Source organism: Phaseolus vulgaris, chromosome 10 (assembly GCF_051622355.1).
Source record: "Phaseolus vulgaris cultivar YP4 chromosome 10, ASM5162235v1, whole genome shotgun sequence".
Taxonomy (NCBI): Eukaryota; Viridiplantae; Streptophyta; class Magnoliopsida; order Fabales; family Fabaceae; genus Phaseolus; species Phaseolus vulgaris.
The window spans coordinates 20,401,909-20,546,087 of record NC_143507.1 but is presented as its reverse complement, the minus strand read 5'-3'; the positions used below and the strand labels follow the sequence as shown (position 1 = coordinate 20,546,087).

General features: G+C 40.9%; 3 protein-coding genes and 3 pseudogenes across 3 annotated transcripts; 2 read left to right on the top strand and 4 right to left on the bottom strand.

Annotated features, from left to right (window-relative positions):
* Positions 1–8,622: 8,622 nt before the first annotated feature.
* LOC137819402 (UDP-glycosyltransferase 72D1) lies at positions 8,623–10,894 on the top strand. The gene is made up of 2 exons (XM_068623239.1): positions 8,623–9,667; positions 10,270–10,894. The coding sequence occupies exons 1-2, from the start codon at positions 8,689–8,691 to the stop codon at positions 10,746–10,748; spliced, it is 1,458 nt and encodes a 485-aa protein (XP_068479340.1). The 5' UTR covers positions 8,623–8,688; the 3' UTR covers positions 10,749–10,894.
* A 27,968-nt stretch (positions 10,895–38,862) lies between these two features.
* On the bottom strand, positions 38,863–40,606 carry LOC137817923 (putative MYST-like histone acetyltransferase 1; annotated as a pseudogene).
* A 32,323-nt stretch (positions 40,607–72,929) lies between these two features.
* LOC150024680 (uncharacterized) lies at positions 72,930–138,797 on the top strand. The gene is made up of 6 exons (XM_090296093.1): positions 72,930–73,292; positions 73,406–73,534; positions 74,293–74,377; positions 79,688–79,839; positions 122,167–123,469; positions 138,571–138,797. Exons 1-6 carry the CDS (start codon positions 72,930–72,932, stop codon positions 138,795–138,797), a joined length of 2,259 nt encoding a protein of 752 aa, XP_090152219.1.
* Positions 98,211–98,316, bottom strand: LOC137819913 (small nucleolar RNA R71; annotated as a pseudogene).
* LOC137818839 (uncharacterized) lies at positions 112,861–115,206 on the bottom strand. The gene is given in 7 exon segments (XM_090296547.1): positions 112,861–113,119; positions 113,122–113,152; positions 113,310–113,380; positions 113,447–113,469; positions 113,565–113,643; positions 115,079–115,144; positions 115,201–115,206. Coding segments are annotated over 7 exon segments (447 nt in total). The 3' UTR covers positions 112,861–112,948.
* An 897-nt stretch (positions 138,798–139,694) lies between the features above and the next one.
* Positions 139,695–140,690, bottom strand: LOC150024679 (secreted RxLR effector protein 161 pseudogene; annotated as a pseudogene).
* Between the last annotated feature and the right edge of the window lie 3,489 nt (positions 140,691–144,179).

Sequence of the window (144,179 nt, the reverse complement as noted above, 5' to 3'; positions counted from 1 at the left end):
CAAATGCGGTCATAGAACCGAATTTGATAAGCACGCATTCGTAAATCGGGCATTTACAAATGCAGTCATAGGACCGCATTCATAAATCATATTTACAAATGCGGTTACTTAAAATAACCGCATTTGTATATTATTCTGAATGAGGGATGAAGGTTAGGGGTTTAGGATTTACGAATGCGGTATTGGTAAGAACCGCATTCATAAATCACATTTACAAATGCGGTCTTGGTAAATGACCACATTTGTAAATAGTGGTTTTTTTTTTTAAAGTGCAGTTTGTATTGTGCATAAACCATATAATTTAATAACCTGCATAATAATCAAACCCAGCCAGACAAATACAGAAATATAGTAATCAATTCAAATCATCAAAATGTACATTTACAAGTAATCAAATTACATATAATAAAACCACTATTGTTTACCTATGCTAGAGTTATAAAAATTTATGAAATATGTGGACCAAGAATCTGTAACATATGAAATGCCTTCCTCATTCATTGGTGTTTCTTCTGTGAATAACTGCATTGCAAAGTTGACATAAATTAGTTTTTAGATATATATATGTTCAAGAATTATAAAAATGATTTAACATATATAGTACCTCTTTCCAACCAGTTTTAACACCTAGTCTTATAATGGTAATCATCCATTGCATAATATAATAGCCACACTCATAGCTTCCTGGTTGTTTATTACACTATAATTCAATAAAAAGTAATATGTTAGTATATTGATAAACAATGATAATAGAGAAAGAAAAAAATTACAAACCTTTATTCTTATCCAGTTCAAATTATTTGAATTTGATCGACCTTTTAGGATGTTATATTCACGCCATGAACTGGTTAATACAAAAAACCTCGTTAGTAGATGGTTAATTAGTAACATATACAAAGTTCAGTTTATAATGTACTTACGTATCAATGATATCCTTAAATTTTGTGGGAATCTTCTTGTGTAGGGAACAGAACCACACAGCAGTCTTATCAACCATTGATAAGACAAGTAACTGCCAATGATGCCTATATCATCAATGAAAAGAGTTAGTAAATATTTAAAACATGAAATGATAATAATTGATGACATATAATTAAACTTACTCATTAATATAAGGGCATAAATAAATTTGTTTTCCCTCTTTTTCCAGGGTGTTAGTGATGTATGCTTGAGTCTCATATGAGTTTGGTCCAACGGGATTAGTATATGCAGGATCTAAGAATCCATACATATTTTCCTTCCCCTCAGTGATACAGACTCTATGCAAAAACCTACAAGTTTTTAGTTAAAGCATAATCAATAATAATTTAACATAAAGTAAATTGAATAATAGGTAAAGATACTTACATCATAAAAAATTGAATTATACTTATATTGAGCTCCTGTTTCTCAGATATAAATTCTGATAAATCTGTGTTGTAAATCATTAGTGGCAGTTCAATGTTTATTTGAAAAAATGTATTATCCCACGGAACTGGAAAAGGATCATTGTCAATCTGACTAGCAATGAGACGTAGGGAAGCTATAGGATCGTCAACTGGAACCTCACGCTTCTTTTCCGGACTTGGTGGCTGAAAAGGTTTCTACAAGATAAACAACATTTGTATTAAATTATATGTAATATATAAATATAAATAAAAAATAATATAATAAAATGAAATTATTACATGAGGTTCGGGCATAGATCGAATGAGCTCTCTGGGCCAGGCAACGAATGTCTGAAATTCATCGGCCACAGTGGTTACCTCATCTGAAGGTAGTGGAACACGAGCATCAGGAAATCGTACTTTTTCAACTGTTACCTTTGCCACATCAGGGGAGAGAGGAACGTTATGTAAGGTGGTGGCGTTTTTATAGACTTTTCCAAGTGCCACCACCCGAGGAAGTTTGCCGCCCACTACCAGTAGCTCACAATCCTCCGTCTGCCCATTGATATCATCCCCTGATGTTGGAGGAGCCGCACAACTCCCCTTTGTGCTCTTGGGAGTGGGACTAACAAGGGGTTCAATCGGCTCAGCACAAACTTGTTGCGATAGAAACTCTTGTTGCATTCGATCATTCTCCTTTTTCATCTCCAGCCACATCAAATCAGTCTCCTTTCTCATCTCCTCCATTATTTCTTCACGTATCTTAGTCTTCATTTGAGTTTCGTTCTCTTTGGAGGAGGAGGATGGCTGTCGTTCTGAAACTCCAAAATATAGTTTAATTCCGACCCCTTGTCCAGCTGCACGAACACGACCAGAGTGCTCAGGTCGTCCAATTGCTTCAACCAGGATATCGTGACGACCTTCAGCAACAAATTTACCGTCGATTTCCAAGGAATCCTGCAAGAGTACACAAAAATCATATTTTCAATCATTAATATAATTAATGCTTTAAAAAAAATGAAAATAACAAAAATTACTTACAATTTTTTCGATGATAACCCTGGATTGCTCAGAACTTGGTGCACCCGACTTTTTAATTCGGGCCCTCTTCCATTTTACATGGCGAAAAGGTGGTGATGGAGGAAAAGTGACCCCTGTTTCCACATTCTCAGACAACGTCCCCTGTTGAGATTTCTCCTTTTCCACCATCAGTATTTGCTCAAGTTTTCGATACCCCGAACGAGACATAACGTGCGGGGTAAGATTCTTCAAAGCTATCTCTTGAGCTTTCTTCCGACGATCCTGTCATAATTGAAATAAACAAACTGAAGTAAATAAGATAAACTTATTAATGTTATATAAACAAAAATGTTACTTCACTTACCATCTAAGCCTCATTTTCACGGTTTTCTCTAAAAAGACGTCATGTCTCTTCATCAATATGTTGGTACTTTAAACATGGATTTTTGTCTTTAAAGTTGCCAAAAATGTATCTCGAAGTCAGTATTGACTTAAAGGTACGAAATTTGAGTCTGATATTGGATATAATCTTTGATCGAAGTGGTTCCACATCAGGAATTTCAAAGTTTGCCTGCAAAATAACATCAGCAAATTAAAATTAATCAATGAATATTAAAAAGCATTATATCAAAATGTAAAGCTTACCAGAACATCCTCCCAGATCATGTTACGGTCGACCTCTGACACCTCATCCCATGAATTAATCAGAATGGAGAGCCTCTCACGAAAAACAACTCCAAGATAGCTTATAAACTCATCTGCCTTAGGACCAAAAGCCACTCCAATGTTGATGTCAATGTCAACACGTGTCTTCTCACCAGCAGCACGTCTCAATGCGAGACGCTTCAATCTAGTAGGTCATCTGCTTCCTCGTCCGGATCGAGGTTTGATTGGGGTCTGATCGTCATCCATGTCTCTGTTAAAAAGATTAGGTAACAAACATTAGTTAATCTGCATCGAATTAAAATCTTATAAAAATAATACATAAAAATGTAAATAAAAAATGCTTATTTACAGGTTGCATGGAGGTTGAAAGTTCATATGTAAATTCCTTCACTGTGGTCTTTACGGGTTGCATGTACATCATCAACTACATCGTCATCTTTATTAATTATCTTTGGTGTGAATGAACAGGGGTCACCATTTTCAATATCATCTATGGTCTCCCCTTGCTTTTTGCCGTGTAAAACGACATACCAATGTTCTGACGTAGGATCTTTCACGTAGAAAACTTGAGATGCTTGTTGAACCATTATAAATGGCTCATCTCGATACCCTATCTTTCGAAAGTCCACTAGTGTGAATCCTGAATCATCAATTTTAACCCCACTTTTATTGTCAGCCCATTTACACTTGAAAACTGGAACGGAAAACTTAGTGTAGTCAATCTCCCATATCTCTTCTATAAACCCATAGTATGACATTGATCCAAGTACTGGATTTGTATCTTTCAAAGTCGAAAACTGCATTGACTCGGCTTTAAGAGTACCACCAAAATTTTGAATTGTACTCTTTTCATCCATGGACTTCGTGTAAAATGTACAATTATTCACTTCGTACGCTGTACATGAGATGACATCAAACTTCAATCCAGCAGCCAACCAGGTCAAGGTCTCTGATGCCGTTGAATCCTTGAACACCTCGTCTTTAAACCAAGGCATGAAAGTTCTATTATGTTCCATCAAGACCCATTTCTCTGCTTGTCTTGGTTTATTTCCCTTCACAATGGCTTTATGAGCTTCTATGTATGGTACAACTTCATCTGTATTATTCAATATGTACAAATGTGCTTGCAAGACTTCTGATCGAGATTTGCTTACAATATTCACACCACGCAAACATTTACTTGTAGAACGCCTGTGGTGCCATGAATTAGCTGGAACACCTATTGGATTTGCTTTTGTCATGTACTCTGAACAAAATTCAATACTTTCTTTAGCTATGTACCTTTCAATCATTGAAGCCTCTGGACGATAATGATTTTTCACATAACCTTTCAAAATTTTCATATACCGCTCAACAGGATACATCCATCTTAAGTATACTGGTCCACACAATCTAACCTCTCTTACCAGATGCACAACTAGATGAACCATGATGTCAAAAAAAGACGGAGGAAAAAACATCTCCAATTCACACAAGATAACAACAATTTCATTTTGAAGTTCATCTAGTTTTGAGGGATCAATGACTTTACAACAGATGGAAGAGAAGAATGAGCACAAACGGGTTATGGTATGTCTAACATTTTTTGGTAAGATCCCACGGATAGCTACCGGCAACAACTGTTGCATCAAGATGTGACAATCATGTGACTTCAACCCAATTAACTTCAAATCTTGCATTGACACTAGGCTCTTCACATTTGAGGAATGTCCTTGTGGCACTTTCACACCTTTTAGACATTGAAAAAAACTAATTTTTTCATCTTTTGACATTGTGTAACAGGTTGGGGGCAAATATGTACGCTTACCCATTTCTATGGGTGCCAACTCGTCGCGTATGTTCATCTCAATCAAATCTAAACGAGCATTTAGACCATCCTTCGTCTTCCCGTTAATGTTAAGAAGTGTACCAATTAAGCTATCACACACATTCTTCTCAACATGCATTACATCTATACAATGTCTGACTTCTAACCTCGACCAATACGGAAGATCAAAGAAGATTGATTTCTTCTTCCAAATATTTGTCATAGATGACTTTTTTTTTTTACTTACCGAAGGTATGGTCTATGTTATTTACCTTTTCGTAAACCTCAACACCGGTTAATGGAGTTGGTGGACCACTACCCTCTTGGTGTCCATTAAAGGCTTTTTTCAACCTCCGGTAAGGATGATGACTTCTAAGAAACCTCTGATGCCGAAGATATACTGTTTTCCTTCCATGTTTCAATTGTTGAGAAGCAGTGTCTTCTTCGCATATTGGACACGCTTTGTGACCCTTAACACTATAACCTGATAAGTTACCATATGTCGGAAAGTCATTGATGGTGCAAAATAACATGGCATGAAGCTTGAAAGTTTCATTAGCAAATTCGTCAAATACTTCAACACCCTGGTCCCACATTAACTTCAAATCTTCAATTAGGGGACTTAGATAAACATCAATATCATTCCCTAGTTGTTTCGGACCGGATATCATCATAGACAACATCATGTATTTTCGCTTCATGCACAATCCAGGAGGTAAGTTGTAAATAACTAGTAATACAGGCCATGAACTGTGATTTGTACTCATATTACCAAACGGATTCATTCCGTCTGTAGCTAAACCAAGTCGGATATTTCTTGATTCTTTACCAAATTCTGGAAAGTCATCATCAAATTTATTCCATTGAATAGAATCAGCTGGATGTCGATACATGTCATCACATTTCCTCTCATCTGCATGCCATCTAAGATTCTTAGCATCGTCTGGGTTTGCAAACAAACGCTTCATCCTTAGAATGATGGGAAGATACCACATAACCTTCATTGGGGGTCCATGCTTTTCCATGTCATCAATAGAATCATCATCTTTTTGTTTCAACTTATAACATGATAACCCACACCTCGGACAACTTTTCAACAATTCAAAATCTTTCTGGTATAATATACAATCATTAGGACATGCATGTATCTTTTTGTACTCCATACCCATTGGACAAAGAATCTTTTTGGCCTCGTAATTACGATTAGGTAGACTATTTCCCTCTAGAAGCATATCCTTCAACAGCTGGAGCAATTCCGTGAAGATTTTATCAGTCCATCCGTTTATTGCCTTCAAATTCATCAATCTTAACACCGCCGACAACCGTGTGAAGTTAGTTGATCCAGGATACAAAGGAGTCTCTGCATCTTTTGACATACTTTCATATCCATGCGCTTTTGCAAAACACTCAGCTCCCACATCACGAATCATGTCCTTCAATCGATCATCATCTCCATCATCGTGTACTGCTTCATCCATGGTAGAACCCACATATTCTTCAGTTACGGAAACACGTGGTAAATTTAATAATTCACCATGCCATGTCCAAGTTGTATAAGATCGAAGAAACCCATCACATAGCAGGTGTTCCCTCATGATATTCACATCCAGTATCCTTCCATTCAAATAGTTAACGCACGGACACCTGATCTTTGCTCCATCATGACCACTAATAATCGCGTTACGCTGCGCAAATTGTATAAATTCCTCTACTCCCCTTTCGTACTCATCACTTATACGAACAACATTAATCCAACCTCGATCCATTATATATTCTGGAATAGTTAGGATTTTCTAATAATTAGTATTATATTCTATCTCACACATTTGCCGAGGGTCGAACACCCTCGGACTCAATCCAAACACGATAATTCTATTCTAAAAGTAACAATAACTAACATAGCATAAAACTTTTATTAAAATGTAATTAACAACTAACTAAATATATATATATAATATAAATTTAAGAAAATACAAATTATATAATACAAATTTATATATAATAATATATAAATTAATTGTTTCCGTAACTAATTTATTAAATTATATATAAATTATAATAAACAAAAATTCAAAATACACAGAAATATATAAATTATTAGTTATTAGTTATAAATTTCAAGTTGTATTAGTTATTAATTAAATATATATTATAATACAGAAAAATAAAAATTCAAAATATTAAATAAAAATTCAAAATATTAAATAAATATTAAATACAAAACCAACCTTTCCGTCGTGAAGAAGCTTGATGGTGATCGGAGTGGAAGACAAAGGTGAAGGCGGCGACGGAAGCTGTGGCGGTGGCGGAGCAGGAAAACACCAGCGAACACCAATGGAACAGTAACCTAATGCCACAATGGCAACGAAGTGAATAATGAATGATGCGAAAACGAAAACGAAAACGAAAACAAATGAGTGAAACTGAAACTTACAAAATGCAGAGGAGAAGAAACTAAACTGAGCGCACAACGTTGAAACGAAGAGCGGAGAAGAGGAAAGTGAAAGTGAAAGTGAAACTAGTGGCGCGCTTCAATTTTTTAGGGTAAAATTGTTTTACAAATGCGGTTGTAGAGTAAGACCGCATTTGTAAATCAATTCAAATGATTTACAAATGCGGTCATATTAAAGACCGCATTTGTAAATCAATTCAGAATGATTTACAAATCCAGTCATAGTAAAGACCGTATTTCTAAATCATTCTGAATTGATTTACAAATGCGGTCATAGTAAAGGCCGCATTTGTAAATCATTTGAATTGATTTACAAATGTGGTCTTACTCTACAACCGCATTTGTAAAACAATTTAATTTCAAAAATGCCACTGCGTTTTTTACAAATGCGTTTAAGCGCAAAGCCGCACTAAATAAAGGGTCGTTGTTTTACATTTCTGCACTAGTGTAAAGAGAATACGTTATTTGTTATAAATCGTAACATGTGTTTTGAGTTTTATAGATAAAAAAAAACAACATATTTAAAAGAAACTATAATTAGTCGGTAAGGAATTTTCTTTTAATAATAAAATAAATTATATTTAGATAATAATAATAAAAATTTAACAAATAATCATATATGTGGTTGTATAAATTATGTGACTTATTAAAATATCACAATTAAAAAAAATTAATGATGACATCTATTAGTGGTGAATGAAAAAAAAATAGATTCTTTGTATGTTGACAACTCTTCTTTCGCTCATCACCCAATAATTTATTTTAATAAATTTTACATAATTTAATTACAAAACTATCTTTTATTATATTGTCAACTTATATTTTTGATAAAAAGGTGTTTAAAACAAAATTTGAAGTATAGACATACTTCAATAAATTACTCCGAGTGGTATTTGTAGTTCTTTAAAGAGGATTCCTGTTCAATTATATATTGTGGATTGAAAAAAGTTCTACAATAATAAACCACAGATGAATGTGTTTCTCTCCACAAACATTATAATATGTGTATAAGTTAGGACAAATATTATAATATGTGTATAAGTTAGGACAAACATTATAATATGTGTACAAGTTAGGAGTTGTTTATGGATTGTAACACTCTAGCTACCTATATTTATTTTTTACACTCTGCAAATAAATGCATTCACTTAACGATTTATTAAATTTAATTATATTTCTTTCTTTTTATAATGTAAAATATTATTATATTACTTTTAGTAGTTTTCAAATTTAAGTTTTTCAAACATGGAGAGTATCAAAGAATCTTTTTGTTACTAATTCAATTTTTTATTGCAGATAGGAAGAACATTGTCAATAAAAAGTGACTTCATTTCTCCCTCTTACCATCTCAAATCTCAAATCTCCATTCTCCATCCATGGCGATCTCAAGAACTCATCATGCTTTTTTGCTCCCTTCACCAGGAATGGGTCACCTGATCCCAGTCCTAGAACTAGCCAAACGTTTAGTCACTCACAAAATCATTCCCAAGCTCACCTTGTTTTACACTACATTACAAAACTCATCTTCCTCCAAGCCTGAAACTCTAGTTCTTCAATCAGCCATCAAGGAAAACCTCTTTGACCTAATCCAACTCCCCCCACTTGACCTCACCACCAAAGTTGCCCCCCATGCCTCCTCAGAAGACAAAATAGCAGTCTTAATGCATGAACTCCCACTCCTCTTTGTGTCCACAATCTCCACCATGAACCTCAACCCAACCATCATCATCACCGATTTCTTCTTATGCCAACTTCTACCTCGACTCCAAAATCTAAACCTACCCATGTTTGCTTTTGTGCCAACTAATGCATGGCTTCTTGCACTTGGTCTTCACACTCCCACTTTGGATAAGCAAATACAAGGAGAATATGTCAATGAGATCGAACCAATCTCAATCCCTGGTTGCAAACCCATTCATCCCCATGACATGTTCGAAATGTTGAAAGACAGGACACATAGGTTGTACCATGAATTCATTGGCGCGTGTGAAGGGGTAGCATTGGCTAATGGGATCTTTGTGAACACATTTCATGAGTTGGAACCTAAGACTCTCGAAGCACTAGGTAGTGGAGGCATTAGCAAGGTGCCCGTGTACCCGGTTGGGCCAATAGTAAGGGAACCAAGCCCAAGCCCAAGCCCGAGTAGTGATGAGGGAAAGAGGCGTGAAATTGTTGAGTGGCTAAACAAGCAAGAAGAAGAGTCAGTGGTGTATATATCATTTGGGAGTGGATACACCATGTCATGTGAAGAAATCAAAGAGATGTCTCTGGGGTTGGAACTAAGTGGAAACAAATTTGTCTGGTTTGTGCGTCCACCTGTTACCAAAGCCAGCCATGATCACTATCTCACGGCAGGTCAGTCGTACAACGTCACATGAATTTTAATATAATATCTTCAACTTTGACTTTCTATAAATAATTTTTGTTTTAATTTATATTGCTGTGGTTAAAACTACCATCACTCATTTCAATTTTTTAAATATGTAGTTTTTTAATCACTGATTTTCAGGACCCATATATTAAGAGTGTGGAACTAAAATGTTGAGTATGTAGAAATAGAGAGAAAACCCTTCAAGACATAAGTATAAAACTTTTGAAGTTTGAATAAAAATGGAATTATTAATTGACAATTTTAATCATTATACTTATAAAACATTGAAACATTTAATTTTCAAATATTTTTATGTGGTTATTTTTGTTATGAGACAATTATGTATCAAATTACAATTAAAAAAAGAAATATTTTTGTTAAAATAAAACAATTTTAAAATTGTATTGAGCTAATCAAAGTTGTTGAAATAAAACAATTTTAAAATTGACCTAATGAAAGTTTTGAAATGAAATAATTTAAAAATTGTATTGACCTAATAAAGTTGTAAATTTTTAATGTGGAGTTCTGAAACTAATATTTTTCTTTTCTGAAATAATGTTATAGTTTAATATTGTTTCCTTTGCAGGGGAGAGAAGTGGAACTGGAAGTGGGGTGGTGTCTAATGTTGAGAAATCAAATTTGTTTCCTGATGAGTTTCATCGCATACAGAGCAATGGGATTGTGATCACTGATTGGGCCCCACAACTGGACATTTTGAAGCATCCATCCATTGGTGGTTTTGTGTCACACTGTGGATGGAACTCTGTGATGGAGAGTGTAGCATGTGGGGTGCCAATAATTGGATTGCCTATTTTTGCCGACCAAATGATGAATGCTACAATGCTTGCAGAGGAAGTTGGCAATGCAATTCGAGTAGAGGTATCACCCTCTACCAACATGGTTCAAAGGGAAAAGTTAGCAAAAGCAATAAGGAAGATAATGGACAAGGATGACAAACAAGGTTGTGTAATGAGGGAAAGGGCTAAAGAACTCAAACTCTCAGCTGAAAGAGCTTGGTCTCATCATGGTTCTTCTTATTTTGCACTTTCTAAAATTCTATTATGAAATAACTAATTGTTAGTATTTCGTTTGAGCTTTCATTATTTTAAATTTCCTTTTTTTATTTTAATAAATTATATATGTGTGTAAAAACATTAATGATTCCCACTTGTTTTCATCTCAATTTATATATATAATTTGCATTTGCAGTATACCTAAAAGTTATTAAAAAAACCATACAAATAAGAAGAAACTACACTAAAGTTCATTTAATTTCTTCATGAAATAGTCATTTTGTTAGCTTGTTCAGAGAGTAAACAATGTAATTTGTTGGTAGTTTCAGACTAATTAATACTAACTTATGTTTAATATTTGAACTGGAATGTAAAATTAATAGAAAAATACAATCCTAAAATTGACGTGATTTTCAAGAATTTTTGCATTCACAAGAACTTTGTACCGACCAGGTCATCGGGTGTGATGACGTGGACAAGAGAAAGGTAGGTAGTCAAGAAGTCAACGTAGTCGTCGAATGTAAAAGCGACCTTCTGCAGCGTAAATAAGCGGTTATCGCCGAGATGTGTCACCGCCAAGATGGATCATTGCCCATCGCCTAAGTAAGACATCGCCTAAGTAAGACATCGCCCGAAGAGTCAACCCGCATGACGTAAGCATTTCACAGAGAGGGGGCCCACACGATGGGATAACCCTAAGTTGGGTGGCGGCACTGTGGGTCCCTATGCACAGAATAAATGATCAAGTCAAAAGGGCACGTGGTAATGCCCACGTGCTCACTAAAGGTATCCAGGGAAGGCTGCATGCATGACACGTGTTTAATTAGGGCACTCGAACAGTATTATGGCGCGATAAATACAACGCTCAAGTTAGAGCCCAAGGGGCCATAAGGTTATACATTGCACTCCAGATAAGGGAAGTCCATGGGCCAGATACGCTAAGATCCTAAAGATAGCGGCGCAAGGACCTTCTCCAAGGAACCCTAGATAATAGCAGGCAACGCAGAGGTAAACCCTAGTTTTCACCTATATATAGGGCACAAATAAGCCCTAGAGAGGTACGCTTTCACAGTTACATGAGTTTTAGCCTAGTTCTCATAAAGTTACAGAATAGTAGCCCCTAGTTGTTCTTGACGGCGCACCCAGCTGTGAGCACAAGGCAATTAGGGCCACACAGTTTTTTCAGGTACTGACAGACGAAGCAAAACGAAGGTGCCCTAGCTCGTTAGAACAAGCCACGCATAAAGACGACCCAGGTCAACCGGCCGGAACAAACTTAGAAGTCTTTGACACCAGTATTGAGAACTACAAGAGTTTTGCAACTAATGAGATGGAGGCTAGTTTTTTCTTCTCCAAGTTTCCTCACAATTATAATGAAAGATATATGTGGAAGATTTTTTAAAGATGGGGACGGATTAAAGATATCTTTATCTCAAGCAGATTGAATATCAAAGGGCAGAGGTTTAACTTTGTAAGATTCCAAGAGGTGGTAGATGCCGATGTGCTCGAAAGAAGATTAAACGCCATTTGGATTGGGACTTGGAAGGTGAGGGTGAATAAACCAAAATATAGGAGATCACAAGGGTCAAGGCAGGAGTGGAATGGAACGCATAGACCTACCCAACAGAAGCGGGAATGGAGACAGAAAGAACCACATCAAACATATGCACATGCGTTGGGTAGGGAGAATGGCCAAAAGCGTGCGCAGACCATGAGGAATGAGGACGATAGGAATGCACAAGGGGTAAAGGAACCTGTTAGTGTTCATTTCAGAGTGGAGGAGGAAGACACCAAATGGTTGAAGAACTGTTTTATTGGAAAGGTGGCGAATGCAAGGAAGGTGCAAACAGTGAAGGAGAGTTTTCTTATGGAGTGGTTCGATTTCATCAGAGTATGGTATTTAGGGGGCCTTTGCATGTTGTTGTCTGGACAATCAGAAGAGGTTCTTCAAAAATCGATTGAAGAAAATAAGGAGTTGTTTGCTGAAATTTTGAATGGGTAGCCTTGAGATTCAGGAAAAGTTGGTGTTGGTTAGATGCAGAGGAATACCTCTCAGATTCTGGAACAACACCTTCTTTGAACGAGTCGCAGCTCAAGTTGGGACATTGGTAGAGGTAGACGACTCAACGATAAAACGTGAAGTGCTCGAGTTCGTAAGGTTAAGGGTGAGAGCTCCTGTTGGAAGAGAGCTTCGCATGGTGAAAAACATGAGGATCAACGAAACCTTGTGCCAAGCTGTTTTCGAAGAGGAACCATTCTTTACGAACACATGAGCCAATTGCTTTCAACGTCTATAAGGGGAGGCGCGCGGAGGGGTGTCAGACGAGGGCTTGGAAGGGAAGTTAGGTGAGGAGCTTCTAGAGTTAGAGGGTTCTGATCTAGATGGCTTTTTTTTGAAGCAAATCCGCACGGTGATGAGGAACCCTCAGTAAGGTTTATGGTGTTTGAGAAGGCGGTCCATGAAGGAGACACGTGCAATGGAAGTACGAATGGGGGTAGGGTTTCTAGGTGTGAAGGTAGGTTTCCCATTTTGGAGCAACAAGAAGGCTGCAAGAGTAAAGAGGAAGAGGATAAAGCGCTTTTTGAGTGCTTGTCAGCGCAAAAGGTTTTTAGGGTTAGTAAGGGGGAGGCAACGGCTAGTGGGTGGGAAAATGAGTTTGACCTATTTGAAGAAGGGAGTGAACTTTGTGCTTTTTCGGGTCTGGGTCCAAAGGAAGTGGAAGAAGAACAGTCCGAGGGGTGCCATAAGGAAAGCCTTCACAGGGTTTGCTTTTCGAATTTAAGGACGACGGCAGCAGCGGTAATGGGGACGACGTAAGCGGTGGCAAGGAGGACAACGACAGCAGTGATGTTTTTGGCAAGGAGAGAAGGGGCAACTTGAGGCAAGGCAAAGTGTGCCCCTTATCCTTGCTTGACGTGTATTGAGGATTAGAAACCGTGAAGAGAGGGTAGGCGTGCGCGGGTTCGTCATCTACGATGCAGGGGCAGGAGTGCGCGGGTTCGTCGATGAAGAAGAGAACCACTCGGAGCAGTGCGGTGTCTCCATCCGCCCTTGCGTAAGAATCATCAAAGATCACGCAAGGGCAAGGGCGATGGCTGTTGGAAAAAACGGATAATTTTTCAACTAAAACAGAACTCTAAAAAAGTTACCCGACAAATAATATTGAATAAATAGAGCGGAATAATAAAAGAGATAAAGAGGAAAAAAAACACACCAGAAAATTAACGGAGTTCGGTCAGTGAAGGAGGAGATGTTAATTTATAACCCTCAAACCTCCTTCCCAAACAATGAACCCACCGATGTGAAACTTGAGATTAAGCCAAAATCAACAATGGCAGCCGTGGCGGCTTAAGTCTAGGGGACACGGTGAAGGGGGAAGATGACGTTGGCGATGGCAGTGGAAAGGGAGGGTTGCTCAATTCATATATGGGGAGGAAAAGATCATTTGGGGTCATATAGTTGAAGAATTTGTCGTCCGAACAGAGAGGTGTAAGGCTAGACTCTCAAAGCTTTACCAACCGTTTATGTGAGTGCGGTAGAGAATGGTAATAGATTGTTTTGGATGAATAATGAGTATTTTGAACCGTTTAGAGTTTGAAATATTGGAAAGGAGTTGGGTTTCTCTTTTTCAAGAGAAGATGATATTGTTATAGGTCGGTTACATGTCTTGGAGTTAAGAGAAAATTCAACTTTAGGAGGGCACAAGCATGGTGGAGAATAGCTTATATGATGACGAAGATAATTAGTATGAATATAAGAGGAGTAGAGGGGAACAATAAAAAGAAGTATTTACATGAGTTGATCCAGAAAGAACACACATATGTGGTATGTTTACAAGAGACGAAGTGTCAAAGGATGGGAATGAAAGATTTTTAAAATGTGGGGTACAAATGAGGTTGAATGGGAACTTGTATGTGGAGGAAAATTTGCTTTCTCCTTAGCAACGCTTTTAACGGGAATAATTATAGTATTCTAGAAGGGGAGTGGAGGATAGGAGATGCCTTAAAGGTTACCCTTGTTAATATGTACAACTCTGGTTCTCTGTTAGACAAAAGAGTAGTGTGGGATGAGGTTCGGGAATGGAGAAGGGTGACAAATTCAAAGGCCTGGTGGTAGGGGACTTTAATTCAATAAGGAGAGTTGGTGAAAGAAGGAATGTGCGTATGGATGGCGATCACCGAAGGGAGATGAGAAGGTTTAATGATTTTATTGACGGTTCAAAGTTATTTGATATTACAACAAAGAGAAGAAAGTATACGTGGTATAAGCCAAATGGTCTGATAAAGAGTAGAATCGAACGAATTCTAGTGTCGAAGGAGTGGTTGGATAAGTGGTCGGATAGTAGATATCGGGTAACTGACCGGCTGCTGTCCAATCATTGTGCCTTGATTTTGGACACAACTATGATAGATTGGGGCTCAAAGTCGTTCATATGTTTGGACATTTGGCATAAAGACAACAAGTTTAAGTATTTCATTCGCAAAAAGTGGGAGTGTAAGGAAGTGGAATTTTCGTGTTTAAAGTGAAGATGAAGAAGTTGAAATCTGATCTAAAAGACTGGAATAGAGAGGTCTTCGACAATGCCTTCCAACAGGGGAGGATATTCAGAGGAGGATACAAGAGCTTGATGAAAAGGATGACGAAAGTGAGTTGGACGAGGTAAGAAGGGAGGAGAGAAGGTGGGTTCTATCTGAACAGAGATGAAATAATCTATATTAGGAAGTTATTCTTCAACAGAAGGCTCATCTTAGATGGTTTAAGCAGGGGGACTTGAATACAAAGTACTTTCATTCGGTCATTAAGTGGAGAAGAATAAGGAATAACTTGTGCGGGTTGAGAGATAAGGGCAGTGGTACGACGATCAGGATGTGGTGAAGAAGAAGGTTAGAGAATTTTACGAGGAAAGATTTTCAAGAGAAGTTTGTCAACAAGTCAGGCTTGATAATGCCAGGTTCAAAAAAATTAGAGATGAAGACAATGTCGTGTTGGTAGGAAGGAGTTATGAAGAGGAAATCACTAGGGCAGTGTGGAGTTGTGACAGCGATAAAAGTCCGGGTCCTGATGGCTTTAACTTCGGGTTTATTAAGTTTTGTGGGGAAGAGATTAATGATGACATCGTAAGAGCAGTCCATAATTTTGAGGATGATGGAAGATGGCCAAGGGAGACAAATGCCTCTTTTATTTCCTTGATTCCTAAAGTCGATAATCCACAATATCTGAATGATTTTAAACATATTTCTCTGGTTGGATGTTTGTACAAAATTGTGGCAAAAATCTTGTCTCTAAGGATGAAGAAAGTGTTGCATAAGGTTATAGACACTAGGAAGTCCGCGTTCCTGGATGGCAGAGTGATTTTGGACAATGCACTAGTAACAAGAGAAGTGTTAAAAGAAGTCAATAGGAGAAAGAGAAGTTGTGTGTTCTTCAAAGTTGACTATGGGAAGGCATACGACTCAGTCGTTTGGAGTTCATTTTCTGCATGTTGAACATGCTAGGGTTTTATGACTAGTGGATTGGTTGGATACGAGCTTGTTTAATGTCTTCATCGGTGTCTGTGTTAGTAAATGGGAGTCCTACTAAGGAGTTCAAACCGAGGAAGGGGTTGAGATTAGGAGACCCCTTAGCATCGTTTCTTTTCCTCATAGCGATAGAAGGTTTAGCTGGAGTTATCAAGGAGGTGGCCGAGAAAGATCGGTTAGAAAGTGTGGAGATCAGTGGCAGGGCCATAAAGGTGAATGTGCTTTAGTATGCAGATGACACGTTTTTTTGAAAGGAGAAAGCGCAAAGTGTGTTCGTTATCAAGGCCATTCTAAATTGATTTGAGTTAGCCTCTGGCTTAAAGGTCAATTATCAGAAGAGCAAAATGGGAGGGGTGGGATGCAGTCCGCTGTTGATACAACAGTTCGCAACTATTTTGAATTGTGAGATGATGAGGGCTCCGTTTAAATATCTGGGATTTCCAGTAGGTGGATGTCACCAAAGAAGTAAGTTATGGGAAGAGGTGGTGGAAAAATTGAGAAGAAGACTAAGCATATGGAAAGGTAAGTTTATTTCTTTGGCAAGTAGACTTTGCTTGATTAAATCGGTGTTGTCCGCTCTCCCTTATTTGTCTCTATTTAAAATGAAATTATGGTGTTGAAGGAGATAACGAGGTTGCAGAGGAACTTTTTGAGGGGATGGGGTTCGGAAGGCAGGAAAATTGCATGGGCTTCGTGGAAAAAGGTTTGTGAGTCAAAAGAGGAGGGAGGGCTCAAAATGATTGATTTAAGGCGTTTTAATATTTCTTTGTTGGGAAAGTGGATTTGGCGATTAGGTAGTGAGAAGACGGGTTTGTGGAAAGAAGTTCTAGATTCAAAATATGGAGGTTGGACGGATCTTAGGAGTCAAAGGAAAAGTAGCACCGATTCTCTTTGGTGGAGGGCTTTGTAGGAGGTTTGGTCTCTTGATGAGTGGAAAGATAATTTTGAGGATACCTTTTCGTGGGAGATTGGGAATGGGAAGGAGATAAGGTTATGAGAGGACAGGCACACGAATCTCAAAGACGCATTCCCGATACTTTGCATCATTTGTTCTGACAAGGATTCATCTATTTGGCATGCGGGGGAGAGGTCACAAAACTCATAGTGGACTTGGAAGATCGAATGGAGAAGAAATTTGTTTTAATGGGAACAGAATCGCGAACAACGTTGATACAAATGTTGGGGGAACAGAGGGTTAGGATGGACAAAGAGGATTCCTGGGTTTGGAAAGATAAAGAGTCAACAGTGCTCACGGTCAAATCCGTGTACAATTTTCTCAAACAAGGTGTTCAGGGGGGCAAAGAAGGAGATGTATGGGGATTTCTGGAGGCTGAAGGCACAACCACCTTTTCATCTCACATCTTGGAGGGTCTTGGAAGATAAAATAGCCTCTAAAGCAAACTTGGCTAGAAAGGGGTTATGCATCTCTACCATAATGTGTTGTTTGTGCAGGGAGGAAGAGGAAACCACGTCCCATCTTTTTTGTACATGTAGAGTTGCTTGGCTTGTGTGGTCTATGTGTTACGAGTAGATGAGGGTGGCAGCGAAAAATCACAGGGAACCAAAGAAACATTATGAAGGTTTTAGGATGAACGAAGTCAAGGAAAGTGTTAATTAGATATGGGGATGTGTGTGGATAGCAGTCGTAGGAGAGTTGTAGTCTCATAGGAATAAGAGGATTTTCAGAGGTGGTAGGATTGATCACTTTGAAATATTCTCTTTTGCATAGATGAAGGCTTGGTCTTGAGTCTCGGCTAAAGCGCGCAGTGTAATTTTCTCGTATTCTGATTGGTGTCTTGAGCCTTTCATTTGCATGATGTCAGTTAAAGTCTTTAGGAGATAGGTTGACTGACTTTAAGGTGTCCGCTTTTTGGTTTCTCTCTTGCTGTTAGGTGGTTAGAAGATGAGAGTCTCAGTGAAGTCTATGTATAAGAATTGAGGTATCCCTGAAATATTTCTTATTAATTTATTCGTTTTTTCTTATAAAAAAACTTAGAAGTATTATAAAGTTATGTAAACAATATATTTCGTAAAAATAGTTTCATATCCTCAATAAAGAATTTGTTGAGTTGTATTTTATATTGATTGTGATTTGGGATTAGTTAAATGTAACCAAGCACCCAAATTTTATAAACATAGGAGATCAATCGCTTTCCCAATTCCAACAGATATATGTTTTCTTTATACTCATAAGTGGAAACAATATATGTATTTTTTATTATATTACTTATATATAATTATGTTTAATATTAGAAATTAAATAAAAGAGATTATATATATATATATTAGATTTAATAAGATTTATAAGTAAACAATTTATTCTATTAAAACTAAATCCATCAATTAAATGTATAAAAAAAATATTTTAATAACTTTAGTGTTATCATTAATGTTACGTTCGAACAAATACAAATATATAATTGCATCATCTCTAGTAACGATCTCTTTCCTTTACATAAAGAGAAGAGATGAGAAAAAATAAATAAATAAACACTCTTATGTCCATCTTCCTCTTGTACTTTGTTCTCTCGATTTGCTTCACCCCTCTAAATTAATGACTTTTACACATTCATATCCAAGAAGCATGAGAACAAAACAAAAACATGTAATAACTTAATAACACATTTATCTCTTTTTAGTTTTAAAGACTTAAAAAAATTATCTTTGAAGACAAAAAATAAGTGGTGAATGGTTAATGTTTATAAAACAATCATTTTAGTGCTCTTGATAAGAAAAAGAAAAGAACATTTGAGTCTTTAATAAAAAGAAAAAAAAGAAAAAGGATTTAGAGGGAAAATATTGAAGAAATAAGCAAGACGTCATGTGGATATCTGAAAAGAAAAAAGTTAGTGTCTTACTCATTTGATAGTGGAGGAAACACAGTGAGTGATGAAAATTGGAGAAGAGAATGAATTGGACGAAGAATCATCCGTCTTAATTCAACCAAGGGACCAAACTTCATGCACTTTATAAAAAATTAGAAATATATGAATATATGTTGAAGATTTGGCAACAATCTCAACAATTGAGATTTGGCAACAATCTTCCCCATCCTAAAACTGCATAACCGCCTTAACACACACACACATATAAAAGAAAATGTGAAGCTGCGTTAGGAGATGGACAATTCTCCCCCCCTACAAAACCGCTCCAATAAAATGTATGTATATGTATAACCCAGCAGCCACAGAGAAAATGCTAACGTGAAGGTTCCAAACCACCACCTCTCTCTCTTCTCATTTCCTTTTCTTCCTTAATACCTTTTCTCATTCCAACTCTTATATGTTTCAGAGTTTTAAAGATTAATAGAATTTTACTCTAGGTAGCTGAGAAATCAATGATAATATTTGTCCGATTTTATTTTCAAATAGAATCTCTAGAATTTTGGAGTAATTTGTACCGGTTGGATACCGAACGACCGGTATTTTGGAGTAATCTGCCTCGGGGATTGACCGACCGTTAAAAAGTATATTTAAAACATAGTTACAATAAATGAAAATTATGACATTTGTGGAAACTCCCTAAGAATCAGGTTCACATCCCATCAAATTTGGGTAATGTCTCGAGAAATAAGGATAACCACCCTAAAAATCAGCTAACACTAATACATATTAGATTTGACCCATCATTCAGATGACCCATGACTCAATACTATAAATAAACTCTCTTCAATGGAGTAAGGTATGTTTTTAATCAGTTCTCACTATACTCTTTACACAGAGTACTTACTTAATCGTCGAGGTACCTTTTGTAGGTCAATCTCGATTGAGCACTAAAGAATTAAGGAGAAGGAGCTTTAAAGTCAGAAGAAGTGGAGCATTGAAGAGAAAAGAAACATCCGACACTACAACAATTGTTACAGCTAATCACACGTACTATCTAGGTCCACTTTGTCTATACAAGTGCATAATTCAAACACTTGATTTTGGAAATTTATTTAGAGGCAAGTTTGCTAGATAAAGGAAAGTAATATTTTTAAATATAACTTCAAAAATATATTTGAGATGCTGAAAAGGTTAGATTACTCGTATAAACCAGGTTTTTGTATGTAAAGTGTGTTAAATCGCTCAGCGTATTGCCTAAGCGAATTAAACATTTTCCCTATGCTTATATCGGATTTTAGATGCAGAGTTAGGGGAGATCTAAATCTCCAAGTTCTCTCAGCAGATTGGAGTTGAAATTTTGGGGTGCTTTCTACCCCAAATCCACTTAACATTTTCCTATGCGCTCAACGAATTTGAGATTTCAATTTTTGGGAATTTTCTGTCTCAAATTTACTCAGCTAAACTTATATTCGCTTATTCAATTTTCCTATGGCTAAGCCAATTTTAAATTCGCTCAACCATTTTGACAACTTTTTTATTTATTTTTTCTTAACTACCTTTTGTTTCTCTTTTATAAATAATTGTAAAATTCAATTAAATCTTTTAAAAAATTATCAATGTATAAATTAGAAGTGATTACAAATTTATATTTGACTAACATTATGCATCATAAGTGTTTAAACCAACTTATTTAATTGATTTATGAAATTTAATATTATGTGATTATTGTTGATATTTTCTACCAATGTTAAAAATATAAATTTTTGTATGATGGAATGATATGTTGAGAAATGAGATGCAAGGTGAATCATGTGAAAATGTGAAATTTTAATTGTATATTTAATTGAAAATCCTTTATTTTATGTTTTTATGTGACTTCTTAGATACATTTTGATTTTTTTTTTAAATTTTAAGATTTGATGTGATTTAGTGGTTTGTTTATATATAATATGAGATATAAAATATGAATATGTGATCGAGACAAGGTAATTTTAAGAAACAAAATGAGATTGGTTAGGATGTGCATTGGTTAGTGATTCGTCTAAAAGGAGATATTCTGACTGTAGTGATGTATTAGAATTATATAGATGAAGATATTCATGTGGTGAGAGTTAAAGGAGGTTCACACGACTTTGTCTACGGTTTGAAAAAAAACTTGGTTTGACGGGTCATATGAAATAACCATGTCATATAAGGTGATTTGATATTCAAATGATTATGCGCATGGCTGTGTGGACTTCACAACAGGGTAGTATGACATGTGTATATCTCTTTGTCTGAATCAATGAACGAGTCTTCCGAAAGTAGAATAAAGTTTTTGTGTGTGGATGTCAATGGATTTTTTATGTGAGTGGTATTAAACTATGTTAGTGAATTTCTAGTGAGTGATGTGAAACATGAGATAATTACACTTGGTTGTTTAGTATTTTGGGAACAAATGAAGTGTGATGCCACACATGATTGTGATTGGATGATTGAAATTTAATTTTGTAGTGAAGGTTTAAAGAATCACTAGCTTATCCTACTTTCTTGTTGGTGTTCTTCTTTTTTTTAAAAAAAAAATATGTGATGATCGTGTGTTACACATGAGTAGAGAATGTGGGAGGTTTTGAGAGATCATAATGAAATTGGTGGATTTTTTTTAAAGTTTTTTTTTTTATGTTTGTTTGATGAGTAAATATTTGGAATTACATATATGAAAGGATAAGAATTAATGATATAATAGTAGACTCATGTAAACTTTATTTATATAATAAACAATATCACATAGAAATTTGATAAGGTAAATGGGGATGTTATATTGAAAATAATGCACAACCTATTAAAAAGTGAACTTTAAGCCTAACTCAACCTTATAAAATTGACTTATAAGGTGAGGTTTGCACCCACTTATATACTATGAATTATTATTGTTATTTTGTTTGAATAGGTTTGAGAGGATTTGATAATATTATGTTGAGAGGCGAATATCTCCACTGTCTTGTCCTTGTTGACATTTCTCAAAAAAAAATTCATTAGATGAACAAACCTGATTGGTCCTACTGGTATAAAACTTGTAACCTGAAAGATACCTGTTTTTCTTGTAGCAGGTATCTATGGTGTGACCATTTCTCTGACAATAAGTGCAAACATTTTTATTGTTGTTAGTTCTGAAAAACTTATTTTCTTGATAAGAAAAAGCAACTTTTCTAAACCAAACAATTTTAGTGTGTCCATTCTTCCCGCAAAAGGTACAAGTCACAAAAGCATAATTACAAGTAGAGCTAGCATGATTATCACTAGTCATCGAAAAATTACTCAGTGTACCGACCAGTCCTCGGTCATTGACTCATAGACTGACCTCAGACATCGCGCACCGATGCTTGGTAATGGATCTAGAGTTTAGGTGTGTTCTTGTTTAATTTTGAGTTGTGTTGCACTTTAATTCAAGAGCTCTATAATTCTTGTTGTTTACATTTTTGTTTTTAGGCTTATTTTGAGTTTTATTGCTGTTTTCTTAATTGTGCCTATCATGTGTTTGTGTCTTTTCCTTTTTGAATCCATACAAGTTTTGTCATAGTCATGTTTTTCCAAGAATGTTATCAATTCCTTGTGTTCCTTTTATTGTAATTTTTGTTTCTTGCTTTGTGTAATATAGTTTTCTGAGTTTGATTCTTCCTTTGTGCATTTTTCTTTTTAGTATTAAGTTCATACTTGTATTTTAGACCTATACAAGTTCCTATACATCATTTCCATCATGTCTTTGCTAGTTCTTAATTCTGTTTTTTCATTTATATTAGGATTCCTCTGTTTTTCAGAAATTGTGCTTACTGTTTCGATTTATTACAATTGATTTACTCATTGGAAATTTCTGAAATTCTGGATTTGTGTTCATTAATGTGTTATAAAAGAGTAGAAAAAAGAAGTACTTCAAAATTCAAATTACAAAAAAAATGATAAATCAAAAACAAAAAGTGTGCAATTCTGCCGAAAAAAATACGGTAATCTGGCAGTGATTTTGAAAAACTTATCTCAATTAATTGGCTAACTGTTTTTGAGTGATTCTAGTGCCATTGTTGAGCTAAGATCTTGAAATATCTGTGGTTAAAATTTCATAATCCAGTTCGCTTTATATCGTTCCAGTTAAATCAGTGAACATCAAGCACAGTTTGCATAATTTTTTTTTTCCAGTAGCTCTGTTTTTTGTTTTCTTCATCTAATCTAGTGCTTTTCAATAGGTATCTTTTGTGTGCCTTCTTTTTCATTGAGTACCTTATTTTCTTGCTTGTCTTTTATTCATTACTCTTTGAGTTTGTCATACATCTAGTATTCCTTTTGTTATAGCCTTTTATTGCTTATACCTTTTCTTGCTTGTCTTTCATTATTCATTGGTTTTGTGGTGAAGTGCTTTGAAGATTGTGTGCTCTTGCTTTGACATATTTCATTTGAGGTTACTCAAGGCCTCAAGATCAGCTTGGTAAAGGGAGTATTCTTTCTTTGAGAGTGATTTTAAGTGACAGTTCACTTCGGCAGTTTGGTTCCAATTTATTTTGCTAACTTTGTTTTTTTAACTTTGTTTGCTGTTTTGTTGTGTGCTGTTTTCTTTTATAAATGGCTTCATATTCCAGCAGTGATTCTTCCAAAAAGCATTCTCCTAGTAAAGCTTCTTGTTTTGATGAATTGAAAAAAGAAAAAGGCACCATTACTATCAACGATGAAGCTATAAGAAGGATGGAGAAAAAATTAGCAAAACCTGAATTGAAGCATGAAAGATCCTCACATTCCATCCATGGAAGACATCATTCTCCTAGGCATTCTTCCAAAGATTCTTCCAATGCTCACGGCCAACATCATCATGGGCATGTTTTAAGGAGTCCCAACACCTATGAGAGCTTTGCAAAAACGGAAGAATGGAAAATACATAAACGTGAAGATAGGTGCCAACATGTGATATTGCCTTATTTTCAAAGTGTTAAGAGTACCTAACTTTAGTGGTAATAATGATCCTAATGTGTATTTAGATTGGGAGGCTAAATGTGAACAAATTTTTAAACCTATGGGGTCTATGAAGACCAAAAGGTGAAAATAGCCTCTTTAGAATTTTTAGACTATGCCAAAGAATGGTGGCATAAACTTGTAATGGACATTGTATATCACAAGAGACCTCCCGTGGTTTCTTGGAATGATTTGAAAGAGTGTATGCGCGCGAGGTTTGTTCCTCCTTCTAGGAAGGAACACTTGTTGAAGTTCCAAAGGCTTCCTCAAGGACATAGGATGGTAGATGAATAATTTAAAGATGGTAGGATGGTAGATGAACAACTTTGACTAAAATGAATATGCATGCTATTGAAGATTCAAAGATAAAATGGTTTGTACGTGGTTTGAGAAGAGATATTAGAGAAATTGTAGAATTAAATGAGTACTCTTCTTTAAAGAAAGTGTTTCGCCAAGCCATCAAGGTGGAATCCTATCTTTTGAAAACAACTTTAAAAAATACTCATGATGATGATTTCTACAACTCTTCTAGGAAGGATGTCAACAAAATTTCTACTCAAAATTCTCCTTCCAATTTTTCCAAAAAAACCATGTTTCCAAAAAAAGTTTCTACTACAAATCCTTCTACTCCTAAGTCACCTACCAAAACTTCAAATATCAAATGTTTTAAATGTTTAGGTTTTGGGCACATAGCTCTTCATTGTCCACAAAAGCAAATCTTAAAAATAAACAAGGTAAAACAAGACCTAACTCACCCACCTACCACAAGTAAAAATGAAAAAGACAAAGAAGGCCAAGTTGACATGGGTCTTATCCTTCCACATCCAAGGTGTTTTCCTTCCTTATCTTTTTCATTACCAAAGGTTCTTACTTCACCACCATCTTGGTTAAAAAATGTTAGGGATGATTTGTTCATACCTCCTAATGGTTGTCACCATTTAAGAGGCCTTTTTCAAAAGATATGATCATTCCCAAACAAATTTTTCCAACTTGGTCGATTTATAGAACCTCATTTTCTGCAATCCCATTGTTTACAAATGCTAAGTCATGTTTGCCTTTTTCTTCCACTTTTAATTGTAAAAATAAACTGACTTTGTTATATGCAGGGATTTAGAATTCGTGGACGAATTCTATCCAACTCGAGGAGTATGATGAGAATCAAATAAAGGAGGCTTTTATTAATGAAGGAAGAGGACATTCGCCTTCACATTTGAAGTTCTTCCTTCTAGTCTTCTCAAAATTAAAAGAAGACATAAAATAAAGATGAGGCCCAAGCCCAAAGCCCAAGCCCAAGTCCATCCCATGAGGGGCAAGGCCAAGCATTAAATAAAAGAGCGTCATTTGAATTACTCTTGTATAGTTGTAGGAGGTGTGGATATTAAATAAGGAAGTGTGAAAATGTAAAGTAAAGTCACATTATCCATGTGACTTAGGAGAGTAGGTGTAGGTGTAGTTTTTAGGAGGTGTCATAGTAGAAAAAGGTCACACCTCCCATGTGACTTGTTTTTGGTGGGAATTTCAAATGAGTTTATTTGAATTTTCCCACCTATTTTTCAGCACCTCTTAGGCTATAAATAAAGGTGCTTGCCTTTGAAAAAATCAGATTGGAAATTAGCAATAGAGAAACTCTACTCAATTTGAGAGAGAATTTGTGAGAATTTGATTTCTCCTTTCACCTTGTCTTATCTTGAGTGCATTTGGTTCTCTCAAGTGGCGGCACTAGCTCACTCATCTTGGAGCCTTCATCCTCTAAGTGGCGTGATCATCAAACCAAAGCATCCATCTCCATAAGTTCTTCTTTCTTTCATCAACATTTTATATGAAGCTTAAACAAGTCTTAGTTTCTTTTGTTCGGTTCATCTTCCTTTCCTTGCATTTTTGTTCGGCTGTTTTCATTTGATTCTATTTTAATCCAGTTCAGTAGCTTCTTTTCATAATTCTGTTCGGTTCATTTCCTTTCTTAAGAGTTTCAATCGGTGCTTTTGCCTTTTTACACAATTTGTTCTGTTCAATTGACAATAGATGGCTCCTCCAAATGAGTTTGGTGTTTGGTGCAAGTCTTGGTGAGTTCTTGAAACATAGAACCTTGATCCAATTCTATTATAAGTGCCTAAGCTATCTCCAACTCAAGTTGAGTCCATAGAATGTCAAAGAATCATCTCTTCTTTGCTAGTGGATTCATATCATGAGGTGTACCCCAGACGCACCTACCAGGGAATTGTTTAGTCTTTGATATTTGTATCCTCAGCCCCGATGTTGGAGATCGATATCGAACCTCACCAGTAGAGGGAGAAGATCGGACATCGGTCGTCAGGACGTTGTAGAGGGCCACATAAGGTGGGCCTTAGAGTTTTGTTAAGATAACAGCTAAAGACAAGAGATATGTGGGAAGCCTAAGTCACGAGGGATCCATCCACGTGGTGCGTATGACGCATGAAGGTGTAGCACGTGTGGATAATCCTAGGAGGCGTTAAGGCCCATTAGGGTTAGGGCTTCCAGGGAAAGTTGCATGCATGGCACGTGAATACTTAGGGCACCCACGAAGCAGATGGGGCTAGAGATTAGGTGCACAAGTGATGAGAATCAAAAAGATGTTGTTAATAGGAAGAATGTACAAGGGCCAAATCATTTAAAGTTCTTCTTATTAGTCTTTTCAAAAGATGAGGCCCAAGCCCAAAGCCCAAGCCCAAGAAGGACCAAGCCCAAGAAGCCCAAGTCCATCCCATGAGGGGCAAGGCCAAGCATTAAATAAAAGAGCATCATTTGAATTACTCTTGTATAGTTGTAGGAGGTGTGGATATTAAATAAAGGAGTGTGAATATGTAAAATAAAGTCACATTGTCCATGTGATGGAGATCAAGCTCAAGAGGAAATAGAAGCCGAAGATCAAGGACAAAAGGAGGTAGAGGCCGAAGTAGAAGAAGGTCAAGGAGACACTACCTTACCTCAAAGGCTTACAAGGAGCAAGTTTAAGGAATTAGGAAGTAGTGGTAGATTGTTTTCTCTTTTTATAGTGTCTCTTGTATAAAAAGTAGAATGTTTAAATACATAGTCTTTAGGAAGGTGCTTAGAGAGAAACATTAGACACCTCTTTTGTAAAAGCATCTTTAAGCTTTATCTTAGAAAATTCTAGAAGCTTAGGCATTAGCTTAGGAGGGGCAGTAGCTTAGGAGACTCTTGAGTAGCTTAGGATGCAAGCTTTGTAAGCTAATGACCGGTCATTGCTCCTATAAAAGGAGGGCTTGGGTCCTTCATAATTGAGATTTGATATTTGAAGTAACAAAACTCTCCCAAATTGGTGATTGAGTGTAGTGAGAACTTGCCTTCTCCTCTTCCTAGTCTCATCTTGAGAGCCTTGGTTCCCTCAAGTGGCGGCATTTCACACTTATCTTGGAGCATTCACACTTCAAGTGGCGTGTTCATCAACCAAGAACTACAACCACATAAGTCATCTTTCTTCTCCATCTTCTCATTCCATTTCCGTGCCTATTTGAATTCCTAAACATGTCTTAGGTTCCTTTCTTGCTTTCTATTCGGTGTTCTTGCTTATTTTCATGTTTCAATCGGTTCATCTTCTTTCTCCTTTGATTTTGTTCGGTGCATTTCAGTTTTAAAGCATTTTAATTGGTTCATTTAATTTCTTAAGCAATTTAATCGGTTCATTTGCTTTCTTACTCCTTTTAATCGGTTCAATTGACAAGAAATGGAACTTCCATGTGAGCTTTGGTGTCTGGTGCAAGTTTTGGTGAGTTCTTGAAACATAGAACATTGATCCATTTCTATAAAAGTGCCTATTCAATCTCCAACTCAAGTTGATTCCATAAAATGTCAAAGAATCATCTATATCTTGCTATTGGAATCATATCACCATGTGACTTAGGAGAGTAGGTGTAGGTGTAGTTTTTAGGAGGTGTCATAGTAGAAAAAGGTCACACCTCCCATGTGACTTGTTTTTTGTGGGAATTTCAAATGAGTTTCATTTGATTTTTCCCACCTATTTTTCAGCACCCTCACACTATAAATAGAGGTGTGGGCTCTTGTAAATTCAGAATTTGAAATTTGATATAGAGAAACTCTACTCATTTGGAGAGAGATTTGTGTGAGATTTGAATCTCCTTGCTTGGTCTCATCTTGTGATGCATTGGGAGCATTCAAGTGGCGGCAAATCTGCACTTATCTTGGACCTTTCATCATCCAAGTGGCGTGTCCATCTTCCAACCGATCTACAACCACATAAGTCATCTTCCTTCACCTTGTTTCTTCAATTCCATTCGGTAGTTTGTTTCTAGGCTTCGTTCTTCATTTTTAATCGGTGCATTTTGTTCCTTGATAATTTCAATCGGTAGATTTACCTTTTCTTCCAATTCTGTATGGTGCCTTGTGTTCTTGATTCATTTGTGTTTAGTAATCTTGTTCCATGGATGTTTACAAGGAGATAGCACTCTTAATGGGTTTGGATCATCATTTTGGATGGCTATGTCTCCATTGATGATTCCTTAAGCTTCCTTGAAGTCCAATTCTGTTTTCAACATTCTGTTTTGTTGATGTAATTTCGTTTTCATTGTTTAGGCACTCTTTGATCCTTGAATTGTTGTTTTCATTCACATATAATGTTGTGTTCAAGAGTTTAAAAGTGTCTATGTTCAATCCAACTCATATCATGTGGTATCTAGAGCTATGGTTGTGTGCAAAATTTTTTTTGAGTTGCTGGACACTTTGATTCTGTTTTTGTGATTAGTGATTCTATTTTTTTTATTTTTTTTTGAGTATTTCTTGCTGTTTTACTTGTTAATTCATTGTGCTTGAGTCTTTTCAATTTTTGAATCCCTACTTGTTTTGTCTAGTCATGTTTTTTCCTATAATGTCATCAATTCCTTGTAGTACTTTTCTTGCTATCTTTGGTTGATTGCTTTTATTTGAGTACAAATTTTGGTTTCTGTTTTTCTTGATCCTTTGGTGCATTGTTTTTTTAGTTTTGAGTTCATGCTTGTGTATTAGATCTATACAAGTTCTTAAACATCAATTCTATTGTGTCTTTTGAAGTTTCTCCATTCTGTTTGTCATTCCAGTATAGGTTCCTCTGTTTTTCATAAAAACGTGTTGACTGTTTGGTTTATCAAAATTTCTGTGATTACTGGAAAATTATGAACTTCTGGATTTAAGTAGTTTAAAGTGTTACAAAAGAGTGAAAAAGAGAAGTACATCAAAATTCAATATACACAAAAAATGATAAATGAAATACGTACAGTGTGTAAAATTCTAACGCTGGAAAACGGTGATTCGGCAGTAATTTTCGGAAATTTATCACAATTAATTGGCTTACTGTTTTTTGAGTGATTCCAGTGCCAATTTTTAGATAACATCTTGAATTTCCAGTGGTTAAAATTTCACATTCCAGTTCGCTTTCTACAGTTACAGTTAAATCTTTAAAGTCACGCACAGTTTTAACAAAAAAAATTTCAGTAGCATTGTTTTTGTTTTCTTCATCTATTCTAGTACTATTGTTTAGGACTCCTTTGTGTGCTATCCTTTCATTGTGTGCCTTACTTTTCTTGCTTGTCTTTTAATTCATATTCTTTTCCAGTTTTGTCATATCTTACATTCTGTTTTGGTTTAGCTTTTCTTGCTTATACCTTTTCTTGCTTGTCTTCTTTGTTTCTCTAGTTTTTGTGGTGATGTTGTTCCTTGATTAAGTGTGGTTTGCTTTGGCATATTTCACTTGAAGCTCATCCAATCCACAAGAGAGGCTTGGTAAAGGACAGAAAATTATTTTCTTGGAGTGGTTTGAGTGCTTTCTTTTGGCCTTTTCCAGCAAGCTACATCTTGCTTTATTTTGCTAACAAGTTTCCTTAATTGTTTGTTTCTGTTTTTGTGCCTTTTATTATCATGGATAATTTTTCTAGCAATGAATCTTGTAAGCCTCACTCACCTCAAAAGGCAGCTGTCATTGAAGATTTTAAAAATGCTAGACAATCAAATGCTCAATTTCTTGAGATGATGAGACAAATGGAGGCAAGGCTTCGAATCTTAGAAGTAAAACGCATGGAGAAAAGATTGTCAAAACTTGAATTGAAGTACGAAAGATCTTCACATTCCATTCATGAAAGACATCCTTTTCCTAGGCATTCTTCCAAAGATTTTTCCAATGCTCACGACCAACATCATCATGGGCATGTTTTAAAGAGTTCCAACACCTATGGGAGCTTTGAAAAAAAGGAAGAATGGAAAATACATAAACGTGAAGATAGAAGCCAACATGTGATATTGCCTTATTTTCAAAGTGTTAAAGTACCTAGCTTTAGTGGTGAGAGTGATCCTAATGTGTACTTAGGGTGGGAGGCCAAGGTTGAGCAAATATTTGATGTAAATGGGGTTATAGATGATCATAGGGTTAGATTAGCATCTTTAGAATTCTTAGACTATGCCATGCAATGGTGGCATCAATCTCTCTTGGACATTGACCTACACAAGAGATCGCCCGTGGTCTCTTGGGATGATTTCAAAGCTTATCTATGCGCTAGATTTGTGCCTCCACACTTTAGGAAAGACCTATTGTTGAAACTCCAAAGGTTTCATCAAGGCACGCTAAGTGTGGATGATTACTTTAAACAACTAGACACACTTTTAATTAGAGTTCATATGGATGAGAGTGAGGAAGCTAAAATAGCTAGGTTTGTTAGTGGCCTTCGAAGGGACATTCAAGACGTGGTAGAGCTACACGAATATTTTTCATTACAAAATGTAGTTCACCTTGCTAGTAAAATTGAAAATCAAATTGCAAGGAAAAATGCTTTAAAAAATTCTTCTAAAGATAGCTACTACCACTCTTCTTGGAAAAATAAAAATAGCTCTTTTTCAAATCTCCCTTCTAAGGACTCTACTTTCAAATCTAGAGATTCTAAGCCTTCCACTTCCACTTCTAGGCCTAAATCACCAACTAAATCATCTAGTACGAAGTGTTTTAATTGCTTAAGCTATGGACATATTGCTTCTAATTGCCCTTCTAAACGAAATATGTATATGCATGATGGGGTAGGGGTTAGTGAGCATGAGTCCGAAAACTCTAGACATTCCTCACCTTCTAGGTCCCCAAGTGAGAATGAGACTGAAAGCCCACATGAGGGTGACCTACTGGTAATAAGACGCATGCTTGGACAAGTTTAAAAACCCTTTGATGAAAGTCAAAGAGAAAATATCTTTCATTCAAGGTGTCTTATTAATGATAGGCTATGCTCTTTGATTGTGGAGGGGGGAGTTGTGCTAATGTGGCAAGCACAAGAGTGGTAGACAAGCTTGGATTATCTACCATCTCTCATGCCAAGCCCTACAAATTACAATGGTTAAGTGAGGTAGGTGAGATTATTGTTAACAAGCAAGTCCTTATTACATTTTCTATTGGTAAATATAAAGATGAGGTCTTGTGTGATGTTGTCCCAATGGAAGCCACGCATATTCTTTTAGGTAGGCCATGGCAATTTGATAGAAAAGTTTTTCATGATGGCTTTAACAACAAAATTTCTTTTAACTTCCATGGGCACAAAGTCATTCTTAAGTCTCTCTCTCCAAAGAAAGTGCATGAGGACCAAGTTAAAATGAGAGAAAAGAGAGAGAAAGAAAATGATATAAAAAGTTCCAAGAGAAGCCTTCTCATGTCCACACAACAAGTTAAAAAGGTAATAGTTACTCAAAAGCCTATTTTTTTAGCTATTCCTATGACTATTGAATGTGAGTCGGCTAAGGATAGTCCCACATGTTTGGACAATTTGGTAAAGGAATATGAAGATGTGTTTCAAGATCCTCCTAAAGGCTTACCACCTCTAAGAGGGATTGAACACCAAATAGACTTCATGCCTGAGGTTTCTTTACCAAATCGCCCTGCATATAGGACCAATCCCAAAGAAACTAAAAGAAAAATGAAAAAGCAAATGAAGTACATGATAAATCGAGTCTTAATACCTTCTCAACTAAATCACTTTTTTTGACTCGCGCTACGCCTACAAGGTATTCTTCTTCTTTGTCTTTTTCATTAACCAAGGTTCCTACTTATACACCATATTGGATAAAGAATGTTAAGGATAGTTTTTTCATACCTTCTAGTTTTCCAAATAATATCATTTCTAAACAATCTTTTCCAACATGGGTTATGTATAGGACATCTTTTTCTGAACTCCCAACGTTTCAAAGTGATAAGTCATGTTTACCTATTTCTTCTTGTATTCTCTTATCTAATTGCAAACTGACTTTGTGTTATGCAGGAGTACTAAATTGGTGGACGAATTCTCTCCAACTTGGGGAGTATGATGAGAATCAAAAAGATGTTGTTAATAGGAAGAATGGACAAGGGCCAAATCATTTAAAGTTCTTCTTATTAGTCTTTTCAAAAGATGATGCCCAAGCCCAAAGCCCAAGCCCAAGAAGGCCCAAGCCTTTGAAGCCCAAGTCCATCCCATGAGGGGCAAGGCCAAACACTAAATAAAAGTGCATCATTTGAATTACTCTTGTATAGTTGTAGGAGGTGTGGATATTAAATAAAGGAGTGTGAATATGTAAAACAAAGTCACATTGCCCATGTGACTTAGGAGAGTAGGTGTAGGTGTAGTTTTTAGGAGGTGTCATAGTAGAAAAAGGTCACACCTCCCATGTGACTTGTTTTTGGTGGGAATTTCAAATGAGTTTCATTTGAATTTTCCCACCTATTTTTCAGCACCCTCACACTATAAATAGAGGTGTGGGCTCTTGTAAATTCAGAATTGGAAATTTGATATAGAGAAACTCTACTCATTTGGAGAGAGATTTGTGTGAGATTTGAATCTCCTTGCTTGGTCTCATCTTGTGAGCTATTGGAGAGCTTCAAGTGGCGACTTCCTTCACTTATCTTGGAACAATTCCTCCAAGTGGCGTGATGCAGTTCCAATTCCCCATTCCAGTCGAGCTTCATTCCATAAGTTTTCATTCCTTTCATCTCCAATTTCAATTCCAATCGGTAGTTTAGTTTTCCTTTAGTGTTCTTCATCTTTCCACCGATTGATTTTGTGTTCTTAGCTTGTTCTTCAATTTTCTGTTCGGTTCCTTGTGTTATTATTTCATTTGTGTTTAGTAATCTTGTTCCATGGATGTTTACAAGGAGATAACACTCTTATTGAGTTTGGATCATCATTTTGGAAGGCTATGTGCTATGAGTTGGACACCTGAATCTGTCGACGCCCGCTCCTAGCGACGCCCATACCTGACGACGCCCATAGTTGGTGATGCCCACACTTGGCGACACCCACACCTGGCAACGCCCAAAGTGGTCAACCTATTGACTTTCTCCCTTGGAGCCCTTGGTGGGTCCCACCATATGTTTGACTTTGACTTTGACTTTGGTCAACGCCCGGGGATGGGCGGGTACAACTCGGCTTCAAAAGTAACACCAGAATTTTGAATAGTACTCTTTTCATCCATGGACTTCGTGTAAAATATACATTTATTCACTTCGTACGCTGTACATGAGATGACATCAAACTTCAATCCAGCAGCCAACCAGGTCAAGGTGTCTGATGCCGTTGAATCCTTGAACACCTCGTCTTTAAACCAAGGCATGAAAGTTCTATTATGTTCCATCAAGACCCATTTCTCTGCTTGTCTTGGGTTATTTGCCTTCACAATGGCTTTATGAGTTTCTATGTAAGGTATAACTTCATCTGTGTTATTCAATATGTACAAATGTGCTTGCAAGACTTCTGATCGAGATTTGCTTAGAATATTCACACCACGTAAACAATTACTTGTAGAATGCCTGTGGTGCCATGAATTAGCTGGAAGTCCTATTGGATTTGCTTTTGTCATGTACTCTGAACAAAATTCAATAATTTCTTCAGCTATGTACCTTTCAATCATTGAAGCCTCTGGAAGATAACATTTCAAAATTTTCATATACCGCTCAATAGGATACATCCATCTTAAGTACACTGGTCCACATAATCTAACCTCTCTTACCAGATGCACCACTAGATGAACCATGATGTCAAAAAAAGACGGAGGAAAAAACATCTCCAATTCACACAAGATAACAACAATTTCATTTTGAAGTTCATCTAGTTTTGATGGATCAATAACTTTACAACAGATAGAAGAGAAGAATGAGCACAAACGGGTTATGGTATGTCTAACATTTTTTGGTAAGATCCCACGGATAGCTACCGACAACAATTGTTGCATCAAGATGTGACAATCATGAGACTTCAACCCAATTAACTTCAAATCTTGCATTGACACTAGGCTCTTCACATTTGAGGAACGTCCTTGTGGCACTTTCCCGTTAATGTTAAGAAGTGTACCAATTAAGCTATCACACACATTCTTCTCAACATGCATTACATCTATATAATGTCTAACTTCTAACCTCGACCAGTACGGAAGATCAAAGAAGATTGATTTCTTCTTCCAAATGTTTGTCACAGATGACTTTTTTTTTTACTTACCGAAGGTGTGGTCTATGTTATTTACCTTTTCGTAAACCTCAACACCGGTTAATGGAGTTGGTGGACCACTAGCCTCTTGGTGTCCATTAAAGGCTTTTTTCAACCTCCGGTAAGGATGATGACTTCTAAGAAACCTCTGATGCCGAAGATATACTGTTTTCCTTCCATGTTTCAATTGTTGAGAAGCAGTGTCTTCTTCACATATTGGACATGCTTTATGACCCTTAACACTATAACCTGATAAGTTACCATATGCCGGAAAGTCATTGATGGTGCAAAATAACATGGCATGAAGCTTGAAAGTTTCATTAGCAAATCTGTTAAATACTTCAACACCCTGGTCCCAAATTAACTTCAAATCTTCAATTAGAGGACTTAGATATACATCAATATCATTCCCTGGCTGTTTCAGACCGGATATCATCATAGACAACATCATGTATTTTCGCTTCATGCACAATCCAGGAGGTAAGTTGTAAATAACTAGTAAAACAGGCCATGAACTGTGATTTGTAGTCATATTACCAAACATATTCATTCCGTTTGTAGCTAAACCAAGTCAGATATTTCTTGATTCTTCACCAAACTCTGGAAACTCATCATCAAATTTCTTCCACTGAATAGAATCAGTTGGATGTCGGTACATGCCATCACATTTCCTCTCATCTACACGCCATCTAAGATTCTTAGCATCGTTTGAGTTTGCAAACAAACGCTTCATCCTTGGAATGATGGGAAGATACCACATAACCTTCATTGGGGGTCCATGCTTTTCTATATCTTCAATAGTATCATCATCTTTTTGTTTCAACTTATAACGTGATAACCCACACCTCAGACAACTTTTCAACAATTCAAAATCTTTTCGGTATAATATACAATCATTAGGATATGCATGTTGTTGAACCAAGTGGTGTTCATGTTTTGAAGAATCCAAATCTTTTGAAGGATGTTGAAGCCTCTGCTATGCTTGATGTTGCTGTGCTGGTTTAAGCTTTGTTTTGGGTAGTTTATATGTTGTAATCCACCCTGTGATTAAATCTAAAGCATTAGCATTCTCAATCTTTGTGAAAGTAAAATGTTTTCAAACTAAGTTAAAACAACCTATTGTTTTGTCGAAACAACCGATTGTTTATACTTAGGTGTTTTGAGAAAAAGATTGAAAACTGTTTTGAATGGTTGAACTGTTAAAGTACCAAACAACCGATTGATTCGAGGAAACAACCGATTGTTTGTTTTGGGACCATAACAGAAAAAATGTTTTCTCTTTGACTGAGCTTTAAATGTTTTAACTGCTTACGCTTCAGTCATTAAATGCTTTGACCAATCTTTTAATGCAATTTAAGAGTTTGTTAAGATTTGATAACAAGCTACATCTTTGAATAAATTCAGAAAAACAGATTTGACAATTAAGAATCTTTAACAAAGTTTTTCCAAATAGTTTTTCAAAGTGCTGAGATTGCTAAGAGTTTGTGATTGATCAAAGTGTTGGAATAGGATTCTGCTTGTATTGATTTCAGATTATCTTCTGTAACAAGTGTAATCCTTGTACTCTGTTGAACAATTTGTTTCTGTGTTTGCTGAGATTGGCTGTGTGTTCTTGAGGTGTTCAAGATCAGCAATCTTAGTGTTGGCAAAGGAGAGTGTGTTTCTTGAGGTGTTCAAGGTCATTCTCTTGGTTGTTGTGTAAGTGATCAAGTGGTGATTGCTTAGTGGATTTCCTCAGGGTTTCTGAGAAGACTGGATGTAGCTCTGGTTTGGAGTGAACCAGTATAAACAACTGTGTACAATCTCTCTATCTCTAACTCTTTAAATTCAGTTTATTTGTTGTTTGCTGGTATAAACAACCGATTGTTTTTCTGGTACTACAGCTTTTGCTTGCTGTTTTGGCTAACTGAATTGCTGAATCAATTGGTTCTTGAGATAAATTCATTATAGTTTTGAAAAGTTTGCGAAAACCCTCTTTAAACAATTCACCTCCCCTCTAGTTTAAAGTTATCTTTTCTAACACATGTATCTTTTTATACTCCATACCCATTGGACAAAGAATCTTTTTGTCCTCATAATTACGATTAGGTAGAGTATTTCCCTCTGGAAGCATATCCTTCAACAATTAAAGCAATTCCGTGAAGCTTTTATCAGTCCATCCATTTATTGCCTTCAAATTCATCAATCTTAACACCGCCGACAACTGTGTGAAGTTAGTTGATCCAGGATACAATGGAGTCTCTGCATCGCTTGACAAACTTCCATATCCATGCGCTTTTGCAAAAGACTCAACTCCTACATCACGAATCATGTCCTCCAATCGATCATCATCTACATCATCGTGTACTGCTTCATCCATGGTGGACCCCATGTATTCTTCAGTTATGGAAACACTTGGTAAATTTAATAATTCACCATGCCATGTCCAAGTTGTATAAGATCGAAGAAACCCATCACATAGCAGGTGCTCCCTCATTATATTAACATCCAGTATCCTTCCATTCAAACAATTAACGCACGGACACCTGATCTTTGCTCCATCCTGACCACTATTAATCGTGTTACATTGTGCAAATTGTATAAATTCTTCTACTCCTCTTTCGTACTCCTCACTTATACGAACACAATTCATCCAATTTCGATCCATTATATATTCTGCAATAGTCATTCAGAATCAGGGTTCTATCTCACATGTTTGCCGAGGGTCGAACACCCCAGACTCAATCCCAGCACGTATTATTGTCGAGGGTCGAACACCCTCAGACTCAATACAACAATGATATTCTATTCAAAACTAACAACTAACATAACATAAGTACAAATTATAATAATTACTGAATAATATAAATTTTAAAAAATAAAAATTATAATTAATACATAAAAAAAACAAATTCATAACATTCAAAAAAATCAAAAAATTTTAAAAACCCACCAACCTTGTGTGAGAAGGCTTCATTGGTGAAGAGTGCACAAGGAGCGGAAGCGGGGGCGGCGACAGCGGAAGCAGTGGTGGACAATGAAGCTGCTACAGAGCAAAGAGAAAAACCCATCAAACCCACACAAAGGCAATGTAATAGTAGCTAACTAAACCAGAGAAAAACGAAAAAAATTCTATATACATTCGGTGCAACACAAAACGAGGACGAAGAACTTACAAAATGATTGAAGCTGAGAAGAACAGATTGAATGGAGTAGAAATAGCGCAAACACGAGTTGGAACGGAGCAGGAACAGTGAAAGGAAACACAAAGAGGAGAAAGAAAGTATGAAAAAATGTGGCGCGCTCCAAATGTTAGGGTAAAAAAGATTTACAACTGCGGCTATTAGGTAAAGCCGCATTTGTAAATCAACATAATTTCAAAAATGTCACCGTATTTTTTACGAATGCGTGTAAGCGCAAAACCGCACTAAATAAATAACAGTCTTTTCTTCATTTTGCACTAGTATATTCCAACTATATAAGATTGATCCTTTGTAGATGGTCTACCAGTTGCTCAATAATGAAAGTTGTCTACTACAAAACACTATGATCCTGAAGGAAGCATTCCTGTTGTCAACCCTGGCTTTCTAGGTGCGAGATTTGAACCGTCCATATTTATACTCCTAGAGCATCCATCTGTTCCTTTCACTATCAGCAAAAACCTTTCCCAGTTTATTCAAACTAATCTTAACTGACCAAAAATGGGTCATAACAGATACCAAGAGATAAAGACCTCCCACATGACCAAATCAAATACAATAAGGAAAACACATAACACAGTCTAAAATCTTTGTTTCTATTTCAGCTTAGCAAGAACACTACATTTACAAAGCTTGGTCTAATTTGACTGATGAATACAAACTTACTCACGTAAGCAAGTACCAATGCAATTGAGAACTCACTACTAGCGAGACTTTTTATAACGAATTTATAAAACTTTTTATGATGGTTCTAGAATTACATCAAAGTGTGAGTTACTATGATAGTTAACACCACAACCATCATAATATAAATTACTTTTTCTTATGATGGTTATTAAGATAACATAGTAAGTTATTGTTTTCTTAAATTTTTTATTTACGAGATTTCCTGTACTCATGATAATATCATTCATCTGAACACATATTTGAAAAAGAATTATTTCTAGATTAATCTGTTTTGCTTCAAAGTTTGAGTTAATTTAAAAACACTATAATGACAATTATAGTGATAGTAAGCAAATGATTTTGTACTAGTATTTACGCTGATATCTAACATTATGTAATCATCTTATTAAAATAAAATAAAATATTTGTTTATGCCATTTATTATTAAAAGATAGGAAGAAAGAGATAATACAACAAATACATATGCATGTACCTGCGCTACAATTACAACTACTAGAATCGGTAATGTTTCATTCTTATTCTCACTATAATCAAAGGTGCAAGTTACATGTTGGTATTTTTTTTTTATGGATTAGCTTATAAGGAGTCCTAATCAATTGGCTAATATCAACCTCTAAATTCCCCTCTCAACAACTTTAAGACGGTGATCCAAAACTTTCGGATCAACACGCATAACATGTTTTTTTGTATTGTAGATTTTGGAGGGTGGTTAATATATATTTAGCTTTAATGACAATTATATCACTCATTTCTTGTTAAAATTGAAATATAAGTCATTCAATAAACACCAGTGTCATTGCCTTGTACACATTCATAATAAGTACCTGGATAGAAATGTTCGCCTTGTGCTTCTTCAGAATGTCCAATACCCTTTGTAGCTTAGTAGTCCAAGGTCTCAAAGGGATCTTTCAGGTGTCCCAACTTTCCCTCCTTCTTCTTGGACAATATATGACTTTCAATGATTAAAATTTCAACAAATTTTAGTCACACTTTATCATCTAGGAACTTTAAATAAAAAAAAGTGCCTTTTGTAGAAAAAGAGAACTTACGAGAAGTAACTAGAAATTTGTCATAGCCTTTCCTTTTGTAAGGTGGAAGGGTGAAGAAGATACATGTCAAATTGTAAGATTCTTTGGAATGTTTTTCCTTCATAAGAAAAAAAATAAACAAAATCAACAAGATTAATAAAATAAATTTGTCGCTTCCCCACTCATTTGTTCCAGAAGGAACAACAAACCCTACTTTTCTTAACTTTATGCCATATTTTAGTGTCTTAATTAGCAGTTTGCTCTTCAAAAATTTCTTATTTTATGTTAAATCCTTTATGTGAGTTGATTTTAGGATTGTTCATTTACTTAGATTTGGATTTTAAGACAATTATAGGTGAGAACCTAAGGAAAGTCCCCGCTGTACATTAACTTAATCAAGTGGTTAAGTAGATACGAAGGTTCATTTCACAAAGGCAAAGGAAAAACACAATTCAATGGTGAGAATGATGACAATTATGTTGCGTAAATTTAACAAACACTAGAAGAGTAAGAACATGGACCGAATTGTAAGCAAGGAAACAAAACTAATAACAAGAATAGAAAACCGAATTAACACAATCAATATATGGAATGGATTAATGGAAGAGAAGATGAAAGAAGAACTTATGGAAGTGGAGCTAGGATGAGACACGCCACTTGATGGGATGGAATCACCAAGATGAGTGCATGAAAGCCGCCACTTGAGAGCTCATTTCTCACAAGATAAAATCAATTTAGGAGGAGATTCAATCACTCACAAATCACACAAAAATTGTGCAGGATTTCTTTACTCTAATTTCAAATTGTGAATACATGAGGTAGGCCTCCCTATTTATAGATTTAGGAGCCTTGGAAGAGAAGAAAATAAGGTAGAATGGGAAGGCACAAAATATGGTGCGGCTAGGTGTTGACATTGGTCAATGCCGCACCATTTCACATGTTCTAGAAGGTAGGGTTTCCTTCCTACCCTAATGGACATCTCAAAGGCCCAATCTTATGTCTTCACCTCCTATTATTGCTATATAGACCTACTCTTGCTTATTTTACTATTTGGACCCCTCAAGAGAGCCTAACTTGTTTACAGCAATTTTCTAGATATTAAAAAGACTTGCAGGAAGAACTTTAGGTGCTCTTGTCTTTGTCTAATTCTCCCTCTGGTGAGGTCTCTACTTTGAGATGATTCTTCTTTGTGTGCTTTAACATCCTTGGGCATCTCCTTGTGGGCTTGGTTTGCATCAAATCCCATTTACTAGTTAACACATATATATACCTTCATTTTGTGATGTTTTTATACAATTATAAAACTAGTTATAGAAATTGGAATAAACTAAAATTCTTCATTTTTAAGACTTAGATGTAAAAATTTCAATATACGAATCATAATGAAAAGTTGACATAAATATAGGAGCTAATTAATGTTTAATTCAGTAATTTTGTAGTTCATTTGAAATCGCTCACCTGTTTTACTAGGGAATGAAGAGGAAATGTTATGTAAATGCACACGACTTGCAAGGCTATCCCAGTGAAAACCCTTGTTAGTATTAGCGACAAGTTTTAATGGATGAAAAATGTGATCTTAAATTCATACTACAATTTGAAAACCTCGTTAAAAACAATGAAGTACTCAAGTTTGAAACCCCAAAATATTTTTAGAAATAAACATTTGGGTTATACATGCTACTAACCCACGTCCACAACAAAAGACTATTTGGAATGTGTACCAGTGAGGACCGTACGTGGGGCCGACCGACAGCACAAGTCCAATTACGCCCAATCAAGGTCAGCGAAGCTAATTTTCAATTAAAAGTTAGGTAATGTAGTCCTAATGTTATCCAACTCCTTAACCTGACCCAATAAGGAAAGCCCACCAAAGGTACTATAAATAACATATATTCCAAGAATCAGGTACGTCTTTGCTGACTTGAGCGTCGGAGTGCCTTCTACAGGTACCCTGCGAGCTTTGATTACGAGAAGACCGAGAGATGAAGCAAGGAAGAAAAAGCGAGGAGTTTGCAAGGAAGGGAGCTTAAGGATAGTACGATCGACTGATAGAAAGAGATAGAAGAATCCTCTCAATAGTTCTCTAGGCCCCAACCCTCATATGAGAACAATTGGTGCCCATCGTGGGCCGAGAGAAATCGAGAAAAAAACGCTAGTAGATAGTATCAACCCGTAGCATGACAAGCGAGAGGATGATCGAAGCTGACCAAATGATGTTGTTGTTGTCTTTGTAGAGAGAGATGGCTGAGCTGAGGAGGAGAAACAAAGAAGTGAGCAGGAGATCCAAGCTCTTCATAAGGAAAACGAGGATATGAAGAAGAAGTTGGTCGAGGGACGACCATCCGTTGTGTCAACTAATCTTGTTGGTAGGTCATTCACCTCCCCTCCCAACCCGAGAGTGATTGAAGAGACCAAGGATAAGGCCCCCACTTGGGAGATGGATGGTGAGTTTTGTCCTAACAAGTCGGTCCGCACGACTAACACCCTGGATTCGGTGCGCCGACACCCTTTCATCGATTCTATTATCGGAGTTTCACTACCGGATATGTGGAAAGGCTTCAACAGGGATTTCTATGATGGCACGACCGATCCAGATGAGTACATGGATGCGTACACTATACACATGAGCCTATATACCTCATACAATGCGGTCCTGTGCCGATTGTTTCCCACGTCACTGAAGGGAGGAGCTCTTACACTAGTAGAAAATGCGTAATTTACGACTTCCTATAAAGACGGTTCTTTAAGAACATTCGTACCAAGAGACGCGGTGGCCGTTTTCGTAAATTTAATAAAAATTTCTGGGTTTGTAATGACGGTTCAGGAAACAAAGACGGTTCTTAATTTTTTGATGGTGTGTGGAAACAAAGACAATTTTGTCTAGAACCATCGTGGATACGCTGCTCACAGAAAACAAAATCCCACGCGCGCACTTCTCTTTCCTTTACTCATTTTCACTCTCATTTTCGCACATGCTCTCCACTCTCATTTTCTCACACTCCCAACCCACCAGTCGTGTCACTTGCTCCGACCGCGCCGCCAGCTGCTTCGACAATGCCTTCTGCTCTGAACGCGTCGCCTCAAGCAGTCGCTGCTCCTTCAGACCCAGCTCCCGCCGCGACCTCGAGGTTCTTCCCAGTACCCGTCGCGACCAGGAGCGTCGTTCCACCTCTCGCTGTGAGCTTCCCTTCCTCGTCAGCCTTCTCCGTCGCACCAGACACCACAGCGTGTCGCTACCAGATCTGTGTTCGGCTTCAGCATCCGCCGCCAGCCACCTCTGCGTGCCACACCAACCAACTTCCACCACCGCACCAGCCACCGTGTTTCCCTAGCCGGCTCGCTTCCCGCTTCCTCCACCGTGGGACTTCCATTTTCCTCTAACTGAATGCCAAAACGAAAATGGTTAGTTTATTTATTTATTTAATTATTTTTATAATAAATATTTTGCATGTATATTTATATTAGTAATATTTTAATTAATTTAATTTAATTTATAATAAATATTATCCTAGGTTATTATATTTATTTATTTAATAATTTTTATAATAAATATTTTGCATGTACATTTATATTAGTTAGTATTTTAATTTATTTAATTAAATTTATAATAAATATTTGTATTTATATTTATAGTAGTTAGTATTTTAATTTATTTAATTAATTTTATAATAAATATTTGCATGTGCTGATTAGTAATGATTAGTATAGGTATTTATTCAACACTTTGTGAGTCAAGGAGTGTCTGACCCTCGACACATTTGATTTAGTTATAGGATTTATATTTATTGTACACGTTGATTCTGAGTCTGGGGGTATCCGATTCTCGACACATTTGATTTAATTATAGTATGTTATTTATATAAGACGTTGATTTTGAGTCTGAGAGTATCCGTCCCCTGGCAATTTTGATTTAATTATAGAATTTGTATATATTGAACATGTTGATTATGAGTTTGGGGGTGTCCTATCCTTGACAATTTTGATTTATATTTTCTTAGTTTACCAGTTCTATGGATCGGAGTTGGATTAATACACCAAGGATAACTGATGCTTACGAAAAACGGGTCGAAGAATTCTTACAGTTTGCGCAACAAAATGCCTTTAGTAATCATAATGGAGTAAAAATAAGGTGTCCTTGTGTCAATTGTTTGAATGGAAGGATATTGAGTGTTTTCGAAATTAGAGATCATCTTTTATGTGATGGATTTTTGAAAAACTATACAACATGGACGTGGCATGGTGAATTGTTAGACTTGCCAATTGTGCGCGGAGCTTCGGAGGAAGTTGATTTCTCAATGGACGATAGATTTGAAGACATGATTTGTAATGTGGGAGCAGAATCTTTTGCTAATGCAGTTTTTGAAAATATGTCTAATGATGCAGAGACTTCTTTGTATCCTGGTTCAACTAACTTCACACGATTATCAGCAGTGTTAAGGTAGATGAATTTGAAGGCAATGAATTGATGGACCAACAAAAGCTTTACTGAATTGCTCCAATTGTTGAAGGACATGCTTCCAAAAGGAAATACATATACCCAATCGAAATTATGAGGCAAAAAAAATTCTTTGTCCGATGGGTATGGAATATAAAAAAATACACTCATGTCTTAACAATTGTATTTTATTCAAAAATGAGTACGAAGATTTAAGAAGATGTCCTAGGTGCGGTTTGTCACATTATAAGGTTAAAGTTGGTCAGAATGATGAAATTGATGAATTCACAAAAGAAGGTTCTCCTACTAAGGTTGTTTGGTATCTTCCAATAATTCCAACACTTAAGCGTTTGTTTGCAAATGCAAATGATGCTAAAAACCTTAGGTGGAATGTAGATAATAGAAAATGTGATGGACTACTTCGTCATCCAGCTGATTCTTTGCAGTGTTAAAAGATTGAAAAAGAATTTCCTGAATTTGGAAAAGAATAAAGAAACTTAAGACTTGGATTAGTGACTGATGGAATGAGTCCCTTTACAAATTTAAGTAGTAATTATAGTTCATGGTCCATTTTGTTAGTGATTTACAACTTACCTCCTGTTTTGTGTATGAAGCGCAAATACATGATGTTATCTATGAGGATCTCTGGTTCAAAACAACCTGCAAATGACATAGATGTTTATCTTAATCCATTGATTGAAGATTTGAAGTTATTGTGGAATGAAGGGGTTGATGTGTTTGATGCGTTTAGGAATTAATCTTTTCGATTTCATGCGATGTTATTTTGTACTATCAATGACTTCCTTGCATATGGGAACTTGTCAGATTATAGTGTGAAAGGCCATATAGCATATCCAATATGTGAAGACAAGACATCTTATGAGCAGTTGAAACACGGAAGAAAAACTGTGTATCTTGGGCATTGTAGAGTTTCAGAATGCTAGTTTTGAGAGGTTCTGTGAGAAGCATGGGATATCACACACCTTTTCAGCCCTAGGACTCCCCAACAAAACGGTGTAGTTGAAAGGAAAAACAGATCATTAGAGGAACTAGCTAGAACTATGTTAAATGAATCCAAGCTTCCTAAGTATTTTTGGGTAGATGTAGTCTATACTGCAGCTTATGTGTTAAATTGAACCTTAATTAGACCCATCCTTAAGAAAACTCCATATGAATTGTATAAGGGCAAAAAACCTAGTGTGAGTCACCTTAGAGTTTTTGGGTGTAAATGTTTTGTATTGAATAATGGCAAAGAAAATCTAGGTAAGTTTGATGCTAAATCTGATGAAGGTGTGCACATTGGTTAGGCTTTGAATGGTCATGCATATAGAGTCTTCAATAAAAGGTTGCTCATAGTAGAAGAATCAATGCATGTTGTATTTGATGAAACTGATCATAGCATATCTAAAATTGTTGCTGATGACCTTGACAGTGATGAATTTAAATCTGTTTTAAATCAAAATGAATCGATTCATATTGATACTGCTGATGCACATGTTATGCAAGAACCTACTGTGTCTGCAGGTTTGCCAAAAGAGTGGAAAACCCCGAGAGATCTAACCCTTGATAATGTCATTGGGAACATTGAGAAGGGAGTGTCAACTAGAAAATCCTTGAATAACTTCTGTGAAACAATGGCCTTTGTATCTCAAGTGGAACCCAAAATTCTGAACGAAGCTCTCAAGGACAACAACTGGATTCTGGCCATGCAAGAGGAACTGAATCAATTTGCTTTTAATGAGGTCTAAACTCTTGTTCCTAGAATACCTGAGATGAATATAATTGGAACAAAATGGGTATTCAGAAACAAGATGGATGAGCATGGGGTGATTACCAGAAATAAGGCTAGGCTAGTGGCTAAAGGGTATAATCAAGAAGAAGGAATAGACTATGATGAGACATATGCACCAGTGGCTCGGCTAGAAGCTGTCAGATTACTACTTGGCTTCTCCTGCATCAAAGGGTTCAAGCTATTTCAAATGGATGTGAAGAGTGCCTTCTTGAATGGTTATATAAATGAAGAGGTATTTGTTTCACAACCACCAGGTTTTGAAGACCATCAGCATCCAGAATACGTGTTCAAACTCAAAAAAGCTCTCTATGGGCTCAAGCAAGCTCCTAGGCAATGGTATGAGAGGCTAAGTGATTTCCTCACCTCACAAGGCTATGACAGAGGCACATCAGATAAGACCTTGTTCATCAAGAAGAAAGGGGATGACACAATTCTAGTACAAGTATATGTGGATGATATCATTTTTGGATCAAACAATGAAGAATTGTGTGAAACTTTTGTGGAATTCATGAAGAGTGAGTTTGAAATGTCAATGATGGGTGAGTTGAACTATTTTCTAGGCTTGCAGGTCAAACAACTCAAGGATGGCATTTTCTTGAATCAAGCTAAGTATTGCAAAGATCTGCTGAGGAAATTTTAAATGGACAAGTGCAAACCAATCAGCACACCCTTCTCAACTAGCTGTCACTTGGATCATGATGAAGCTGGAATTTCTGTTGATGAAACCAAATACAGAGGACTCATAGGACCTCTATTGTAACTCACTGCCAGCAGGCCTGACATAATGTTTGCACTGTGCATGTGTGCTCAGTTTGAATATGCTCCTAAAGAATCACACTACAATGCTGCCAAAAGGATTTTGAAGTATTTGCAAGGAACTAAAGAAGTTGGCTTGTGGTATCCAGGTAACATCTCATTAAGTTTAACTGGATATTCTGATTCAGACTTTGCAGGTTGCAAAATTGATAGGAAGAGCACCAGTGGAACCTGTCACTTGTTTGGATCAAGCTTGATCTCATGGCAATGCAAAAAAAAAAGGCTTGTGTTGCTTTCTCCACTGCTGAAGCAGAGTACATTGCAGCAGGGAGTTGCTGTGCTCAAACCATATGGCTAAGACAACAATTGAATGACTTTGGTATCTTACTTAACCATATATCTTTGTTGTGTGATAACACAAGTGCAATCAACTTAACCAAAAATCCTGTCATGCATTGAAGAACCGAACACATTGAAATTAGGCATCATTTCCTAAGGGAACACATTTCAAATGGAACATGTGAGATTAAGTTCATTGGTACAAATTTACAGCTTGCAGATTTGTTCACAAAACCTTTGGCTAAAGATAGGTTTAATTTTCTACTTAATGAATTGGGAATTATCAATGCCAATTGTACCTCACAGTGAAAAATTAAATCTATTTATTTGCAATTAAATGTGTTTATTTTTGGTATTGATATGATTTGATGACTAGGAAAGAGAAATTCTGATCTTTGACTGATTGACTGACTTAGTGGGCATTAACCTCTGTACCTTTGACGGTTTTGGTTATGGTTATGTAACTGATTGATGGTTTGGGTGCTCAATCAAGGTGTGGTATGTGTGCTTCGTGACCCTAAATATTTACTTCATATTTTCAAAGATTCTCTGCACAATTTCAGAGCATAAAATCTTCATGCATATCCATTCATAACTGCCACATCAACTCATTCATTTTACAATATAAATCTGTGTAAAAATCTGCTACCCACATTGGTTGTCCATTTTCGGTTCTCACCATTTGAAACTACAAGAAAATTCTGGTTCAACCATGGCTTCTTCTTCAACACAGAAAAAGAAAAACCAGGACAGGCAAAGCACATTTCAAGGAGAGCTAGAAGGCTGGTTCGCTGGAGACGAAGAGGGTATCAATGCCTACATCCACGAGATGAGCAGAAAGCATATTAACATACCTAAGGTACTGGATTTCAACTGGCTGACATCAGAGAAATTGATTGAAGACTGCATTGAAGCACCAGAAACTGAAAAAGCTGCTGGAATTAACGGGTAATGTGTATCCTGATTTTGTCAAAGTGTTTTACACTAACCTAACCTTGGATGGAAAGAACATTGTCTCCTATGTGAAAGGGATCAAAATGAAGGTCACCAGTGAAGTCTGGAATTCAGTGGTTGGAATCAAATATTCTGGTCTAAAGGTTGGAAAAGGGAACACAAGTGGGATTCAGGAGTTCAACAAACTTTAGTATTACAAAAGCTGTATGAGGAATCCTTCCCAGAGCATAAGCAGATTCCATGCAGTTCATTTGAACCTAACACCACGTCTTGTTGCCTACATTATAGCATGGCAGCTCATCCCAAGAGATACAAATCATGTTGTTTTACATGAAGAGGATTTAATCCTTTTATACTGCATCATGAACCTGATCAAGGTTAATTGAGTGTATATCATCAATGAGCATATGCTGAAATCCAAAAGATTAACTGATTATCGCTTTCTTTATGCTATACTTGTTTCAAAATTGATTGACCACTTTGGCATTGACACTTCCAATGAGCGAAATGATACCATCAAAGATGTGAGTGAGATTGACAACTCAACTCTCACAAAAATGGGGTTTCACAAAGTGGAGGACAACTGGGTGATTCTCAAAGGTAAGGATCCTCAAAAAGAACGTGGAGCCTCAAACCTCAACAATGAAGATGGAGATGAGGTTGTTCCCATGGAAGATGACACGGTTCAAGCTGCAGAACACTCATGTTATGTTATCCATCACTCCTACAGGCAAGAGCCATCTGCTGGTCATGCTGGAAGTCATAGGACAAGCTCTCCATCTATAGAAATCAGAGGACACTCACCTGCTCCCCAATCAGTGCATGAAGAGGCTACTGCAACTCATCAGAATGTTATTGTTGCCTATCAAACTCCAGAGTACAGAGGTGAACCATTATCCATATTTGAAAGGCACGTTCTGTATCGCCTTGATGCCATGACAACAGAATAGAGAGCATATTTTGAGACCACTCAAGCAAGGTTTCAGCATCTTGATGATAAAATTGAAGGAGTTCAGTTGCAGCTTGCAGAGTTATATTACAAAGATTAGAAGTATCTTGCTTTCCATGCTTTTCTTTCACCAGTTTATATTTCTGCAATGTTGAACAATTTGTATTTGTTTATGGACTATTATGGTTATGTTTTTGTTTTATCTTCCCTTATGCTTAAATGTTGTTTGATGAATCCAAAGGGGTAGAAAAATAGCTCACCATGCTAGGTGAAGCTAGCTGAAACAGAAAGTTACATACTGCACCTTAAAACTAATTCACATGTTATGCAATGTTTCAATTTTCTGGTTTAGTATTTGGTGCAGTACAGGTTCTTAAAGCAACAGAGCTATGGGGATTTGTCTCCATCAAACAGGGGGAGATTGTTGAAGATGGTTGCTGCCCCTTCAAGACATGTGTTTGATGAAGCCATTTGTGTACATTTCATGTATATTTACCTTTGCTTTAAGAATGTCTTAGGTAGAGTTTAGAGGTTGTTTAAGAGTAGGCTTTTTGCTGAGTAACTCACCTCTTAATCCCTGACCATGTGATAAGAGCAAGCACAAAATTTCTTAAACAATTTTTCACATGTTTTGCAAAAAACACCTTTACTGCATAAAAATAAATTTGTTCTTTTCTAAATAAACAGATTCTTTTTTAAACTGATGCTTTGGCTAAGTCTTGTGAAAATCAAATTTTGTGCAATCAAGTAGTTTGACTAAGTCTTCACTCTTTCAAAACGACTGTGTTTCAATAGTTAAGTCTTTTCTTTTATCGTTTTGAAAAATAAATCTGTTGATTTGTAAATGAATAGATTCTTTCTAGTCTGGTGCAATGCTTATCTTAAACGGTTTTTTCGTTTTTTCCCTGCACCAGAATGGTTAACTGAGTCACCTTCACGTAACAAATTCTCTAACTGCTTTTTGAAAATAAATCTGTTCATTTTATTTTCAATTTGTTCTTTTTATAACAGCTTTAACTGTATTTTGAAAATCTGTTATAAGTTGTTTTTCTATAAAAAGGAAACTTGTTCCTGCGTTTAAAGATCGATCATACAATTGAGAAAACAAGTTTTGCATCAGAGAATTAAGGATTTACAAAGAATTAGCATCTGTTCTTGAAAGATTTCCAAAAATCAAAAGTGTACTTGTTCTTGTTTGGTTCCAAAGCTTGGTGAGAGGTGCTGCTACTATTTAGGCGATCTGTTCTACTGGTTTAAGGCAGATTTCTGCATCCTCTATCAGGTGTATTCGTTTCACATTTCATTTCTTGTAAAAGTGTGGTTGTAAACTCTTCTTGATAGGGTTTCTTGAAGAGTGTGTATGCTGAAATAGTGTTTTTCAGCAAGTGTACCAAAGTTCTTGTAGGGTTCAAAAACAGTGGTGTTTGTGGTTGTTTGAATTGTGATTTAGTGAATTTCACCTTGGTTTAGGTGAAGACTGGATGTAGCTCATTGGAGTGAACTAGTATAATTGCTTTGTGTTCATTCTCCCTTAATCTTTGCACTCTAATTCACGCTTATCTGTTAATCTTCCAGAAATTGAATCTGTTCAATTAAAAATAAATCTGTTCTTTCTGGGCTTGTTCATACAATTCTTATTTTCTGGAAAAACAGTTTGATTCTGAATAGAAGATATATGATCTGTTAAATATCACTGGAACAGGTTGATTGTGATAGGTTACCCAATTGATTGTCAAGCTAATAATTGAACCTTAATCACTTGCTTAAAATTGAAGGTTGCTGTTTTGTGTGATTCACTGTTTTTCTCTGTTATACCAGTGTGTGTGTGGCTTGCAAATTAATCTGCATAATATCAAGAATTACTTGGTTGATATAAACGTTTTCAAACATAAACAGTGCCAAAATAAATCTGTTCATTTCCAAATAGATTGATTTATTTTCTGTGTACTGTGATAGATACTGATTCTGGGAGAAACTTTTAAAAGGTCAATTCCCCCCCCCCCCCCCCCCCCCCCTCTTGAACTTTGACACTATTAAACCCAACATCATGTTCCCTAAGCTTCCCAGACAAAGAAGCCATACTCAATGATGTTAGATCTTTAGATTCAGATATTGCAGTTACCTAAGGTTGCCAAGCTCTATCAAGACATTTCAAAATCTTGATGTTTAGCTCTTCCTTTTCAAAGGTCTTGTCAAGGCTCATGAGATGATTGATGATGTGCGTGAATCTTTTCTAGACTTCAGCAATTGTCTCACCCTTGAGCATTCTGAACATTTCATACTCTTGGATTAGAGTATGCTTTCTAGCTCGCTTCACCTCATTGGTACCTTCATGAGTTACCTCCAAGGTGTCCCACATTTCCTTTGCTGATTTGCATTGAGAGACCCTGAAAAACTCATCTGAATTTAAGGTAGAGGTTATTATGTTTTTAGCAATGCAATCAAATTTGGCCTTCTTGCTTTCAGAATCAGTCCATTGAGACCAAGGCTTTTCAATGCAAGATCCATCTTTTTCAAATTTTGGGACAAAAGGACCATTTTCAATTGCATCCCAAATACCTTTGTCAAGTGATTCCACAAAGATTTTCATTATGACTTTCCAAAATTGGTAGTTCAAACCACAAAACAGAAGTGGTCTGTTGATTGAAACACCTTTCACAAACTTTTAAGGCAAGAATGAAATTACTTTGAGAAACACTTGAATCAGAATTCAGTTTGCCAAAACACAAAGCAAATAAGCACAGCACCAGAAAAACAATCGGTTGTTTCGCAGAAACAATCGGTTGTTTATACCAGTTCACAAATATAAAAACTGAATTTAAAGAGATTAAGGATAGAGAAAATGCACACAGAGGTTTATACTGGTTCACTCTAAACCCAGAGCTACATCCAGTCTTCCCAGAAACTACTGGGGAATCTGTTAGAATATATGACCTTAAACGAGAGGGGGGTGAATTGTTTAAGAAGGATTTTTGAAAACTTTTAAGCTTAGAATGAAAATACTTCAGAAGAACCTTGATTAAGGATTCAATTTTTCCAAAACAAACAGCAAAAGCACAAAGCTGGAAAAATAATCGGTTGTTTTAGCGAAACAATCGGTTGTTTATACCAGTTCCAAAATATCAAACTGAATTAAAAAGACAGGGATAGAGAAAAAGTACACAGTTGTTTATACTGGTTCACTCCAATCCAGAGCTACATCCAGTCTTCTCAGAAACCCTGAGGATATCCACTAAGCAATCACCACTTGATCACTTACACCACAACCAAGAGAATGACCTTGAAAACCTCAAGACACACTCTCCTTGGCCAACACTAAGATTGCTGATCTTGAACAACTCAAGAACACACAACCAATCTCAGCAATACACGCAAACAAATTGTTCAGCAGTTTAAAAAGATTACACTTGTTACAGATGGAAATCTGAAATCAATACAAGTAGAATCCCTATTCAACACCTTGATCAATCTCTCAACTCTTTAGCAATCTCAGAATACTTTGAAAAACTCTTCTTAGATCAAAACTCTGTTGCAATATTCTTAATATATCAAAACTGTTTTTCAGAATATATCTAAGAATATAGTTTGTTATCAAATCTTAACAAACTCTTAATTGCATTTAAAATAGATTGGTCAAAGCATTGAATGACTGGAGCGTATACAGTTAAAGCATTTAAAGCTCAGTCAAAGAAAACAGTTTTTCTGTTATGGTTTTAAAACAAACAATAGATTGTTGCCTCGAATCAATCGGTTGTTTTGTTACTTAACAAAAACACCATTCAAAAACAGTTTTCAAACTTTCTCAAAACAGCTAAGTGTAAACAATCGGTTGTTTCGATAAAACAATCGGTTGTTTCGACAAAACAATCGGTTGTTTCAACTTAGTTTGAAAATCATTTTGCTTTGATAAAATTGAGATGCTAATTGCTTTGAGATTTAATCTAAGTGTTGATTACAACATTGAACTACCCCAGAACAAGGCTAAAAGCAGCACAACAGCATCAAGCAAAGCAGAGGCTTCATCATCCTTCAAAGGATTTGGATTCTTCAAAACATTGAACACCACTTGGTTCAACAATCTCCCCCTATTTGATGAAGACAAATCTCTGGTGCTTGTGTTGTACTGATTAAATCTGAAGCAGGTCCTGCAGAGAAAGCATTCATACTATCCAAAGCTTCTTACAGCAGCAAGTTGGATTTCTCTCATTAAGCATAATAAACAATCGGTTGTTTACACGAAACAATCGGTTGTTTCTATCAGCAGCAGCAGAAAGCAATTTTAAATTCAGAGATTTAAACATTTTATGCTTATAAGACATAGATATACAAGAACCAATAATTCTCCCCCTATTTGTCTTCACAAATAGACTTTAACACGTATTAAAAACAGATTTAAGAGAGATTATTAAGATCAAGAATACCTAACTCATTTCTCAAGAAGAAAAACCTCTCTTTTGGCAAAGGCTTTGTGAAGATGTCAGCTAGCTGCAGTTTGGTCTCCACAAACTTCACTTCACAGTTCCCATTTTGCATATGATCTCTGATGAAATGATGTCTTATTTCAATATGTTTTGTCCTTGAGTGCTGAATCTGATTTTTGGTAAGATTGATTGCACTTGTGTTATCACACATCAAGGGAACTTTGCTGATTTGTAATCCAAAATCTGCAAGTTGTTGCTTGAGCCATAGGATCTGTGTACAGCAGCTACCGGTAGCTATATATTCTGCCTCAGCAGTAGAGAGAGCAACACATGCTTGCTTCTTGCTATGCCATGAGATTAGGCTTGAGCAAAGAAGGTGACAAGTGCCACTTGTGCTTTTTCTATCTAGCTTGCAACCTGCAAAATCAGAATCTGAATAACCAATTAAATGTATAGGAGAATGAGAAGGATACCATAGTCCTACAGAAGATGTTCCTTTGAGATATTTCAGAATCCTTTTTGCAGCTTTGAAGTGTGACTCTTTAGGATTTGCTTGATATCTTGCACATAGACACACCGCAAACATGATGTCCGGTCTACTTGCTGTTAGATAAAGCAATGATCCAATCAAACCTCTGTATTTTGTTTGATCTATACTCTTTCCAGCAGTATCTGCATCCATATAGCAGCTTGATGGCATTGGAGTGCTTGCCTCTTTGCAATTCTCCATGTCAAACTTTTTGAGAATTTCCTTGCAATACTTTGATTGACTTAGGAAGATCCCATCCTTTGTTTGTTTAACCTGCAATCCAAGAAAGAAAGATAGTTCTCCCATCATAGACATTTCAAACTCACCTTTCATTGCAGCCACAAATTCTTCACATAGCCCATCTTGTGTAGCACCAAAGATGATGTAATCAACATAGATTTGCACAAGAATAATTTCTGCAATAGACTTTTTGATGAAGAGAGTCTTGTCTACCATTCCTCTTTCATAACCATGTGATAGCAGAAAGTTGCTAAGCCTCTCATACCACTGCCTTGGAGCTTGTTTCAGACCATACAAAGCTTTCTTCAACTTGAAGACATGGTTAGGAAACTTGTGATCTTCAAAACCCGGTGGTTGATCTACATAGACTTCCTCATTGATGTAGCCATTCAAAAAGGCACTCTTTACATCCATTTGGAAGAGTTTGAAGCCACTCATACAAGCAAAAGCCAGCAGCAGCCTCACAGCCTCCAATCTAGCCACAGGAGCAAAGGTTTCACCATAGTCTATGCCCTCTTCTTGATTGTAGCCTTTGGCAACTAGCCTTGCTTTGTTTCTAGTCATCACTCCATCCTCATCTAGCTTGTTCCTGAAAACCCATTTTGAACCAATAATATTCATTTCATTAGTTTTAGGGACAATAAACCATACCTCATTTCTTTCAAATTGGTTTAGCTCTTCATGCATAGCCTCAACCCATTTTTCATCTTTGAGAGCTTCTTCAATTGACTTTGGTTCAATTTGAGAAACAAAAGTGCAGAAGTTTAAGATGGAGCTACGTGTGGAGACACCTTCCTTTATCTGCTCTATGATGTTATCCACTGACAGATCTCTAGGAATCCCCCACTCTTTGGGTATCTCACTCTGTTGCAGAATTTCAATCGGTTGTTTCTGCGAATCAACCGGTTGTTTTTCTGCACAGATATCTAGCTTCTCCAAACTGATGCTTTGTTCGTCTTCCTCAACACTGATCTTTGGGTTCTCACTGATTCTGCGATCTACCTCATCAAAGACTACATGTACTGATTCTTCTACAGTCATCAATCTTTTGTTGTAGACTTTATATGCATGGCTTGTGAGAGAATAACCAATGAAAATGCCAAGGTCAGCTTTTTCATCAAACTTTCCCAAGCTTTCCTTTCCATTGTTGAGAACAAAACAGCTACAACCAAATACTTTGAGGTGACTGATGTTAGGCTTCCTTCCATTGAACAACTCATATGGGGTTTTCTTCAAGATGGGCCTTATAAGCACCCTATTCATCACATAACAAGAGGTGCTCACTGCATCTGCCCAAAAATACTTAGGAAGTGATGATTCACTAAGCATTGTCCTTGCAAGCTCTTCAAGAGATCTGTTCTTCCTCTCTACAACTCCATTCTGCTGTGGTGTTCTTGGAGAAGAGAAATTGTGTAGGATCCCCAACTTCTCACAGAACTTTGCAAACTTCTCATTTTGGAATTCTCCTCCATGGTCACTTCTTATGGAGCCAATGTTGCTGTTCTTTGTGTTTTGAAGCCTTTTTGCTAGCTTTTTGAATGCAGCAAACGCATCACTCTTTGATTCCAAGAACAAAGTCCAAGTGTACCTAGAGAAATCATCAACAATAACAAGAGCATAATAATTTCCACCAAGACTCATAGTTCTAGAGGGTCCAAAGAGATCCATGTGAAGGAGTTCAAGAGGTCTCAATGAAGAGACAAGATTTTTGGTTTTAAAAGAACTCTTCACTTGTTTCCCCTTTTGGCAAGCTTCACAAATGTGATCCCTCTCAAACTTGAGTTTTGGCAGCCCAATCACAAGATCTTTTGATATTAGCTTGTTCAAATAATTCATGTGAATATGAGCAATTCTTCTATGCCAAAGCCAAGATTCATCTTGCTTGGATAGAAGACATCCAATTGAACATGGTGTAGAGATATCTAGAAGATACACATTATTAACTCTCTTACCTACCAACATTACCTCTTTGGTGTTGGGTAGACAGATTTCACATGTGTTTGTCTTGAACATTACTTGATATCCCTTGTCACATAGTTGGCTAATACTTAGAAGATTATGCTTTAGGCCCTCAACAAAGAGCACATCATGAATCACCAAGATGCTTTCATCTCCTATGGATCCTCTTCCAAGTATTCTTCCTTTGTTGTTGTCTCCATAGGTGACTTAACCCTCTTGCTTGAAGGATATTCTCAGGAACTTTGATTTGTCCCCTGTCATATGCTTGGAGCATCCACTGTCCAAGTACCAAAGATGTTTTCTTTCCTCCAAGATGTCCTACAAAAAGATTATCAAGTACATAGGTTTGGTCCCCTTATGAATGTGGGTCCATTTGGTTTATACTCATCAATACAAGCTTTATTTTTCTTGGGAATCCACTTCATAAGCCCTTTAGGAACAGCATGTTTTCTGATTTTACAAAATCGCACATAATGACCTCTTTTCATGCAATAGAAGCATGTAACAATCGGTTGTTTCGATGGTCCAATCGATTGTTTTTCTGGCATTTTCGAAAATGATTTTGAAAATCTATCTTGCTTGTTTTGTGGATAAAAACCCAATCCTGATTTTCCAAAAACAAAATTTTGAGATGCTAGCACACTCTCAAAGTTAGATTGGCCTTTAGAAAGCTTATCCACTGTTTTAACAAGATAGTGGACCTTCTTTTCAAGATTTTCGCAATTTTCACAAACTAGAGTATCACACTTGCAAGAGGAGTTTTTGTAAATGATTTCCAGATTTTCAAAATCCACTTTTGAGTTTTCTAAATCCTCTTCCAGTGCCTTTACTCTGTTTTCAAGCCAGCTATTCTTTTCTTTCAACCGATTGTTCAAGAGAGCCAATCGGTTGCTTCTTCATGAGTTTCTTGAAAGGCTTGAAGCAATTGACCATAATTTTCAGAGTTTGAAGAGTTTGATGAACTTACACTACATGAGTCATCTTCCGTTCTGGCCATTAAGCAAAGATTGAGGCTTTTCTTGTTTTGCCTTTTCTTTCTTCTTGCTTGACTCTTTGTCATTGCTTCCTTTGGTTCATGACCAGCTTTGAGTGTCTCCCACATTTCCTTAGCAGTTTTGCACTTTGATATTCTGAAAAATTCATTAGTTTCTAGTGCAGAAGCTATAATATTTTGGGCAGACTTATCAAGCTGAGCCATCTTACATTCATCATCTATCCATTTGGACAAAGGTTTTGTAAAGAAAGCATTTTCCTTTTTGAACTTTGGAATGTAAGGACCATTCTCAATTGAGTCCCAAATTCTTTGATCAATAGATTCAATAAAGATTTTCATTCTTGCTTCCCAAAACTTGTAATTCAATCCACAGAATAAAGGTGGTTTGTAGATTGAAGCACCCTTCTCAAAAGATAGTTTTCCAGCCATAGAAAAAAGATTTTTGGATCAACTTGAATAACTTTCAAGAACCAAGCTCTTGATGCCAATTGTTAGAATATATGACCTTAAACGAGAGGGGGGGTGAATTGTTTAAGAAGGATTTTTGAAAACTTTTAAGCTTAGAATGAAAATACTTCAGAAGAACCTTGATTAAGGATTCAGTTTTTCCAAAACAAACAGCAAAAGCACAAAGCTGGAAAAACAATCGGTTGTTTTAGCGAAACAATCGGTTGTTTATACCAGTTCCAAAATATCAAACTGAATTAAAGAGACAGGGATAGAGAAAAAGTACACAGTTGTTTATACTGGTTCACTCCAATCCAGAGCTACATCCAGTCTTCTCAGAAACCCTGAGGATATCCAGTAAGCAATCACCACTTGATCACTTACACCACAACCAAGAGAATGACCTTGAAAACCTCAAGACACACACTCTCCTTGGCTAACACTAAGATTGCTGATCTTGAACACCTCAAGAACACACAGCCAATCTCAGCAACACACACAAACAAATTGTTCAGCAGTTTACAAAGATTACACTTGTTACAGATGGAAATCTGAAATCAATACAAGTAGAATCCCTATTTAGCACCTTGATCAATCTCTCAACTCTTTATCAATCTCAGAATACTTTGAAAAACTCTTCTTAGATCAAAACTATGTTTCAAGATTCTTAATATATGAAAGCTGTTTTTCAGAATATATCTAAGAATATAGTTTGTTATCAAATCTTAACAAACTCTTAATTGCGTTTAAAATAGATTGGTCAAAGCATTTAATGACTGGAGCGTATACAGTTAAAGCATTTAAAGCTCAGTCAAAGAAAACAGTTTTTCTGTTATGGTTTTAAAACAAACAATCGATTGTTTCCTCGAATCAATCGGTTGTTTTGTTACTTAACAAAAACACCATTCAAAAACAGTTTTCAAACTTTCTCAAAACAGCTAAGTGTAAACAATCGGTTGTTTCGATAAAACAATCGGTTGTTTCGACAAAACAATCGGTTGTTTCAACTTAGTTTGAAAATCATTTTGCTTTGATAAAATTGAGATGCTAATTGCTTTGAGATTTAATCTAAGTGTTGATTACAACATTGAACTACCCCAGAACAAGGCTAAAACCAGCACAACAGCATCAAACAAAGCAGAGGCTTCATCATCCTTCAAAGGATTTGGATTCTTCAAAACATTAAAAACCACTTGGTTCAACAAAATCCACTAAGCAATCAACCCTAGATTACTTACAACACAACCAAAGAAGTGACCTTGATCCCCTTAAGACACACACTTCCTTTGGTCCAGCACAACACCACTAAGAATGCTGATCTAGATCCCCTCAAGAACACACATCACTTCTCAGCAATACACACAAAGTTTCTTTCAAAAGTACAAAGGATTACTCTTGTTATAGAACAAATCTGAAATCAATACAAGATGAAAATCCTATCTCACACTCTTTGATCAATGCAATCTCTAAGCAATTCTCAACTTTTTAAAATCTCAAATCAGTCTTAAAAACTCAAATCTGTTTTTCTGTATTTAAAACAAAGTTGTTTGTTGCATAATCTTAACAAACTATTAATTGCATTTAAAGATTGGTCAAAGCATTAAAAACCAGAGCGTAAACAGTTAGAAAATCATTTAATGCTCATTCAAAGCACAAAACAATTTTTCTGTTATGGTCCGAAAACAAACTGATCCTGCCTGTTGACCGGGACGCAAGAACCTTGCCTCGTCAAACCTGGATCGACTTCTGCGCCGTGTTAGCCTCCGTCCTTCACCGCAATTCACCTCAAGAACCTGCAAAAGACAGAACGGCGTCGCTGCGGCTGATCACGCTCCGACGCCCAAGTCAGCGACTGAACCACCAAATACTAAGAGAAAAACTCAAGAACTCTCTGGAACCGTGCAAAATTCTCTCTCAGCGTACTCAAGACTCGCAAGCGTAAAGAAGTAATCTAAACGTGCGTACCTCAGAAGTTCGTTAGAATCTCTTATATACCTGTGCACTTTCTCTCTCCTGACAGTTACACATCTGGACACGTGGCTCGCATCCAGCTGTACACGTGTCACCATCTGGAGCATCCTTGACTTGGGCGCCGCTTCTTACTCTTCAGGCTTTTTGGCTAAGTTACTTATGCATGACACAACTCAGTGCATAGCTGCCTTAGAGCGTGATCTCTTCTGAGTGGCGAGTTTGGGTGCCTTCGTACACACCTTCCCTGTGGTCTCGCCGCCCGCCTTCATGATCTACTTTACTTGCTTCACCGTGTATGTTCAGGTAAGCTGTCTCCCGACCTCATCCTCTGGCTAGCTAGGAAATGACTATCTGACTTCATCTTCGGCGATGTCCTCCTTTCGGCGATCTCTGATCATTTGGTCGCCTGGGTTTGCATCCGCCGGTTTAGATATGCTAGAGACCGGGGCACGCCAACTTAATAACTGGCGACCACACGAGCCCCCCGACTTCCTTCCCTTCTGCCAGCCATGGGCCCTGCTCAACACGCCTACATAATAGCTCGCTGCCACGTCATCACTTCCGACTACCAGGACGGTACACAAACAATCGGTTGTTTCCACGAATCAATCGGTTGTTTTGGTATGACATCAAGTCAACCATCAAAAACAGTTTTCGTCCTTTCTAAAAACATCTAAGTTATAAAACAATTGGTTGTTTCGACAAAACAACAGGTTGTTTTTCACTTAGTTTGAAAAACAATTTTCAATTAAAAGGTTTGAGAATGCTTATGCTTTGTGATCCTGCCAGTTGACCTAGCGCAAAAGCGTTGCGTCGTCACGAACCTCCTCACCAGCTTGACACCACGTGCCCTTCAAGTCCACACCACAAAAAATCTCTCTCTGAGAACCTGAAAACACAAGATGGCGCCTCTGCGGCCGGTGGCGCTCCGACGCTCAAGTCAGTAACAAGAACACCAAAAAATTGAGAGAAAATATACTCTGCAGAACCGTACTAAAGTGCACACAACCCATAGCAATGAGCCGTAATGAAAAACGTACCTCTGCAAATTCTGTTAAGTTTACCTTTATAGCTAGGTTTTTTCTCTCTCTAGGTAGTTACGCTTTGGACGCGTGGCTCGCATCCAACCCTGCACGTGTCACCATCTGGACTGGGGTCGAAGGTTGTACCCAGCCCTACACGTGTCATCATCTAAGATAGGATAACTCGAGCATCATTTCTATATTGCATCCAACCCTACACGTGGCATCATCTGGGTTGGAGGAACAAGTAGCATCCAACCCTACACGTGTCGTCATCTGGGTTGGGGGTAACTTGAGCGCTATTTCTGAATAGTAGCCAATCACGCGGCTAAGTCTCCCACTCAAGGAGTAAACTGGCAAGTAATGCGCTCTGGAACATCACCAGACAAGGCGAGTATCGGATGCAACTAAATACACCATCTCTGTGATATCCCTTGTCGCGAGTGGCACCTTCCTTACTGCTACGCCATGCATGCTCTGGTTGAGGAGACCTTGCCATTGACGAATGTCCGCTTTGGGAATCCTGTCGCTGATGGGCAAGTTGTCCCCTTCAACCCACTCGACCTTCACATCCCATGCCGACGCAACAATCATCTTACTAAACTTACACGCCTCAACTTGCTCTTCGGAGCCACCTGCATCTTCAACCAGGTATATTGGGAAAAACCGGCGATGTGCTCCTTTCATCGATGTCAGACCACCTGATCAACCATTATTCAACACGTCGATGACACAGAAATCCGGCGACAACCGACTATGTGCACCGCAAAACGCCAATTCCTCGAACGACGATCATGTACACTTCTGAACCATCCCTCTTTCTCTTGTCCACGTGTCCTGCTGAGTACGCCCCACGCCGTCACTTGCCGGACACGTCATCACACCCGGTGACCTGGTCAGTACACAAGCCCCCCAGTCTTGAGCTGCGATTTGATCAGCGAAAAGACTAAAGAGTTGAAATTTCGGCGACCTACGTGGCACTGCGCGTTGGCGCTCATACTGTTTTCTGCTTTGACATTTCACCAAATCCTTCGATCGCGCGACACGTGGACGCATCAACAACTATTACTCATTGTCGTTTGCGCTTCTCGCAACGTTCGAAATTCTTAAAACCTTCGCGCCACTTCACTGTTTCATTATCTTCTTCTTCACTTCAAACCCCCTGAGTACTCTAGAGAAAATACTCCAGCGAACTCTTCGTCTCCTTAATCACCATCTTTCTGAACGCTCTTCTGATCATTAAAAGGTAACTTTTTTATCACTCCCACTGATATTAGTTGCATTTTAATCGGTTTGCATCATCCATTAACTGTCTGGAGCATACGTTGTGGGATGTTTTTCTTGCTTCACTTTTTCTGCGCTTAGGGTTTCTGGATCTTTCTCTGCGAGCCCCCCTTGTCCTCTCTGCCTTCTTCTTTTCTGTTGGGTCCCTCTGCTTTCAAAGTCTCATTTCTTCCCTTTTCATTTTCTTTGCAGCTCTTCCGATGGCTCGCTCCAAAGTTACACCAAACCCTCCTCCATCCCTTCGAGCCAGGTCGTGAGGCCCTCGTCTTCTCGACCGAGCCAATCACAACCACACCCACCTCACACCAGTGCGGTTGCGAGACCCCTTCCAAACTACAAGCAATTGTACCCTTGGGCCTCTTCCGCTTTGCTAAGTGAGACCTCCTCCGTCAATACTGATGTTGATGTCCTCCGCCTCAAGAAAGGTGATCCCGTTCACCTTTTTTTCAGCAAAGAACACGACGACAAGGTGTCCGTTCGTCCTTGCCCTCGTGGGGAACCCATTTGTACTGACAACCAGGGAAGCGACGACGGACCCTTTTGCTTTATCTATGCCACCATGTTCAAAAAAGTCAAGCTTCGCTTTCCCTTCACTCGCTTCGAGAGGGAGCTTCTGACGGAGCTTGACATAGCCCCCGCCCAGCTTCATCCCAACGGCTGGGCGTTTGTTAGGGCGTATCAAATAATCTACGCGCACTTGGGGCATCCGGCTTCAGTGGACGTTTTTCTCTACCTGTTCGAGGCTAAAAACTCGGGTGATCGCCTATGGGTAAGCCTCAATGGGGTTGCTGGGAGGTCCATCCTCTCCATCTTCCATCAATCCTATAAGGACTGGAAAGGGAAGTTCATACGCGTGTGCTGCAACGCTCAAGACCCCACCCTCCTCGACGGTTTCCCCTTGTATTGGGTGAACAAGGGAAAGAAAGAGACCAGCTTCAGGAGGGCAAGGGGGTAGGAGAAGATGGGGGAGCTTGACAAGGACTTATGCAAGTTCTGGAAGGGAGTTGCCTCCTCCAAAGTGACCTTGGCCACCTCCTCCATCATCACCTTTGAGTTCCACGAAGGTCAACTGGATGCCCACATAGGTTCGTCTTTAAGTCCTATCCATGGCTCGAATTCGCCTAACCTTGTTTTTACTTAGGAGCCACTGTTCTGGTTAGCGCATAGTTTTAACTTATTCCATGAATTGACTTACACTGCTTGTTTTCCTATGCCTCATCGCCTGTTGAATATCTGTGCTGGTTTGTAATTGTTGACCTCTTTGTGCAGATATGATGCTAGGAAAAGACAGGATGGCTGAGCTGCGCTCCATAGCCAAACTCCACAAACTTGCGGCGGGCTCTCAAACCGTTCCAAACTCAGTCGCCGAAGCCACCGCCGCCCGAGGCGAGTCTCCGTCGGTGGGCCCATCCAACGTCGCTGCTCTTCCCGCCCCCGAGCGGAAGAAATTACAACCCAAAAGGGCTAAGAGGAAGGCCCCCAGGGTTGTTTCAGAGGATGAAGCTGATGAGAGTACCGAGGACGGGCTGATCTGCAAAAGAAAAAGGGGAGTTGCAATTGAAACGCCAGCAGCTGAGGTCGCCCTCCCTGATTACGTTGAGAATCCCCCCAGCGCCTCCACGCCCTTCGAGTCCGTTGGGGACATTCTTGCTTCAAACGCCTCGACTGCTGAAGTTGCCCCTGAATAGCTTGCTGATACGCAAACTTCCTCTGAAGCTGCGCCGGAAACTCTCGCCTTACCACCGCGCCTCGAGGCTCCTCTCGCCATCCAACCTTGCGAGGGTGGTGGTGAGCACAAACCTTCAGCTCCTCCTACAACTCCAAGCCTTCCAGCTCCTCTCCAGGACGCCTTGAAGTCTTTCACCGTGCGCCTAAGTGCCATGGTTGACGATTGTCTTCCCCAAATCATCGGCGAAGGGCTAAAGCACTCCTTGGAGAAGTTCAAACTTGATAATCGGGTCCAGCAGGAGGTGGCGAGCACCGCGAAAGCCGAAGCCGAGAAGGTCAAGTGCGACATGATGATGGAAGGCTTAGAGTTCTCGCGGGTCGAAAACACTCTCAAAGACGAGCTTTGAAGCGTGCGCAAGGACAATAACGAACTGCGTCGAAAACTGCATGACAAGCTTCAGGAGGCCATCGAGTTGGAGAGCAAGGTTGTCCCCTTGAGGGAGAAGGTTGCGAAGCTGGAGGAGGCAAAAAAGGTCGATGCCCAAAAGATGTCCAACCTGGAGAAGAGGTCGATTGAGAGGGAAACCCTTCTGGGAAAGGTCGAGCAAGATCGGGATAAGGCTTCCCAAGAACTGAGTGAAACTGCTACTGAGCTTGCCTGAGTTCGCGAAGAAAACAGCGGGCTCAAGAAGAAGGCCGACAAGCTCGAGCTTGAAGTCACCCAGGTTCGTGAAGAGAACAGTGGGTTCAAGACGAAGATCGACGAGCTTCAACTTGAGGCTGCCCAAGTTCTCACTTCCGGCTTTGGAGCAGCTTTGGAGCAGTTTGCTTGTAAATATCCCGACCTTGACCTCTCCGAGTTCTCGGTATACAACGAGGTGGTAGATGGCAAGATCATGCCTTCAACATAATTGTTGCTCCCACTTGCCACTTTCGACTTTACTGCCTTGAAAGTCTTGTATTTAAGTTTGACTTGTATGTAATACTCTTCATTCTGCTCAAACTGTTCGATATTCATGTGCACACACACACATATATATATATATAGTCTTCTAATTTATCTGTTGTGCGATCAACTGGTTGAACTGGCTGGTTTTTTCTCAACTCAATATACTTTGCAAAAATTGGTACTTAACTTTCTGTAAACCACCTTAACTTAAACAAACGGTTACTTTGTAACAATAACGTTTAACACGAAATCACTTACTCGGCAAAAAGGGCGTATGTCGATCTTAGTATCTGAAATCTCTCCCGCCCGATCTGCCAAGGAACAAACGTATTCCTACGTTGTCGCCCAGAACTTCACTGATGCGGCTCTCGCCATGCGATCCTTTTTCTATTTCAATCTCAAGCCATGGGCTTCTGGCGACGTCATCTTCCTTTTAACTGAGAACGTCCCCTACGGGACCACCTCATGACTTCATCTTTGCTCATTTGGAAGGAGAGCTGTCTTTCGGATCTCCCTCTACCTTCCCCGAGTCTTTACCCTGAGATAACTTACATCATTGTTCCCTCATCTGGGGGTAGAGCAACCTTTCGGATCCTTCTCTACCTACCTGAGGTTTAGAACAATGATTTAGGTGGTGAGGTGCCCTCTGCGAACCTCCCCCAACCACCCTTTAACTTCTAATTTAACTGGTCTTACTAGGTCAATATTGGTGTCTCACTCAAGGGGAAAAGAGTTATTCTCCAACCCTCCTTTCCCATACTTAAGATTATTAACACCCTGACTTTTCAGTTTCATCTTGCCTGAACTCACTCGAGGGTGAGAAGAACTTTTCCTGATGCCTCAACTTGCCCAGGGGTTACATCTCCTCCTCCCCTGGATGCACTGAGGGCTTTCAACTTGCCTCAATTTGCTCACGCAAAGTGGTCTTGTGATCTGCTCTTGCCTGTGCTCGCTTAGGGCGAGGAGGGCTTTAATCTTTTCTCACCTAAACTCGCTTAAGGAGGTCTTTGATCTTTTCTCGCCTACGCTCGCTCAAGGCGAGGAGGTCTTTGATCTTTTCTTGCCTACGCTCGCTCAAGGCGAGGAGGTCTTTGATCTTTTCTCGCCTACGCTCGCTCAAGGCGAGGAGGTCTTTTAAATCTCTTTCTCGCCTACACTCGCTCGAGGCGAGGAGGTCTTTTAAATCTTTTTCTCGCCTGGTGGCGGTCAGAAAATTTAATACTTGTGCCTCCGATCGCCGGGTGGCGGTGAGGACTTAAAAAACTTTATTCCTGTGCCTCCGATCGCCACGTGGCGATGAGGACTTAAAACTTAAACTTGCACCTCCAATCGCCGGGTGGCGATGAGGGTTTAAAACTTCGTGTTTCGAAAATTTTGTACTGGATGCATGCGATTTGGATTTACCATTGTTTAAAACTACACAAGGGCAATAAAGTCTCTCCCCACAAGCTTGAAAAACAAACAACATGCAAACTTAATAACTGGGAAACTTCGATAAACTTCGAAACCTTCTTTATTGGGTGGCCTCATTAAAAACCCTCCTTAGGGAAAAAAGAGTGCCCCCTTGAAAAATTGTTTAAACTATTCGAGTTAATTGCTACTTACAATGCCTTAACTGTAGTAAAACTTGAGATGGGTGGCGTTCCAAGTGCGAGGAATCGCCCCTCCTTCCAGCGTCTCCAAGCGGTAGGCGCCGTTCCCGAGTGCTTCGGTTATTCTGAACGGTCTTGTCCACTTGGGTGACAATTTGTTCTCCATCTAGTACTGGTGGGCCTTCCTCATCACCAAGTCGCCATCTCTGAATTGCCTCAGCTTTATCTTGGAGTTGTATTTACGCTCAACTCTTCTCTTTACTGCCTCGGCCTTCACCCGTGCTTCCTCCCTGACCTCGTCCAGCAAATCCAAGTTCATTCTCCTTTCTTCATTCGAGTCTTCCACCACGAAGTTCTAGAATCTCAGCGAGCTTTCCTGGATTTCGACTGGAATCATCGCATCACATCCATACACTAAGCTAAACGGGGTTTCATGGCTTCCCGATTGCTCAGTGGTATGATATGCCCACACTATGCAGGGAACTTCCTCAGCCCAAGACCCCTTGGCCTTTTCCAACCTCTTCTTCAAGCCTCTCAGCAGAACCCGATTAGCGGACTCCACTTGCCCATTCGTTTGCGGGTGTTCCACGGAAGCAAACACCTGTTGTGTCCCGATGTCCTCGCACAGCTTCTTCAACAGGTGGCTTGCGAACTGAGTCCCATTGTCTGATACTAGACGCTTGGGCATGCCAAAACGACACACAATATTCTTCCACACGAAACTCTGGATTTTGTGCGCGGTGATCTGGGCTACTGGTTCTGCCTCAATCCATTTCGTGAAGTACTCGATCGCCACAACCAAATACTTCATTTGCCTGATCGCCAACGGGAAGGGTCCCAGAATGTCGATTCCCCACGTGTGGAGCGGCCAGGGGCTGTAGATTGATTTCAACTCTTCTAGGGGCGCCTTGTACCAATCGGCGTGCTGCTGGCATTGCTTGCAACGCTGGGCATATCTCTTGCAATCTTCCCTCATTGTGGGCCAGTAATAACCTGCACGGACAGTCCTTGTCGCCAGAGCTCGACCCCCGATGTGGCTCCCACAAATCCCTTCATGGAGCTCGGCCCTAATTCTCGTGCACTTTTCTCCGTGTACACATACAAGAAGAGGGTGTGTGAATCCGAACCTGTACAACTCGCCGTCGATGAGGGTAAACTTGCTGGAGCTCTTCTTTATCTTTCTGGCTTCCGTTGAGTCCATTGGAAGCACGCCATCTGCCAAGTAGCGTTGGTAGGGCGTTATCCTCGTATCTGGCTCGTGGATAGCGCAAACTTGCATCGTTCTTACCTCTTTCACTGGGCGCGCCCTGACCCTCGGCGTCCTCAAGGTCTCCTGCGTTAGAGATCTATGGCCCCTTGCCGTCCTTTCCGTCGATTTGCAAACGTGAAGGACCTGGTGATCTGCGACAAAAGCCCGAGGAGTCTTCAAAGTTTCTTGAATAACGGTCCTCTGTCTGCCCCCCTTGCCCGAACTGGCAAGCTTGGCTAGCAAGTCAGCTCGGCCATTCGGCTCTCTTGGCATGTGCACCACTTCAAACAAAACCAAAGATCTCCTTAGATCTTGCACGTACTCCAGGTAGGCTGCCATCTGCGGATCTTTGGCTTGGAACTCGCCAGTTACCTGCCCAGTGACCTACAACGAATTACTCTTTGCCATCAGCACCTTTGCCCCCATCTCCTTTGCCAACAGAATACCGGCGATCAAAGCCTCATACTCTGCTTTATTGTTGCTTGCTTTAAAACCAAACCTCAGTGACTGCTCTATCAACACACCGTTGGGTCCCTCCAAAATAACCCCAGCCCCGCTACCTAGCTGGTTAGACGACCCATCCACCGAGAGCACCCAACGAAAATCATCCTTGGCATTTTGCGCTGTTTCGGAAGACAGCTCGACCACGAAATCAACGAAGATTTGCCCCTTGATCGGTCCCCGGGGCTCATAGTTGATGTCAAATTCCGACAGCTCCACCGCCCACTTCACCATTCTTCCAGCTACATCTGGTTTCTTCAAAACCTTATGGATGGGTAAGTCGGTCATTACCAACACTGTAAAGCTCTGGAAGTAATGGCGCAGCCTCCTCGCCGAAAATACAACCGCCAGCGCCACCTTTTCCAAGGCCTGATACCTCACTTCTGGGCCTTGCAGCACCTTGCTAACAAAATAGATGGGTTTCTAGACCTGATCTTGATCCTGGACGAGCACCGCGCTTATTGCCCTCTCAGTTATGGCAAAATACAGCCTGAGGGGTGTTGCTGCTTGAGGTTTGCATAGAACTGGCGGGCTTGCCAAGTATTCTTTGAGCTTTATGAAAGCTTCTTCACACTCCCTCGTCCAGACAAACCTGTTATTCCTCTTCAAGCATTGGAAGTATGGGTGGCCCTTCTCTCCGCTGGCAGATACAAATCGGGACAGAGCGGCCATCCGTCCCGTGAGCTGCTGTACTTCCTTCACGGTGGCGGGACTCCTCATCGCCAATATGGCGGCACATTTTTCGGGGTTGGCCTCGATTCCCCTCTCCGACAAGAAAAATTCCAGAAATTTCCCTGCCTCCACGCCGAAAACACACTTCTCAGGATTCAGTTTCAGCTTGTACCTGGCTATGGTAACGAACAACTCTTCCAAATCGGCGACGTGCCTGCTCTTTTCCAGGGACGTCACGACCATGTCGTCAACATATGCCTGCACATTCCCCCCGAGCATAGGTGCGAGCACCTTGTCCATTAGCCTTTGGTACGTGGCCCCTACGTTCTTCAGCCCGAAAGGCATCACCTTGTAGTAAAAGCATGACCTTTCCGTCATGAAGGCAGTCTTTTCTTCATCCATGGGGTGCATTTTGATTTGGTTGTATCCTGAGAAGGCATCCAGAAAACTGAGTAACTTGCACCCTGATGCACTGTCTACCAGGGCGTCTATACTCGGTAAAGGATAAGAATCCTTTGGACAGGCCTGATTCAGATCTGTGATGTCAACACACATCCGCCATTTTCCGCTACTCTTCTTGACCAGGACGACATTGGCGAGCCATTCTGGATATTGGATCTCCCTGATGTGGCATGCTGCAAGGAGTTTCTGCATTTCGTCCTTGATCAACTGCCTTTTTTCCTCGTTGAATTTTCTCCTTCTCTGGCGGATGGGCCTGACTTGGGGATCCATTGCTAAACGATGGCACAAGAAATCGGGGTCGATCCCCAGCATGTCTGAAGCGGACCACGCAAATGCATCCAGGTGTCTACTTATCACCTTGGCGATTTGGTCTTGTGTCTCGCTGTCTAAGGTTTTCCCCAGTTTAAGCGTCTTGTCGTTGATCTTCTTCTCAAGCCATTCCTCCACTGGCTGAGGCTTCTTTTCGCTGGCGATCAGCGCCCTCGCGATACCTGCTTCCCTGGCGGTCTCCGAGCAGTTTCTCTCTCCCTCCACCCGGGCGACGCTCTCGGACCTCGCCTCGATATCTTCCATTGGCACATCGCCCTCGGCGGCCATCTCCAAGGCCGTATCCGAAACTCGCCGGTTTTCCCGCGCAGGGGGCAGCGTTGTGGTTACGTGACATACAGATCTCTTGTTCTTGAGGCTGTTTTCGTAGCACTTCTTCGCCTCCTTTTAGTCAGAACAGATGGTGATGATCAAACCTTCCATAGACGGTAGTTTGACCTTCATGTGCCTTGTTGAAGGCACAACTCCTGTCCTGTTGAGCATTGGCCTTCCCAACAGTATGTTGTATGCCGACGGAGCGTTTTCTCTGTTCGTGAGGCCAAACCATCTGTGAACGTCGTCCTTAACTCAATATACCCCCTGACCTCCACTTGATCGCCGGCGAAACCGTACAAGCAGCCCCCATATGGCCTCAGTTGATCGGGGGATAGTTGTAACTTTTCAAAAGTCGGCCAAAACTTTACATCTGCCAAGCTTCCTTGGTCGACCAGCACCCGGTGGATAGTCCTTCCCGTCGTGACAAGCGAGATCACAATAGGGTCGTTGTCGTGAGGCACAACATCCCTAAGGTCTCCTTTGGTGAACATGATGTCCACGTCGGGTGAGTGATCCTCAAAAACTTCCACTGACATCACCGACCTTGCATACTTCTTGCGCTGCGATGCAGTACACCCTCCACCTGAGAATCCACCAGCTATGGTGTGGATCTCACCGTGAATGGGCACCTCGTGCTGCTGTCCTTCATTGCCCGCCGGTTGGGAACCTGTTGACTGGCCCGCTTGCTTCTCCAGCAAGTAATCTTTCAAGAATCCATACTTGACCAACTCGGCGAGTTTTTGTCCCAAAGCCAAACACGAGTTGATAGAGTGGCCAAAGCTCTTGTGGAACTCACACCACACGTCCGGTTTTGGTCCCAAAACCTTTTCCGTCGTCTTCTCAGGCACCTTGAGCTTGGCAGCAATGTTAGGGATGACGATCAGATCGGCTAACCCCATCACGAACTCATACCTTGGAGGGCGATTAGTCTCTCTTGGCCGCCCCGGCCCCTTCCCCTTATTCTTCTTAGGGTCATAAGGATGGCGCATCCTTTGGTCCCTCTTCCCCGCCGCCGCCTCCATTACCCTCTGCGGCTGGGCCCTTGCCTGGGCGCGCGGCTTGGTTGGGGCCACGTTTCCCCTTTTCTCGGTGACTTCGCTCTCAGCGGCGATGTGAGCCACGGCACGTCGCTGGATTTCAGCGAACGTGGCGAGGTGACTCCTGATAAGCGACTTACTAAAGGGCCCAGGTAACACACCCTTTTTGAAGGCGTGTACAAACAATTCTTCATCTTTGCCTGGCAAGCGGACTATCTGAGCTCTGAATCTGTTCAGGAAATCCTTAAGGGACTCCCCTTGGTACTGCCTCACGTCGAACAGGTCGTAAGACACCAACGGTGGTGCTTTGTTCACTATATACTGCTCAACAAACATCTTGGAAAACTGCTGAAATGTGGTAATGTGGCCAGTAGGCAAACTGACGAACCAGTCCAGCGCTATCCCACTAAGAGTGCTCATGAACACCTTACAGTAGACCGCGTCCGACCCCCCCGAGAGCATCATCTGGGTGTGAAACGCCGTGAGATGAGCCACAGGGTCCTCCAGACCGGTGAAAGACGCCTTCACCGCCACCGTATTGGCCTGGACCACCGAGTCCATGATCTCTTGAGAAAATGGCATGGGAAAGCTATGCGGTGGGGATGGGGGTGTAGGTCTGTCCCCGACCGCACGCTCCTCCCGCTCTTTGAGAGCTTTACGCAACTCTTCGTTAACCCTGTTGAGCTCCTCATTCCTAGCTTGCGAGGCCACCAGCGCCTCGTGCATTCTTTCTTGTTGAGAACGTGATGCAACTACGTTCTCCTGCAGCTTCCTCATCATATCCATCACCTGCGTCATAGACACAACATCCTCATCTGTTGGCGGCGCGACTGAACTAGATCGCGTTGTCCTCATCCTTACTCAGCAACTCAAAGAAACTCCAAACGAACGGTGAAAACTCCAGAAACCGACTGCGACAGCGAGCAGTGGAACAGAAAGCACCAAAACTTCAACAAACACGAACTATGGTTGGGAATCACCTTTTATACGGCCCCCGGTGGGCGCCAGATGATCCTGCCGGTTGACCTAGCGCAAAAGCGTTGCCTCGTCACGAACCTCCTCACCAGCTTGACACCATGTGCCCTTCAAGTCCACACCACAGAAAATCTCTCTCTGAGAACCTGAAAACACAAGATGGCGCCTCTGCGGCCGGTGGCGCTCCGATGCTCAAGTCAGTAACAAGAACACCCAAAAACTGAGAGAAAATATACTCTGCAGAACCGTACTAAAGTGCACACAACCCCTAGCAATGAGCCGTAATGAAAAACGTACCTCTGCAAATTCTGTTAAGTTTACCTTTATAGCTAGGTTTTTTCTCTCTCCAGGTAGTTACGCTTTGGACGCGTGGCTCGCATCCAACCCTGCACGTGTCACCATCTGGACTGGGGTCGAAGGTTGTACCCAGCCCTACACGTGTCATCATCTGAGCTAGGATAACTCGAGCGTCATTTCTATATTGCATCCAACCCTACACGTGGCATCATCTGGGTTGGAGGAACAGGTAGCATCCAACCCTACACGTGTCGTCATCTGGGTTGGGGGTAACTTGAGCGCTATTTCTGAATAGTAGCCAATCACGCGACTAAGTCTCCCACTCAAAGAGTAAACTGGCAAGTAATGCGCCCTGGAACACCACCAGACAAGGCGAGTATCGGATGCAACTAAATACACCGTCTTTGTGATATCGCTTGTCGCGAGTGGCACCTTCCTTACTACTACGCCATGCATGCTATGGTTGAGGAGACCTTGCCATCGACGAATGTCCGCTCTGGGAATCCTGTCGCTGATGGGCAAGCTGTCCCCTTCAACCCACTCGACCTTCACATCCCATGCTGACGCAACAATCATCTTACTAAACTTACACGCCTGAACTTGCTCTTCAGATCCACCAGCAGCTTCAACCAGGTTTATTGGGAAAAACCAGCGATGTGCTCCTTTCGGCGATGTCAGACCACCTGATCAACCATTATTCAACACGTCGATGACACAGAAATTCGGCGACAACCGACTATGTGGACCGGAGAACGCCATTTCCTCGAACGACGATCATGTACACTTCTGAACCATCCCTCTTTCTCTTGTCCACGTGTCTTGCTGAGCACGCCCCACGCCGTCACTTGCGAGACACGTCATCACACCCGGTGACCTGGTCGGTACACTTTGGATTCAATCAAGAATGGATATATACAATTTAACTACCCAGACCCTATCTAAAGATAGCTCAGCAACAACATGCACATGCAACCTTTTATCAACCTTCAAAGGGTTTGGATTCTTCAAAGCCTGAACATACTTGGTTCAACAGAAGGGTGCCCGTATAAATCCATCAGGGACATGGAGTTCTAAGTCTACAGAACAAACGGTTGAACAAATTGTAAGAAATATGTTTTCTATGTGTTATTTTAAATTCAATGTGTTGAAGTTTGACAATTTCTTTTCATTTGTTTTACGATTCTCTTGTTGAGCAATCAACATATGTAACTTTTCATCCATGTGGTCATGAAGATATTCTTAATGTTGCTCTCGGACGACCTGAGAACCCTTGACGTGTTCATGTGGCTGGATATGGGGTTGTGATTCGGTCATACTTTGGACCTTCATCACATATCAAGGAACAATCGTCCAGTCAACCTAGCCAGGAGTATTTACTACAATTACGTGAATAGATAAAGGTCGAGGTAACTCAAAAGCTTCAAGAAATCTTAATGGAGGAGTCTAATAAGCGGATGGAAAGGGAGTTTGAAAACCGGTGGAAGGGTTTAGGACTCTCGCAGCAACAACCTTCTATGGTAGAAGATGAACCGCCTCTGGCTCCTATTAAGAAAGTCAACACTAAAGGGAGTTGTTCGACGATTGATCTATCGGGAGATGACTTTGGCTCAACTAGCCAATGCGAGTTATATGTTGAGTATAATTCCTTGAGCCGATTCTTTTCCCTACGTAAGTGTTATGAAGGGGTCACAATGTTACACAATGTGCCTCTTCCTTCTAATTTCATAAAGTTCATGGTGGAGAAGGTCTTTTATGGTGATGTTGTAGTTCCGGTGTCGACATCAGAGGTGCCAATTGTAGTAGACCTATAGACTCTACAGTATATCTCTGCACTAATACTAATAAGATTATATATCAGATATATTACATTCTAACTAATTTAACTATTTGTTTGTTTATTGATGAGTAGCAGGAACCTAAGACAAAACTGTCTCTACGAAAGAAGAAAAAATTCTCCATTGATGATCATGTGGCGACATTGGTGGAAGTTGCTACAACTTTATATACACACGTCATAGAGGTTCCATGGGATGCCAATGTTTTTTGAAGGCATAGTGATGTACTGTTGTACTTTCACATGTCTAATTTGTTTGACCTTGCATCCGAAGATCAAGAGATTAACATAACAGTTATGCAATTATGGATGATGTAAGTTCAAATATTAAAATATTTTTACTTTTGATTTATTAAATATATTAGTACTAACTTATTGAAATTTAGGTATGTTTATGGATTATGCTTCGATGAGGGGAAACACAATATTTATGGGTTTTAGACCCTTAAGTCATTCAATTAATTGGAAACAAGTAGTCAGAAACACAAACATATATCACAACTTCCTTAGAGAATGGAGGAAAACAAATTTATTTTGCTACATACATCCATAAGTAAGTCTTTATTTATTAAATAAGTAATACTAAATATTGAAATAAGAGAAACTAACTGATTTGTTATATAGGTGTCATTGGCAACTATTGGTCATATCTGTTCAAGATCATACCGCTGCATGGTTTTGCTCATTCCATAAAAAACCACATACCTATTTTAAACACATTATAGATAGGTACGGCAATTTCATTTAACATTTATCATTACTTATTCATTATATAATGTTATGTATTCTGACATGAAATCTTATTATTTTAGTGCTTACTCTGGATATAACATGTTGAGTGGAGGAGAAGTGCAAACACACAAAGACTCACTTGGATTTACCTTAAGGTATTTAAAGTATATTTTTTCACTCAATTTAATGTGTCTAACTCATTCATTTAATAAATTTATTTTCACATGCAGTCCAACAGGAAATCTGGAAGTTATGAGTGCGGTTATTATGCTATGCAGTGGATGTCAACTATTGTGCGAGCTACAATTGATATAGGTTGGGATCAGTTAATATCTCAATGCAAAAAATACTTTAAAATTTGGGATTTATTATTTAAGCACTAATTCAAAAAAATTCAAATGTCTCACAGTTTTTCAACGACCAACAACCGCTAGGTTCGGAAGCATTGGAGTACGTGAGAACAACATGGTCAAAGTATTTTGTAACCATGTATAACACCTTAGGGTAGATAAATTATTAGAATAACATAGAACTTTTTCATATATTAGCAAAACTTTTTATAGAATGTTATAATTTGTTGTATGTATTTTTCATATTTAAATTATGATTTTAAATGTTTTGATGTTCTGGAATTGGATATTTTATGCAGGTTTGAGGTTTATAAAAAAAACAAAATAATTTTTTTTTAAAACCCACAAATAACGACGGTTCCTTTCAAAGTCATCGTCTCTTTTAAAAAGAGGCATACATACAATGACAGTTCCCATGGGAACCGTCTTTAAAAGATATTTTAATTTTTTTTATTATTACTTAGCAACAATTTATAAAGTTAGTTAAATGAACAGTCGTTATAATATATTTATAACAATTGTTGGTCAACCGTCGTTAAGAATGACTACTTTATAACAACACCCGCAATAACGACGGTTTGGGAACCGTCTTTACATGTTTTTTTTAACCATCGTCAATGTACCTTTTTGTACTAGTGTTAGTTGGTTTACAAAGCTCCCTCCCAACTTTGTCGACAGCTACGCGACACTGATGCCAAAGTTCGAGACGCAGTTTTCCACAAACCGACTGCACCACTTGACCTCCAGTACCCTTGTTGGTATCCGCCAGAGAAGGGAGAGTCTTTGAGGACCTATGTTGAAAGGTTCAAAAAAGTAGCGATGAGTATTCAGAACCTTAGCCCGACATGGCCATGAACCATATGTTGTCAGCCTTACGACCGAGACCGTTTGCCGACAACCTCTGCATGCAGCCGACCGCTAGCTTGGACGAGCTCAGGAAGAGAGTCGCCAAGTACATGCAGTTGGAGGAGCTGAGAGAGTTCCGCAACAAGGCCCAGGTGGTGACCAGCAGCGAGAAGTGATGAAGAGGAAAACTCTAGGATGAAGGAATGTACAAACATATCCAAGAAGACCTCCACATCATCCATAACATAAACTAGAGCTTTGGCCAGAAGAACAAAGAAGACTGAGTTTCTGCTGACTAGTCAACATTATTTGTGGGCCAAGCTTTAGCTTAAATAAATTGTATAAATTTGTTTAGGATTTCATGGGCCATGTATTGGGCCTAGTAGCATAAAGTAGTTGGACCAAATATTTGGACCAAGTAGTATAGGTTTTTGGGCTTGTATTTGGGCCAATAGTAAAATATGACTAGTTAGGGTTAAAAGTGACTAGTTAGGGTAACAATTGGGCTTCTTTGAGCCCAATGCAACCCTTAAACATCTAGGGCATATTGGACAACGAAAATACCTTGGCATGGAGCACATGGACGTCATGGCAACACAAGAGTGGAGAGGATTTAGCATGGAAGGTGTGAGCTAAACATGGAAAGCATGAGTTCACATGGCGCCTTCTCATTGGAGAGTTTTATTTTGAATTTTCAAAATTTGGCTCCAAAATGTTTAGCCCTCTCTCCTATAAATTGAGGTGCTTGGTTCATGTATTTTAAAGATTAAAATCTAGAGTGAATTGCTGCCAAAATTGTGCCAATTTTTCTTTTTATCTCGTACCGCCTCACCACTCACTCTCTATACCTAGCATGCACCTTCAAGGAGTCCAGCTCTCTACGTGAGATCCTTGCTCAATTCTCCTCCATGAAAGCTTCCGCCACTCCACCAAAGAAATTGCAAACGGATGAAGGCACTACTCCATCAAGAAGGGGAAGGAGGAGAAGCAATGTCAAGGTTGATCGACCAATCGGGGAGACAGGCGCAAGGATAACCGGGGCAGCCGGTTCTCAAGATACACCCCCTTGACAACCGAGAAGGGGAGGATCCTGGATGAGGCTCTCAGCGCCGAGTTGATTCCTCCACCTAGGAAGGCATCCATCCCAGAGAATGCCGACCGTAGGAAACGGTGACAGTATCACAAGAACACTGAACATTCCACTGAGGAATGTCAAGCGCTCAAGGATAAGATAGTGTAACTTATCCAGGCCGGGCACCTACAGCGATTCATCTAATGTAGCCAAGGCACAAGACAATCCCCTAGATGGGACGAAACTGCAAAACGGATGAACTACTCCCCTTCAAGGGCAAAAGAATATGATTGTCGACTCGAGCGTCGGTCGAGGAGGGATGACTATCCATGTATAGAATACCCCCCTCGAGAGAATGAGAGGAGAGGCGACCGGGAAGTCATCAACACCATCGTCGGGGGGTTTGCCGGTGGTGATAGCGACCGGAAGAAGCACCTAAGAGCGGTGCACCAGGTGAATACGGTATCATTCCGACCGAGGATGCCACCCATCACCTTCATCGACAACAATTTCAAGGGTGTTGATTATCGGCAGGGCGACCCGATGGTGATATCGGTCGACATCAATAAATTCACCATCATCAAAACGTTTGTGGACTTAGGAAGTTTAGTAGATATCCTGATGGAAGAGGGCCAAGCTCACCTCACCATGGAAGCCAAGACCCGAGTCTAGACCGTCTAGAACCATGTGGGAAGCGTCTAGACTCAAAAAGGAGAGCGTCTAGCACAAGATGAGGGGCGGCTACATAAGGAGCGTCTAGGATGATGCTTAGACCGTCTAGGACCAAGCACCTTCACGTACACATGGGTCAAGCTACGGTTTTGAGAAGAGAAGACCTTGTAATTTTTACATGGAGGCCCATTAGGGGTGCCTTAGTAATTAGTGTAGTGTTAGAAAGTATAAACTTGTCTTACACATGATTTACCGTAGATTTTGTGCACATTCTAGAAGCTTGCTTACTTGGCCGGCCATGTGCCCTTTTCATTTCATCTTAGAAGCATTTCATCTTCTCTTAGCTTAGGAATTACGGCTTCTTTGGCTTATAAAAGGAGAAGCCATCTCTTGTATTTTGCAAGATTAATGAGAGTAAAGTTATGCTGCCAACATTGTACCATACTTTGCTTTTCCCTAGTTTCTAGGATCTAATCTTCACCTTCATCACCTACCATAGGGTTGGCCGAACCTCCCTACTTCCATACACATCATGCACCTTCAAGATCACCATAGCTCCTAGGAGGATCTTGCACATTTACATTCATAGCTTCCGCACCATTTTTCACATGATTCCGAGAAGAGCTCCATGAATTTGCCATCATTTGGTATCATGAGCATAGGTTCTTCAAAGATGAGTAGTTCTTGGTCTTTTCATTTTGAGTTCTTCTTTATTTCATGTTGTTCATCTTTTTTCCATAATTGTCTTGCTGTTTTTTAATTTTTACTTTGTTTTGGTGTGCTATTTGGAAGATCCAACCGGTGCACTTTGTTCAATTGATCTTGAACAATCCTTGTGCAATTTGTGATAGGATTCCATACACCTTGAGTTGCTGTTTTTTATTTTAGGTATTTGAGTCTTTATTGCACTTTTATTTGGTTCATATTATGATCTTTGAGTCTTTTAATTTCTGAATCCATATATGTTTTGTCAAGTCATGTTCATCCACAATGTCATCAAATCATAAGTAGTCCTTTGTTGGCTTGTGTTTCTTGATTTTGGGTATTTTTGCTTACTTTGAATCTGCTGTGTTCTTGATCTTTTCGTGCCTTTTATTTTTTAGTTTGAGTTCATATTTGTGTTTAGATCTTACACAAATTCCTTTTATCAATTCCATTGTGTTTATCTTTTGGTCTCTTGCTGTTTTTTTCCAGTTTTTACAGAATCCCCTGTTTTACATTCTCTGTGCTGGCTGTTTTGTTTCAGAAAATTATTTTCCCTCATAAGAAATTTTTGATTCTCTGGATTATTCAAGATTGAGGTGTTACAGAAAAGAAAAAAAAAATCAACTCAAAAGAGTCAATAGAAAAAAAATGATAAATATTTTAAAAGCAGTGTGCAATCTGGGCGCTACAATTGGCGTAACTGAACACTGAAATTGAAAAATTTATTAGAAAAAACTGGTTCATGCGTTTGGAGTGATTCCAACGTCAGATTTTAGTTAAGATCTTGAATATTTTGCATATCAATTTTCAGAGGCAAATTCTAAAAGGGCTCAGGATAAATTGGGGAAAAACACGTTCTTTGGCCCACAACAATTTTCCAGTGGTGTTGTTTTTTATTTTGAAATCTAATTCTATTGCTATTCTTAGGATTCATTTTGTGTGCCTACCTTTATTTGAGTACCTTTATTTGCTTGTCTAATATTCTTGGAACTCTTTCTAGTTGTCACAATCTAACTCCATTTGTGTGGTACTGTTTTCTTCAATTAAATTGTTTCTTGCTTTAATTCTTTGGCCTCTAAATTTGGTGCTGGAATTTATTCTCAATTGGTGCTTATGTGAGTGGAAATTTGACTTGAGTAAGGTCTAGTCTTCTTGATAGGTGCTGGAATTGGAGAATTAAGTCCTTAATTCTAAGGGGGAACAAAGGCAAAGGCAGAATCAAACACTTCTCAAAACACCACAAACACTTGGAGGGCCCAACAAGAAAAGACAACCAAGGAAGTGCCAATAGCAAAAAAAGATCAATGAGTTTTTTTAATTTTCTTTGCAACTTAACTTGTGTTAATTACTTCTTTAATTACGTGATTAGACGGTGAGTGTGTCTTCAAGGGCTCCAAGTGTCCAAGAAGCCTCACCTAGGGCCGACTAGTGTAGAGTTTTCTAATTAGCAATTGTTAATTGTTTTAGCTACACTTTGCATGTGTGATTGCCTTGTTTAAGCTTTGGTTAATTCGTTTTGCTTGGTTCATTAGTTAGCTTGCATTGTTTTCTTGCATTAAAATCTGATTTCTCAACTTAATTGTGTTATAAGTAGTTTACTAAGAGAAAGCTTTGTGTGAAGACATCGAGGGATAGTTTTTGGCTAAGGCAAAGACTTGGTACTTAAGTAGTCCTTTGTGACTCACCTCCCTTACCTGGAAAAGTACCTTCTTTGACTTTCCTAAATTTTCTTAAGGTAAAATACTTGTATACACAAAACTTTAGCCATGTCTTCTTCTCCTCACTCTCCAAAGTCTATTGAAAGTGAAGTAAAATATATAAAAACTCTTTTGAAAGAAGTTTCACAAGCTGTGCAATTGATCTCATTTAGACAATTGGAGAATGAGACTAAAATTAATGAGTTGGCTAAAGCCGAAGAAGAGAAATCACAAAAATCAAAAAAATCTCATACTCATGCATCTAAGAGTAATGAGTCTCTAGGGGAGGGAAGCCTTAGAATCCATGATTACTACCAACCACCCCCTAGAAGAAATAGGCAAAGAGAGGAAGAGAGCCCAAGGGAAGTAAGGGTAGACCTACCCCATTTCTATGGTAAGGAAGATGTAGAGGCATACCTAGATTGGGAGATGAAAGTAGAGCAACTCTTTGCTAGCCATAGGGTGAGTGAAGAGAGGAAGGTACCCTTAGCAACCCTTAGTTTCCAAAGCAATGCCATGTATTGGTGGACCTCTCTAGAGAGAGACCGACGTCTTCATAGGGAGCCTCCCATAGAATATTGGAATGACCTTAGGGGAGCCCTAAGACGTCGCCACATACCTTCCTACTCCCATAGGGAGTTAATGGACAAGCTCCAAAGACTCCGACAAAAGAACATGAGTGTGGAAGAGTATAGGCAGAAAATTGAGCTCTACATGATGAAAGCATCCATTAGAGAGGAAGAAACCACCACCATATCTCGGTTTCTAAGTGGGCTCAACCTTGAGATAAGGGATAGAGCATAACTTCTACCCTACCAAGACTTGAATGACTTGGTTCAACTTTGCATTAAAGTTGAACAACAAAATTTGCGCAAAACTTCAAGTCAAAGGGTGGGTTCTTACTACAACTCTTATCCCAAGAAAGACTTTAAAAGGGAGGGTAGTACACCTAGAGATGAACCCAAAGAAACTACCAAACCCTTAGTGAAAGATGCCTCCACCCCATCCATCCGTGCTAGGGACACCAAGTGTTTTAAATGTTTTGGAAGAGGGCATGTACAAGCGCAATGTCCAAACCAAAGGGTTTTGTTCTTAAAAGGAAAAGATGAGTGCACAAGTGGTGAGGATGAACCTAGTACATAAGAAAAGGGGGAAGGAGAGAGAATAAATCCTTTGGAGGGGGACTTATTGATGATTCAAAGAATCCTCCACAATCAACCTAGTGCATCCATCGAGACACAATGAGAGAACATTTTTCATACTAGATGCAAGGGTACTTCACGAGTCAGGCTGCCCTTCTCTGGTACTATCACTATGGCCTTGAAGCCACCTTTTCCTTCTCTTTATCACTTTCCCGAGATATCGGGTCCTGAGGCTTTCCCACGGCGTCGCTCCCTCCATGGTCTTTCCTACCCATGGGTATCGGGGAACCATACTGTGATTGCCTTACTTTTACACTGTTTGATCTGGCTACGCCCTGGTTGGGCGACGCCTCCACCCAGGCGACGCCTTGCCTTGGCGACGCCTTGTCCTATCTTGGCGACGCTTCCTCTTGGCGTCTCTGCACTTGGGCGACGCCTCGAGTTGACTTTGACTTTCCAGTCGTTGACTTTGACTTAGTCAACGCCCTGATACGGGACGGTACACAAGCCCCCCAGTCTTAAGCCGAAGACTTGTCTTCAGCGCAAAGACTAAAGCCTTGCCCCCACCATCCGCGTGCCTTCCTGATGACGTGTCATTCTCTGCTGACTCAACAATTTTTCGAATTACTGACGCGACACTTTCTGAACCACAGGGTATTCTTAATGACCGATCGGACATTCCCTGAAATGGGGATGATAACGCCTTTTGGGCTACCCTTGATCGCGCGCCACGTGGCCCATCGCGTGGTCCTCCTTTAGGGACCTTTGCGTTTCCCCTGGGCAATCGACCCTCTGACGCGTGGCCCGATCCTGCGACCCTTAGTTAGCGCCTCTTGAGTTGCGAAATGTAACGTTTAAGTTACTCCAAACCCCGCGCTTACCCTAATGTTACATTCATTCACTCTGCTACTTTGCCCTGTTCATCGCCTCCAAAACCTTTTCTCTCTGCAATTGCGATTCTCCCCTTCCTGCGCTCTCCTACCGCCTCCATTTCAACAGCAAAGGTATGGTTTCGAGCACTCTCAACTCTTCACTTTCGCCGCATTATCGGAAACTGACTGGGACTGTCGTTATTCTCGTATTTCTCTGGATATTGTTTGTATGCTTCGTTGTTCCTCTCGCTTCCCTTCGTTCTCTTGTGGGTAGGGCGCTCCTAGGGTTCTTCCATTTTCCCCTTTTCTTCTCCCCAAACCCCTTTTCTCTGAACCCTTTCTTTCTCTTTTGATCTTCAGCATTGGCGTTGATGGCGAAAACCAAGACCACTGCGCCTCCCCCGCTCCCCAAGTCTCATTATAAGGGCGAATATGACTGGGCCCCCGACGAACTTCTGGACGAATGTTCCCTCCTGAACTCTGTTGAGGACGTGGAGGCTCATAGGGGGACCCTGCCCTCTATAACTTCAATGCGTTCCACAAAAATCACGACTCCCAAGTCCTGGTAAGCCGGGTGCGACCTGGGATGCCCGTTTGTGCGGACTCACGGGATACTGGGGGATGCCCTTTCTTCTTCCTCTATCAGATGGTGCTCAAAAGGGTGGGCCTGCGTCTACCCCTCACTCCCTTCGAAAAAGAGCTACTGACAGAGATAAACACTGCTCCCGCCCAACTCCATCCCAACAGTTGGGCTTTCGTGAGGGGGTTCCAAATTCTCTGCGGCTATCTAGGCGTTCCTTCCTCCGTGGACGTTTTTCTTCACTTCTTCGAGGTAAAGAAGCAAGGGAAGAGTCTCTGGATGAGCTTTTCTGGCATCGTCGGGCGCATCATCCTTACGCTCTTCCAGAATTCGTTCAAAGGATGGAAGGGGAAATTCTTCAAGGTACGCGCGACCAAGCGCGATCCTTCCATCCTAGAGGGCTTTCCCCTGTACTGGACAGACAAACCCATAACCATGAAGCCCTTGGCTCTGGACGAGCTCGCCCCGCCTGACCGGGATGTATGCAAAGCCTTGGCGGGACTGGGAATAGTCTTCGATACCGCCAAACTCATCGCGAACGAATTCAATGCCCATGGGCTTTCTACCTACTTCGGTATCTGCTCTTGGTGATTTATGATGCATTAGTTGTTGTGGTTATCTGCATGTATTTGGCCATAGGATCTTCCTGCTGATTCATCTGAATTAAACTTATGCTACCATTTTTCGCTGTACAATGTTACTTGCATTTTCACGCCTCTTCATGTATTGTGAATTCGCATAACTGTTCTAGTGCTAATCCTTGTTGTTTGACCTGTCTTGATATAGGATCGGTGATGGGCGTTTCCAAAAGAATAATGTTGGCGAAAGCACTGAAGGAGGCTCGTGCCGCCAAGGCAGGCGTCTCCTTCAGCCCTGTTGCCAATCCGGTTCTCCCACCGGCTCCGTCACCGCCGCCTCCAGTCACTGCTGAAGCTGCTTCTAGCCCATCTCTGACGTCTCCACCTGGCTCCGCCGTGCTTCCAACTCCCCATTCTCCTCCGCCTATCGCCGCCGTTCCCCTAGCTGCGGCCTCATCACCGGCTCCAACCCCCCTTGACAAAGGGAAAAGGGTTTTGGAGATTCTGTCAGATGATGAGGATTCGGAAGGGGTGGCACCCTTCAGAAGGAGAAAATCCGCGCGGGTTCCTCTTCTGGTAGAGACGTCGCCGCAGGGAGGGAACCCCTTTAGGGACAACCCACCAAGCGCAACCTCACTCCCTCCTATGATACTCCAAGAGGAAAAGGGCGAAGGCGCCGAATCTGCCCCGCCTCCGCCGCCGCCAGAAACCACTGCTTCCCCGGCTCCCGACGCTGCTGCCCCCGACTTCATCGCCATCCCTCCTCCTATCATGCATCTGATGAGGGGTTTCAGTGGCGGGACTATGCCAGAAGGTACCGACAGGAGGGAAGGCATGCCTTTCTACTTGGGGGCCTTCTTGGCGGTGGCTCTTGAATGGCGCTCCCAGGCCAGAAACGCGGTCCTGCAAGCTCATACCCTCCAAGCCTTGGAAACGAAAGCATCTACTCTGGAAGAGGAAATGAGGACCCTGGGACGCCAGAACGAAGCCTATCAAACTTCCCTGAGACAAATGCAAGAGTCCAAAGCGGAAACAGAGAGGCGACTGGCAGAGGCATTGGAGCTCCAGGCAGGTTTCTACACTCGGGAAGTTGCTCTTCAAGTGCAGGTAGCGGGTCTTCAGGAAGTGGTCAAAGATGCAGAAACTCACAAGGACCTGAAGGACCGTTGCTGTGAACAGGCTGCCAAGGTTGAGCGGATGGAGGAGGAAATGGCCACCCAGGCCAAAGCTATGGACCTTCTCCGAGTTGACTACGACAAACTGCAGGTCGAGGTTAGCCGGCTTCGCGTGGAGAAAGAGGCTCTGGAGAAGCAGGTGGCCTCTGGAGACGCCGCCATTGAGGAACTGGAGAAGGAGAAAAAGTCCCTTATCCAGGAGATGGCGGGTACCTTCGAGGAGGGGTTCCAAGAGGCCCTGACCCAGGCGTCCTGCGAGAATCCTGGCGTCAACCTTTCGAACTGCGACCCCACACACCACGTAGTCGACGGGAAGGTCGTGCCCATGGACTTGAACGACTGAACCGCTGCCCCTCATCCGCCACCTTCCTCTTCAAGCTTAACTATTCATTCTTTACCTTCGTTTTTTGATTTTATCTGTCAAAACTTGTAATTCTTTAAACTATCCGCACTCTTGTTACTGATTTGGGACGTTCGTATGGTTGCCTTTATTTCTTTGTCACATACGATTCTGCCTATGTGATCTCATTCTCATCTTTTCCCTTCACGCGCTTCACTTACTTTATCTGGGTTCTGCCCATTTCTTTCACTTCGTTGGCCGGTTTGGTATGATTGGGTAAGGTCGCCCGCCAACCCTCACGCCCATGGAGAGGCTCACTAAATGGCGCCGTATCGTCCACGGGACGTCTCTGATACCGAAAGGCCCTTTTCTTGGTCTTTAACGCTCGGCGCCCACGCCTAAGGAGAGGCCTGCTAAAGCAACACCGTATCGTCCCCGGGTGTCTTAAAACGCTGAGTGCTGTGGGGGTCTGTTCCCTCCATGGTCTTTCCTTCCCATAGGTATCGGGGAACACCCTGCCAGCGATTCGCTGGCGTTTGGCGATCTCATCTCCCTCCACAGTCTTTCCTACCTGTGGGTATCGGGGAGGTAACGCCTGTGACTAACTTTGCCTTTCTTTGATTTCTTCTCCCTCCTCAGTCTTTCCTACCTGTGGGTATCGGGGAGGTGACGCCAGTCGGTATTTGGGTTGGCGACGCCCGCGACATCTCGCGCTGTCGTCGCCCTTTACGTCCTTCCTGGCAACGCCTCGGGCGTTACCTTTACTTCGACATTGACCTTAATTCTTGCCTTGGTCAACGCCTGATAGCAGCGAAGAGCCCAAGACTTTGCCTATGCCATCCACGTGGCGCTCCTTGTATAGCTGATGGGACCTTCTGTCATTCGACTTGATCCACGTGGCGCTGCTTGCATGGTTGATGGGGTATCTAGTCATTCCATTTTCTGACTCCTGCTGTACCCCTGGCTCACTTTCGACGGCGCATCGTACCACTGGATATTCTGCTGATACGACGTTTTCTGATTTAAGCCAGTGGTGCCAGCGTCATCCTTTCATCTTCTGCCACGTGTATCAATCGCACGGTGCATCCGTTCGCGTCGTTTGGCGCTCTAACCGCTTTATTTAACTCTTCAAACTCTGGAACTATCTTCACCATTTTCTCACTCTTCATAACCTACTTGCGTTCTTTCTCCTTGCACCCTTCCTTCTTGCACCCTTTCTTCTCTGTCGAAGGGTTGTTCTAACCTTCGCTCCCCTTGCTCAACTCTTGCATTTCTGGCCATCCTGCTCTTGTTAAAGAATGTCTTCGCACGATGCTTCCTCCAGGGTCCGTCCCAAAGACTTGTACCCCTGGGCCTCGAGTGAACTTCTTGATGAGTGTTCATGCTTGCTCTCCACCAGGGCCGTACGGGAACACAAAGGGGAGTTGTGTTCTTATGACCACCGGGCCTTCGCAAGGAGGCACGATGACGACATCGCTGTGCTCCCTTGCACTCTGGGGGAGCCAGTGTGTGGAGACGAACGGGCCAACGAAGGGGTCCCTTTCTTTTACTTTTACTAGGTGGTGTTCAAGACCATCGGGGTGCGCTTACCCTTCTCCTGGTTTGAGAAGGAACTTTTGACGGAGATCAACGTTGCTCCGGCCCAGTTATATCCCAACAGCTGGGCCTTTGTCAAGGCCTTCGACGTTCTCTTCGGGTTTCTGGGTTGTGCACCCTCGGTTGACCTCTTTCTTCACTTCTTTGAGGTGAAGAGACAGAGACACAACCTCTGGGTAACTCTCAGTAATGTGCCCGGAAGGGTTCTCTTCACACCCTTCCAGAGCTCGTTCACCGGGTGGAAAGGCCGGTTCTTCAAGATCTGTCGTACTGACCTTGTTCCCGACGCTCTGGATGGGTTTCCACTGTACTGGGTGAGAGAGGAAAAGGCCCTCAAAGCCAAACCCCTCAAGAATCTGGCTCCAAGTGATCAAATAGCTTGCCGGATTCTTGCTGAGGCGGGAGGCTTTGACTCTGCTACGGTGATCAGCTTGGAGTTCAACGCTAGGACTCTTGAGAAGTACATATGTGAGAACCACTGCCTTAGGCAACTTCGGCCTTCATTACTTTCTAACTGTGCCTGTCTTTCTTCACGGTGTCTCTAATACATCTGTTCCCTTTGTGCAGGTTCGAAAATAAGCCAAGAAAAGAGGACACGACTTACTCGAGCGCTGCGGGCTGGGAAAGGGGCTTCGCCTTCCTCCAGTGATGACTCTGATGAGCGCTGAGAAGTGGCTTGTTTGTGTTTTTGCATTTTGTACTGAACATTGCTTGTAACAACAACTTTTCAATATCATAATTCTTTACAACGCCATTTTACTTTGCATATGCTTCATATACCGCGTGATTTCCTTTCGTCTCATTCTGCCAACGATGCATGCTTTTACTTGGGCGATGCCTTCTTTCTGGGCGACGCCAAGACCTAGGCGACGCCTTCTTCCTTGGCGACACCATGGCCTAGGCGGCGCATCACATTACTTCTAACAAGGAAAGATAAGGCTGAAAACCAAGGCACTTCTTTTTCTCAACTGGTTTTTCCATTTATTAGGGTGACCCCATTAAAAAACCCCCGAAAGGGAAAAAGAGCGTCCCCTTCAACTAAATTGTTACATGCTGCTTACATAAGTCAACTGAAATAAAATTTTAAGTTGGCTGCATTCCAAATGCGCGGGATAGGGCCTCCATCTAAAGTCTCCAGGTTGTACGAACCGTTGCCCTTAGCCTCAGTAACTCTGAAGGGTCCGGTCCACTTGGGAGACAGCTTATTCTCCAACTCGTATGGGTGAGCTTTCATCATCACTAGGTCGCCCACCTGAAACTGTCGCGGCTTTACTTTAGAGCTATATTGCCGCTCCACTCTTCTCTTCATTGCTTCAGCTTTTATTCTAGCTTCTTCCCTGGCCTCTTCTAGCAGATCCAGGTTTACCCGCCTCTCCTCATTAGATTCCTCCACCACAAATTTTTGAAAACGCAGCGAGCTTTCGTGTATTTCTACTGGAATCATCGCGTCCGACCCGTACACCAAACTGAAAGGCGTCTCCATAGTAGAGGATTGGGGCGTGGTGTGGTATGCCCATACAATCCTTGGCACCTCTTCCGCCCACGCCCCTTTGGCCTTCTCTAACCTTCTTTTTAACCCCCTCAGCAGAACTCTGTTTGCTGACTCTACTTGTCCATTGGTCTGGGGGTGTTCGACCGACGCGAACACTTGCTTGATTCCCACTTCAGCGCACAGATTTCTCAACTGCTGACTGGCGAACTGGGTCCCATTGTCAGATATCAGGCGCTTGGGTACGCCAAAGCGACACACGATGTTTCTCCACACGAAATGCTGTACCTTATGCGCAGTGATTTGTGCCACGGGCTCTGCCTCTATCCACTTAGTGAAGTATTCTATGGCGACGATCAGATACTTCATCTGCCTGATTGCCAGTGGGAAAGGGCCCAGGATGTCAATTCCCCATGTGTGGAAAGGCCACGGGCTGTATATGGACCGCAACTCTTCTGGCGGCGCCGTGTGCCAGTCGGCGTGCTTTTGGCATTGCTTACAACGCTGGGCGTGCCGTGCGCAATCCTCTTTCACTGTTGGCTAGAAAAAACCTGCGCGTATTACCTTGGAGGCTAAGGACCTTCCTCCCACATGGCTTCCGCAGATGCCTTCGTGTAGCTCCGCCATTATCCTGGTGCACTCATCGCCACTGACGCATGTTAGGATAGGGTGGGTGAAACCGTGCCTGAACAGCACCCCATCCACCAAAGTATATCTTGCGGCATTTCTTTTGATTTTCTTACCCTCTTCAGGGTCCACTGGAAGGACCCCATCCGCCAGGTATCGTTTATAGGGCGTCATCCAGGTGTCTCCCTTGGACAGGACACAGATCTGCATCTGCTCTTCCTCAGACACACCCGCGTATATGCTGATGCGGGGCGCCCTCTGCGTATCTTGGGTCAATGAGGAGTGACTCCTCGGCCTTCCCCTTGATGCATAAATCTGGAGGACATCCACCCTGTTGTCTTCCACGAATCGACGCGGAGCTTTGAGAGTCTCCTGGATCACTGTCCTCTGTCTACCCCCCTTGCCTGAGCTGGCCAGCTTTGCGAGCAGGTCAGCTCTGGCATTCTGCTCCCTCGGGACGTGTATTAACTCCAGAGCGTTGAACGCCCCTCTCAACAACTGGACGTATTTTAGATACGCCGCCATCTGGGGGTCCTTCGCCTGGAACTCACCCGACACCTGCCCCGTAATCAACTGGGAGTCGCTCTTCACTAGGAGGTTCTGTGCGCCCATCTCCTTGGCCAAGAGCATTCCTGCAATCAGGGCTTCATATTCTGCTTGGTTGTTACTTGCCTTGAAGGCAAAACGCAAGGCCTGCTCGATCAGTATGCCGTCGGGTCCTTCCAGCACGATTCCCGCACCACTCCCTTGTTGGTTTGAGGAGCCATCAACCGAGAGCAGCCACTGTGAACTCGCTTCCACCTCTTGCTCACCTCCGGGCGAAAGTTCCGCCACAAAATCCGCGTACACCTGCCCTTTGATGGGTCCTCTAGGCTCGTACTGTATGTCGAATTCTGACAGCTCCACTGCCCAGCGTACCATCCTTCCTGCCACATCGGGTTTCTGCAGCACTTTCTGTATGGGGAGATTGGTCATCACTACCACCGTAAAACTGTGGAAGTAATGACGGAGCCTCCTAGCAGAAAACACTACCGCCAGCGCCGCCTTCTCCAGTGCTTGGTACCTTGTCTCAGCCCCCTGTAAGGCCTTGCTTACAAAATAGATGGGCTTCTGACTCTGGTCCTGCTCTTGGACCAACACAGAACTGATGGCCCGCTCCGTTACAGTAAAATACAACCGGAGGGGCACGCCCGTTACCGGCTTGCAGAGAACCGGTGGCGTCGCCAGGTACTCCTTCAGCTTAATGAAAGCCGCTTCGCACTCATCAGTCCAGGCAAAGCGACTGTTTCTCTTGAGGCACTGGAAGTACGGGTGCCCCTTTTCTCCTCCGGCGGAAACAAACCTCGAGAGCGCCGCCATCCGCCCTGTCAACTGTTGCACCTCCTTTACCGGTGTCGGACTCCGCATGGCGATAATAGCCGCACATTTGTCGGGGTTCGCCTCTATTCCCCTCTCGGTGAGCAAAAAACCCAAGAACTTACCGGCCTCTACCCCGAAAACACACTTTTCGGGGTTCAACTTCAGGCGGTATTTGGATATTGTGTTGAACAACTCCTCGAGGTCTGCCATGTGGTGCACCCTACTCTGCGACGCCACCACCATGTCGTCGACATAAGCGTACACATTCCTCCCAAGCATTGGCGCCAGGACTTTATCCATTAGCCTCTGGTACGTAGCGCCCGCATTTTTCAGCCCGAAGGGCATCACCTTATAACAGTAACTGCATGTCTCCGTCATGAATGCAGTTTTGCTCTCGTCTCTTGGGTGCATCTTGATTTGGTTGTACCCTGAGAAGGCGTCCAGGAAGCTTAACACCTTGCTGCCGGACCCGCTGTCCACTAAGGCGTCGATGCTGGGCAACGGATAGGAATCCTTTGGGCACGCCTTGTTCAGGTCCGTGAAGTCAACGCACATTCTCCACTTTCCGTTCGCCTTCTTCACCAAGACGACATTGGCGAGCCACTCAGGGTACTGAATCTCCCTAATGTGGCCAGCACTCAGCAGCTTCTGCGTTTCGTCTCTCACCACCTGTTGTCGTTCCTCATTGAACTTCCTCCTTCTCTGACGCACGGGGCGGACCGTGGCGTCCATGCTGAGGTGGTGACACAGGAAATCAGGGTCGATGCCTGGCATATCCGAGGCGGACCATGCGAAGGCATCCAGGTGGCGCGAAATCACTTCTACCACCCCTTCCTGTTCTTCTGGGCTTCGCGAGCTTCCTAACCTGAAAGCTTTGCCGCCAATCTCCCTTTCTATGGCGTTAGCTGCAGGCTGCTCCCTGCTATCATCTTCGACGGACGCCGCCTCTTCGACAGGCGCCGCCTCTTCTACGGGCGCCGCGTCGTCAGGGCCTTCCTCCATTGGCACACCTGCCTCGAGCCTCGCCCTCTCTGCTATGGCCGCTTCGGGCGTCAGCCCAACGGGCGTCGCCTCAACCATCGTCGTGTCCGCTCTTGGCGGACGTTCATACACCATAAATACGCCTCTCTTCGTCTTCAGGATGTTTTCATAGCATTTCCTCGCCTCCTCCTGGTCTGACCTGATGACTATCACCTGGCCACTGAGGTCCGGTAGCTTCATCTTCATGTGACGGGTGGAGGACACTGCACTCAGACGGTTTAACGCCGGTCTGCCCAGCAAAATATTGTAGGCAGAATTGGCGTTCACGACGAGGTACCGAATGCTCTCTGTACGGGAGGCCTCTCCGTCTGTGAACGTAGTCCTCAACTCCAGGTACCCCCGGACCTCTACCTGGTTATCCCCAAACCCATACAAACATCCCGTATAGGGACTCAGCAGATCGGGGGACAACCGTAACTTATTAAAGGTCGACAGAAACATGACGTCTGCCGAGCTTCCTTGATCAACAAGCACTCTGTGGACCTTCCTTCCAGCTGTGACGACTGAGATGACAACGGGATCGTTGTCGTGGGGCACCACATCTCGGAGGTCTCTTCTTGTGAACACAATATCTGACTCCCAGGGCTCCCCCGAGAGCCTCTCTTCTATTGAATTCACCCCCCTCGCGTATTTCTTCCACTGGGAGGCGGTGGGTCCTCCGCCGGAAAAACCTCCAGCAATGGTGTGGACCTCGCCAAGCACAGGCATCTCGTGTGCTGGCTCATCTGTCGCCGGCGGCAAGGTGGCGGTCATGGTGGAATCTGCGACATAATGTTTCAAAACCCCAGTCCTCACCAGCTCATCTAGCTGGTAGCCCAACGACAGGCAATTATCAATTTGGTGCCCGAAAGCCTCGTGAAATTCGTACCAAGAGTCTTTGCGGGGCCCTAACACCTTGTCGGTCTTCGCCGGTCGTCTCAGCCTCTCGGCTATGTTGGGTACGGCGATCAAATCCTTCAACTCAACTACGAAGTTGTACCTCGCCGGTCTTGCTCTTTCTCTGGCGGGGCGTTCGCCTCCTGCGGGGCCCCGGGGCTGGGGCTTTCTGGCCTCGTAGGGGTGTCTCGCCTCTGGTTTCTTTCTTCCCGTCGTGGTCTCATTGACTCGGACGGGTTGAACTCACGTTGGTCCCCTCGGGCGCGAGGGTACGGCGCTGGTGCGCTTCACACGTACCTCCCCTTCCGAAGCAATATGCTCTACCGCCCTACGCCGTAATTCAGTGAAGGTCCCAGGGCGATTGCGGATAATAGATTCTCCAAAGGGGCCGGGGCATACGCCTTTCACAAATGCGTACACGATCATAGGCTCCTCTGTTGTACCAACCTTCACGACCTGGGCCCCGAAGCGATTGATATACTCCTTCATGGTCTCCCCCTGATACTGCTTCACGTCAAACAGGTCGTAAGAGACCGGCGGCGGGGCCTTGTTGGCCAAGTACTGTTCTCTGAATAACCGCGACAATTGGCGGAAAGACGTGATATGGCCCTCGGGGAGGCTAATGAACCAGTCCATAGCCATCCCGGTCAGGGTGCTCATGAAGAGCTTGCACTTGGCAGCATCAGAACCGCCTATCAGGACCATCTGCGTGTGAAATGTAGCCAGGTGCGTCTCTGGGTCCTCCATACCAGTGAAGATCACCTTGGGTCCCGCGAACGTGTTCGGGATCGCTGCGTCTAGGATCTCCTGTGAGAAAGGAGTGGAAAACTCCCTTGGTGGGGACTGGTTCTCCGTCTCGTCATGCCCAGGCCGCCTCCTATCGTTTCTCAGGCCCTGACGCAACTCCTCATTCACACGGTGGAGCTCTTCGTTCCGCTCATGCGAGGCGTCAAGGTCTGCCTGCATTCGCTCCTGCTCCATTTTCGAATCCGCCATGTCCTGCTGCAGCCCCCTCATTATTTCCAGGACCTGCTGCATGGATAGGTCTGCTGGGGCTGCGCGCGCTGCTCTTCGTCTGGTGGGGGCCATTGTCGCTCCAAACTCCTTCACCGTTACTGTAACTTGATAAACCTTCTCGAACTTGTGATGGGACTGATGTTTTATATCGGCCCCACGGTGGGCGCCAAATGTTCCGTCCGGCTGACCGGGACGTCTTCGTGCACGACCTCAACCGTCAGCTGGGGTCTCCTTCCCGCTCGTTGCCCGCGGATTCCTGCAAAAAAGGGGACAAAGAGGCGCCCTAGCGGCCGTGTGCACTCCGACGCTCAAGTCAGCCAGCAAGAAACACCAAAAAACTGTCCACCCACGTATCTGAGCACCGCGTGTGGCACTCTAAAGGTGGTAAAAGAACTGTGTATATGTGTGTGTATTGTCTCCTTCAGGCAAAAATATTCTCCAGTCCCTTGTACGTAATCTTAAAGCACGGGCAAGCAACCAGAGAGTTTTTCGTAAATTTGCCAAAGGTTCCAACCCTTTTTCCGACATTCCCAGCGTTATTTAAACTGCCCCAACATTTAAAGCGCCTTAAAGCGCTTTTAATCTCAAACGTAACGCACTCATTAAAGCGCTTAATTACGAAACGTAGCGCATTTAAGACGTTGAAACGCTCGGGAGCCCTAATAGTACCTGAATGCTCGAAAGGGAAACTGTATTGAATATCTTTAATTACCTGGCACCTAACTAGAGGGTGTTTCTATTCTGGCATGGCTGTCGTACACGTGGAGGGCCTCACGACGCCATGACCCCATCTGGGGGCGTTTCTACCCATCTGGGGACGTTTCTACGTGTGAGTCCTCCTGCTTGGGAGTGCTACTGCGCTAGGGGTGGCTTTTTGGGTGCTAACTCATGCCCCCAAGTATCTAGCCACTTACTCTGAGAGCGTATCTGCCTTCCTCTCGCACCCTGCACCCGGTTATCCTGGGCGTGACCTTCCTCTTGGGTCGTATCTGTCCCGAAGGCGTCTCTGGGGCGGCAGGGGTACTTCACGAGTCAGGCTGCCCTTCTCTGGTACTATCACTATGGCCTTGAAGCCACCTTTTCCTTCTCTTTATCACTTTCCCGAGATATCGGGTCCTGAGGCTTTCCCACGGCGTCGCTCCCTCCATGGTCTTTCCTACCCATGGGTATCGGGGAACCATACTGTGATTGCCTTACTTTTACACTGTTTGATCTGGCTACGCCCTGGTTGGGCGACGCCTCCACCCAGGCGACGCCTTGCCTTGGCGACGCCTTGTCCTATCTTGGCGACGCTTCCTCTTGGCGTCTCTGCACCTGGGCGACGCCTCGAGTTGACTTTGACTTTCCAGTCGTTGACTTTGACTTAGTCAACGCCCTGATACGGGACGGTACAAGTGTCTTAAGGGAGGACACAAAGCCTTTTTTATACAAGATGGCTTTCTTTTTAAGGGAAAACGTCTTTGTGTTCCTCAATGCTCTATTAGATTATCTCTTGTTAGAAAAGCTCATGAGGGGGGTTTAATGGGACATTTTGGGGTTGCTAAAACTTTGGATGTGTTGCATGAACATTTCTTTTGGCCTCATATGCATAAACATGTTCATAGTTTGTGTGATAAATGCATAGCTTGCCGCAAAGCTAAATCTAAAATGCATCCCCATGGTCTATATACTCCTCTTCCTATCCCTTCAATGCCTTGGGTAGATATATCTATGGATTTCATCTTAGGCTTACCCAAGACATCAAAGGGAAAGGACTCCATTTTTGTGGTAGTGGATCGTTTTGCAAAGATGGCTCACTTTATTCCTTGCCACAAAGTGGATGATGCATGTCACATTGCAAACCTCTTCTTCCAAGAAGTGGTTCGCCTACATGGGATTCCTAGGTCTATAGTGTCCGATAGAGATCCCAAGTTCTTAAGTCACTTTTGGAAGACCTTGTGGGGCAAGCTTGGGACTAAGCTTTTATTTTCTACCACTTGCCACCCACAAACTGATGGTCAAACCGAGGTGGTGAATAGAACGTTGGGACAACTATTGAGATGTTTTATTTCGGGGAATCCTAGAGTGTGGGAGAATTTACTACCCCATGTTGAGTTTACATATAATCGTGTAGTAAATTCTACCACCTCACATTCTCCTTTTAAGGTGGTCTATGGGTTTAATCCCCTAACACCTCTTGATCTTCTTCCTATTCCCCTTCTTGGAGATGTCTTGTGCAAAGATGGGGATGAAAAGGCTTCTTTTGTGAAAACTTTGCATAAAGACATCAAGAAGAGAATTGAGAAGAAGGTTGGCAAGTATGCTGAACTTGCCAATAAGAGGAGAAAAGCATTGTTGTTTGATGAGGGCGATTGGGTTTGGCTTCACTTGAGGAAGGATCGCTTTCCTACTCAAAGGAAGTCCAAACTAATTCCTCGAGGGGATGGACCTTTCCAAATCCTCAAGAGGATTAATGACAATGCTTATGAGTTAGATATGCCTGATACATTCTTAGGTAGTCATACTTTTAATGTCAGCGATCTAACTCCTTTTTCTGTAGGTCTCCAGAATTCGTGGTCGAATTCTCTCCAACTTCGGGAGTATGATGGAGATCAAGCTCAAGAGAACATGGAGGCCAATCAACAAGAGCAAGAAGAGGTAGAGGCACAAATGGAGGACGCCCATGGAGGTCAAAGCCCACCTCAAAGGCTTACAAGAAGCATGTTCAAAGCTTTAGGAGCTAGGGGACATTTATTTTCTCTTTTTGTAATTTCTTTAGTTGAATGTGCTTAGAGGGAAACATTAGAAACCTCTATTGTTATAGCATCTTTTAGTCTTTCGTTAGGAGCTTTAGGGGGGTGTGTTAGTAGATAGGTGTAGAAGTAGAATAGGAGGTGCCAAAGTGAAGGAAGGAGTCACACCTTCCTCATGCTTGGGTTTTGGCGCCGATTCTAGATGATTCTTAGGAGGGAATTTTTGAATTTGTGTTGCTTACATTTCAGCACCTTAGGCTATAAATAGAGGTGCTCTCTTTGTAAATTTCAGATTTGAAATTTAGAGAAAAGAAACTATACTCAAATTTTGAGTGATCATTGGAGAGCTTTTGAGCCTTCTTCTCTAGTCTCATCTTGAAGGATCCTTGGTTTCCTCAAGTGGCGGCAGCACACTCATCTAGGAGCATCCATCCTTCTAGTGGCGTGATCATCCAACCATTCCTCCATCTTCATGAGCACTCTCTTCTCCTTCCTTTCTTCTCTTTCAATTGTTCATGTTGTCTTGTTTTCTTGAGTTTTTGGTTCGGTTCTTTGGTTTTTCCAGCAGCTGTTCTTGTTTTTCTTGTGTTTTGGTTCGGTACCTTTCATTTTCCAGCTTTCCTTTATAGTTTGGTTGCCTTTTACTTCATTTTGTTCGGTTCAAATGTGTTCTTATTCAATTCTATTCGGTGCTTTTTAGTTTTACCTTTTTTTGTTGGTTCAATTTGACAATATGAGGAACTTCCATGTGAGTTTGGATTTGGTGCTAGTTTTGGTGAGTTCTTATTCATAGAACCTTGATCCAATTCTATGAAAAAGTGCCTAACATTTGTCCAACTCAAGTTGATTCCCAAGAATGTCAAGAATCATTCTCTTCTATGCTAGTGGAATCACATCAATAGGGCTGGCCGAACCTCCCTACTTCCATACACATCATGCACCTTCAAGATCACCATAGCTCCTAGGAGGATCTTGCACAATTACATCCATAGCTTCCGCATCATATCCTCTACTGGAAAACCTTCAAGGCAATGAGGATAAGAAAGGTCGAGATGGTGTCGTACGACGACCACGTTGTCGGCTTCGTGGGCGAGAGGGTCGATACTAAAGGCTACATCAGCTTTATACTTGGTGATTGATGCTAACACCTCGTACAACATCCTCCTAGGACGATCGTCCATCTACCGACTGATGGCGATCGTCTCAACACCCCACCTGGAAATGAAGTTCCCTTCATTGTCAGGGGACATTCTCACGGTGCATGTAGATCAAAATCTCGCACAAGAATGTTACGCTGTGAGCCTTAGGGTGGAGCCGATGCGAAACGACCGGTCCCTTAAGCGCAAATCCTTTTGAGGACAAAAGTATCCTCGTAGAGAAGTCCAACCTACACCGATCGAGTACACAGTCGCTATGGTGGATCTAGATCCCCGGACGATCGAGGATAGGCTAGAAGCCAGGGAAGAGTTGCATCAAGTGCCCCTTCTTGACGAAGAACACAACACCTGTGTCGGCACAGCCATAACAACTGCCGAAGTCAAGCTGATGAACGCTACGCTGAAGAAGAACGTGGACCTCTTCGCATGGACAACATCTAATATGTCGGAGGTGAGCCCAGATACCATCATGCACAAGCTTTCGATATTCAAGGAAGCACGTTTGGTCGTGAAGAATAAGAGAAACCATGCTGAAGAGAAGAGGCTCACAACTCCTTTTGGCTGGCTTCATCCGTGAAGCCCAGTACACAACGTGGTTGGCCATTGAGTCATGGTCACTAAACCGAATGGTAAGTAAAGAATGTGTGTGGATTACACGAACCTAAATAGGGCCTGCTCGAAGGATTCGTATCCACTTCCAAACATCGTCCGACTGGTAGATAGAGCGACCGACCACAAGATCCTTAGCTTCCTAGATGCTTACTCTGGCTAGAACCAGATAAGCATGCACCCCTAGGACAAGGAGAAGACAACCTTCGTGGCGGACGATGCCAACTACTACTATAAAGTAATGTCGTTCCGCCTAAACAACGCTGAAGAAACCAACCAGCGACTCATGGATAAGATCTTCAAGGGCCTTATCGGAAGGTGAGTAGAGGTATATGTGGACGACATCGTGGTGAAGTCTGATTCTTGCGACCAACACATCAAAGACCTTGAAGAGGTCTTTAAAGCCCTCAGTCGTACAAACATGAGGCTCAACTGATAAGTTCCTAATTTCAGTAATATTTCATATTAAAATATAGGCACTTATGATAATTCATTGCTAATTTACATATAAAATAATCCTTAATTTATGAATTTATACATTTTTACATTTTTTATGATCTTTATTTGAATAAAAGCATTGTATTCCCAAATTTGGTATTAATTGCAGGTTTCTAGGAAAGATTGGAGATTTGGATTAAAGAGGAATGATTTGAGAGAGCTAAAAAGAGAAAGCCGAAAGGTTCTAGGGAGAAAATTGCCAAAAAATCCAATTTTGCAACAGAAGATTCTCGCTCAATGACAGTTTTCAGTAATCAACTCTTTTCTCGCTCAACCTAGAATTCCTCGCTCAAGCGATAATGCATTAGATAGATTGGGCCTTTTTTGTGTTTTATCACTTAGCCTATTAGTGCGACACAGGAAGCAACCTAACCTTAGAAAATTAGGTTAAATAGGGGACTAGAGGCTCAACCCTAGTGTTGAAAAGATTGAGAGGCAAACACCATTGGATGAATTGTAACCCAATTGGGAGAATGGTAGGTGCTAGAAGTATGCGTGAGCTAATTTTACCCTTTGGGATTGGGAGTGATCTGCTCGAACTCTTATGTATTGAAGTGATATTTAATATGATATAATATTATGTTATTGATTGATTATTGGTATTGTTGTTTTACTTTTAAATTTCCGTGACAAATTGAGAATCTTAAATCTGACTGAAAGGTATTTTTAGGGTTTTGACCTAAACAAAAATAATATTTTCCACTAATATCTTTCAGGAAGAAAACAACATGGCAGAAAAAGAACAGGCATCACCTTTTAGGGGGACACTTGGAGATTATGTCATGTACCAAGGACCAAGGCATTTTTCTAGTATTGCAATACCTGCTACCGCCAAGGCCTTGGAAATAAATCCCGATTTTCTCACTCTCATAAGTGCCTATCAATTTATAACAATGGAACATGAGGATTCATATTCACATTTGGATACATTTTATGAATTGGTGGGAGTAATGGGGTTAAATCAAATGATGTTGATAATGTTATGCGCTTGTTTCCATTTTCATTGGCAGCTAAAGCTAAAGAATGTTTCAAATCACTTCCAAATCAGAGCCTCACTAGTTGGGAAGAGGTAGAGGAAAAATTTCTGCAAAGATTTTTTCCAATCTCTCGCTACATCAAAGCCAGGTCTGAAATCTCTATGTTCAGACAAGGGGCAAATGAAGTCTTCCGTGAGACATAGGAAATATTTAAGATGATATTGAGAAAATCCCCAAATCATGGGTTTGAAGATATTCCTCAACTGAGCATATTTCTCAATTGTCTCATATCTGACACAAAGATGCTTTTAGATGTTATAGCTAGCAACACAATGATGGATCTTGATGTAGAACAAGTGACAACGATTATTGATGCATTGACATCAACTGATTATCAAGCCCAACATGGTGGACAAGGTTTTCAGAATAAAGGGTTGTTAGAAGATGCATTCTTGGCTAAAAATAAAATTATGGCATAGAAGATTGAGCAAATAACCGCACAAATGGCTAAATTTTCCTAACAATTATATGTTGTTCATTCATCTCAAAGCCAAAGCCAATCAATCAAGTGTATTTTTGTGGAGGTGATGATCCTAATGATCATTGCTTTTATCAGAAAAATTCACCTGAAACTGAAGATCCATTCGTTCTTGAAAGAATGAGTAAAGCTGAAGATGCATGGAAAAGAGCATGGCCATGATAAGGAGTATAGAGATCCATATAGGACAAATGGCCAAACAAATTCCACAAACTGCAAAGGGACTAGGTGACAAATTCTTAGCTAACACCATCACCAACCCAAAAGAGCATTGCAATAATGTAGTGACCGAAAAAGAAGAAAAAAAATGAGAAAGAGGGGGAAAGAGATAAGAAAGAAAGAGAAAAGAAAAGAAGCAAGGAGAAAAAAATAAAGGAAAAAATGAAAATAAGGAGAGAGGTGTTCTTGAAAAATATTTATCATATCCTCATGCTTCTTCAAAAAAAAAAAGAAGAGAAGAAATTTTTTTGTTAGACTACTCCCAAAAAATTATTTTGCAGGAAATCTAAAGCAAGATTCAAGACTTGAGTGATTTCGGAAGAATAAGAGCTATATTGAAGAAAGAAATGTAGAGTTGAAGGCTAGATATAGAGCAATTATTCAGAAAGGCTCGCCTAAAAAATCCAAGGACCCAAGGAGTTTTAATCTTCCTGTGTCTATAGGTGCTTTATCGATGGACAATGCTTTACTAGATTTAGGGGCAAGCATCAATTTAATGCCTTTGGCAATGCTAAGGAAGATAGGCTATTTGGAGCTTCAACCCACCAAGATGTTGTTACAATTGGCAGACATATCCATCAAATATCAATATGGTGTGGTTGAAGACGTTCTGGTGAAGGTGGATAAGTTCATGTTCCCTGTGAATTTTGTTGTCATGGACATAAAAGAAGAGGAAGAGGTTCCCTAGATACTTGGAAAACCCTTTATGAAGACTACTAGAATTATAATTGATGTTGACAAAGGAGAACTTCAAATTAGAGCTCAAAATGAGGAGGTAACTTTTCATCTTTTTGATGGTCTTACAAAATTTTAATGCAGTGGAAGAATGTGTATAGGCGTCAAGCTAGATGATGTTAAACGAGCGCTTACTAGAAGGCAACCTAGTCCACATTTTAGTTTTATTTTGTTTTGTTATTTTTGTTCTGATTTTACCTTTCAAAAATCATGTTTTCTTGCAGGGATTCTTGCCTAGGCGAGTCAACTCTCACTTGAGCGAGTTTGATATTTTCGTGTAGAGAATCTCGCTCAAGCGAGACAAATGGCGCTCAAGCGAGTTCTACGACGAAAAATTTGAGTTTTCTGCAAGGATTCTCGTTCAAGCAAGTTTGGCATCTGAAACTCTCACTCAAGCTAGAAACTTTTGCCAAAAAAAATAAATTTACAGGCACCCACTTCCTATATGTCTCCAAATCATTTTGCAGGTTATATATTTTGGCATGGGGACATGTTCTATTATTCAGGGGGCCAGATCCAGAAAATGAAGAAAAACTATAGATGAAGATTTTAACAAAGAGCTGGATGACTTCTTAGGAAGAGAGGATTGAGCAAAAATATGGTTTTATTGTTTATAATTTTCTTTTTCATTTTAGTTATTTGATTTTTTTTCTTTTATGTTTATGTTTTAATTATTTTACTTTTCGGTTATTTTGTTTATTTACTTATTTTATAGTTTGAATAAATTTGTTGTTTTGTTAGTTTTATGTCTTGAATTATATTTCTTGAATAAATTTTTGTTTTAATTTGTTTGTTTTCTAGTTTATTTTTTTGCAAATAAAAGGAACTAAAATATGAATTTTGAATTGGAGAGAAAAAGGAATTTGTGTTTAAATATTAAATAGTGACATGAATTAGACACATGTTAGAAAATAAAATATGATTGAATCCCTATTCAAATGTAGTTGAAATTATGATACATGAAAATTTAACAGGATGATTGATTAGGATAGAGAATGACAAGACAAAAAGGAATGAGGCCAATTAAACCAAATGAGTGTGTGAACCTTAAACAATTTTGAGAGTTTTGTTGATGAATTAACAGTTATGGTTGCTTAATTTTTGTGTTTGTTACATCATAAAAGAGCATGAAGATGATTGATGCATTTGTTGTGTTAATTAGGAACCCAGGGCCAAATAGCCAACCTTTATCTTATTAGAATTCCATTTTTTTTATATGTCCCCTTTGGGCAAATAAATTTTTTGTTAATATTGCACCTTTACCTTTAATGATATATTTTCCTACCCTTTAGTATGTTTAAGGAAGGAGAACATAGATGCAATACATATAGAAAAGAGAATGGTTGGTTCTGATTGTTAAAGCTAAAACAAGTTGAGAATAGGAAGAATCTTTTCCTATTATTGAAAAAAAAAAATCATCATGAAAATCATGAAAAGTCAGAAAGAAAATGAGGAAAAAGGTGACATCGAAAGAAAGTGGTGATTAGATAACACATATGTTCTTTATAATTGAATTGTAGGTATGTTCTTTTTCTTTAAGATGTGCATTTTGGAATCTCAACCTCATTACAACCCTGGAAAAGACCTCAAGATTCATAATTCTAATATGTTTGTGACTTGAAGATGAAATGAAAAGCAACTGTGATTTGTTATGATTAAGTGAAAATAGAGAGAAAGACTTACCTGTGAGCATATGAGAAGATATTCCTTGTGAATTGTCATTTATTTGTTTTATTTTATCCTGGAAGTTGATTGTGACTATATTTTTCAATATTTGAATTTGGAAGAATCATAAGTTTATGATTTGATCTGTTGTTTAGTAAATTAAGTTGTTTGATATCTAAATTCAAATATATTGATTTACTTTGCTTGAGGACAAACTAGATTCTAAGTTGGGGAGAGTGATAAGTTCCTAATTTCAGTAATATTTCATACTAAAATATAGGCACTTATGAGAATTTATTGCTAATTTACATATAAAATAATCCCTAATTTATGAATTTATACCTTTTTACATTTTTTATGATCTTTATTTGAATAAAAGCATTTTATGCCCAAATTTGGTGCTAATTGCAGGTTTTCAGGAAAAATTGAAGATTTGGATTAAAGAAGAATTATTTGAGCTAAAAAAAGAAAGTCGGAGGTCCCAGAATGGAGAAAAGTTCCGAAAAGCAAATTTGCAACAGGAGATTCTCGCTCAAGTGAGAATGCTCCAAGACAGTTTTCGGAAATCAACGCCTTTCTTGCCCAAGCGAGAATGCGTTAGACAGATTGGGCCTTTTCTATGTTTTATCACTTAGCCCATTAGCGCGACACATGGTGAAGAAGATCAAAAAGATGTTGAAGGTGCTGATATCGATTTTCCAGATGCAAAACAACCTGCTACTGATTTTTGTGTTGGGACAAGTGTTGGACATCAAGGAGATAGGATTCCTTCAATGTCTTCCTTTGAAAGCTACATGGTGAATAGGCTAGATGGCTTTGCGAAAAATCAAAGGAATCTGCATGCTCTTTGTGTTTCAAACTTTCAGAACTTTGACAATAGATTTCAAATCATGGATACCCGGTTTCAAACTCTTGATGAACAGATTGAAGCTGTTCAGAATCATATTTTTGAGTTGCAGTATGGAAAAGAAGACTGAAGAAAAACAACCGGTTGATTTCTCCAAACAACCGATTGTTAAGCTTGAAAGTCGAGGCTTTGTTGTTCTTTCTATCTTTGTATTGCTTTATTTTGAACTATTCTATTTAATCTCTTCCTAGAGTCTATTTGTGAAGACAAATAGGGGGACAATATGGTGTTTGTGTTGTCTTACAAACTGTTATAACTCTGCTACTATTCTGTTTTTAATTTATGCTGCATTATTGGTTTGTATGAAGCTATTTTTTGCTTTGTTTTTTGGCTGTTTTTTCTGCTTTTGTGATTATTCAGAAAAATAGTTGATGTATGATCATAACCTGCTATGACAAATGCCCTGGATTGCATAGTTTTTGTTTTGCAGGTACAATTTCATATTCAATCAAGATCAACACAGCAATCAAGGATTTGTCTTCATCAAATAGGGGGAGATTGTTGATCAAGAGTGATCAAGTGCTTTGAAGAAACCAAATCCAAGATGTTTGATGCAAGGCTGGTGTTGCTGTTGTGTTTTGAGAGGGATATGGGTATAATAGAATGTGATCCACTCCTTTGTTGAATCTAAAACTGATGTGATTTAAAACCTTTTAGAAAATAAAGTGTTTTTCCAAGTAAGTGAAAAACAACCTGTTGTTTTGTGGAATCAACCGGTTGTTTTACTCTTAGGATTTTTGAAAAGGTTGAAAATTGTTTTAGTTTGGTTGACTTAACTGCCAAACCAAACAATCGGTTGTTTCGTGGTTTCAACCGATTCTTTCTTTGAAAATCCTAACAGAATTCTGTTTTGGTTGTTGAATGTGCTTTAAATGTTTTTCAACTGAATACGCTCCTTCATTAATTGTTTTGAACAATCTTTGGAAATTATAAATGGTTTGTTTATGTTTTCAAACAAGCAAGAGAAACAAATTTGAGTTTTTCAGTTGTGAAGAAGTTGATTCTAAGATTTGAACATTCACATCAAGCTTTAGGTTTTTCAAAGAGAGTGGAATAGGATTGCAATTGTATTGATTTCAGTTTGTACTGTGAACAAGTGTAATCCCTTCTCAACCTACTGTATTTCTAGAGTTGTGTTGCCAAGGAGTGTTGTGTGCTCTTGAGGTGGTCAAGATCAATACTCTTGGTGTGTTTTGTCAAAGGGAGTGTGTTTCTTGAAGGGTTCAAGCTCACTCTACTTTGGTGGCTTGTGTGTTGTAATCTGGTTTGATTACTTAGTGGATTACCCGGTGGTTTTCTGGAGACTGGATGTAGCTCTTGGCTTAAGAGTGAAACAGTATAAACTGTTGGTGTATTTCTCTCTTACTCTAAACTCATTTAAATTTTGTTTTAAGCTTTACTGGTATAAACAACCGATTCTTTCGAAGAAACAACCAATTGTTTTTCTATTGTTTTGCTATTTTATTGCTTATATTCTTGGCTAACTTGATTCCTGTTCTGGATTCACACAAAGAATTTTTTTAAACCTCGAAAAGTTTTCAAAAACCTCTCTTAAACAATTCACCCACCCCCCTCTCGTTTAAGGCCATATATTCTAATAGAGGTCATATTTAATATGATATAATTTTCTGTTCTTGATTGATTATTGGTATTCTTGTTTTGCGTTCGGGGTTGAAGGAGGAAAATTCTTGGATTTCATGCTTACCCACCGGGGGATCGAGGCCAATCCAGACAAGTGTCGGACGATCACTTAGAACATAAAGGAGGTTCAGTAGCTGATAGAGCGTCTTACCACCCTCTCCAGGTTTGTCCCCCGGCTGGCCAAGAGAACTAGGCTGATGGTGCAGTTGTTCCGCAAGGCAACTAAGTTCAGTTCGAATGAGAAGTGCGAGGAAATATTCTAATAGCTGAAGGACTTCTTATCATCGCCGACAGTCATCCAGAAGCCGAGACAGGACCAACCCATTGTGATGTACCCGACGGTCTCTGAAGAAGCGGTTAGCGCCCCATTGGTTCAGGAGGTGGATAATGAAGACCGACCGGTATACTTCGTCAGTCGGAAGCTCAACACTGCCGAGATTAGATACCAGATGATAGAGAAGGTGGCCCTTGCCCTAGTCCTAACAGCCAAGCGAATGAGCTTATACTTGCAGAACCGCTCCATCACGGTAAGAATTGACTACCCTATTTTCAAAACTTTATCTAAACCCGACATTGCAGGGTGAATGCTTGGTCGACTTCTTCGCCGAGCTCACACCTCTTCCAGACCTCTTGGCCGGATGGACGCTATACGTGGACGACTCCTCGAACAACACTGCATGTGGAGCAGGAGTCGTCCTCGAAGGACCTAGTGACCTCCTCTTGGAGTAAGCCCTCCAATTTGTGTTCAAGGCCACCAATAATCAAGCAAAGTACGAAGCTCTTCTTGTTGGTCTAAACCTAGCATACGATATGGGAGCACGCGAGGTAACTTGCAAAAGAGACTCCCAAGTTATTATTGTTCAGATCAAAGGCGAATTCGAAGTGAAGGAGCCTTTGCTCCAAAGCTACTATCACACGGCCCGCAACAGCATCACTCGGTTTCAAAGGGCAACAATAGAGCACATTCATCGGCCGGAGAACAAGCGGGTCGACGCGCTGTCTCGGCTTTCAACAACCACAACGAAGAGCCACCATAGGTTTGTCATGCAAATTTGCCTAAGACAACCTAGTGTGGTAGAGATCGAATGCCTAGTGGTCACTGACGCCAAGTTCAAGACCTAGATGACCCCGATCGTCTGATACCTTGAACACGACACGTGCAAGCCAAAATAGGAGAAAGCCATGAAGCAGCAGTGTCCAAGGTACACCATGCTCAACTGGGACCTATACCGAAGGAGCTACTCAACGTCGTTGCTGAAATGCATCACCAAGGGCCAGGTCGAGTACGTCCTCAAGGAGATACACGAGGGGGTATGTGGTAGTCACTCAGACACTCAGACAATGGCTCCTAAAGTCCCCAAGGATGATTATTGGCCATCTGTCCAAGGGGAATGCGCAGAATTTGTGAAGAAATGTGCCAAGTGCCAAGAGTTCGGTCTTGTGCACCACCTAAAGCCAGAAGTACTACATAGCATGACATCCCCATGGTCGTTCGCCATCTGGGGGATGGACACAATTGGTCCCTTTGCCCAGAAAAAGGGTCAGACAAAATTCCTTATGGTCGGAGTCGACTATTTCACCAAATGGATCGAGGCCGAGCCACTCGCATCCATTTTCACCAAGAACGTGCAAAACATTGTACGACGAAGTATTATGTGTTGGTTCAGCGTGCCGCACATAATAATAACTGATAATGGTCGATTGTTCATCGACCGAAGGCTCCATTCTTTCTATGATGACATCAATATCAAGTCCATAACAGCCTCGATCGAACACCCCCGAACCAGTGGGCAGGTCGAGGCTGCCAACAAAGTCATCCTAAACGAACTGAAGAAGCGGTTCGTTAAAGCAAAAGGTCGATGGACCAAAGAACAGCTGGAAGTCTTGTGGGCATATTGTTGCACCCGCAGACGACCATGCAGGAAACACCGTAAAGCCTAACATATGGAACCGAAGCAATGATCCCAGTCGAAGTAGGCAAGCCTAGCATCCGAAGGCAGATGTTTGATCTGACCTTGAATGAAGAAAGTCTCTCGGTCAACCTATATTTGGTCAACGAGCTCCGCGACAAGAGAAAGATTTGAAAGGCAGCATGCAAATTTTGGGTGGTGAGACACTACAACACAAAGGTTTGACCAAGGATTTTTTAGAAGGGAGACCTCGTCTGGAGGATGAGGAGCGATGCAAGGAAGAATGAAGGCAAATTCTCATCCAACTAGGAAGGGCCCTTCTGGATTCGAGAAGTTGCAGCTGGGGAGGCGTACCACCTAGAGTGGTTATCGAGCAAAACTGTACAGAGGACGTAGAATGCCACGCACATCAAATTTTATTATAGTTAATCGATAAAATTTACGCACTTTTTCCTCATCCGATCCTTTTTTCCTTAAGGAGGGTTTTCGGTCGGACACGCATCTTTTGGCGCTCGGTTTGGTCTGGATGAATCCTTAATCGGTATACCCTACTGACACTGCAAAACCTCAGTTTGGTCTGGACGAAGCCTTAACCGGAATACCCTGTCGACATCGCAAAACCTAGATTCGATCTGGATGAAGCCCTAACCGGTATACCCTGCCGGCACCGCAAAACCTCAGATCGGTCTGGATGAAGCCTTAATTAGCATACCCTGCTGATATCCAAAGACATGGTGCGGTCAAGGATGAAGCTTTAACCGACATACCCTGCTGAAACCTTAAAACGCATTACAAGCGCAATCAGACCGCTTACTTGTTCAATTTTCTTTGTTCAATTAAGTTATCCGACCTCTTACTTAACTAGTTCAATTTTCTTGTTCAATTAAGTTATCCGACCACTAACTTAACTTGTTAGTTTCTTTGTTCAATTAAGTTATCCGACCGAGGAACTTAACTTGATTAACTAAAGCTACAATATGTGAACAAACGACCATTTCATTCCTGAAGAAAGATAGGAGGACGCCACACCCCAACCTCGAAGGTAAAGCGATAAAGGCCACATCCTGGCCAAAGGAAGTAAAAAAATAAAGCCTAAGACTTACTAGTCTTTGCCTTCAGCACCTTCGATCGTCGCACCTTAGTCCTCGGTAAGATCCGACCCTCAAACACCTGGTTTTCGGGGTCGAACTCACCAGACGGTGGCGGACCATTGTAGAGGACGTGAGCCTGTCGAACGGCCTGGAAAAAACTTTTGTTGAGCGTGACCAGGCGGGCCACGACGATGACTTGGCACATCATTTCGATGCTACCTTGCAGCAAGTCCTCTGAGGGGAATCCCCGAATGAGTTCTCGGGTCACCTCGGGCAGGCCAATCTTCACCCCTTCGAATATTGTAAGTCACCCCCAACACCGACAGGGGTGACATGGAGACCTCCATTGTACACTCGGCCATAGGAGGGGGGATCGGGTGGTTGAAGTCGTCTGTTGGTGGCGAATTAACATCGATCGGCGTTCGACGAGGAGGGTGTGGTGTCGGCATTACCATGGGGGAGCGGGTACTCGTGGCTATGGTGCACCCCTCTCGGCCTTTTTTTGCTTTTTCCTGAAGGGCCAGCACCACCGGCCGACCCTTTCCTGGCCGCTAGGGCCTCGATGCTCGACCTACCCTTACGTTGAGCGACCCTTTCTTTAAAGGCATCTAGTAGACCATTTTCCCGAGGAGCATCTTGGTTCATGATTTCTGCAACAATAAGAAGCAAAGTGTTAGTTAAAAACAAAGCAACCAAGCGAGACTAGGGAAAACCAGCATACCCTTAAAGGACGCTTAACAAGACACTTTCGCATACACGATTATCAGCTTCCGTGTAGAGATTTTCCTTGGGAGCTTATCGAAGAGAGAAAGGATCTCTTGCTCCATTCCTTAAACTTCTGAGGCTTCCTATTCCAACACGTAGGAAACCTCGATCGACCGACTTCGTCAAAGAAGTATGGCATGGTTTCCGATTGAATGAAGACTTTGAAAAATCATTCTTTGAACTTTTTGTATGAAGTGGTGTAGAAGCTGAAGAGGATATTGACCGACCGACTGATCAGTGTATGCCATAGAACAGGCTCGGCCGGGTGGGAGGTATAATACCTCAAAAAATAAGAAGGGGTTGGATGTAAACGAAGAACGCCACATATCAAGCGGAAGGCCTAGTTTGATGCCCAGGTGTTGGGATGAAGCTGGGTAGGAGCCACATTGAGCGCCTTAAGGACACCCATCATGAAGTTGTTGAATGGTAAAGAAACATGTAAGTCTGAAAAAAAAGAAAAGAATACATATAGAAGAAAGGTGACTCGGTGGGAGACCGACCTAGACATAAGGTCTCGGTCGGTAGACACAGCTCGACCCTAAGGAAGTTATGGCTAGCATCCGCCTTCAGAATCGGGAACCTGTCCAAAAAATCTGCGACAGAGGTCTCAGTCGTAAAGACAGAGGTGATCCTAATTACCTTAGAATCCACCCAGTCAATCTCGAGGGGGGAGATAACCTGATCAAGGAAGTCCGACCAGTCGACAACATCACCCGGGTTGTCCCCTCTAGCCACCTTCTCCACAGGGCGCAACACTTGGATTGCACTGACTGAAAGAGGCTCGGTCGTGGAGGAGCCAAAAATAGAAGACGAAGATGAAGACAAAGAAGAAGACGAAGAAGAAGAAGGACGCACGGGACGAGGAGAATGGCTAGCCGAAGAAGAAGAAGAGGTAGGCCGAGACAGAGAAGACATGACTAACCTTATGAAGGTCGAAATACAACAACTTGGGAGGACGAGAAGTGTTTGGGTCTCAGAGAAAATGCTGAGTAATAACACAGTGTCTCGACATTGTTGGGACAACTATTTATAGCCCTCAAGAGTCTCGGGAGGCAAAGCGTCGCAACCATCTCAGTCGTTAGATCTTTTCGATGAAACGGTCATTGTCGCTTGGCGCCCAAAAAACCCGTCATCAATGCAGGTCACGTCATGCATTAGGAGCCGCCTGACATCATATTAGGCATCAAGAACCCCAATCGTCACACCTAACTTAGAAGCCCGACTGGCACAAATGTACCGGTGAGGACCGTACAACTGATGTCACATCTTGATCCCCATCACTGGGCTGACCTAGGTAAAGGCCCACGTCCGTGAGGCCGACCGACAGTACAAGTCCAATTACGCTCAATCAAGGTCGGCAAAGCTAATCCACAATTAAGAGCTAGGTAATGCAGCCCTAAACGTGGTCCAAATCCTTAACCTGACCCAATAAGAAAAGCCCACCAAAGGTAATATAAAAAGCACATATTCTAAGAATAAGGTAAGTCATCATATATAGTTCTCTAAGAACCGAGTATTGAACGTCTTTGATGACTTGAGTGTTGGAGTGCCTTCTACAGGTACCCTCCGAGTTTGGATTACGAAAAGATCGAGAGCCCATACAAGGAAGGAAGAGCGAGGAGTTTGCAAGGAAGGGAGCTTAAGGACTGTGCGACCGGCTGATAGAAGGAGATAAAAGAATCCTCTCAATAGTTCTCTAGGTCGTAACCTTTATACGAGAACATAATTCATTTTGTAAAACAACAAATAATTAATAACCTTGAATGAAATAGTTCTACAAACAAACACATGTCACAAGAGAAATTGTTTCATAGTTATAAACTATCATAACTTCCATTAATTTGGGAAAGGTTAATTAACTTGTGAAGAAAATCTTGTCCCATTATTGCTCTAAGATTTGATCCCCCACTTCTAGTTCACCTTCAATGACCTTAATGGCATTGTTGTCCAAGTAAGTTGGGAGGACAATGGCTAAAATAGAAGAGCAATTTAGCTCATGACAAACATCAAAATTTAGTTATCCAATGAAAGTTCTAGTGCATAAGGTCTATAAACCTCACCTATTCCCCACCATCCATTTCTTGAAATTATGTTTTTAAAGTTTAAGGTTTTTACTAACGTTGCCCTACCTATGAGTAATCACCATAGAATAACGAAGAAACGAAATTAAAAGAGGTGTATTATTTGATAACATTAGCAAAAGTCCCACGTAGAACTTAATAAAAAGATAAGGAAGATTCATGATTGTGATTCACTTCAAACACATACCTCATCTGAAGGCCTATACTTAATAACACTTAATGTATCATTACTTTATTGCAACTAGTATTGTCTTGCATCACTTGTTAGCTAACCAAAATGAGCAACATACTTTACTTGTGTAGGGCAAGAAAATGGCCCAGGAACACTAGTGGATATGTGGAAAGAAAATTCATAAATAACAATGTTTATGGCTTTACTAAAATTTATGCATGAGAGTTCTCTTAAGCCCTTATAATTATTGTAAGTTAGATAATAGTTATAGACTTTTAGGCTTTAACTCATTATTTCATACTTTTAGGCTTTAACTCATTATTTCATATGGATAGTTATATCTCATTTACTATTGAATTTCATTTCTATTTCTTCAGGGTGATTACAGAAAGCTTATTGTTGTTAGAGACTCATCATAGGACACATATAAGCATATTGTGTCCAGTCATTCATTTGATGACACACTCATGACTATTTTATGACAAGTGTACCGAGTCAAAAGTAATAATTTGTCCTTAAGGATGGATATTGAACTCATAAAGAAAAATTATTTAAAATCCTAATAGTAGCATTCACTAAGTATAAAAATATGTCCAATAATTTGATTTGAAAGATATTGACATAAGTTTGCATGAAAATTAAATAAAAGCAAAGTAAATGATATGAATGAGTCAATTAGGAAAATGGGGAATGAGGTTAATCCTTCTTACTCGTTTGTAATTTCAATGAATAAAAACTTATAAAATTCCATCTTGATTGACATCGATGCACATATAAAAATCATTCATATGGATTCTTCGCATACAAAATTATTAAGAGAGTCTCCTAAATATAAATTCCTTACATATTTATAAAAACTCCTTATCATTACAAATAGATGTTATAAAAAAATTAACATTTCAAATTTATTCCTAGCATTCAAATATGTTAAGCATTATCATTTAGGTTTGATACTCAAAGGTACTTTCCAGTCAAATTTAAGGATAAAAATCATGAATGGTTTCAAGCTTTGAGAATAAAATGACAATACCAATCATCAATCAAGAACTGAATATTATAAATAAATATCACCTCAATATATAAGATTTTGAACAAATTACTTCCAACCCCAAAGGAAAGAATTATCCACTCAGATTGACAATTACAACCATAGAAAGCAAGAAAAGAAGATTCAGGGTTTTTTTCCTTAATGACTACCTCCTCTAGGGTTTTCTATCTCTCCATATTCTCTCAATGATATAGGGTTATGCCTCACGCCTTCTATTTAACCTAATCGGGCTTGGGCTAAGTGACATATCTCTTAATCGAGATATTACCTTCTTAAGCGAGTTTTACGAGAAAAGTCTAACTTCACTAGAGTGAACTCGCTTAGGCGAGCCTTGGGGGCTAGTCTTGGGCAAGTTCCTCTGGAATGATCTTGTTTGGGTGAGTTTGGTTGAGTTTTCAATGTTTCAACTTTGTCTTTTCTTCTTGTCTTTAATTTGTCCATTCTCCTTTAGCCCTTTTATCTCCATTTCGTCCTAGAATCATGAAATTAACACAAATTTGGGAATAAATCGTTTAAATTCACCTTATAATCCAAAAATATTTAAAAATGTTCAAATTCCTAAATTACGGGTTGAATTATATATTTTACCAATTAAAGTCCATAAGTGCATGTTTTTTTTTATGAAATATTACTGAATTATGACACTTATCAACTCTCTCAACCTAGAACCTTGTTTGTCCTCAAGCAAAGTAAATGAATATGAATAAATTATATTTGAGTTCAAATATCAAAACATCTTTATTTACTGGACAATAGATTAAATAAAAAACATATAGTGCTTCCAACTTCAAATATAACAAGATATAGATACAATCAATTTCTAGGATAATAACGGAAACAATGAAATGACAATTTATTAAGGAATTTCTTCTCTTATTCTCATAGGTAAGTGTTTATATCAATTTCCACTAAATCATAACAAGTCACAGTTGGTTTTCATTTCATCTTCATATCATAATCACATTAGAAACATGAATATTAAGGTCTTTTGCAGGGTTATAATGAGGCTGAGCTTCCAAAAAAATATTGATTTTTCAGATAACAAAATGTACACTTAAAAGAAGAAGAACATACCTACAATCCAAATACAGTACATTTGTGCTATCTAATCACCAATTTCTTTTATTTTAATACTTTTCTCCATTTTCTTTACTTATTCATGATTTCACCATCAACTTTTTCTCTATTTTTTTCTCTTTTTTTTTTTTCTATAAATGATAATAGAAATAGATTATTCCTATTTCCAACCATATAAATTATTTAAACTTTAAAACAACTAAAGCCAATCATCCCTTTTTCTATATATAACACTAGAAAAAAAATCACTTTTAGCGATCACCAAATTTGGTCCCTAAAAGCACTATAATCAGTTACTAAATATATTTGCGACCGAAACGGTCACCAAATAAATATGGAAGCGAAAATCCTAGTCGCAAAACATTTAAACTAAATTATAAATTGGTCACAAATTTGCAACCGAAATTTCAGTGGCTAAATCTGTCACAGAAAAGCTCATCAACATAATTCAAGAACAAAATTAGCAACCAAATTTTTATAAAAAATCGGGGGCTAAATCGATCGTAGAAAATTTGGTCACCAGAATTCAGAAACCAAATTAGCGGCCAAATTTTTATAAAAAATCAATGGTTGAAATAAAAGGTGACAGCGACCACCATTTTTCGATAACTAATGGATTAAAGTAATTAATTAAAAAAAACTCGTGGTGGCTAATTCGATGACTAAATGGAGACCTCTATAGCAACAAAATTGATTTCAATGGCTAAATAATTTTTTTTTAATTACAACGATTGATTCTGTTTCGGTCGCTAAACAACAACTTTGCAGATAAAACCTACAAATCAACTTCGATATCTATTTTTATATGTATTATTAATACCTATTTAAAATGTTATTTTGACCTGTTTATAAAAAAAAAATCAAACCTGCTTATGGATACTCAAAATTCAATCAAGCTAAATAGGAATGAACTTCAAATACATTGTTTAAGAAAGAGTTATACACAAATTAAAAGTAAATCATATTACACAACGAAAACTATTGAAAACAAGTTAAAAGAGTCAAATTTATTATATAATTTAACATACAATTAATCTTCTTCTAAACTGTCATCATCTCTAATGTGGTCTCCTTTATGTTCACGGATAGTAGGATATGAAGAGCTTGATATGGAATTATTCATTTGAGTTATCTTTCTGTATAAGTTTTCCTTTGTTGAAGATGGCCCATTAGACCACAACAACCTAATTACATCACATCAACATGCTCACCTCTTACTGCATGATGGAGAGGCTGAGAAAATAATCACAAGGCAATGATGGGAGCAAATCAGAAGACATTCACCAAACATGAAAGAAAGACAGTTGCGGATAAGAATGGATATTGAAATTGGCATCCATTAAGTAGCCAAGTAGAAACTCAAATTTTTTGAAGGATTAAAAAACCTCAAAGTATCACCCTCAGAATCAACTGATTCCAGCATTCTCTTTATATGTTTTGCGTCATTTTCTCTGTTTAGTACCTGTTGGACTATCTCAGTTTCCAGCATTCTTTTTATATGTTTTGCGTCATTTTCTCTGTTTAGTACCTGTTGGACTATCTCAGTAAATCCTGTTAAGACCATTTAAAGAAAATGATATTGAAATTCTTGCTCCCAATAAAAGATATAAGTTCAATTTATATAACAGATTTGAGAATCTAACTACCTACAGCACAAGCATCATGCAAAGGAATTGCACCATCTTCATCCTTAGCCTCGATGTTTGCTCCTCTTTCTAGTAGCAGCTGCAGTTTATCAAACAAGATCAACAATTCATGCAATGTCTATATAATTTGGAGTAAAAAAAATCACATCACAGTCACTAAAGAAACATAGAAGCTATAACTACTAGCTTTATAACAAACTACATCAATCCTCCACAAAAGTTAAATTTTTACTGCTAATGTACCAAACAAAGGACCCTATCAAATTCAAAAGCCATGAGAATTAAGGTTTTAAATTGCATTGGCAGTCGCAGTCTCACAACAATCCTCCATATTGAAATAAATCATCAATTTAGTCCTATGACTCTCATCTAAGCAGTTCTTGAAGTACTGAAATAATGAGTCGTCCCTAGAATTATATGTCATGCTACGTAGTCTTTCAAGTATTGCAAAATCCTTCAAATTAGTATATCAATGTTAGTAAAATATTTCAATATAGGGATTAAACTAATAGATTTTCAATACTTTAAGGACTACATTAACAGTTTATTCATGCTGCGGAACATTCCCTTGATGCAGCCATTATTATGATATTTGCGCAAGCTTTCGCTGATCAAATTTTACAATAACAAGTTAGATTAAGTAGCCAGAAAGTTAATCATTCACATTGCAGTTAGTTTCCGAGAAATCTAATCTCGTATGCAGGAAATAAAAAATCTAAGGGAAACCAACTTCAAGTCAAGCATATTCTAATGTGAATTCTATCCATATAAATGGTTTAAATCTAAGAAGAATTATTTTATAAATTAAAGGGATATTATGAACATTACTTTCCGTGAAAATATTATAAATTATAAAAAATCACTGCATTATTTCACAGAATAGTATTTCTAATAGAATTTTTTTAAGATCTCACATATACAAATTATTTATAAATAAAATTATTTTAGTTGAGATATCACATATAGATTATTTAAATGTAAAGAAAACTATTTACACATAAAAAAGAGTTAGTTAAGAACAATAGTTTTCATAATAATATTATAAATCATAATAAACACAGAGTATCTGATATTTTCATCCATAAGAAGGAACAGATATATTATGGTTGATATGTAACTAATTTGGGAGTGGAAAAAGAGGAAAGATAGATAAGCTTATGTTACCTCCTTCAACTAATATCTCAGAGAAAGAAACAAGTGGTGATCCATGACTTCAGTACTAGAGAAGCTGAAACGTTAAGTTTCTGCACAAACATAAACACAAACACATGATCTACAGCTTCAATTGAAAAGGAATCAATTAGCTTTTGAAATCAAAGCAGAAGTTAACTTCACACTCTGATTCATACCTCTAGAAAGATGAATGCACTCCATTGCATAAGAGTTACAAATGAAATCAGAGTTGTTCCAGTACAACAGACGGTGAAACGTTAAGTTACTGCAGAAACACAAACACATGATCTAGAGCTTCAATTGAAAAGCAATGGATTAGAAATTGAAATAAATACTGATACCTCCAGAGAGATGAGAGGAATCCATTTGTTGAATGAGAGAAGAGAATCCTCAGACTCAGTCCAATACTGCAAGAGATAAGAATGAAAGCAGAGTTGTGAAGAGTTGCGCAACCAAACCACACCTTCATGCTAACAAGTGAAATTCACTTTAAAAATACCAAGTCTTGGTCTTTTTCTATGAATTATTATTATTATTATTATTATTATTAATAATAATAATAATAATAATAGTAGTAGTAGTATTAGTAGTAGTATATTAGTCAAATGAAAAATTACAATTAGCGACCGAAAGAAGATGGGTGACTAAAAAATAAACATATTTAGGCTTAATGACCGAAAGAAAATCGGTAGCAAAAAAATAAACATATTCGGTGGTTGATTCGGTGGCAGAAATAAACAATTACATTTAGCGACCAAAAGAAAATTGGTGGCTAAAAAACAAACATATTTGGTGGGTGATACGGTGATGGATGCGGCTGTAGAAATAAGCAATTACATATAGCGACAAAAAGAAAATCAGTGGCTAAAAATAAACATTTTCGGTTGCTAATTCGATCGTAAATATATTTTCCCAATTTATTCAAAACATCCACCACTTTAGCGACCAATGGTTTTTTTCACTCTCATGTTCAGTCGCTATTTCGGTTGCAGATTTGAGACTAGGGGTATTCAGTGGCTTTTTTTGGTCCCAATTTGCAATCACTCATTTTCGGTCGCTTAATGAGGTGACTAGATTGTTATTTTCTTGTAGTGTAAATTGCATTTATGGTCTCTTTCCTTAAACATGCCAATATATATCGGTTGAGGTTTAGGGTGCAATAATAATAATAATAATAATAAACATTTTTGGCTCAAAAATGGTCATCACATATATATAATCAAATTAAATAAAGTTGACTATGTTGGAGATCCTACATCAACTAGAGATTAGAGCCGTTCATTGTATATAAGTGGGTGCAAACCTCAACCCTATGAGCCGATTTTATGGGGTTGAGTTAGGCTTAAAGTCCACTTCGTAATATGGTATCAGAGCCATTTCGAGCCTATCCTAGCGAGTGTTTGTGTTGGGCCTATCGTGCCACCCGCTATTAGGCCGCTATCGAACCACCCATAATATATAGTCCCACGCACGAGCTTCTATCTATCACTCTCGGCGTGAGGGGGGGGGGTGTTGGAGATCCCACATCGACTAGAGATTAGAGCCGTTCATTGTATATAAGTGGGTGCAAACCTCAACCCTATGAGCCGATTTTATGGGGTTGAGTTAGGCTTAAAGTCCACTTCGTAATATGGTATCAGATCCATTTCGAGCCTATCCTAGCAAGTGTTTGTGTTGGGCCTATCGTGCCACCCGCTATTGGGCCGCTATCGGACCACCCATAATATATAGTCCCACGCACGAGCTTCTATCTATCACTCTCGGCGTGAGGGGGGGTGTTGGAGATCCCACATCGACTAGAGATTAGAGCCATTCATTGTATATAAGTGGGTGCAAACCTCAACCCTATGAGCCGGTTTTATGGGGTTGAGTTAGGCTTAAAGTCCACTTCGTAATATTGAAATTGGGGTGAGATGCTTCCTGGAGATGCAGGCGGTGATAATTCTGATGGAGGTACAATGTTGGATGCAGGAGCAGAGGCACTATTTGTTGGAAGATCATAGGATAATGAGGCTGGTGGAGGAACAGTATTGGGTGAAGGAGTAGAGGCACATGGCTCGACAGGAGGTGCAGTATCAGGAAAAAAAATCAAAAGCAGAATTATATGCATTAGAAATAGGGAGAGATAAAGTGTTAGGGTCCTTAGGCAAGCCACTGTCCAATTTATATGGAAAGTGGTTTTCATGAAAGATTACATGTCTTGATATCTCTATGCTATGAAACTTTAAATTTAAGATAATATAACCTTTTGTATTTTGCGGGAAGCCAAGAAAAATACCTTTGATAGATCTATCATCTAATTTTTTCCTATGTGCAGTAATGGTACTAGCATAACAGAGACAACCAAACACTTTTAGAAAAGGAAATGTCATGGTTTTCCAAACAACTTTTCATGAGGAGTGATGTTATCAAGTAATGGAGTAGGAATATCATTTATTAAGAAAACAACATGATTTACAGCAAATTCCCAAAAAATAGGAGGAAGATTTGCTTGAAAAAGTAAAGCCCGGGTTACATTTAGTATGTGTTGATGTTTACGTTCTACAATGCCATTTTGTTGTGGTGTTTCAACACAAGATTTTTGATGTATAATTCCCTTTGGAGCATAAAAATTTGACATAGAAAACTCAACACCATTGTCAGTACGAATCGTTTTGATATTAGTTTTGAAATGATTTTGAACGAAAACAGTGAAGTTAATGATGTGTTGACGCACTTCAGATTTGTTATGCAGCAGAATAACCCAAGTATAACGCGAGTAATCATCAACAATAGTCAAGAAATAACGAAAACCTTGCATTGAAATTATGGAACATGGTCCCCAAATATCAAAGTGTACAAGATCAAAAATAGCAGAGGTAACAGTATTACTTAAAGTGAAAGGAAGTTTTCTCTGTTTTGCACGACTACAAGTGTCACATACATGATGAGTATCAACAGTAATAAAAGAGTATTGTTTGCTTAAGACATGTAATCTTTCATGTGAAGGGTGTCCTAGTCTATAATGCCATAGTGTTTTGTCTGTGATATTACAATTAATAAAAGGAGCAAAACAATGCGGTTTAGAATGACTAGAAGCAGGCAAGGTAGTGACAAGGTACAAGCCAGCGGTGGCTTTAACTGTACCAATCCTCTCTTGAGTGAGATTGTCTTGTATAATGCAGTGGGTTGAAGTGAAAGTTAAAGTGCATTTAAGTTGGTGTGTGAGTTTAGAAACAGATATTAAGTTTAATTGAAAATGAGGCACGTATAACACATCAGACAAATAAAACTGATCAGAAAAACGTACTAAACCAGAAAATGTGGCATAAACAGTTTGGCCATTTGGAAGACTAATTAAGACAGGTTTAATTTTAGTATAAGTAGTAAAAACGTTCAAATTGTGACAAACATGATCAGTGGCACCAGAATCAATAATCCAAGATTCTTTTATAGAAGATAGTGAAGAGAGAAACTTACCTGTTGAAGAATGCTCAGTATTGGGGATTTCATCCGTAGAGATGGTGCCGACTTGATTAATTTGAGTGTGAGGGGCAGGATCCTCAAGGTTTTGCTGACGCAAAATGTTGGTAAGGAATTGGCACTGTTGTGATGTAAGTTGAATCCCCATTACATCCTGTTTTTTAGGAAAAAGCTCAGAAAAAGTGTCAGTAGTAATCATATTATTGGCTTGGGATGTCCAATTGGTGAATTTGTAGCTAGGAGGGAACCCATGCTTTTTATAACAGGTGTCAACAGTGTGACCAAGACGATTAGAAAAAGTGCAGACTTTTCTAGTAAAAGAAAACTTTGAGGTTTTAACATTACCAGAAGGAAAACCCACTTTGCGAAAACAAACAGCCTCAGTATGACCATATTTACCACAAAAATTGCATGTAATAGTGTGACTACTATTAAGACTATGAAGACTAGGGTTTTCATTAAACATTGCCTAAAAGATTTTTAAAACGAATCAAGATTTTGAAAGAGAACAGAAAAATAAAAATAAAAAAATAACCAAGAACAGCAAAGAGGGAAATAAAAATCAGAGAGAAGCGCAGCAGAACTCTTCATTCGAGGAGCTCTGATACCATATTACAGTAAATGAAGATGAATATTCCTTGTCTGATGTGATGCTTAAATGTAGCGTACGTAATCGCACGTAATCGTAATGAAGAAAGAGAGGTTTTGATGAACCCTAATTGTAGAGAAAAATAAATATAAAAGAAACTTTTATTCACTTGTATATTAGAGAGTAAAATACATGGTGTATATATAAGAAAAAGATTAAGACCTAGCTGAAACAGAAAAGGAAAGTTGGGTCAAACAAACAAAGCCCAATAATTTAAAATAGAAAATTAAATATATTAACATACTATTTGGCCCTGAATTTTTAATTAATACAAATTTCTTAATCATTTTCATGCTCTTATTTGATGTAACATAAAATAAAAAAATCAAGCAACCACAACTGTCAATTTCACACAAAGTTACTTGACTTGCTTAGTTTAATTCCATATGGTTTGTCATTCTCTGTTATAACTAATCATCCTGTTTAATTTTCATGTACCACAATCTCAACTACATTTGATTATAGATTCAACACATTTTCTTTTCCAACCCATCTCTATATCATTTCATTGTTCTAATCTTTAAACACAAAATTCTCTCCCCCATGGAATTGTCAGTATGTTCCACAGGAATAAATTTTCTAAAATTCTCAATTTAATCAGTTTTCTATAACTTGCGTGTTTATTCATGTTCGTGAGGGTTTTATTTGAGGAAAATTGATTCGTGTTTGTTTTCCTGGATGAAAAAAAGATTGTTATTTTTTTTTGAGTTCATTAGAATAGTGATTATGTGTTTGAAGGTTCGGATTCTCTATTGTTGAAGAACCAGTGGTAATGGGTTGTCTCAGGGGATTGGATTTTTTTTTAATAATGGATTTGGGAAGATAATGTAATTTTTATTATAAATGGTTGTTGAAACTCAAATTTGAGTTGTAAAACTAAATCTGGTTTGCGGTTTTTTGAGATAATAGGTTTCGATTCTGTCTGACCGGGTCATTAATATTTACCTTAATTTATGTTGTGTATTTATGTTTAAATTCGTGAGTTAATAATGTCTAATTGTCCACTATTGGAGCTTAGTTCTTGGTGATGCAAATGTATTATGGCACTACAGATGTTTGCTTAATTTTGAGAGATGTGGAAGTGAAAATTTTGATAATTACATGTTAAGTTCAAATATATTACCTATAAACAAAGCTATTATACTGATTATTGCCTAAGGAAATAATTTTTCTAATTTTATTCTCAATTTAATTGATTAATTGATTTCTTTTATCAGTTCACAAAATTGGAAGGCAAGACTAGATATCTTTACACTTGATGCACGCTACAAAACAAATTTATGGTTCTAAAAATTGAAAACCATTAATCTTGTGGTTGAAGTTGTTGATTGTATGAAATATGCATTATGCTTTACATACGAGTTTTGTTTCAGAGATTCTTGGAAAGTACACCTTATTTCTGATGTTTCTAATTGAATACTATTTTATTTTTATTTATTTGTTTCTTCCTTTGTCTGATTTTTTTGTTTTCAAAAAATGATGGCATGTTTGATGAGTGTCAATTAATTGTTTTGATTCCATTTTTTTGCGTATTTCTGAACTCAAGTTGGATTTGTGATATTAATCATTCATGTTTTATGCCATTCAAATTTTGCTCATAAACTATTTGATAAAAGTTCTTTGGAGTAAAAGGGAAGTGTTGAAGCAAAGAAATAACTAGCAAATACTTAAGCATATCGCATATTTCTTAGTGGTAACTGTTGAGGACTATTCAGTCCAGACGGGTTGGGAAAATGCTGTGGGGTTTCATAGTGAAGATGATCTAGACCTTGTCTAATTTTTATCTGCTATGTGGAAGAAGTTTTTTTGTAGTTGCATAAGTTTATTGCTTATTGTTGTTTGGTCTTTTGTAGTTATGATGATATTTATTATCTTGTTTATGAATAGTTCATTTTCAACAACAATAACGCCTTTTCCCATTATAAATGGCTCGTTATATGAATCGAATCTATGTCATAATGTTTTATCTTAAATAATATCTATACCTTTGAATTCTTCTTACTAATGTATGTTGCTTATTCTTTTTCTTAGTCTCTGTTTTCCTTGATCAATCAGGCTACCCTCAGCTAATTTATTCTTTTTATCGAGCCTTTCAACCTCCATCTCTAAATTGTATATTTAGATTAATTACAAAGGACGTGCCCTTGTAAGTAATCTCTCGACACATCTCAGCAGAGTCAATATTAAATAATGAATATCCTGAGTTTGCTCTTGATCGTATGTTATTGAAGTCTTCTTTTCAATTTAAGGTAGTATTCTTTCTCTTTTTCTTTCAGAACATTGAATACTAAATGTGAGTTTTGCAATCAATAAATAAAGATGCTGGAAGGCTTTCACATTATTCTCAATTTGGTTTTGTTTGGAGGATGTGGTTAGAAGTAATGCTAATTTTTTTTGGTCAAGTATTGCTACTTGAGCTCATTTGGACTTTTCCCTAGTACATTAACACTAGTATTAGCCTTGTTGCACTTATCAGCTCTAACATTAGCACTCCAAAGCTTTAAACTTCACTTTTCTTAGTCAACTACTTAGTCATTTAATACTCTGGGTCCATGTAGCCATACCATAAAAACAAAATTCCATTGTCAACTGTTGAATATAGATGTTACTGCAGACATATATAGGAGAATTTTTCTGTTTCATCATCCACCATTGATAACCCTGATGGGCTACCAGGAGAGGAAAGTGTTCATATGGAGAGAGGAAGTTATGGCACTATTTTATTATTGTACACAAAATGATATTGGATTCTTTTTTACCACATTTCACTGATGTCATTTATCTCCCATTAATTCCTATCTATGTGCTTGATTCTTGAAGTTGTCTACGGAGTCATCAACATTGATTTGTATGGTAACTTGAAACCTTCTGTAAATGACTATCGAAGACTTGATATATTGCTATCTTCGTTTTCAGATTTAGGCATGCTTAAAAATTTAGTCATTCTTTCAATAGTGACTGTATATAGTTGGGCATCTTGGTATGATTTTGATATTTGTTTGTGTTACCCAACTTCAATAAATCTCTATCCCTTGATTTGTTTTTCCCCATTTTGACCTTTCACATTGAGTTTTTTTGTGTTTGTTATGCATGTTTTTGTCAGAATCATCTATTGGATATTTGTTGAACTGTTATTAATATATATACATGGAGTGATGCAATGCTTCTAGGTGCTGAGACTTTACGTGGGTTATACCTTGTTGAAACTATTTCTACAGTTGGTAAAATTTGTGCACAAGTAAGTGCACTTGATTGTTCTTACACTTTGAAGGACACAACAAAGAAAACGTAGAAGTCTATTTAGATTGGGAAATGAAGGTAGAACAATTATTTGCTTGCCATAGAGTGAGTGAAGAAAGAAAAGTACCCCTAGCCACTCTTAGTTTCCAAGGGAACGCTATGTATTGGTGGACATCTTTAGAAAGAGATAGGCGTCTTCATAGGGAGCCTCCCATAGAGTATTGGAATGACCTTAGGGGAGCCCTAAGACGCCGCCATATACCCTCCTATTATAATAGGGAATTGATGGACAAGCTCCAAAGACTCCAACAAAGAACAATGAGTGTAGAGGAGTGTAGGCAAAAGATGGAGCTTTATATGATGAAAGCCTCCATTAGGGAGAATGAGTCCACCACCATAGCTAGATTCTTAAGTGGGCTAAATCTTGAGATAAGAGATAGGGTTGAACTTCTACCTTATCAAGACTTGAATGACTTGGTTCAACTTTGTATCAAAGTTGAACAACAAAATTTAAGGAAAACTTCAAGTCAAAGGGTAGGTTTATATCCTAACTCCTATCCCCAGAGAGATTTCAAAAGGGAGGGTAGTACATCCAAAGAAAAACCAAAAGAGACTACCAAACCTTTAGGCAAAGATACCCTCACTCCACCCATTCGCACTAGGTATGTCAAATGTTTTAAATGCTTTGGAAGAGGACATGTGCAAGCACAATGTCCAAACCAAAAAACCTTGTTTTTAAAAGGAATAGATGAATATACTAGTTGTGAAGACAAACCTAGTGAGAAAGAAGAAGGGGGAGATGATGGGAGAGTGTATCCTTTAGAGGGGGAATTATTGATGATTAGAAGAACCCTCAACAACCAACCTAGTGCAATCATGGAAACACAAAGAGAGAACATCTTTCACACAAGATGCAAATTTTTAGAAAACATATGTTCTCTCATTGTGGATAGTGGCTCATGCTGCAATTGTTGTAGCACTAGGATGGTTGAAAAATTAAATCTACAAGTAGTTCCTCACCCTAAACCATACAAGATTCAATGGATAAATGAAGATGGGGAACTAGCTATGGATAAACAAGTGAAAGTCAAGTTCTCTATAGGTAACTACAAAGACAATGTTTTATGTGATGTAGTACCTATGGAAGCTTGCCACATCTTATTAGGTAGACCATGGCAATTTGATAAGAAAACCATGCATAATGGTCTAACTAATGAGATTACCTTCACCCACAAAGAAAAAAAGTTTGTACTTAATCCTTTACCACACTCCCAAGTGGTAAGAGATCAAATACAAATGAAACATAAGAGGGATGAGGAGAAAAAAAAAACAAAAATAGAAAAAGAGAAAATCCTTAGGGATCAAAAGGTGTGGGAGAAGAGTGTTCCTTCCCACAAGGTCATTCAACAAGACAAAACATTTGAAAACACCTTTGAAAATATGCTTCTTGTTGAACAACCTAGCCATATCTTTTGTAAAGGAACACTTACATGCACTGCCACAAATATTGAGACTATGATTCTACCTCCCCAAGTTGAAAATCTTTTAAATGAATTTGATGATATATTCATTAAAGAGGGACCCATAGGACTTCCTCCTTTTAGAGGTATAGAACATCAAATTGATTTTATTCTTGGGGCAAGCCTACCAAATAGGCCAGCATATCGAACTAACCCCGAGGAAACAAAGGAGATAGAGTCTCAAGTCCAAGATTTGTTAGAGAAGGGTTGGGTGCAAAAGAGCTTAAGCCCTTGTGTTGTACCTGTCTTGTTGGTGCCTAAAAAGGATGGGAAATGGAGAATGTGTTGTGATTGTAGAGCAATCAACAACATCACCATCAAGTATAGGCATCCAATCCCAAGACTTGATGATATGCTTGATGAACTACATGGGTCAATCATATTTTCCAAAATTGATCTTAAAAGTGGATATCACCAAATTAGAATCAAGGAGGGTGATGAGTGGAAAACCACTTTTAAAACCAAATTTGGACTATATGAATGGTTGGTGATGCCTTTTGGTCTCACTAACGCACCTAGTACATTGACGAGGCTAATGAATCATGTATTGAGAGATTGTATAGGTAAATATGTAGTAGTTTATTTTGATGATATCTTAGTTTATAGTAAAAACCTAGAAGACCACCTAAGCCACCTTAGGGAAGTTTTTCTAGTGCTTAGAAATAATAGTTTGTTTGCAAATAGTGATAAGTGTACTTTTTGTGTTGATAGCATAGTTTTTCTTGATTTTGTAGTAAACAAAAAGGGGGTACATGTTGACCCCGAAAAAATCAAAGCCATCCAAGAATGGCCAACTCCACAAAATGTAGGAGATGTTAGGAGCTTTCATGGTTTGGCTAGCTTCTATAGGCGCTTTGTGCCTAACTTCTCTAGTCTAGCTTCACCACTCAATGAGTTAGTGAAGAAAGACACTACATTTTGTTGGGGTGAAAAGCATGAACAAGCCTTTCAAAGGTTAAAGGCTCAACTTATTAATGCATCCATTCTAGCTCTACCAAATTTTGCTAAAACTTTTGAGCTAGAGTGTGATGCATCAGGGGTTGGCATAGGTGCGGTTTTGTTACAAGGGGGGCATCCAATTGCTTATTTTAGTGAAAAACTTCATGGAGCCACCCTTAACTACCCCACCTATGACAAAGAGCTCTATGCACTTGTGAGGGCCTTAAAGACTTGGGAGCACTATCTTGTTTCAAAAGAATTTGTTATACATAGTTGATCCTGCCTGTTGACCGGAACGCTGGAGAATGCCTCGTCAACGGATCGACGTGCGCGCCGCTTCTCACCTTCGTTCCTCTCCGGGATCTATCTCAAGAACCTGCAAAGAAACGATACGGTGCCGCTGCGGCCGATCGCACTCCGACGCTCAAGTCAGTGACGGTATCACCAAATACTAAGAACGAGAACCGTGCAAATCCTCTCTCACAATCAGCTCTATCACTCGCAAGCGTAAAGTGTATGAACTGAACGTGCGTACCTCAGAAAGTCTGTTAAGAACTCTTATATACCTGGTGGCTTTCTTTCTCCTGGCAGTTACAGACTTGGACACGTGGCTCGCATGCAACTGTACACGTGCCATCATCTGGAGGCTCCCTGACTTGGCGCTGCTTCTGCTCTCATTTTGGCTAAGTTACTTATGCATGGTGCTGCCCAGTGCATAGCTAACTTAGGAGTGCGATCTCTACTGGAACTGGCGAGTTAGGGCCTTCATACACCTTCCCTGTGGTCTCGCCGGCCGCCTTCATAATCTGCTTGTCCTTCATCTTCGGCGATGTGCTTGTTCTGGCGATCTCCGACTGCTTGGTCGCCTGGGTCTGCATCTGGCGACTTCATCTTCAACCTGGCGATCGCCTATTCTGGTAAGCTGGAAGTCGGAACACGCCAACTTAACAACTGGCGACTACACGTGCCTCCCGACTTCCTTCCTATCTGCCAACCTGGCGCCTTGTCAACACGCCTACACTTTAGCAGGATGCCACGTCATCATACCCGACCACCAGGGCGGTACACAAGCCCCCCAGTCTTAAGCGAAGACTTGTCTAGCGAAAAGACTGAAAGAGCCTTCGTTAACACCGACCTACGTGGCACTGACGCAGAATTCCAAGCGATTGTACTTTCTGCTGTTCTGACGCTCCACCAAACCCTTCACTCATCGTTCGACACGTGGCTTCATCAACGGCTCTCTTCATCTGCCGTTAGCGCTTCCTAAAATCATTTCGAAAACCCTTAAACCCATTACGCTCCACTGTTCCATCACTTTCTTCGTGCTTGCAAACGCTCTAACTTCCCTCTGCGAAAACTCTCAACGCTCCAGATCACCATCTTCCTCCATCGTCTTCCTGATCATCGAAAGGTAATTACTTTCCTTCATCTGCTGGGTTTCCTTGCATTTTCACCGATTTGCATCATCCTGTAACTGCCTGGTGCATACGCTGTGGGTTGTTTTTCCATTTCTCTTTCTGCGTAACTTAGGGCTTTGTCGATCGTCGCAACGAACTCACATTCGTTCGTCTTTCACCTTCCTTCTATGATCGAGTCAGCCTTCGTAACCCCCCTGATCATTTTTCCTTTCTTCTTCCTTTGCAGCTGCCATCATGACTCGCACCAAGATTACCCCGAACCCCCCTCCATCAGCGCGAAACCTTCCTTCACAAGCACACGACTCAACACAAGTTCGTGGTGCTTCCTCTTCGCAGGCTGAGAGGCATGCATCTTCCCAAACTGCCCTGGCTCAGGCGACTCCATCTAACGCTGGAGGAGCCCCCGTCCCTCTGCCAGACTTCAAAACTCTATACCCCTGGGCTAACTCAACCCTTCTGAAGGAGACTTCGTCGGTGAACACTGCGGGAGCCGTTTTGCAGCTGACTAAGGGGGACGAGATCTACCAATCGTTTCACAAGGAGCACGACGAAAAAATGATGGTGCTACCTTGCCCCGCCGACCTGCCCGTGTGTGCTGATGACAAAGTAAGCGTCGACGGGCCCTTCTGCTTTGTCTACACGACTCTGTTCAAGAAGGTCAGGCTCAGGTTCCCTTTCACTTGATTCGAGAGGGAACTTCTGACTGAGCTCAACATTGCTGCCGCCCAGCTTCATCCCAACAGCTGGGTGTTTGTTCGAGCCTTCCAAGTGACATGCGCCCACCTGGGGTTGCCCGCGTCGGTGGACGTGTTTTTGTTCCTGTTCGAAGCCAAGCACCCAGGAGACCGCCTATGGGTCAGCTTGAACGCGATTGCTGGGAGGTCCATCTTTACCATCTTCCAGCAATCGTACAAAGATTGGAAGGGGAAATTTGTCCAAGTACGTGCAAACGACAAGGACACCTCCCTTCTTGATGGTTTCCCCTTGTACTGGGTGGACAAGGGGAAAAAGGAGTCCAAGAGCTGCTTCAGGAGGCCCAGAAGTCCTGATAGCATGGGAGCTTTGGACAGAGACCTTTGTCTCTTCTGGAAGAAGGTGGCGGACGCCAACGTATCATTCCTCACTGCCACCTTGATATGCTTCGAATTCTACGAAGATCAGCTAGATATCCGAATAGGTTAGGACATTACACTCTTGTCTTGACATTGCTTCTGTTTTTAGCTGTTTCTGGGCGTCTTGTGCGTTGTGCGCAAGACTTTGGTTTTATTTTTCCTGCATATACTACCTGCTCTGCTGCTTTATTACACTTATGCACTTATTCATTTCCCTTGAGTTAACTCGAGCATTTTCATTCCATGCAGACGACATGTTGCCCAGGAACATGCTTTCCGAGTTGAAGACGCTCGCCCGAAGCCACGGGTTGGCGAGCGGTTCTCAAACAGTACCAAACTCAGTGGTGGAGGCCGCCATTGTCCATGGGCGATCACCACCGAAGGAACCCGCCCAACGCAAAAAGTTGGTACTTAAAAGACCCAAAAGGAAAGCCCCCCAAGTCATCCAAGAGGAGGAGGAAGAGGACGACGAGGTCACTGAGGATGGCCTCGTTACAAAGAGGAAAAGGGTGGCACCATCTTCACCACCTGCCCCACCCCCTCTTCCAGCTTCAACACCACCATCAACGCCTGCTCCTCCTCCCTCATCGCCAACACCACAAGCTCCTTCATCACCAGTCCAAGCGGTTCCACTGGCCACTGCGCCACCTGCAGCTGAGGCCCAAGAGCCAAATTTCTTGGAGGACCCCCCAAGCGCCTCTACGCCATACGTGTCAGCAGGAGGGGGCCCCCCTTCAAACGCTTCAGCTGCAGAAAATGTTCCAATCGGGGATGAGGTTGCTCATACCTCTCCGATCCTGATTACCGAGTCCCCGATTGCGTCGCCACGCCATGAAGCAACCACTGAAGATATTGCTAAGGAAGGTGGCGGCGAGAACCCTCAACAAGCCCCCCTGGCGCCTCTCCAAGCAGCAAACCTTTCCCTCGAAGTCACAAGGATGTGGGAACCTCTGACTGCCAAACTGAAAACCATAGCAGAGGATATCCCATCAATCATAACCAGGGCTGTGGAGAGCTCCACCAGGAGGCTTCAAGACGATCTCTTCAACCTCAAGACCGAAAATAGCACTATGAAGGTCGAGGTGGAGAAGTTATCCTTTAACCTGACGCTCGCAGAAATCGAACACTCCCGGGTGGAGGATGCAATGAGTACCGAGCTCAGGTTGGCGCGCAAAGAAGCTGCTGACCTTCGCCGCAAAGTTCACGATCTTGCCCAAGAGAAGGTTGAGCTAGAAAGCAAAATTGTGCCCCTTCGTGCCAAGGCGGTCGACCTGGAGGCTCGCATTCAAGCTGACGCCGCCAAGGTGCAAAAACTGGAGCAAAGGTCGATCGACCGAGAGAAGCTACTTGGGCAAGTAGAAAAGGCGAGGGACGACGCCATGGCTGATCTCACCGAGGCAAAAAAGGAGAAAGGAAAGATGGCTGCCGAGTTGGCCCAGGCTCAAACGGAATCCAAGAAGGTTACTGACGACCTTCTCCATGCTCAAGAGACCAACGAACAACTCCGAAAACAGGTTGAAGAGCTGGAGCAGCAGAACAAAGAGCTCAAGAAACAGGTTGAAGAACTTCAAGGGCAAATTGAAGAACTTAAGCTAAATTCTGCTCAGATTCTGGCTGCTGGATTCGAAGCCACTCGGGAACAATTCGCATGCCTATTCCCCGATCTCGACCTCAGCATGGTGTCGTTGAACAACGAAGTAGTAGATGGAAAGGTCGTTCCTGCTGAAGACTAATCCACTGCACCTCATCTGCTACTTTATAATTCCCTTGTATATACCTTGTAATAAAAACTCGTGCATATGTGTTTTGAACAGATACTTATTTCAATCACAAAGCTTGGATATTCTCTCCCCTGACTCCTTTTAAGCGCTTTAGCCTTCTTTGCATGTTTAACTTTGTCGGATTTAACTTAGTGATTTTGCAAACGCGACTTTTGACGTAACTGCCTCGAACCACTTCAAACTTAAGCAATAATCACCTTAAACAACTTGTACTCTTTAAGGCAACTATCCTTATTGCAAGAATACCCTTCAAGCAACGAACTGTAACTCAATCATTGGCTCAAACAACGTCCCCCTCGACCTGCTTTATCAAACAAGTCTTTCAACCTTCTCGCCGCTGTTTGAACTTTCCCCGATCGCTAAGAACTCTTGGTACCATCAGCCTTTCCTAGCTTCATGCTTTGGCAATCGTTTCTTTATCTGGGGTAGAAACGCCCTTTGGGATCTTCCCTTGTCCCCCCTGAACTTCAGAACAAAGACCGGCTGACTAGGCGTTCTCTTCGAACCTACCTTAGCCACCTTTCAAGCTTCTTCCACCCTCTTCGCCATACCTGAACTCGTTCGAGACGAGAAGGATTTTATCTTGCCTATGCTCGCACGTAAGCGAGAAGGTCTTTTAACTCGCCTGAACTCGCTCAACGGCGAGAAGGACTTTATCTGGTGCCTCAACTTGCCCAGGGTGTACATCTCCTCCCCCCTGGATGCACTGAGGACCTTTTCTTTCTCTCGCCTGCACTCGCTCGGCGGCGAGGAGGTCTTTAACTGGCCTTAGCTCGCACGACGGCGATAAGGACTTTATCTGGTGCCTCAACTTGCCCAGGGTGTACATCTCCTCCCCCCTGGATGCACTGAGGACCTTTCTCTTTCTCGCCTGCACTCGCTCAACGGCGAGGAGGTCTTTAACTTGCCTCTACATTGCCCCAGGAGTTACATCTTCTCGCTCCCAGAAACACGGAGGACTTTTCCTCTTTCTCGCCTGCACTCGCTCGACGGCGAGGAGGTCTTTAACTTGCCTCAAGACGCGCGAGGGCGTTGAGGTCTTTCATCTGGTGCCTCCGATCGCCGAAAGACGATGAGGACTTTAAAACTTAACTGGTGCCTCCAATCGCCGAAAAACGATGAGGACTTAAAACTTAACTAGTGCCTCCAATCGCCGAAAAACGATGAGGACTTAAAACTTAACTGGTGCCTCCGATCGCCGAAAAACGATGAGGACTTAAAACTTTTTAGAAAGCATGCGATATATCTTTTCTTGCCTTAAATCATGTACAAATGACAAGGTCTTTCTTCAAAACTTTTGAAAATAGCACACATGCAATCTGAAAACACCTTATACTTCGAAAACTTCTTCTTTTATTGGGTGGCCTCATTAAAAACCCTCCTTAGGGAAAAAAGAGTGCCCCCTTCAAACTGTTTTAACAGAGACATTGTAATATAACATTGTGTTTGTCTTTACTTACAAAGCTCTTAACTATAGTACAGCTTCAGGTGTGTGGCGTTCCAGGTGCGAGGAATCGCCCCTCCTTCCAGCGTTTCTAAGCGGTAGGCTCCGTTCCCGAGCGCCTCGGTTATTCTGAACGGTCCAGTCCACTTGGGTGATAGTTTATTCTCCATCTCGTACTGGTGGGCCTTCCTCATCACCAAGTCGCCTTCTCTAAACTGTCTTGGCATCACCTTTGAGTTGTATCTTCGCTCGATCCTCCTCTTCACCGCCTCATCCTTCAGCCTCGCCTCTTCCCTGACCTCATCCAGCAGATCCAGGTTAAGCCTTCTCTCTTCATTCGAGTCTTCCTCTACGAAGTTCTGGAATCTCGGCGAGCTCTCCTGGATCTCCACTGGAATCATGGCGTCACACCCATAGACCAAGCTAAACGGGGTCTCATGGGTTCCTGACTGCTCGGTGGTGTGGTACACCCAGACTATACGGGGCACCTCCTCAGCCCAACTTCCCTTGGCTTTCTCAAGCCTTCTCTTCAAACCTCTCAACAACACCCGATTAGCTTATTCCACCTGGCCATTCGTCTGAGGGTGCTCGACGGATGCAAACACTTGTTGAATTCCAACCCCTTCACAAAGTTTCTTCAACAGGTGGCTTGCAAACTGCGTCCCATTATTTGACACCAGGTGTTTAGGCACTCCAAACCGGCACACGATGTTCTTCCATACAAAACCTTTGATCTGGGCCAATGGTTCTGCTTCAATCCACTTGGTGAAATACTCAATCGCCACCACCAAGTACTTCATCTGCCTGATCGCCAGCGGGAAAGGTCCCAGGATGTCGATTCCCCAAGTATGAAACGGCCAAGGGCTATAGATCGACTTCAACTCCTCGGGAGGTGCCTTGTGCCAATCGGCGTGCTGCTGGCATTGTTTGCAGCACTGGGCATACTTCTTCAAATCTTCTCTCATGGATGGCCAATAGTAGCCTGCACGGAGAGTCCTCGCGGCCAGAGCTTGACCCCCGACGTGGCTTCCACATATACCTTCGTGGAGCTCTGCCATAATTCTCGTGCACTTCTCGCCGTGTATACATTCCAGGAGCGGGTGAGTGAACCCAAACCTGTACAGATCGCCATCAATCAATGTATACTTGCTGGAATTTTTCTTTACCTTCCTAGCTTCTGTTGGATCCAGCGGGAGGAGGCCATCTGCCAAGCACCGCTTGTACTGTGTTATCCAAGTGTCTGGCTCATGGGCGGCGCAGACCTGCATCACGTCCACCTTCTCTCCTCGACATGCTCTAATTCTCGGCGATCTCAGAGTTTCTTGCGTCAAAGACTTATGGCTTCTCGCTGCTCTCTCCGTCGACTTGCTTATCTGAAGGACCAGGTGATCTGCTACAAATGCCCTCGGCGTCTTCAGAGTTTCTTGAATCACCGTCCTCTGCCTACCCCCCTTGCCTGAGCTGGCGAGCTTAGCAAGTAAGTCAGCTCGGGCATTCTGCTCTCTGGGCACATGTACTACTTCAAAAGAGGCAAAGGAACTCTTCAATTCCTGCACATACGCCAAGTAAGCCGCCATTTGTGGATCTTTAGCCTGGAACTCGCCTGTTACTTGCCCTGTGACTAGCAGCGAGTCACTCTTAGCCATCAGCACCCTAGCTCCCATCTCCTTGGCCAGCAAAATCCCGGCGATCAGCGCCTCATACTCTGCTTGATTGTTGCTGGCTTTAAAGGCAAACCTCAAAGACTGTTCAATCAGCACGCCGTTGGGTCCTTCCAAAATGACTCCAGCACCGCTGCCCTGCTGGTTCGACGATCCATCCATCGAAAGCACCCAACGGAAATCGTCTCCCTCAACCCGCGTCGCCTCCGATGAGAGCTCAACCACAAAATCTGCAAAGATTTGCCCCTTGATCGGGCCTCGGGGCTCATATTTAATGTCAAACTCTGACAACTCCACTGCCCACTTCACCATTCTTCCCGCAACGTCAGGTTTCTTCAAGACCTTCTGGATGGGCAGGTCAGTCATCACCAGTATTGTGAAACTGTGGAAGTAGTGGCGCAACCTCCTCGCCGAAAACACCACAGCCAGCGCAGCCTTCTCCAGGGCCTGATATCTCGTTTCTGGGCCCTGCAACACCTTGCTCACAAAATAAATAGGCTTCTGAGCCTGATCTTGATCATGGGCGAGCACCGCACTCACCGCCCTCTCAGTCACAGCGAAATACAACCTGAGAGGGGTTCCCGCCAGCGGTTTGCACAGAACCGGCGGGCTCGAACATCACGTCTGCCGAGCTTCCTTGGTCCACCAGAACTCTGTGGACCTTCCTTCCCGCCGTAACCAACGAAATAACTATGGGATCGTTGTCATGAGGCACAACGTCCCGAAGATCCTGCTTTGTGAACGTGATGTCCACTTCCGGCGAGTGATCTTCAAACATGTCCACTGCCATCACCGATCGCGCATACTTTTTCCTCTGCGATGCGGTGCATCCACCACCTAAGAAACCCCCTGCAATGGTGTGGATCTCCCCATGGATAGGCATCTCGTGTTGCTGGGCTTCTCCACCTGCTGGCTGGGAACTCGACGCTCCCCCCGTCCTTCTATCCAGCAGATAGTCATTTAGGAAACCGCTCTTAACCAGATCGTCGAGCTGATACCCCAAAGACAAACACGAGTCCAAGGTGTGTCCAAAACATTGGTGGAACTCGCACCAGGCGTCCGGCTTTGACCCCAGCACCTTGTCGCCCACCTTCTCAAACGCCTTCAACCTAGCAGATATGTTAGGGATAGCGATCAGGTCCGCTAGTCCCATGACAAATTTGTGCTTAGGCGGGCGATTGTATTCTCGGCGTGCTGGTTGTTGGCGCGCTGGTTGTTGGCGCGCTTGGCTTCTTCCCTTATTTCTCCTATCATAAGGATAGTGAGTCCTTTGGTCTTTTCTGGCCGCCGCCGCCGTTTCCAGCACCCTCTGTGGCTGGATCCTGGTCTGGGCGCGTGGCCTGGCGGGAGCCACGCTGCCTCTCTTCTCGGCGACTTCACTCTCGTCGGCGATGTGGGCCACCGCAAGTCGCCTGACTTCAGCAAACGTCGCTGGGTGAGCCCTGATCAAGGCCTCGCAGAATGGCCCTGGCTGCATGCCCTTCTTGAAGGCATAGACCAGCATTTCTTCATCCTTGGCCGGCGATCTGACCATCTGCGCTCCGAAGCGATTTAGGTAGTCTCTGAGGGACTCCCCATGGTACTGCCTTATATCAAACAGATCATAGGACACCCTGGGCGGTGCCTTATTCACAATGTACTGCTCGACAAAGATTTTCGAGAACTGTTGAAAATTGGTTATGTGGTCGTTAGGCAGGCTCACAAACCACTCCATCGCCGTTCCTTGGAGCGTGCTCACGAACATCTTGCAGTAGACGGCGTCTGACCCTCCCGACAGCATCATCTGCGTGTGGAACGTGGTCAGATGAGCCTCTGGATCCTCCACACCGGTAAAGACAGCCTTAACCGGAACCACGCTCGTGGGAATAGGCGTGTCGGTAATCGCCTGAACGAAAGGCATTGGGAAAACACGAGGTGGCGTCGACGGTGCCACCTCTTCAACAGAAGAACGTCCTTGCTGCTCCTGAAGAGCTCGACGCAGCTCCTCAGTTACCTTGCTGAGCTCCTCGTTCCTGGCGCGAGAGGCGACCAGGTCCTCATGTATCCTCGCCTGCTCTACGCGCGAGGCTTCCACGGTTGCCTGCAACGAGCGCATCATCTCTGCCATCTGCGCCATGGTCATGGCGGCGTCGCCTTCAGCAGCGACAGGCGCCACGGAACTGGAACGATTGCTTCTCATTTTTCTCATTAACTTCAGCGAACCACAGGAATGCAGCGAACAACACTTCAACCACGATCGAATCAGCGATCAATCGGAAAAAATTCAAGAACGGCGCAGGAACTCAAGAACACCGCAAACCTTCGAAGAAAACCACAACTTCACCAAAAACCACCGTTTCCCCGCGAACAACCAAACAAACGAAAGACCTCGAACTTCCACCAAACAGATTGCGCGCAAGCAACAAAAGACCTCACTCCACCGATCGAAAAGCCAAACGAATGGTTCAAAACGCAGATTCACCGAACGAAACTCAAAGAAACTGCGAACGACGGTTGCACCAGCACACAACCACGCAGAAAACCTCGAAAACTTCCACGAACTCACGCTGTGGATGGGAGCAAGTTTTACACGGCCCCACGGTGGGCGCCTGATGATCCTGCCTGTTGACTGGAACGCTGGAGAATGCCTCGTCAACGGATCGACGTGCGCGCCGCTTCTCACCTTCGTTCCTCTCCGGGATCTATCTCAAGAACCTGCAAAGAAACGATACGGCGCCGCTGCGGCCGATCACACTCCGACGCTCAAGTCAGTGACGGTATCACCAAATACTAAGAACGAGAACCGTGCAAATCCTCTCTCACAATCAGCTCTATCACTCGCAAGCGTAAAGTGTATGAACTGAACGTGCGTACCTCAGAAAGTCTGTTAAGAACTCTTATATACCTGGTGGCTTTCTCTCTCCTGGCAGTTACAGACTTGGACACGTGGCTCGCATCCAACTGTACGCGTGCCATCATCTGGAGGCTCCCTGACTTGGCGCTACTTCTGCTCTCATTTTGGCTAAGTTACTTATGCATGGTGCTGCCCAGTGCATAGCTAACTTAGGAGTGCGATCTCTACTGGAACTGGCGAGTTAGGGCCTTCATACACCTTCCCTGTGGTCTCGCCGGCCGCCTTCATAATCTGTTTCTCCTTCATCTTCGGCGATGTGCTTGTTCTGGCGATCTCCGACTGCTTGGTCGCCTGGGTCTGCATCTGGCGACTTCATCTTCAACCTGGCGATCGCCTATTCTGGTAAGCTGGAAGTCGGAACACGCCAACTTAACAACTGGCGACTACACGTGCCTCCCGACTTCCTTCCTATCTGCCAACCTGGCGCCTTGTCAACACGCCTACACTTTAGCAGGATGCCACGTCATCATACCCGACCACCAGGGCGGTACAATAGTGACCATGAGTCTTTAAAATATTTGAAAGACCAACACAAGCTCAATAAAAGACATGCAAAATGGATGGAATTTCTTGAACAATTCCCTTATGTCATCAAATACAAGAAGGGAAACACAAATATAGTGGTAGATGCTCTCTCAAGGAGACATGTGCTCTTTTCAAAACTTGGTGCTCAAATTCTTGGATTTGACAACATAAAAGAACTTTATCAAGAAGACAAAGATTTTGCATCCATCTTTGCTAAATGTTAACATAGAACACAAGAAGGTTACTATGTGTCCGAGGGGTATCTTTTTAAAGAAGGAAAACTTTGTATTCCCCAAGGTACACATAGAAAACTTCTTGTAAAGGAATCACATGAAGGGGGTCTCATGGGCCATTTTGGAGTTGACAAAACTCTTGATCTTTTAAAAGGAAAATTTTATTGGCCATACATGAGAAGAGATGTCCAAAGACATTGTTTTAGATGTATTTCATGTTTAAAAGCAAAATCTAAAACAATGCCTCATGGACTCTATACCCCTCTACCGATTGCAAATGCTCCTTGGGAAGATATTAGCATGGATTTCATCTTAGGACTTCCTAGGACTGCAAGAGGTCATGACTCCATCTTTGTGGTAGTGGATCGTTTTAGTAAAATGGCACATTTTATTCCTTGCCACAAAGTGGATGATGCTCAAAATATTTCTAAACTCTTCTTTAGAGAAGTGGTAAGACTTCATGGTTTACCAAGGAGTATAGTATCCGATAGAGATCCAAAGTTTATAAACCATTTTTGGAAAACCCTTTGGGAAAAACTTGGCACTAGACTACAATTCTCAACATCATGTCATCCTCAAACGGATGGACAAACCGAGGTAGTCAATAGATCTCTTGGTACTATGCTTAGGGTGATGGCATTGAGCTCTTCTCCTTGCGGTTTTTTGTGGTGGTTTGCGGAAGCTTCAATGGATTGTAGGTGGAACAAGGCTTTCCTAAGAGTTGTGGTAGCCTTGGAGGTGCATGAAGAGTAGGAGAGTGAGAGAGGTTCGGCCAACTCTCTTTGTAGGTGAAAGGTTTGAAGATTAGAGACCTAAATCTAAAGAGATTTTAGGCAAGGGAGTAAGAATGACACATTTTGGCAGCATTTCATTACTCAAATTAATCTTATCAAAACATGAGGTAGGCTCCTCCTTAAATAGCCTTGGAGGATCGGAAATTCAAATGTAAATGAAGAGGAAATGCTAGCCAAATTACATGCAAATGTGAGCACATGGGAGCACATGGGAAATGTGAGCACATGGTGTGCCTATTCTTCACATGGTCGGCCTAAGTTAGTTTAGTAGGTTCTAGAAATCGTAAGCTAACTTAGGTAAACCTAGTTTAATCCTAATTGCAATTGAAACAATTTTACAAAAGTAAATTCTATACTATTTAAACAAGAAATTAAAGTCTACTCTACACTAGAGTTTATGGCATTTGAACATGTAAAAGAACGTCTTCTTGGATCCTCTTGGCCATAACTCTAGGGTTGGCCCAAATCTACCATTTGGTGGGCTTGCATGTGGGCTTGTGCTTGGGCCTCTTCCATCATAGGGCAATCATGAAGGGTAACCACAAATCTTGGGAAGAGTACCTTCCCCATATTGAATTTGCTTACAATAGAGTAGTTCACAAGACTACTAATGCTTCTCCTTTTGAAGTTGTATATGGTTTTAACCCTCTTACTCCTTTGGATTTGTTACCCCTTCCTAATCCACAAGAATTTGTGCATAAGGAAGGAGCTAACAAAGCTGAATTTGTTAAGAAAATGCATGAGAAGGTTAAAATGCAAATACAACAACAAACTGAGAAGTATGCCAAATACAACAATAGGGGGAAGAGAGAAATCATTTTTGAGGAAGGAGACTTAGTTTGGCTTCATCTTAGGAAGGATAGGTTTCCAACTAAGAGGAAGTCTAAACTTAGTCCCCGTGGTGATGGACCCTTCCAAATCCTCAAGAAAGTCAATAATGTTGAAACAAGTGGAGTTCAATGTTTTGAAGAATCCAAATCCTTTGAAGGATGATGAAGCCTCTGCTTTGCTTGATGCTGCTGTGCTGGTTTCAGTCTTGTTCTGGGGTAGTTCAATGTTGTAATCAACACTTAGATTAAATCTCAAAGCAATTAGCATCTCAATTTTAACAAAGCAAAATGATTTTCAAACTAAGTTGAAACAACCGATTGTTTTGTCGAAACAACCGATTGTTTACACTTAGGTGTTTTGAGAAAGTTTGACAACTATTTTTGAATGGTGTATTTTGTTAAGTAACAAAACAACCGATTGATTCGATGAAACAATCGATTGTTTGTTTTAAAACCATAACAGAAAAACTGTTTTCTTTGACTGAGCTTTAAATGCTTTAACTGAATACGCTCCAGTCATTAAATGCTTTGACCAATCTATTTTAAATGCAATTAAGAGTTTGTTAAGATTTGATAACAAACTATATTCTTAGATATATTATGAAAAACAGTTTTGATATATTAAGAATCTTGAAACAAAGTTTTAAAAAGAAGAGTTTTTCAAAGTATTCTGAGATTGCTAAAGAGTTGAGAGATTGATCAAGGTGCTGAATAGGGATTCTACTTGTATTGATTTCAGACTTCCATCTGTAACAAGTGTAATCTTTGTAAACTGCTGAACAATTTGTTTGTGTGTGTTGCTGAGATTGGCTGTGTGTTCTTGAGGTGTTCAAGATCAACAATCTTAGTGTTGGCCAAGGAGAGTGTGTTTCTTGAGGTGTTCAAGGTCATTCTCTTGGTTGTGGTGTAAGTGATAAAGTGGTGATTGCTTAGTGGATATCCTCAGGGTTTCTGAGAAGACTGGATGTAGCTCTAGTTGGAGTGAACCAGTATAAACATCTGTGTACAATCTTTCTATCCCTAACTCTTTAATTTCAGTTTGTTTGTTGTTTGCTGGTATAAACAACCGATTGTTTCGAAGAAACAACCGATTGTTTTTCCTGATATCACTGTTTTGCTTGCTGTTTTGGCTAACTAAATTGCTGAATCAATTGGTTTCTGAAATAAGTTCATTCTAATTTTGAAAAGTTTGCGAAAACCCCTTTAAACAATTCACCCCCTCTAGTTTAAAGCCATCTTTTCTAACAAATAATAATGCATACAAATTAGATTTACCTACCGAATATGGAGTACATGATACCTTTAATGTCATTGACTTGTCTCCTTTTGTAGGTACTAATGAAGAAGATGACATCTTGGATTTGAAGACAAATCCTTTCCAAGGGGGAGGGGATGATGGAAGAGGGTCAAGCACCAACCCAAAAGAGAGCCAAACATCAAGACAAATTGGGCCAACTACAAGGGCCATGGCTAAGAGGCTTGATGAGGATTGGAATACTGCTATTGATGGCAGAGAAACTTACCTCTACATGTTCCAAGAGGTCCAAAATCAAGCGTAGGATAGTCTTTAAGTTCTTGTCGAAGTAGCATAGGAATTTTCTTTTGTAAAATTGTTTACTTTGTAATTAAGATGAATTTTGGCTCCTAAAAACCAACCTAAATTAGATTAGGGTTTCTAGAAACTCCTAATCTAACTAAGGCCGGTCACTTTAGGCCTAATAGCATCACATGAGACACACCATGTCATGCTTGTCATGTGTGCTTGCATTAGGCGCCAACTTCATTTCATTTGATGTGAATTTCCTTCCCATTTGGCTATTCATTTTCGATCCTCCTTAGGCTATAAAAGGAGGAGCCTACCTCATGTTTTCACAAGATTAATTCATTAGTGAAATGTTGCCAATTTTGTTTCATTCTCACTCTTTGCCTAAACTCTCTTAGGAATAGGCTTTTAATCTTCAAACCTTCACCGACAAAGGGAGTTGGCCGAACCACTCCTACTCTTCATACTTCTCATGCACCTCCAAGGCTATCACAACTCCTAGAAGAGCCTTGTTCCACCATCAAACCATGGAGCTTCCGCATTCATCAACAAAAACCACAAGAAAGGAGACACAAATCCATCACAAGAACTGATCTTTACATGGATTCTAAACATTCTAATCTAAACCCAAACCAAAAGCAACACAACTTCAAGCTTCATCTTGGATTTGAAACATCAAAGCTCCCATGCTCTACAATTTATACTACAATTTTAAATGTAATTTATAGTATTAAAGGAAAAGAAAGAATAGGGTAAATCCCTTGTGTATATTGGACACATAGGGTTATGTTTATATAGGAAAAGAAACATATGGGCTAAGCCCATTACATAAATGAGATATCTAACAATATCTATAATATCTCATAATATCAAATAATATTTAATTATATCTAATAATATCTAACACTCCCCGTCAAGCTGGTGCATATAGATCATATGTACCCAGCTTGTTACAAATGTAATCAATCCTAGGCCCTCGTAAGGGTTTAGCAAAAATATCAGCTAATTGATTATTTGAATTAACAAACTCAATCTTGATATCTCCCGATATAAACGTTTCTCGAATGAAATGACAATCAATCTCAATATGTTTTGTTCTTTCATGAAAAACTGGATTTGAGCTAATATGAAGAGCAACGTGATTATCACATATAAGTGTCATTTGAGTAACCTCTCCAAATTGCAATTCTTTAAGTAACTGTTTAAGCCAAATAAGCTCACAAGTAGTCGAGGCCATAGCTCTATATTCTGCTTCTGCACTAGATCTTGCCCCAACACTTTGTTTCTTGCTCTTCCAAGAGATCAAGTTATCACCAAAGGAGATACAATAACCAGAAGTTGATCTTCTATCAGATGAAGATCCTACCCAATCAGCATCTGAATAACAAACGACTTTACTATGGTTATTATGACCATATAACAAACCTTTTCCAGGAGAGCCTTTAATGTACTTCACTATATGAATGACTGCATTCCAATGATCTTCACATGGAGAATTAAGAAATTGACTCACCACACTGACTGCAAAGGAAATATCAGGACGAGTAACAGTGAGATAGTTCAATTTTCCAACTAATCTCCTGTACTTCTCAAGATCTGAAAGAGGCTCCCCCTGATTGGGTAGAAGCTTGAAATTGGGATCCATGGGAGTATCAACAGATTTCGAATTCTTCAACCCAATTTCCTCCAAAATATCTAATGTGTATTTTCTTTGAGAAATAACAATACCAGTATTGGATTATGCTACCTCAATCCCCAAGAAATATCTGAGTTTGCCAAGATCTTTGGTCTGAAAGTGTTGACAAAGGTGTTGTTTTACTTGTGAGATGCCATGGTGATCACTGCCTGTAAGAACAATGCCATCAACATATACTACAAGATAGATACACCTAACACTCGAGTGATGATAAAAAACTGAATGATTTCTGTACCGCCCTGGTGGTCGGGTATGATGACGTGGCATCCTGCTAAAGTGTAGGCGTGTTGACAAGGCGCCGGGTTGGCAGATAGGAAGGAAGTGGGAAGGCACGTGTAGTCGCCAGTTGTTAAGTTGGCGTGTTCCGACTTCCAGCTTACCAGAATAGGCGATCGCCAGGTTGAAGATGAAGTCGCCAGATGTAGACCCAGGCGACCAAGCAGTCGGAGATCGCCAGAACAAGCACATCGCCGAAGATGAAGGAGAAGCAGATTATGAAGGCGGCCGGCGAGACCACAGGGAAGGTGTATGAAGGCCCCTAACTCGCCAGTTCCAGTAGAGATCGCACTCCTAAGTTAGCTATGCACTGGGCAGTACCATGCATAAGTAACTTAGCCAAAATGAGAGCAGAAGCAGCGCCAAGTCAGGGAGCCTCCAGATGATGGCACGTGTACAGTTGGATGCAAGCCACGTGTCCAAGTCTGTAACTGCCAGGAGAGAGATAGCCACCAGGTATATAAGAGTTCTTAACAGACTTTCTGAGGTACGCACGTTCAGTTCATACACTTTACGCTTGCGAGTGATAGAGCTGATTGTGAGAGAGGATTTGCACGGTTCTCGTTCTTAGTATTTGGTGATACCGTCACTGACTTGAGCGTCGGAGTGCGATCGGCCGCAGCGGCGCCGTATGGTTTCTTTGCAGGTTCTTGAAGTAGATCCCGGAGAGGAACGAAGGTGAGAAGCGGTGCGCACGTCGATCCTTTGACGAGGCATTCTCCAGCGTTCCGGTCAAAAGGCAGGATCATCAGGCGCCCACCGTGGGACCGTGTAAAGCTTGCTCCCATCCACAGCGTGTGATGGAGATCAAGCCCAAGAGAACATGGAGGCCACTCATCAAGCTCAAGAAGAGGTGGAGGCACAAATGGAGGACGCCCATGGAGGTCAAAGTCCACCTCAAAGGATTACAAGAAGCATGTTCAAAGCCTTGGGAGCTAGAGGACATTTATTTTCTCTTTTTGTAGTGTCTTTAGTTGAAGGTGCTTAGAGGGAAACCTTAGAAACCTCTTTTGTTATAGCATCTTTTAGGTTTTAAATAGGACCTTTAGGGGGGTGTATTAGTAGATAGGTGTAGGAGTAGAATAAGGGGTGCCAAAGTGAAGGAAGGGATCACACCTTCCTTGCTTAGGCAATTAGCGCCGGTTCTAGATGGCTTTTGGAGGGAATTTTGAATTGTTTAGCTTTCATTTTTCAGCACCTTAGGCTATAAATAGAGGTGCCTTCCTTGTAAAATTCAGATTTGAATTTATCTAAAGAAACTATACTCAAAATTGGAGTGAGCATTTGGAGAGCTTTGAGCTTCTACTCTAGTCTTATCTTGAAGGACCATGGTTTCCTCAAGTGGCGGCTTCCACACTCATCTAGGAGCATCCATACTTCTAGTGGCGTGATCATCCAACCTATCTTCCATCTTCATGAGCATTCTCTTCTCCTTCCTTTCTTCTTCTTCAATTGTTCATGTTGCCTTGTGTTTTGAGTTGTCTAGCTTTCGGTTTTTCTATTTTCAGCACCTATATTCTGTTTTGTTTTTAATTCTGTTCGGTTCTTTTGTTTAGTAGCTTAATTCTGTTCGGTTAATCTAGTTTCTATTCCTTTGTTGATTCAATTTGACAATATTTGGTTCATCCAAATGAGTTTGGGATTTGGTACTTGTTATTGGTGAGTTCTTGATCTTAGAACCATGATCCAACTTCTAAGAAAGTGCCTCTACATTTTCCAGCTCAAGGTGATTCCTCAAAGTGTCAAGAATCTTGTTCTATGTGGCTATTGGAATCACATCAGCGTGGGTTCTTGGAGGTTGCGAAGTTTTCTGCGTGGTTGTGTGCTGGTGCAACCATCGTTCACGGTTTGTCTGAATTTCGTTCGGTGAGTTTGCGTTTGTACCGTTTGTTTGGTTTTCGATCGGTGGAGTGAGGTCTTTTGTTGCTTGCGCGCAATCTGTTTGGTGGAAGTTTGAGTTCTTTCGCTTGTTCGGTTGTCTGCGGGGAAACGGTGGTTTTTGGTGAAGTTGCGGTTTTCTTCGAAGGTTTGCGGTGTTCGTGAGTTCTTGCGCAGTTTCTTGAGTTTTCTCCGATTGATCGCTGATTCGATCGTGGTTGAAGTGTTGTTTGCTGTATTCCTGTGGTTCGCTGAAGTTAATGAGAAAAATGAGAAGCAATCGTTCCAGTCCCGTGGCGCCTGTCGCTGCTGAAGGCGACGCCGCCATGACCATGGCGCAGATGGCAGAGATGATGCGCTAGTTGCAGGCAACTGTGGAAGCCTCGCGCGTAGAGCAGGCGAGGATACATGAGGACCTGGTCGCCTCTCGCGCCAGGAACGAGGAGCTCAGCAAGGTAACTGAGGAGCTGCGTCGAGCTCTTCAGGAGCAGCAAGGACGTTCTTCTGCTGAAGAGGTGGCGCCGTCAACGCCACCTCGTGTTTTCCCAATGCCTTTTGTTCAGCCGATTACCAACACGCCAATTCCCACGAGCGTGGTTCCGGTTAAAGCTGTTTTTACCGGCGTGGAGGATCCAGAGGCTCATCTGACCACGTTCCACACGCAGATGATGCTGTCGGGAGGGTCAGACGCCGTCTACTGCAAGATGTTCGTGAGTACGCTCCAGGGAACGGCGATGGAGTGGTTTGTGAGCCTGCCTAACGGCCACATAACCAATTTTCAACAGTTCTCGAAAATCTTTGTCGAGCAGTACATTGTGAATAAGGCACCGCCCAGGGTGTCCTATGATCTGTTTGATATAAGGCAGTACCATGGGGAGTCCCTCAGAGACTACCTCAATCGCTTCGGAGCGCAGATGGTCAGATCGCCGGCCAAGGATGAAGAAATGCTGGTCTATGCCTTCAAGAAGGGCGTGCAGCCAGGGCCATTCTGCGAGGCCTTGATCAGGGCTCATCCAGCGACGTTTGCTGAAGTCAGGCGACTTGCGGTGGCCCACATCGCCGACGAGAGTGAAGTCGCCGAGAAGAGAGGCAGCGTGGCTCACGCCAGGCCACGCGCCCAGACCAGGATCCAGCCGCAGAGGGTGCTGGAAACGGCGGCGGCGGCCAGAAAAGACCAGAGGACTCGCCATCCTTACGACAGGAGAAACAAGGGAAGGAGCCAAGTGCGCCAACAACCAGCACGCCAGTAACCAGCACGCCGGGAGTACAATCGCCCGCCTAAGCACAAATTCGTCATGGGACTAGCGGACCTGATCGCTATCCCTAACATATCTGCTAGGTTGAAGGCGCCCGAGAAGGTGGGCGACAAGGTGTTGGGGTCAAAGCCGGACGCCTGGTGCGAGTTCCACCAATGTTTTGGCCACACCTTGGACTCGTGTTTGTCTTTGGGGTATCAGCTCGACGATCTGGTTAAGAGCGGGTTCCTAAATGACTATCTGCTGGATAGAAGGACGGGGGGAGCGTCGAGTTCCCAGCCAGCAGGTGGAG

What these genes read in the sequence shown, in the direction of transcription:
- LOC137819402 (XM_068623239.1), top strand. Translation starts at nt 8,689, where the DNA reads ATGGCGATCTCAAGAACTCATCATGCTTTTTTGCTCCCTTCACCAGGA. An exon ending in TGATCACTATCTCACGGCAG is followed by an intron (nt 9,668 to 10,269) that starts GTCAGTCGTACA and finishes TTTCCTTTGCAG; the next exon opens with GGGAGAGAAGTGGAACTGGA.
- LOC150024680 (XM_090296093.1), top strand. Translation starts at nt 72,930, where the DNA reads ATGGAGGAGTCTAATAAGCGGATGGAAAGGGAGTTTGAAAACCGGTGG. An exon ending in AGGTTCCATGGGATGCCAAT is followed by an intron (nt 73,535 to 74,292) that starts GTTTTTTGAAGG and finishes TTTCACATGCAG; the next exon opens with TCCAACAGGAAATCTGGAAG. An exon ending in TCAAAAGGTGTGGGAGAAGA is followed by an intron (nt 123,470 to 138,570) that starts GTGTTCCTTCCC and finishes CTCCTTTTGTAG; the next exon opens with GTACTAATGAAGAAGATGAC.